The sequence below is a fragment of the Dipodomys merriami genome, unplaced genomic scaffold (genome assembly GCF_024711535.1).
Source record: "Dipodomys merriami isolate MVZ:Mamm:240054 unplaced genomic scaffold, mDipMer1.0.p SCAF_23, whole genome shotgun sequence".
Classification (NCBI taxonomy): Eukaryota; Metazoa; Chordata; class Mammalia; order Rodentia; family Heteromyidae; genus Dipodomys; species Dipodomys merriami.
In genome coordinates this window covers 6,495,135-6,639,313 of record NW_027203715.1, presented here as the reverse complement: position 1 = coordinate 6,639,313, position 144,179 = coordinate 6,495,135, and the positions used below count along the sequence as shown (strand labels likewise).

The 144,179-nt window shown below is 42.3% G+C and overlaps 2 pseudogenes; one reads left to right on the top strand and one right to left on the bottom strand.

The window, feature by feature from the left end:
- Positions 1-37,759: 37,759 nt before the first annotated feature.
- Positions 37,760-131,293, bottom strand: LOC138835143 (tubulin beta-2 chain-like; annotated as a pseudogene).
- On the top strand, positions 107,599-107,698 carry LOC138835176 (U6 spliceosomal RNA; annotated as a pseudogene).
- Positions 131,294-144,179: the final 12,886 nt, after the last annotated feature.

The window sequence follows — 144,179 nt, the reverse complement described above, 5'->3', positions numbered from 1 at the left end:
AACAGTCCCTCTTAAAGTCCCCCTCCTGCCTGCATTTAAAACAAGTCCCTCTTCCCGATAGTCTTGGGGTTCCTTGGCCCTGGGCTGCCAGCGCCTGAGTAATAGCCTCAGTCATTGCAAATGCCTGAGCCTGTAAAGCTAAAGCTAGTGATTGGGACTGGTGCTGTTGCGTTCCCACATCCTGTGAGGCCACCACCCATCTGCTCAGGGAACTCTCTCTCAATCCCGAGCAGGCCATAGGTGGTCTGCATTCATCCCTTCCTAGACCAGCAGCTTTACAAACTGATCTCAGAGGTTCCCTGCTGGCAGCTTGCGGTGAACACTCTGTTGGACTCGGTCTATGAAATCAGGTAGAGACTCACCTGGTTTTTGTCTCACTCCTGCTATGGGGGACTCAGTAGGCCCATCATCTAGTTTGTACCACGCAGCAAGTCCTGCCTGCCTCACCTGGTCACAGTACTGGCCAGGTATTGCGGCCTGTTTGACGCCGGTGGAGTAGGCTTCCCCCGTCCCTGCTAACATGGTATAAGTAATAGGTATTGCAGGTTGAGCCTGCCGGTTACTCTCTGCTCTCACTCTGCATTCCTCCTTAAAGAAAGCACACCATTTAATAAACTGAGAACTAGTAAGAACGGCTTTGGCCACATCCATCCAGTCCTTAGGGACACAAGGGTGATAGGCAATGTCTTGGAATAGGGTCTGGGCCCAGGGAGAGTTTGGGCTATCCTCCGCCACCGCCTTGCAGAGCTCTTTAAGATCCTTAGCTTCCCATGGATACCATTCCAAGGGCGTGTTAGCTCCTGGTGCCAGATTGACCGGATACGCTTGGGGAAGTGAATCCTGTGGCCAAGAGTCTGGGCTCTTGGGTGGCCCTTCCTTTCCAGAGGAGGTCTCCGAGGAGGTTACTTCCCCGGCCCTCAGCCCCTCCATAGAAGGCTGGTAGGGGTCTGGGTCTTGCAAGTCCCTCTCGCAGGTCTCGTAGGGCACCGTACCTCCCCTCCAATCAGGAGAATAGGGAGGGGGCCTAGGACCATCAGTATCAGCTGGGTCAGAGGGGGTAATATCAGCTGGGTCAGAGGGGGTAATTTTTACCCTCGTTTTGACTTCTACTGTGTACGTCTCAGTGCATTCTCGATTGGATTTGACCCTTTCCTTTTCCTTCTCACTTCCCAAGTCCTCCTGTACCCCTTCTAGGCCTAATGTTGCCTCTTCCTTCTCCTTCTGTGATATAGCATTACCCATATTTAGGGTTTCACTTACCCCGAGAGACCGCTTAGCCTCGGCTGGTATCTTTTCCTTTCGTGCCCCACGTTGGGCGCCAGATGTTGGGTCTTCATCCGTCCCACACAAGATGGACGGGGTCCGAGGAAAGGTAAGTGCGGCGCTCGCCCGTTCCCTAGCCTCCCTCAGCCCAGGAGACAATAAGACACAGCAGGGAGCCAAATCCAGCAGGTAGAAAAACTTGTTTATTAACAGAGAGCAGCCCCTTTTAAAGACAAAAAGGGTGGGTGGTATGGTAAGGGAGGAAGAGGAACCAATCACTGTCAAGGTCACACCCTATCATTCACCTGAGCCTTCATGGGCTGGTTAGGCACTGATCGTCAGGTCAGTTGGGGTCTGCCCACTCTACTCTCTCCCAGAGCCATCTTGGCTGGCCATGTGCTCTACAGTAAATTAGGCTCTGTCCACTCAACCCCCTCCCAGCGCCATCTTTGCTGCCCATGTGCTCCACACTTACCTGGACCCTATTGGGCCTGCCAGTCCCCGAGGTCAGATCCTAGCACTGCCAAAAGATGAATCCTTATGTGAGAAGCCAATCGTTGCACCTGTTTTTCTGTCCTGTGAAAGTACTGGGTCTCAGCTAGGATGCAGTATGCTATATATGCAACTCTATATTCATGGGAATCAGTTGCCATCCATGTCAGCACAGTTATAGCTATCATCATATGTAATAAAATACAAAATGGGCATCCATGACTAAGACACACAATAAAAATAATAACCACACTGAATGCATGATGCATTACACATCTCTATGTAAAGAGAAATCTTATGTGTAAAGCAGGTGAGCATAGGATTTTTGACAGTGCTGGGGCTTTAGTTCAGGCCCTAGGACTAGGCCTGACCTTGTAGTCTTCAAGGATGGTGAGCTTCACCTTGCCCCACAGTGCAACAATGTTACCCAGACTTGAGTTGGAATCTCAGAGGTGGCAGAAAAATGGTGAGAATTCTGAGCCAGGGTTTGTTGTTGTTGTTGTTGTTGTTATTATTATTATTATTATTATTATTATTATTATTATTATTATTGCCAAGCATGGGATTTGAACTCAGTTCATGACAACTCTGCCTCAGCTTCGATCATCTAAGGCTGGCGGGCTCCCATGGACCTGAGATCTTAGGCTCTGAAGTTTGCAGGAACAAATGACAGAAAAATGACAGAAAAAATGTCACAGGATAGATTTTTTTATATTTATATTTTATATTTTCTTCTTTGCACGGTGACCATCCTGGGTCTGAATTACACGGCTGCAAAGGGTACTTCACCTTGCATTGGTGAAGGCTAATGGGCTATCAGGGAAGAAATAGGCCCATGTGGCAACATAGGCCCTGAGCTTGAATCTTGGTCCTGACACCTACCAGTGGGGGGAGATCCCAAGATACTTGTTCCTATGCATGGGAATAACAATGAAATGTTAGCAAACTCATGATTGAATGAGAAGTTTCTGCATGTATTGGTCTAGTCCAAAATTAGATATAATGATCCTTGGACAATGATTCACCTTAATGAATGGTTTATTAAGCATGAAAAGAATACTATTCCTTCAATGGTGGCATAATAAATGCCTAAGAGGTAGTAGGAATGTAGTTGATGTCATTGAATCCTAGGTAGATGTCTCTGGCACTCTGTACAAATATATATTTATTGGTGTTCTACCACCTGTCTACCCATGTATGGCTATTTTGATCACCCCTGTAGATCAATCTCAGGGTCTGGAAATTCCCTGGCAGCTTCATTGGCTAGAGGTTGCCGTGTTGACAAACCCATTCAGGGTCTGAATTGGGTCTGCCAGGACCTGAGTTCAGATCCCAGCACTGCAAACAATTGGATCATGGAGTATGAAGCTGAGTGTGATATCTGTTTTCCTTTTCTCTGAGAGTCCTGGTTGTCAGACATGATGGAGAACACATCGACAAATCTAGATATTATGTGATGGGTTGTCATCAATATCATAAATGGAATATGTATCATCACAGTCAATAAAAAATCTCATATCTAAAATATACTTGGAATTCAAAAAATTAAATCCCCCAACAACAAAGCCTCAAAGAAATAACTGCCCAATAAATAAGTGGGCTAAAGACTTAAAGAGAAATTTCTCTGAAGAGGAAAGAAGCATGGCCAATAGACACATGAAGAAATGCTCAACCTCCATAGCCATAAAAGAAATGCAAATCAAAACAACATTGACATACCACCTCACCCCAGTTAGAATGACAAAAATCAAGAACTCTAATAACAAAAGATGCTGGAGAGGATGTGGACAGAAGGGAACTTTACTACATTGTTGATGGGAGTGTAAACTTGTTCAACCACTTTGGAAAGTAGTATGGAGGTTCCTCAAAAGACTCCACATAGAACTCCCCTATGACCCAGCAATCCCACTTTTGGGCATTTATCCAAATGTTTACAAACAAGACCACACTAAAGCTACCAGCACGACTATGTTTATTGCAGCACTATTTACTATAGCTAAGATATGGAACCAACCCAGATGACCCTCAGTAGATGAATGGATCAAGAAAATGTGGTATATATACACAATGGAATTCTATGCCTCCATCAGAAAGAATGACATTGCCCCATTTATTAGGAAATGGAAAGACTTGGAAAAAATTATATTAAGTGAAGTAAGCCAGGTCCAAAGAAATATAGGTCCCATTGTTTCCCTTATTTGTAATATCTAGTGTATGTCTGAGTCAAGCAGAAAAGTTCAGATAAGGTGGTGATAGGGAAATGAACCCATTTTTCCCTTATTTGTTATAAGTGTATGTCTGAGTCAAGCAGAAAAGTTCAGATAAGGTGGTAATAGGGAAATGAACCCTAAGATATGTACTCAAATGTGTTTTTTTTCTTTCTTGAGATTGTTCCTAACACATTTATAAGATTATTTCTTTGTTGCTTTGTATGTCCCTTCCCCACAGTATAACTCCTGCTTTCACTGTATTTGATGTAGGTATAATTTGTGGAGGGGAAGGGGAAAAACAAATCGTTTAAATAGGGATACAGGTGGACCCATTGCAAAACTGAGATGTACAAGTCATTATGTCGAAAATGAACTTTACAACTTTGGTGCAGCAGAGGCGGGGGGAGGGGGGAGCAGGGAGGATTTTGGGGGGGGGCTGGGAGGAGGATGGGAAGGGATGGGAAGGGGAAACAAAGGAAGAGGCTACAATGCTTGATAAGAAATGTACTCATTATCTTGCCCATGTAATTGTAACCCCTCTGTACAGTATTTGCAAAATAAAAAATGGAAAATAAATGAATAAAACAAAAATGTAGTAAATAACCACAACAAACAGGATATGGACTGACCATTTATACATAAGTACAAATCCTACCTTTATAATGTATATAAATAGAATGTTTCCTGGGTGGGTACTTGAATTCAAGCCTAGGGACCAGGCCTTACTTTCTTGTCTTCAAGCATGGTGAGCTTCCCCTTCATCCACAGTGCTTCAGAGTTACCCAGGCCTTAAGTTCAAATTCAAAGGTAGGAAAAACGGCATGAATTGCAAGCCAGGGATCTATATATATATATATATATATATATATATATATATATATATATATATATATATATATATATATATTGCTTTTTTTGCCAAACACGGTCTTGAACTCAGGTCATGGCAAGCGTGCCTCAGCTTTCATCACCATAGTCTGGGGTGCTGCCGCTGGAAACACACCCTATCCTGAGATCCTAGAACTTCAGGCCTTGTGCGGGGGTTGAGGGGGTGGGGGTGGGGGGGAATGCACAGAAAAAAAGTGGCGGGATGGCATTTTTACATTTTCTTCCTTTCCACCGTGGCCATCTGGGTCTGAGTGATCCAGCTCCAAAGGATACTTCACCTTGCATTGCTGAAGGCTTGCAGGCTACTGGGGAAGCCATAATCCTGAACAATGATTAGCCAGGCCTCTTTCCTGGCGACCAATGGGCCATTAGATGTCCCTTGAGTTTGGGCCAACTCCCTGCAGCCTCTGCCTTACCCTACCTCCAGTTTAACCTTCCCGTTGCCCTACAGATAGATGGAGGCCTGAGAGAAAGCCACTTGGCCACCTATTTCTGGTGGCTGCCAAGGCTTTTGAGAGTCAGTATGTCACATAGAGAGTCATCATCTGCCACATTCTCAAATCTCAGCTTCCTGAGTAGCTAGGATAACAAGCATGAGCCACCAGTGCCCAGTATGTGATGCCTTTTGAAGGCATCTTGGCGAGCCTGTAAAGGAGCCCCAAAGGGCCTGGATAGACCATGACCCAATCAAGGAGCTGGGATGGGGGAAGGTTGAACTTCTAGCCATTCTGTTCCCCAAAAATTGAAGATGCCAGGTGATGTTGTATGCACCAAACACCTAGGCCAGCAGCCACCAGGCTTAGTGGGGGAAAAGCAGAGAATACTCAAAGACTGCAGTGTTGAAATCTCTGTTTTTGCATGCATGTGGTGTGTGTGTGTGTGTGTGTGTGTGTGAGAGAGAGAGAGAGAGAGAGAGAGAGAGAGAGAGAGAGAGAGAGAGAGAGAGAGACAGAGAGACAGAGAGAGACAAAGAGAGACAGAGAGAGACAGAGAGAGAGACAGAGAGGCAGAGAGAGAGAGAGAAAGAGAGAGAGAGAGAGAGAGAGAGAGAGAGAGAGAGAGAGAGAGAGAGAGAGAGAGAGAGAGAGAGAGAGAGAGAGAGAGAGAGAGAACTCAGGGCCTAGGCTCTATCCCTCTATCCCTGAGTTTTCTTGCTCAAGGCTTGTGCTGTGCCACTTGAGCCACAGCCCCACTTGCTTTTTGATGGTTAATTGTAGGTAAGAGTCTAAAGGACTTTCCTCTCTAGGGTGGCTTTGAATCATAATGGGGGCCCCAGGGAAGCAAGAGTAAACACAACTCACAAGTACTATCCCTATGGTGGGCTACTCTTGTCCCCTGGTGGCCACACGCGGAACATGTGGCCTGGTGCCATTATCCCCTAGAGTTCAATTTGGGGCAGTGACCAGAGCCAAGCTGACTTTTGCTCACCCTGATTGCTGATGCCAGAGCAAGTCTGTTCAACCCTAGGCCAAGAGAGCTCCAGGAAGCCCAGGTTCACAAGGAAGGAAGAGGTCAGCTCCAGGCTGAGCTAAGAGCCTTTTCTCACGGATACCCCAACTTGTCCTTACTTAGCACCATAAGACCTGTCAAAGAATAACTCCAAATAAACAAAATTAGAGCTGTGCCTTCAAGTGGTAGAGCTCTAGCATTGAACCAAAGAGCTCAGAGACAGAGCCCTCAAGCTTTGAGTTCAAGACCCCCAGCTGACCTTACCCCATAAAACATAGGCTGTCTAAATGTGAACTAGTAGGATTTGTGCAGTGTTTCTGAAGAATGGTGATACTGAAGAAAGCACCCTAATTCTGATGACAGCTGAACTTGTGACATACAGCTATGTGCTGAGTCGTTCACAGGGCGCTATTTGCTGGGTCCTTCCCACATGGGGGTTTTGTGCTGAGTCCTCAAGGTGCTGTTTGGTGAGTCATCCCAAAGGGTGCTATGTGCTGAGTCCCTGAGAAGAGTGGGCCGTCCTGGGTTTTTCAAAGGGTGCTGTGTGATGAGTCCATTACACAACGCACTGCATGCTGAGTCCTTCAAAAGGTGTGGTGTGCTAATACATCCCAAAGGCTCCTGCTATGTTCTGGGCCCTTGAGAAGAGAGGGATGAGGTGTTTTTGAGTGCTGTGTGCTGAGTCCTTTACACAGGGTGCTCTGTACTGTCCTTCAAATGGTGCTGTGTGCTGAGTCCTTCCACAGTGTGGTATGTGCTGAGTCCTTCAAAATTGCTCTGTGTGCTGAGTTATTTGAAGGATGCTGTGCACTGGGTGTTTTACACAGCGTGCTTCAACACAGGGTGTGATGAGTCCCTGGGAAAGAGTGCTATGTGCTGAGTTTTTCAAAGTATGCCATGCACTGAGTCCTTTACTGTGGGGGCTATGGACTCCCTCCTTCAAAGGGTGCTGTGTGCTGAGTACTCTACACAGCATACTACATGCTGATTCCTTCAAAGGGAACTGTGTGCTGAGTCATTTACACAGGGTGCTTTGTGTTGATTTTGGAAGAGTGCTGTGTGTTGAGTCATTCCAAAGGGTGCTATGTTCTGAGTCCTTGAGTGGTGGTTATCCCCAACACACACACACACACACACACACAAACACAAATACACAAACGAGTGTCACCATGCACCTGCTTGGAGTGGAGGGGGATGGAGGGGTGGGGCTGAGGGGAGATTGGATCCACTGAGCCGGTACTGGGGATGGGGGGTAGTGCTTAGCTGAGGTAAGGCTGCAATTGCCATGGTCTAGAAACCTCAGGGCCCAGTCAGTGCTGCAATTGTGGCCAGGGGTGGGGGGTGGGGCCCAGAGGAGAAGGGGGCGGGGCCCAGGAGTGCACTTTATTGGCAGCAATGGCCAGGAGCCCAAGGGGGCAGGGGTCTGTGCTAAAAAGGGGCGGGGTGGCCCAGGAGAGGAGTGTGGGTCCAAGAGAGAGCTGGGAGAAGAGCGAGCATGAGCACAAGCACCAATGGATATGGCTTCAGTGGCTGGCGGCTGCTCCAATCATAGAGTGGGTCCTGGCTGGGAGTGCAGAGCATGCGGAGCCTGCAAGGCAGGCACATCGCTGCACGCAGCCCCTTGAAGGCGCCCAGCCATGGTAGCCCTGAATCTGAGGTCCCGGTGCGGGGAGCACGGCAGAGGCAGTGGCTGCTGAGGCAGCAGCGGCCACAGGTTAGGAGGCCGCTGAGGCTGCGGTGGTAGTTGAGGAGGAGCAGAGGCTGTGCACAGCTCCACCACTAGCCCGCGCTGCTTTTCAAACATGGCGCTGATGGCTCGGACCCACCGAGCTGGTGCACCCCTGGCCAGCTTGTGCCCCTGACTTGATTCCAGCCCTCGTCCCTCAGACTCCCGGCCCGCACCCGGAGTCCCAGCCTACAGCTTCTCGCAGCAGCTCACGTGAGTGGCCGACCTGCACTCCCGCCCTCCACGACCCCCCTGTAAACCCCGTCCTCCACTCTACCCTTCCTCCCCACTCTCTCGGACCTGTACCCTTGCCTCTCCCCTCCCAGTCCAGTCCTGCCTGCGCCTCCCCCATGCCCCATAGTATGTCCTGCCTCTGCCACAAATGCACCCCAAGGGTGGGGTTTGGAGGTGGGTGTCCACCCAGGTATCCCACTCTCATCCCTAGTGGCCAGCGTCCCGGAAAAGGGGAGCTGCAGGGATGGGTAAGGAGGGGGCACCACAGAGCCCCAGGCCTGGAACAGTGGGAGCCACACAGCCTTGCATCTGCATCCTTTATCTCCCTGGTGGGAACCTGGTGGCTTTAGTCAGAGGTGGGGAGCTGCACCCCACACCTGCCTTCTTAGGTCTTTTCCTTTTTGCTGGGGAGGGGGGTGTTGGATACAGAAGATAGGCCCCCCTTGCTGTGTGAGCCCTTGTCTTCTGTGCTCAGTTACCCTTTCACCTGAGGACATTCCCAGAAGAGCCCACTAGAGAGGTGAGGGCACTGGGGTCAGATAGAAAGTGGATATTTGGGAGAAAAACACACCCCCTCTGACACACATACAACTGGCCTATACCCCCAACCCCAGCTGTCAACAGTTCTGACTGGGTTATCACATTTCCCAGTTCTGCCAGCTTCTTCTAGTGCTCCCAGTCCATCTGGTCTCCTTGTCCTCCCCAAGAATCTGCCAAGTCGCCCAGAAGTATGTAGGCTGGAAGTAGGGAGTCCATCCATGTCTATAGCCTTTAGGACCCCATCAAAGTCCCCAACAACGCCCCCACCCCAGGTCAGATACCTCTCTGGAGGCACCATGACCCCCTGCTTTGTTTTCTGTCCAGGCTCTGAGGAGCCACGTGTCTCAGGACTCCTTCACCCAGAGTCCTAGCCTAGGGTTTTGGTGAATGGGCAGTCAAGGCTGGTTGTTCCCAAGGGGAAGGGTCTGGCCCTGGAGAAAGGGGGAGACAGGGTGGTTCTGCATTATTAGAGCATTGTTCCCCTTGGGTAGTTACCCCTGGTTCTGACAAGGGAACCCCAGTGCTTGAGCTGGTATATTGCCTAGATGAGAAACCAACAAATTCAGGAGAAGCACTGCTCTGAGTCAGTGTGTATGAGAGAGAGAGAGAGAGAGAGAGAGAGAGAGAGAGAGAGAGAGAGAGAGAGAGAGAGAGAGAGAGAGAGAGAGAGAGAGAGAGAGAGAGAGAGAGAGAGAGAGAGAGAGAGAGAGAAAGAGAGAGAGAAAGAGAGAAAGAGAGAAACAGAGACAGAGACAGAGAGAGAGACAGAGAGAGAGAGAGATCATCTTTCTCATTGTACAGTCAGCATGTCTAAAAAGAGCAAAAGCATTTTTGGGGGGGGGGGGTTCTGGTTGTGGGATCTGAACTCTGGGCCTGTGCCCTGTCCCTCAGCTCTTGAGCTCAAGCTAGCACTCTAGCACTTGAGCCACAGTGCCACTTCTGACATTTTCTTTTTGCTTATGTGGTGCTGAGGAATTGAACTCAGGGCCTTGTGCATGCAAGGAAAGCGTTCTACCACACAGTCACCTTTCTAGCCCAAGCAAAAGCATTTTATTTATGGGCATGTGTGTATTTGTTGTTCTTTTTTCATTAATGCCCAGTATGAGCCCAGCCACAATTTTAGTTTTCTCTTTCACAGTGTCATGGCTCCTTTAGAGAAGGTTTCAATAGATATTCCTTCCCACCAATTTCTCCCCCTTTCCTGCAGCCCAAAGTAACTGCTGGGCCTGCGTGGGTCTCTTCTAGGAGGCGTGTGTGAACCGCAGACCAGCGTGGATGCCTGCCCTTCGTCTTTAGCCAGAAGGCTCATGAGGCTACTGTGACCACAGGCACACTCTTCCAGCCAGAGAGTCTGCTCTCATGTGTATAGTTGGAGCTAATTCAAAGTTGGGAATGTGTCTGCCAAACATAAATAGGGAAGGAGATAGGGGGAGTAGGACAGGGGCTGTGAAGCTACGAGGGTCTGGAAAGTGATGAACGGTGTGACATGGCAGATGGTTCACCACGACCGAGGATGAGAGGGGAATCTTACGCAGAGCATTGATGGTGTCCATGAGCATCAGAGCAGGGGGCGTTGGGCTGCCAATGTTGGCATGGATTTCCTCCCAGGGCAGTGCACTGGTGGGAAGTCCTCCCTGGAGTCCTGCAGACTCCAATCTGTGTCCCTCCTGAGCTGTTTCCAGCTGGGCAATGGTAGGCAAGTGTGTTCCCCCTGCTGGAGCCTGCTTGGGATGAGGACATGGCAGTTAGCTAAGGCTCTCTGAATGCCATTTTCTGTAACATGCTGTAGGCTGTCTGGAAGGAAAAGGGGACTACTGATTTTGGAACTCATTAAGTTTGATTGGGACAAGTGAAATGCCAGCTTTTCCAGGGTTTTTTCTTGAAGCTGGCAATTTCTACTAACGCCTGGGATTCTGGGTCAAATTAGATGGACCATTTCAGCCACCAAACAATGACTTTCAAAGCGGCACAGGCAGAGTTTCCGAGCCAGATGGTTTCCTGCTACGAACGTCGTGCCTTGACTACCTTTCTCCAGCAGCTGCTGATTATCCCCCGGCTCTCTCTAGGATGACCACCACAGTTGAGGATGTCTTGGGGAGCAGAGATTGTGACCTCACCATCCACAGCCAGCCAGCTGAGAGCAGAGAATTCCCAGCACCTGCACTGGAATCTGGGAGATTCAGAGACCTAGGATGCCTCAAGGATCCTTTCTCTGCAACATGAAAATTGGGGGCCGGATATAGTGGACCATCCTGTCTGCCCCAGGGAGTGGAGAGGAGGTCCCTTGAGCCTGGTGTTTACCTCTCAGCAACTTTGTTCACACCTGAGTGGGGAATGGAGTGCCACAGAGCTGGTCAGTGGCTGGACAGAGATCTTTAAGAAGATAAGCATCCCAGAGGCCCTGGAATCCAGTGAGGACATCATGGTTCATGTCCTTGGAACCAAAACAGTTAAGTGCGGTGGCACCAGGAGGGTGGGAAGAGGGAGGAGGAAGAACTGTTGGTGAGCTACATCAGGCTTTGCCCCCACCCAGGATGCTTACCTGAATTAGATGGGACTTTTCTGTAGTATTGTCATAGACAGATGCTCATTTATTCATCCAACAAACCGTTATAGTGTGTGCCAAGCCTGGGTGGGGGGGATCATACAGGATGAAAGGTTCCAGTGCTGGTTCCAGGGCACATGAAGAAATCTTGGTTTGAGCTGGATACCATTGCTTCACTCATGTCATCCTAGCTACTTAGGAGGCTGAGATGGGAGGATTGAGGCTTAAAGCCCATGCAGGAAAGCCTATAAGACTCTTATCTCCAACTAACTACCAAAAAGAAAATGCCAGAAGTGGACGAGTGGCTCAAGCCATAGACTGTTGGCCTTGAGTAAAAAGGCTCAGGGACAACACCCAGTCTCTGATTTTAAGGCCCAGGAGTGACACGAATAGAGTAAAGAGAAAGGAGGGAAGGATGGAGGGAGAAAAGGAGGAAAGGAAGGAAGAAGGGATCATGCAGGCCTTGGTTTGGAGTTCTTGGATCAAGGGAGCCAACCATTCACAATCTCTGTGGGGACAGTTTCAGAGCCTAAAGCCAGTATGTAGGAGCAAGCCACTGTTCCCTCAGCAACTTCATGGCATCCAGGATCTGAGTGGTCGCTGACTGCAGAGGGAAACAGCCTGGGGTAGACCCTAGTGCTCAGGGTGGGCCATGGAGTTTCAATCTCCCCTGGCTCACTGAGTTTATTTTCTGATCAGATAAGAAGAAAGTGTCCAAAGGCTAGGGAGGAGAGGGAGAGGGAGTGTCCAGAGTGGGGTGGCAAGGGATAAGCAGGAAGATGAAGAGGGAGGACAATCTCAGATCAGGTGTGTCAGGCCATTGAAGCCATGACCTCACCTGATAACCTAGACCATCAGTGATAGAGCTTTCGACCCAGCCACATGGCTATTAAAAGTCCTGGCACCCTAGCCGGGCGCTGGTGGCTCACGCCTGTAATCCTAGCTACTCAGGAGGCTGAGATCTGAGGATCGCGGTTCAAAGCCAGCCCGGGCAGGAGACACCGTGAGACTCCTATCTCCAATAAACCACCAGAAAACTGGAAGTGGTGCTGTAGCTCAAGTGGTAGAGCGCTCACCTTGAGCTGAAGAGCTGAGGGACAGCGCCCAGGCCCAGAGTTCAAGCCCCACGACCGACAAAAAAAAAAAAAAAAAAAAAAAAAAAGTCCTGGCATTCTGAGTTCACCGTTGACGACCTTGCTGTCGTCCACTGCAGTATGCCTGTGCAGTACATCCTTGGGGACTGGATTTTTTGCTGGGTCAATCTTAAGATGACACCCCCAGAGCTCATTCCTCGATCAGAGACAGAGGTAACCAGGCCACTGGCACAGGACAGCCTGTGAGGGCAGGAGTCAGATCCGTGTTGCCCCCAGACTTCTTCTAGGGGACTCTAGGGCCCCGTGACTGCCATTCTCAGAGGTAGAGGTGGGTCTCCTTGCTGGCTCAGCCTTTAGTCTAGAGGGAATATGTGGGATTTAGAGAAGGTGGACTGAAGGTCGAGGCTGGTGAGAAAACCAGAGGCACTGGGCTCTGAGCAGGGTTGTTTCTTTGAGGATACTCAAACCCAGGAATATTGCTGAGATGGATCAGCCCTTTTCTCCTTCCCAAGAGAGAGGGACCTAGAGCCCTCCAGTCTGCATTCCTTGGCTGAGAAATTCATTCAATCCTATATCCTTTGGTTGGATAACTAGATCTCACCTGACTGCCCAGTGTCAAGGCAGGACAGTGAGAGTTCTTGAGTCCTTGATGAGGTCACGGGATTCTCAGTATGAGATTGTACTTGAATGTCCTGACTTGGTGCATGGTCAGTCCCATTTAAGACTGCCATGACCTAGGACATAGAATCTAGAGACACAGAGCAGGATGGTGTCTATTCTGTGAGTCTGGAGTATTATGTGTGAGCTTTGAGCTCCCGTGTGCTCACCTTCTTCCCTTTTTTGAGTGGGTCTATGCTAGAAAAAGCTTAAAACTAGGGCCTGGGTCCCATCCCTTTTTCATGCTCAAAGCTAGCACTCTACCATTTGAGCCAGAGCTCCACTTGCAATGTTTTTGGGTGTTTAATTGGAGATAAGAGTTCTCAATGACTTTGCTGCCAAGAGTGGCATTCACTTGCAGTCATCAGATCTCAGTCTCCTGAGGGGATAGGATGACAGGCATGGAAAAGCATCTTTGGCTGGGTGCCAGTGGCTCATGGGTGTCATCCTAAGTACTCAGGAGCTGAATCTTAGGATCATGAGTAAAAGCCAGCTTGGGCAGGAAAGACCCTCAACTCTTCTCTCCAATAAAGCACCAGAAAACCGGAAGTGGTGCTGTGGCTCAAGTAGTAGAGTGCTGGACCTGAGCCGAAGAGCTCAGGGATAGCACCCAGGCCCAGAGTTCAAGCCCCACAACCAACAAAAAGAAAAAAAGTAAAACATCTTTGCCTGAAAAGGATGGTGGAGGTGTGTTTGTGTGCGTGTGTCATCATTTTAGATGGATTGTCCCAAATTCTTAGTTCATGGCAGCCGATTCTTCACCACAGGTGAAGCTCTGGGTTGGATTTTGACCATCAGCCCTCAGTCTCCTCACGGGACAGTTGTGAGGAAATAAGGAGGGATCTTCGGAGCAGTGCCAGGCACAGAGGGAGCAGGTGTCAGATACAGTTCTCAACAATTCTGTGATTATATGACAGGAAGTTACCAGAAAGGACTCAGATGGGGTCTGTTTTTAATAGTGCAACAGGTGTGGGAATATGAAACAAAACATGTCTGTCTTTCATCATTACCCTATTCCCATGAGGAAGGGGATCCTTCACTGTATTCAGTCTTGCAGCTGGGGAAAATGAGTCATAGTGAAGCCAGGTGAACTACTCATGACCCCCAGCTGACAGGAAGCTTGGCCTGATTTACCTGCCATGCTTCCTAGGACAGTGGGTGTTATTCAGTCCACTTCTTGTCGTGCAAAGTCCACTTCTTGTCATTTGTGGGGTTTGAATTCTGGATCTGGATGCTGTCCGTGAGCTCCTCAGATCAAGGCTAGCGCTCTACCACATGAGCCACCGCATCACTTCCGGTTTTCTGTTGGTTCTTTGAGGATAAGTGTCTCACAGATCTTCCTGCCAGGGCCAGCTATGAGCCATGATATTCACATCTCAGCCTCCTGTGTAGGTAGGATTATAGGCCTAAGCCACTGGCACCTGGGTTAAGTATAAATCTGGTCCTCTCTCTCTCTCTCTCTCTCTCTCTCTCTCTCTCTCTCTCTCTCTCTCTCTCTCTCTCTCTCCCTCCCTCTCCCTCTCCCTCTCCCTCTCCCTCTCTCTTCCCCTCCCCCCTCTATCTCCCTCTCCTTCTCTTTCTCTCTCTCCCTCTCTCTTTCTCTCTCTCAGGAACTGGTTGAATGGGTGCTGGAGGAGGTAGCCCAGCATCCCCATGTGGCTGGAACCCACAGTGACCCTCTCATTCTGGGGGTGGGCTGTGATTCAGGAGTTGTTTTGCTCAGCCGGTTGAACCAGCTTCATGAGGTAAGCCCCTCCATGCCCCGGCTAGACCATGACAGTTATTCATTGTCCATCTCATGAGTCCTTCCCCACATCCCTCTGCTACACCATTGAAGGAAAGTGCATGAGAAGGTGTCAACTTGTCCCCCTGCCCAGCACAATCCCGGGCCTCTGACCTATACCCCCACTTATCTGACAAGACCCTGGCTATAAGACAATAAAAACACTCTGTGTATACTACCCTTTGCTGGAGAGTGTCATTTTGTTTAGGGGGGAGGGGTTCAGAGGAAATACCCCAGACCTGACACCTTCCAGGGGACATTTGTTCTTGTGACAGAGCCAAGTCATTGCTGTGGATAAGGATAAAGCCTCCATCAGACTGACCCAGAACAATGCTCAAAGATAGGTAGGCTGTTGAAGTATCAAACCCACTCATGTCTGCTTCCTCCTCCCACAAAGGAGGTGTAGTGTGGGTGGCCCAGCCCTGGGCCTAAGGAATTATAAATGGATGGTGGCAGTCAGGAGCCCATGGCTCCCACCCATCATCCTGGCTCTTTGGAAGGCTGAGGTCTGATGGTTGTGACTCAGAGAAGCCCGGGCAAGAAAGTCCATGAGATTCTTATCTCCCATAAACCACCTCCCTCTCCAAACCCACACATAATCCAAATGTGCTGTGTCTCAAGTGGTAGAGCCTCAGCCTTGAACAAAAGAAGCTCAGGGATAACACGCAGGCCTTGAATCCAAGTCCTAGGACTAACACAATCATAAAATAAATGAACAGTGTACACGTTTTATCTGACTATGAAGAAAGATGGATAGTCTTCTGCTGGTACTTGTAGCCAAAGGTAAGGGGCTCCCCTTGTTGTTCCCCTAAACTTCTCCTTCTCTCCTTTATCTGTCCAGGCTTAGGCTGCAGGACAGAATTCGGATCATCCCCCTGGATGTGACCTTAGGTACCCTGCCCCCCCCTTCCTTGGGGTCAGGATCCTGGATGCACTCCCTACTAGGAGGATGAGGCACCGCAGAGATGAGGGTAGGTATCCTGGACACTTTTACACACACACACACACACACACACACACACACACACACACACACACACACACACACACATATGAACACACAAACACCCCTAAGCCAACTCAGACTAGCTTTTTTCAAAGACACTTTATCTCCTTGGATTAACTGACCTAGGAGAGAGTTTTGATCCCCTGTAACTGATTATTTTAAATTGGGCTTGCTAGTTGACAGGAGATAAACAGGAGCAAAACAAAAAGCCTTTGGTGCCCATCACCTGAGGCTCAGGCTCATGCCTGTCATCCTGGCTACTCAGGAGGCTGAGATCTGAGGATCACAGCTTGAAGCCAGCCATAAGCTGGAAAGCCCGTGGGACTCTACTTTCCATGGAACCACCAAAAAGCTAGAAGTGGAGCTGTGGCACAAGTGGTAGAGCACCAGCCTTGAACAATAAAACTCAGAGAGACAGCTCCCAGATCCTCAGCTCAAGCCCACATGGAGAAATGGCCCCATCTTATGGCCCACAGATTGCCCTGGCCACGAGCCCCCACTCATGGAGCCTGATACAACACCTGTCCCTGGGTGGTGTATCAGGGCCTTCAGAAATCCGGTGATGGAATCCACGCCTTTCCCTTCGTGCACTATCAACCCACACTGGCTGGAAGGCAGAGCCTGACAAGGCTGGCAGCTCTGCCAAGGTGATCAGAATGGTCTTCTTGGAGGCAGCACTTGAAAAGGGAGTCTCGCTTAACAAGGAGGATCGGCCCGGAAGCACAGAGAGCAAAAGTGCTGAATATGATGGACAACACAGCAGAGCATGCTCATTTCCAGCCAGGGCTGCTGGTGAGAGACTCGGTATAGATGTGTGACTTGGTATAGATGTGTGAGACTGTCCCAAGATAGGTCTGAGGGGTCATAGAAGAACAGCTATCCAGGGCTGGGATTGTATCTTAGAAGTAGAGGGCTCACCTAGCACGCAGGAATGCACAGGTTGGATTCCAAGGTCCTGCATACACAGAAAAAGCTGGAAGTGGCACCACGGCTCAGGTGAAAGAGCACTCCCCTTGAGACAAAGAAAGTCGGGGACATCGCTGGGCCCCAATGTCAGGCCCCAGGGCTGTCACCATAAAACAGTTCTCTCAGGGACCTTGGTGACAGGTGGATGGCTATGCCCTGAAGCTCTCAGTAGATCCATATGTGCTTTGTGTCTCCTTTGACAGAGGGGAGTTGGATACTCCTTTAGCCCTGGGCACCCCTGGGCCCGGTTATCAGCAACCCTCCCAAGTTCTTCCACCAGGACATGGAGCAGCTGGCCCTAGAAATCCTCAGGTATAGGTTGGGTGGGGCAGGAGGATAAAGGGCAGGCCCCAGAACTCCTTGTGGGTCTGATCTGCCCTGGAAGACCAGGCAATCAGGAGGAGGCAGATGGGAGCTTAGAGAGGGCTAGTGATGTGAGGGCGCCCTTTAATCCCCATGGCCCCACCCAGATTCTGAGCCTTCCTTTGCTGTCCCTGAGGGAGGTAGAGGGGTGTCTAGGTGGTAGCTTCTAGGAGGAGTAGGTGGAAATTCTGAAGGACTAGACACCTTAAGCCAGTTGCTCACCCCTCTCCTCCCTCACCTGTTATCCTGGCCACTCGGGAGGCTGAGATCCAGTGGATCTCATTTCCCAACCCAGGCAAGAAAGTACCATGAGAGGCTCATCTCCAATCCAACTGGAAGTGGCACTGTGGCTCAAGTGGTAGAGTACTGGCCTTGAAGAAAAATCGACCTCAGGGACAGTATCCAAGCCCTGAGTTCAAGCCCCTCAACCAAGAAAGAAGAAAAATAAAAGAAAACAGAAAAAAAAAACAGGAAAGAAAGAAAGGCATCCCTTCCTTGCTTGCAAGAGGTGTTGAAGCAGTGGGGTTGCTATGGTTGGGAGACCAGATGCTGGCCTCCCTGGGTTTGCTCCAGTATGAAGCTGTAACAGGGTGGGTGGTGCCTTACCAAGAACTCCAGAGGTTGTGGCCTGTGGCAGGCAGGGAGTGGGTGAATGGGAGCAGGCGTGGGATGGCAGTGTCAATTATATGCTCTCCATTCATGGTTTTGGATGCTGGTGACAAAGTCTGAAGTGTAGGGTTACATGTGGTTTATGTCTTGATGAGTTGGGTTTTCCCTTGGTATTAGAAGGTGGCTGAAGCCGGTCGTTGCCCATGGCTCACAACTGTCATCCTTGCTACTCAGGAGGCTGAGATCTGAGGATCATGGTTCAAAGCCAGCTTGGGCAGGAAAATGTGTGAGACTTTATCTCCAGTGAACCACTAGAAAGCCAGAAGTGGTACTGTGGCTTCAGTGGTAGAGCGCCCACCTTCAGCTCAAGAGCTAAGGGACTGCGTGCAGGCCCAGAGTTCAAACCCCATGACTGACAACCAAAAATAAAGTAGCTGAGTTTTCTGCATAGTGGTATGTACATTTAGGAAATACCAAGATGTGTTATGAGCCATTCCAGATGTGTGAGATGTCCTGAGTTTTGTCTACACTTGGTCTGAGGATGGTAGTGCCATCTTGGGTGTGGGATGTTCAGGGTGCTCAGGGACTGCTGAGGCCTTGGGCTGTGTGTGTGTGTGTGTGTGTGTGTGTGTGTTTGTGTTTGTGTTTGTGTGTGTATTTTTCCTTCGTCTCTCTCTGTCTCCTTCCTGGGTGCCTGTCTGCCTCTTTCTGGCCTTGGATGGTGCCCCTCCTCCACACTGACCTTGCCATTTAGCCCCCTATCAGGGACTACAATCAGTCCTAAATTGCCAGACGCCTGCATTCCAGTTTTTCTTTGGGGCCCAAGTCCGGCCTGTCCAAATCTTTGGGCACCTCCAGGGGATTCTGGATTCTGGATCAGCATGGCCAGCTAGCATAGGGTCTCTAATGCCTCTGCGAGGCCTCAGTCATGCGATGTCTTGCCTTTTCCTCAGCTGGGTCTCTGGCTGCACGTCCCTCCCTGCATGCTGGCAGTAGAGTGGGGGATGGAAGTTTTCCGGTGGCTCTGGCCAACTCGAGCTTGATAGCTGACTGAAGGCCATCCAAGCAAGGAGGATCCGGGGCTACATGTGAGGTGAGGCCAAGGTGGCTTGGAAGTATCCGTCAGTGTTTAGGAAATGTCAACATACCTTGTCACAGGAAAGTCTATTTCTCCTCCCCCCCACCCCCCAGAGCTTGGCTGCTCAGGTCCTTCTAGAGAATTCTGGATGCCCAGAATACAGATGCACACATTTAGATTCTAGGTCCAGGGAACTGGGGCATGAGAGACTAGTATGGCCAATACCTCAATGTTCTGGGTCATTAGCCTTGACCTGGCTATGCCGCCCTTGTTGTACGTTCACTTCTTTTTTTTTTTAATTTTTTTATTGTAAAGATACTATACAGAGGGTTACAGTTACATGAGTGAGGTAATGAGTACACTTCCTCTTGAACATTGTTACCCCCTCCATTATTTTCCCCCTACCATCCCCTCCCTCCCTACCTTCCCCGAGGTTCTTTTTTTTTTTTTTATTGTGATTAAGTGATTACATAATTTCCAGAAATTCACAGTATTGTGGAATAATGATGCTCATTTAAAGTCACAAGTTCATTCTAACTTTCCTGGAGCAAATTGTCTATCACAGTCTGTAATATATAACGGTGCTCACATGTTATATACCATATATGTGATCAGCAGCATGGGGATATTTAGTAGTGGTTCAACCAGATGAGTGGGAGTTCTTTGTTTCTTAAGTCCTGTTAGTTTTGTCATATCACATAACATTTTGGATTTAGCATCCACTTATCAGGGAGACCATGTACTGTTTGTCTCTTCGTTCTTGGCTTACCTCGCTCAACATGATTCCTTCTAGCTCCATCCATTTCCCTGCAAATGCCATTATTTTGTCATTTCTAATGGCTGCATAATATTCCATTGTGTATAGATACCACAATTTTTGGATCCATTCATCTGTGGTGGGGCATCTAGGTTGTTTCCATATCCTAGCTATTGCGAACAGTGCTGCAATAAACATGGAGGTGCACGGTCCTTGTATATTGGTTCCTGTTGTTCAGGGTAGATGCCTAGAAGTGGTATGACTGGGTCGTAAGGGAGGTCAATCTTTAGCTTTCTAAGGACCCTCCAGACTGCTTTCCAAAGTGGTTGTATAAGTGTACATTCCCACCAGCAGTGTAATAGGGTTCCTCGTTCTCCACATCCCCTCCAGCATTTGTCATTGGCTGATTTGTGGATGTGGGACATTCTGACTGGGGTAAGGTGGTATCTCAGGGTTGTCTTTATTTGCATTTCCTTCACCACCAGGGATGATGAACATTTCCTCATGTGTTTCTTTGCCATTTTTATTTCTTCATTTGAGAAGTCCCTCTTTAGTTCCCTTGCCCATTTAGAAATTGGTTTGTTAGGTTTGGGAGGGATTAGTTTCTTGAGTTCCCTGTATATACAGGATGTTAACCCCTTGTCTGATATATTGATGGTAAATATTTTTTCCCAATTAGTTGGTTGTCTTTCTAGCTTCGTTGCGATAGCTTTATCTGTGCAGAAGCTTTTTATTTTAAGGTAGTCTCATTTGTCGAGTCTCTCTCCAACTTGTTGTGACCCTGGGACTCTGTTCAGGAAGTTCCTTCCTGTGCCTATTAGTTCAAGTGTCTCTCCTACTCTGTCCTGCAGTAGTTTCAGAGATTCAGGTTTAATGTTAAGGTCTTTAATCCATTTTGAGTTGATGTTGGTGCATGGTGATAGGCTGGGGTCCACTTTTAGTTTTCTGCATGTGGCTGCCCAGTTTTCCCAGCACCAGCAGTTGAAGAGGCTGTGTTTCTTCCATTGTATGTCTGTTTTCTGTATTTCAGTGATGTACGTCATTGGGATTTTAATAGGAATTCCGTTGAATTTGTATATTAGTTTTGGAAATATTACCATCTTTACTATATTAAGTCGGCCTATCCAGGAGCATGGGAGGTCTTTCCATTTCCTAGTGTCTTCTGCAATTTCTTTCTTTAACTTTTTATAGTTCTCATTAAATAGTTCTTTTACATATTTGGTCAGGTAAATTCCTAAATATTTTATTTTTTGGGAGGTTATTGTGAATGGGGTTGCTCCCTTTATTTCCCTCTCTTCCTGTACATTATCAGTGTATAGGAAGGCAACTGATTTTTGTGGGTTTATTTTGTATCCTGCTATTTTGCCGAAGTGATTTCTGATTTCTAAGAGTTTGGGGATGGAGTTTTTGGGATCGTGGAGGTATAGTATCATGTCGTCTGCAAAAAGGGATAGTTTAACTTCTTCTTTCCCTATGCGGATCCCTTTAATGTCTTTTTCTTGCCTTATTGCCCTGGCTAAGGGTTCTAGGACTATATTGAAGAGGAGTGGAGACAGTGGGCATCCTTGCCTTGTTCCTGATTTTAGGAGAATTGGTTGTAGCTTTTCCCCATTAAGTATAATATTGGCTATTGGTCTGTCATAAATGGCTTTTATTGTTTTTAGAAATGTTCCTTCTATTCCTATTTTCTCCAGAGCTTTTAGCATGAATGAATGTTGAATTTTGTCAAAGGCCTTTTCTGCATCTGTGGCGATAATCATGTGGCCTGAAAGGAAGGAGAGTGTTGAGATGTGAAACATGATGCAAGCAGACAGAGGGAGCCTCATCCCCCAATGTCAACAATGAGGATGGTTACTCACAAACCCCAGATCCTGTGGCACATGTGCTAGTAGACACTAATTATGAATTGTGTAGAGTCATGATCCAATGGGCAGATGGGTTGAGCTATTATGAGAAAGACATAACCTCATTCAGAATCATATGGACTCCAAAAATGTGAACTAGAAAAGGTCTACTTTGTGTTTGAGGTTATTGTTTTAACTTCCTTTATCTGCACTCTGTCCTCTAAAGTCAGCTCCCATGTGTGAACTCTTCATATGCAAGAAAATGAGCCATAAATAAGGCCAAGTAATTGTTAATCTTATGGAAGTGAGCCAGGCATAGAATGGCTGTCTGGGGTTTCTTTTCCTCTCTGAGTTACAAAAAGTGACTTGTTCCTGAGACAGAGCCCATGTTCTAATGGCTGAGCTATTACTGCTGGATATCACATTTCACCATGTGGATATAACTATAAGAGACAAAGCAGCCAGGACTTTGATGTTCCCAAAATTATTGCCATGCTGAGTGAGTCTGACACATGACTTCGAATGACTGCATGAAGGAAGTGAACATTCTTTTGTTTTTACAACATGTAATAGTGTATAAATCGATACATGCTTATTCACTTTACACTGACTTTAATTTTGTCCCAGGTTTTCATTTTGGTTTCAGAGGAAAGTGTCTGGATTTACCATTCCAACAACAGGCTCCCAGATGCTCATGCAGGGTGAGGAGGGGAGAATGGGTCGAAATGATGACTTCCTTCTGTGTTTCCCTGGCAGTGCTGAAAACCAGACCCAGAGCTTCTGGGCTTCAGGTAAACAAGCAGTGGGTAGAGTCTCCCTTCTCAAGAGATGAAATCTTCATGAAAATTGCCCACAGGACACTACAGTTTCCACTGCTTTTTTACTTCCATGCAGTGCACATAGCACACGAGCTAATGCTGGAGGGCACAGGTATGGCTGACTCACCACCCTTCAAGAGAGGCAAGAAGGATGAACACAGTGGCAGGGGACCTGTTTCTGCTGTTCCTCAGCAGAAAGCCTTGCAAGGTTCTGAACATCACCCTAAGTGAGGCTGGCATTTGAGCACAGTCTTGGACAGGTCATAAGCATCTGAAGAGTGTGGAATGTTCTGCTAATCCACAGGTTGACTAAGCAGCCTCTCCTTGGGGGAAAAGGATCTACTATAAGTAAACATTTATCAGAAATCTCACTAAACCTTGTTCTTTATATTAAGTCAGTTCTTCAAGGCAGACAAGTGAGAGTGGATAAAGGAGAAGGGCCCTAGGACCACTGAATTTTCCCATCTTAGAGCATCATTTTCTTTCTCAACATATAGTAGGGAAGCCACAGCCTAGTCCTGCTAACCAATAGAAGTATATTCTAAATAGTATATGCCAACATGTTCAGGTCCAGATAACTCAGTGATAGTGGTTCCACTCTGTTCTCTCAGTAACTTCTCTTCTCTTTTTTGAGATAGGGTCTAATCTAAGTAGGACTTTGGGCTAAGCTACCTTTGTATGCAGATCATAGGCATGTACTACCATGCCTAGTCTCATTACTTCTTTTTGTTTTCTGCCCTTTGAAAGTCAGCCAATAGCTCTAACATCGTTCTCTTCCATTACATTCTATTCATGCCCTTATCTGGTTCTCTCCATCTGGTCTAACTGGAGCCATCTGTCTCTAGCCAGCACACTGTCATGGTGGTCCATCTTTCCAGCTAGCTCCATACACATCTGTTTGTTACTAGGGAGTCTTTCCTGACTTGTGCTTTTCACTTTTCCAAATGACTGGATGTGCAAGACAATAAAAGGAGTTCCTGAATTTTGCCAAGAGTGTGAATGACATGACTGATTCAAGGCTGTTAACCATTTTCTTTTCCTTTCTTTTCTTTTTTCTTTTTTTTTTTTTTGGTCCGGTTGTGGGGCCTGAACTCTGGGCCTGGACGCTGTCCCTCAGCACTTCAGCTCAAGGCTAGTGCTCTACCATTTGAGCCACAGCGCCACTTCCGGCTTTTTTTCTTTTTGCTTATGTGGTGCTGGGGAATCGAACCCAGGGCCTCATGCATGCAAGGCAAGCACTCTACCACTGAACCACCTTCCCAGCCCCCTGTTAACCATTTTCCACTTAAACACACAAGCAGTGGGCCAGGATTGGTGGCTCATACCTGTGATCTTAGCTAATAGGTAGGCTTAAATCTGGAGGATGGTGGCTCTGAGACCAGCCTAAGCAGAAAAGTCTTGAGATCCCACCTTCAAAATAATCGCAAAAGAAGGGCTGGAAGTATGGCTTACGGTGAGCATACAATATGAGCAAGAGCTGTCATAGTATAGGTCACCTTGTGCTGCTTGTAGTACAGGCCCTTTAGTCCCAGGTCTGTACTAATATCATCTCTTCAATTCCAACTTTGTGTATGTGTGTGTATGTGTACAACTTCACGTACTCATGCACTTGTTGTGTACACTGATAATATTAAGTTGCACGTGCTTATGTTGCAGAGACTTCAAACCAATTTTTATCTTTCCAAACACAATGAACCATCGAGAATTCTACCACTGTCAACATTCAGTACAAAGATTCCACTTCCAAAATGCCATTTGGTTAGATGTTGTTTACCTATCCATATTTACTTAGTCTTTCCTCTAGTTGACCCTCATCCTCCCATACCATTGCACCTCCACACATTCCCCCAGATTATTGTTTACAATGATCTTAACATTTTCCTGGAAATAAGGATTCTTTAGTGGTAGAATTAGCATTTAATTGTTAGCAAGTCACCTTCTTCAGTAATAACTCACAATGAGCTTAAAGATCTACCCTTAATCAGGTAGGGATAGGTGGACACAGCATAGTCAAATGGACAAAAAAGCATTTCAATGCCAGGTGGAGCACTATGGGACCTGACGCGATACCATCATGTGCTAAACATGGACATCCCAGGTGAGGGCAGAATACTCTCTTGTACGTGTGGGACTCCTGGATATCAGGAAAGTAGGAGGCTGAGACCTGAGTCCAATCCTTACTCTTCTCAAATTGCTGGCGAAGTTTCAGAAAAACTCAGTAATCTGCCCAAGGAAGGTATGCTAGGCTACAGGTGAAGAAAGACAGGAGCCTAAAACGTGGCATGCAATTTCTGAGAAGACACCTTCATACTTACTAAGAACTTATGAGCTTATAGAAATTGATTTGTTGTGGTCAGACAGTATGGGTATGCAAGCCAAGGAGGGGACTGGCCACTTCCTTACAGTATCATCCTATAGTGACAAGAAGAGGAAAATAACCCCAAATGGGACTGCACTGGTCATCTACTTGATGTCAAAGTATTGGGGCTGAACAGTACTGAGTGTTAACCTGGACTGCTGGTCAGAGAACTGGAAAAGTAGGGAGTAGGATGTGAATTGAATGATAAATAGAGGGATGGGTTGATGGAAAGAATTGTCAACTGCAACATCACATTCAGATCTACCAGAGATCTCTCATAAAGGACCAGTACAGTCAACCATATGAACCCATTAGCACTGGTCATTCTTGTTTGCTAGCAATCACTTTCTGACTAATCAGACATACACACACACCCCAAATGGCCATGGTTTGGTGGACACAGAGGGCTAGAATATAAATGTCAGTAAATGCCTGACATGTTAGCAGAGAGTATCAAAGTTTAGCCATCCTGCATTGTTCATTCCCAAGATTCTCAGCCTGTTAGGTCCTTGTGGCAAACTCAGTGCTCCAATGGGAAGAGATGCTGCCTCCAGGCCTCCCTTTCTTATCCTCCAGGTCTCAGAAGTCCCCAAAAGGCTGGTCTGGAGGTGCGGGGGAATAATGCAGGCAAAGCCCAAGTGTTGGAGACTCCAATTCATAGCAATGATAGGGTGCTGCAGAGTTCTGGATTGTGTTGTGCCTCCAAGGGAAGGAGGCACTGTTGGCACATGAGTGCATCAGGGCTTCCTGATCCTCCCTGCCCAACAGCAGCTGTTCTGGATTGAGCAGCACACTGGGATGGGGTATGAGGCACCCTGGGGACAATACCCACCAGTAGAGGGATGGATAGGGCAGGTAAATCTACAGAGAACAGTGCCAGTACTGGGCAGCTGTGCTCTTTTATCAACTTCTCCACATTTCAGTTTTCAAAAACAACTTAGACTTTAGAGTAAGTTTCAACCTATGGAAAATTTACACAAGTGTGTTTCCCTCACTGCCCTAGCTCTCCCTTGATTCACATGTCATAAAACATGTTAATCAAAGTCAGAACATTTCCACTGAAGCCATATTAGTCATTAAACACAAACCCCGTACCAACCTCAACATTGCCTCCTTCTGCCCTTCTCTCACTCAGGAGTCCATCTGGTCCTGCAGATCGTTGCTCTCCACCCCTTTGAGGGGCCAAAGTTCCAACTAAACCTCCATCCTTGGCCATCGTGAGGGGTTCTGCTCAGCATTTGCTGTCTTGGTAGGCATAGATTGAGGGATGTCGATGGACTGTTCCTCTTTGGCAGGAGCCTACGGAGCAACAGATGCTGCAGCCATCTCAGTGAATCACACTGGGGCACCGAGGTCACCATGCTTAACCTTGTTCATGGTACTCGTGTTAGAACTCAGAGTATTGTACTTGCTAGGTAGGTGAGCTATATTCCTATTTTGTGCTGGTCATTTTTTAGTTATGGTCTTGCTTCCTATCCAGGTACATGCCTGGGCCTGGACTCACCTATTTTAAGCTTCCTGTTGTAGTGAAGTTGATATTAATTGATAGCTTAAGAGGAGATGTCACCCAGTTTTTGGCTTGGGCTGGCCCTGAATAATAATCATCCAAATCTCAGCATCTTAAATAGTTAGGATTACACATGTGACTCCCAGCTCCAATGTGCCTTCCTTCTCAACCCTACCAACTCAGCAGTGACTGATAGCTTCCTCTCCTCAGTTACTCTTACCCTCTGGAATTTCAGAGAGGAGACACTCATTTTCTTCTTCATTGTACTCTAATTGCTCCCAAGATTGCCTGAAATTGTACTATCTCCCCTCATTGTAGGCTCCCCAAGGAAGTGATACCCTTGGATACTGGATATTTCTACATGAGGAGGTAAACTTAGCTGTGAACCCCAAAGGGAGATCCTGTTACTTCAGGTGTGGGCTGTCAGTTCCTTCCGCAACTCCCTCAACTACAGTCATTTTCCATGACACAATGGTCTTCCTGCACTCCCCACACTGATGGGTACAAAGACAGCATCATGCCAATTGGCCAGGTCAAACTATGGGACACTCAGTGGTGGAGCTGGAGGAGTTGCACTTGTCCCCTATCCAATCTGACATCCAGTCCCTCTCTTCAACAGAATTCAATCTTTGTGGATTCTCCTCTCTGCCAACACTCTCAGTCTGTCTCTAGAACTAAGGAACAAGGTATATGTAATTGAGAAAACACAAACACAATCTCTCATCATGAATGGACCAATTTAAATAGTGAAAAAATGAACCACAAAATTATACTGAACCCCTCTCCCTGCTTCTTGTATTTGTGCAAGTTTGCTCCCTAATTGCTTTTGTGTGTTTGTTGGGGAAGGTGTGTGGGTACGGGTGCGGGGGATATTGTGTATAATAGGACTTGAACTCAGGGCCTTTGGCTCTTAACCTAGCTCTATTTTGTTCAAAGCTGGCACTCTACCATTCCAGCCACTGATCCCTAGTGGCTTTTTCCAGGCTAATTGCAATAAGAATCTCTGGGGTTTCTCTGCCTACAATGGCTTCAAACTGCAATTCTGGTATCAGCCTCCCAAAAGGCTAGTGTGTGAGCCACTAGTCCATGGCCTCCCACTGCCACTTTAAAAGGGCAGCTTTTAAAGTGAAGTAAAAGAAAATTCTTGATTGAAAACTGGGTATCATTGTGATTTAGGTAAATCTGGAGGCTCCTCATGGGAGGAAAGGCCTTCTCCTGGGAAGTATTACAGCACTACATGAACCAAGTGGGTTTGCTGAAATGTCCCCAGAGAACACACAAGATACCCTGAGTGAAACAACACCCAAAGCACAGGTTCTTAGGACATTGTCTAAAATAAGTTTTTAACCAAGGTGCTCACAGATGTGCCTCCCACATCCTTGGGAAAGATATCAGTAGAGCAGCCATCTGGATTCTGTCCTACGGGGGTACAAGGTGTTTGGAACCAAGCCTTTTCCTTGGTCCAAACCACATCACAAAGAGGCCATGTGGATGCTCCTAGTCCAATGGCTGGGCCTTTTACTGCTACAAAATTAGGCTTCTTAAACTGGATGAAAATATTCACTAAGTTTCTAAAGTTAAAAAAGTACACAGGGAACAAGTAAAAACATTGCATATGTGAGCAGATGACAAAAATCTATTCTAGATTGGAAGTTGCCAAGCAGAAACTATGCAAATCATAAAAATTAAGATTTCTTACAAAGCCTCCTCCCAGAAAAGTTAGACTGTGGATCTACCTGCTGCAGGTTGTAAAGGCTTACCTACAGCCTGGATATTACACAGGTGTCGCTGCTACCACCAGTTGTAGGTGACATAGCCAGAAGGACTTCCATATTTACAGTGGCTCTTGGCCACTCTGACTATTGCATATAGCATTTCCAACTTTCTCTCTTTGAAGACTCAAGGATCATACTGACTTTAGGGAGTTCTTGTATCCAAGAAAAGGGAAAATTCAGAGTGAACTTGGCACTAAGATTGTCTGGTACTGACTGAAGGGTTATTGACTAAGGGATATAACCTGCCCCTGAAAGGAGACTTTACACATTGAATTGGAAACACATATTTTCTAAGGTCTTATAAACTGGACTAAATTAACTTATGGACATGGAGATAAGCTAATTTAAGACATAAGGTTGGAAATAAAGATCAGCAAGCATCTCAATGCCTGTATCCCATTATGTGTTGTTGGATGCTACTGCCACAGGAAATTGGAGAGCAAAGCAGACATGGGAGAGGGAGGCCTTTGCAGGGGACAAGAACTTGCCATAAAACACAACCAATGCTGTGCTGGAGTTTGTTTTATAGGCTTTGTAGTTCCAGGGAGGTTGATGCTATACTATATAGGGAATCTGTTTCTTCCTCCCCACCATACATCTGATTCTGTTTTCAGAGGTAGTCTCTTGTTCTGATTTCACAGAGTAGATCAAAGCATAAACTTATACCTACATACATATAAAGTGATTCTTTATAGGTAGTTTGAGCCTGACCATTGAAGAATAACTAAAACTTTTCATATACAGAGTTCTAAGCCAGAGCTTGACTGACACAGCTATTGAGGCACTTCCTACTAGTTCCTCATCCTCTGAATACTATCAAGATGGAATATAGTGCTGCATCTCCCCTCCCCCTCCCTTCCCCTCCCACCCCTGTGCAAGTCCTACAGTTGAATTCAGGGTCTTCTGCTTAGTTGGCTGGCACTTGAATACTTGAATCACACTTTCAGTCCTGTTTGTACTAATCATTGGAGGCTCAATTTTAACAGACTTTTCTAATTGATCTGGTCTTAACACAAATCCTCTGGATGTATCTCAGACTTTGAGTAGCTAGAATTACAGATGTGAGTCACTGCTTCCAGCTAGATTATATTGTAGGGAGGGAGGTTGGGAGGTTTGTAAGGAACACAGGAGAACAGGGCTTGCAGATGCAGATTCCAGCAATTGGTGTGAGGTGTAGTCCATTAGGTGAGGCCAACCTCATCTCAGCCTTGCCAATTGCCCCCAAGGTAAGTAATGTTTTGCATTATGCAAGAATTGATCCTTTAAAAGAATAAGCCACACTAATATCTAAGGTTTCTAAATGAGATGGCCCAAGGCATTATTCGAAAACTCACAATGGAGTTTAACGATAAAGCTGTGGTACATGAAAACATAAGAATAAAAAAACTGTCCATGATTCCATGCTTCTCCCATGATATATTTGTACATACATAAAAAATTCTCATCTCAAGCCCAAAGAAACACAGGTCCCATGGTTTCCCTTATTTGCAATGACTAGTATATGTCTGAGACAAGCAGAAATGTTCAGAGGAGTTGATGTTAGGTGAAATGAATCCCAAGATAAGGACTCATATTTTTTCTTTCTTGCTATTGTTTTAAACATATTTATAAGATGATTGTTTTGTGGTTTTTTATGTCCCTCCTCCTCAGTATAATCCCTGTTTTCACTGTATTTGATGTTGCTATAATTTGTGGAGGGGAAGGGAAAAAACAAATTGTTTAAACAGGGATACAGGTGGACCCATTGCAACAATGAGATGTACAAGACGTTATGTCGAAAAATGAATTTTACAACTCTGGCGTGGTATGGGGAGGGAGATGGGAAGGGATGGTAAGGGGAAACAAAGGAGGAGGGAACAATGCTTGATAAGAAATGTACTCATTTGGGCTGGGAAGGTGGCTCAGTGGTACAGAGCTTGCCTTGCATGCATGAGGCCCTGGGTTTGATTCCTCAGCACCACAGAAGCAGAAATAAAAAGCTGGAAGTGGTGCTGTGGCTCAAGTGGTTGAGCGCTAGCCTTGAGGTGAAGAGCTGAGGGACAGCGACCAGGCCCAGAGTTCAGGCCCACGACCGGACTCCCTACCCCCCAAAATAGAAATGTACTCATTACCTTGCTCGTGTAATTGTAACCCCTCTGTACTACATTTTCAAGATTAAAAAAAATTCTGGTTTCAAAGTCTTTGAGGAAAATCAATACCAGGATTTCAATAGGATTGATACATTGTTTTATAACTGGAATTTCAATTTTTGCCTGGAATGATAATAATGTCAAATGAAATTATGTCTCTATTTCAGAGGTCCATGCTAAATTCATCAGCAGCCCTGCTCCGAGGAAGGGTGCATTTGTAAACATGAGTTGAACAGAAACTCAGTTTGTTAAAACACAGCAACCCACCAAATCTTTGTAGAAATGACCTGTCAGGAGAGACCTCTCCAGTCCACAAAGCTGTACGATCATGAACTACAAAAATCCAGCGGCAGTGTGGCTAGTGGTAGGAGATCATGATGGACCTAAAGAGGAAATGTGTACAGTTTTGTTAAGTATACATGTGGTTGTGTTTGCTAGCCATGGGGCTTGAACATAGGGCCTGTGCACTGTCTCTGAGCCTCTTTGTGCTCAAGGCTAGTGTTCTACCAACACCACTTCCAGCTTTTTCTTAGTAGTTTATTGGAGATAATAGTCTCATGGACTTTCTTGTCTCAGCTGGCTTCAAGCTGCAATCCTCAGATTTCAGCCCCTTGAGTAGCTAGGATTACTGGCATGAACCAGCAGGCTCCTGGTTTTTATACTTATCTTTTAAAACTTAATATTAAAGCCCATAAACGTTAATAGGTGTACAATGCAGCATACTCAATTTGTATTTGTTCCCACTGGATTATCTGTGAACTGAGTTAAAGGCTGTCTTAGATATGGAAGGGAAGGAAAGATTTTCCACAAAGTTAGTATTTGAAGACATTATTATTCAATAGAATTCCTTCTGAGAAGACACTTGACAAGATCAGATGTTAGGTCAAACCCTCATGGAAGGGTGTAGGAATTGTCTGGGGAAACCAGGCAACAAAATTTGAATTAGGAGGTAGTGTGCTTCCTTCCTCAGCTTCCTCAGCTTTGTTATCTGAAGAAGAAAGGAATGAGTAGTAAGAGGTCAAGTTCTAGGGCCAGTTTACGGGTTTGTTTTATTCTCTCTCCAAATCCTGTAATATAGGAGTGCTGAGTAATAGCCTCTTCCTTTGGAAAGTCTGCACATTATCTCACTCTATCATGAGAGGAGACCTCACTTCTGTGGAGATAAGCTTGCTCTTGGGTCCTTCAGACACATAGTATGCAGACATCAAAAGTCCAATGCTATAAAGGGAACCAAAGATACTCAGTTTTATCAATGATGTAAGGGCCATTTCATGACAATGAATCTGCAAACTGGGTATCATCAATTCCAATAGTGGAAATAGCAGCCCTGGACAGTGGATGATGTAAGATGTTAATTGATCTCCATTCTCACTTCCCTTTCCTTCCATTCTGAATATTTGCCACAATGAAGATCTTTGCCTCAAAAAGTTTAAGGAATTTGAGTCATGATACCACAGAAACAAGCAAAAATACAATACATAGAAAGATTGTTTTGTGTAATGTCCCTCATAGGCATATAAAGTTAATTTAAATAAACTGAGTAAGAGAAAGGTTAAGTGAAACTGCTTTAAATAAGTAGTTTTTTTCTGATTCTCCCATATTCCATTGAGCAAAATTATCGCTGATAAAAATACATTTACTCAAAGCAGCAGCAATGCAGGTTTCACAGAAGCACAATGTTTCAGTTTCCTATAATATCAGTTGAGCCTTCTGTGGGATCTAGAAGAAGGACATGGCATTGGGAGGCTGGGAGAAGTAATGGGAGTGAGGATCTGATGAAAACAATCATCTAAAATCACCTAAAAGTGCATGAGATGAGGTTTCTACTTAAATATCTGTATCTATCTTTTCTCTTTCTCTAATCCCAGTACTACAAGCCTCAGCCACTGTCAAGGGCAGAGACTGGACACCTGAGGAGGGAGAAGACTGGAGAGCAGCAAGATTGGTAAGAAAAGCTCTAAGATGCATAAGAGAGGACTCAGGTGGTCTCACAGAAGATGTACAAAGTCACCACTGAAGACAATGGTATGTGTGTGTGTTTGTGTGTATGTGTGTGCATATGTGTGTTTGTGTGTGTGTGTGTGTGTGTAAAAAGTGAGGCTTAAAGACATGCAACATATCCTGAACTATGATTTAACAATGAGCAGTGTCTACACTTTGATATGAGGTTCTGATAGTCTAGAGCAGAAATATGTCCACTGATGAAGGTTTATAATTTCAAGTCAAGTAAGAAGGCAATGCCTTCTAGCACCACATCTGAGAACTCAGAATATAATGGGATTATAATATTTCAAACCATAGGTATGTTATTCTGGGGAATAACAGAGATGGGGGGGGACTGAGATCCAAGGCTAGTCTAGGCAAAGTTTTAGCAAGCAGACCTTATCTCAACAAATTATTCTGGCTAGGTGGTTCATTCCTGAAATCCCAGCTCTGTGGGAGGTGTATGTGAGGGAAGAGCAAAGCCCAAAAATTACTTAAAATACTTAAAGCAAGAAGGGGGCAGGAGGTGTGGTAGAATGCATGCCTAGCATGTATGAGGCTTTGAGTCCAATCAAACCATAGTACTATTAAAACAACCCAACAGATGTAAGATGTGTTCATTAGCTGATTCAGCTTTTTTCCTCTCTACTAGAAATATTTAGAATTCGGGGAAGCATAGGAGAAGTGTACATCACAAGTAACATGCAGCTGTACATTATCTATACAGCACTCTTAGCCAACATGCCGAGCACTTGCTGGTTTCAGTTGTTGGCCTCTGATAAGCAGTCATTAATGTCAGACTCATAGAAAGAGCAGATGAGTTAATTGAGTCAACTGACTTAAATGACTGACATTGAAGCCTATGCAGGGCTGTGAGCTTCAGTTCTAGTACTTGGAAAACTAACCCCAACCCCAATGCAAACACATTGGCTCTGCAAACCTGATTGCATCCGCCATCTTGGTGCCTTTTCTCTTTCTATCATCTGTGAGATGGTCTATGAAGTAAATTAAGTCCAGGCCACAATAGAAGATGCTGCCGGGTGCACTGAGATAGACCTGCTGTCATTGGCAGTGGCTGTTTTCAGGGCACTCAGGACTTCTTTTATCACCGGGAAGTCACCATAAGTTCCAATGATAAGGACCACTTTGGGTACAGACTACTATAAGCATTTTAAAGACCCCTCTGTATGGTATTTTCACAATAATAATCATAAAAATAAAAAGAAAGCCTTTGTTTCTCTGAAGGTTACAAGAAATGGGTATTTCTGCAGTTTGAACAGCAGGTGGCACTTTTAACTACTTTACAAGTGAGTCCAGTCTGTTGTTTTTGTTATTGTTGTTGCTGATTTAGCTTAGGATAGAAACCTAAGTGATATGGTGAGAGGGCAAAAAATCATTTAAAATGATCTTGGAAACATTAAAAAACCTCACCAGTGAAGAGATTGCAGTCTAAAAATGTACCAAAAATTAAGCCCTGAACTGCTTGTTCTGTATGAGTGTAGCTAGCACACAGACCTTCTGTAGGTAGCTTTCCTTGTCTGGAACAACCTACTCAAGCTGTGTACAAAGGAAAAGAAACAACACTAGAACTTAAAATTTGGAAATGCCCAGTGCAAGTTGAGATGTATGCATTTCCAGAGCCTTCCTAGCACTAGGGGCTTTTGAACAACAATCTCTTCAACAACAATCTCCTTGGCCTTTGCAAGCTGCTTTTTCAGGTATTAGTCAATATGCATGCATAGAAAGCCCCCTTGCTGTGTGCTCTGCCACAACACTAAGACCATCAGTGTTGTAGGATGATAGGGAAACTTCTCCCAGGACAGAATGCAGCCATTGTTACGTTTAGCAAATAATTAACCTGTCAAACTGGGCTCCAGTGGCCCTTGACTGTAAACCTAGCTACTCAGGAGGCAGAGATCTGAGTATGCCAGTAAAAAACCAGCTTGGGCAGGAAAGGCCTTGAGACACTTATCTCCAAGAAACCACCAGAAAACTGGAAGTGGCACTGTGGCTCAAGTGATAGAAAGCTAGACTTGAGCTGAAGAACAGAGAGACAGCCCCTAGGCTTAGTGTTCAAGTCCCATGACCAACAAAATAAAGAAAAAGAAAGAAAGAAAGAAAGAAAGAAAGAAAGAAAGAAAGAAAGAAAGAAAGAAAGAAAGAAAGAAAGAAAGGAAAGAAAGAAAGAAAGAAAGAAAGAAAGAAAGAAAGAAAGAAAGAAAGAAAGAAAGAAAGAAAGAAAGAAAGAAAGAAAGAAAGAAAGAAAGAAAGGAAAGAAAGAAAGAAAGAAAGAAAGAAAGAAAGAAAGAAAGAAAGAAAGAAAGAAAGAAAGAAAGAAAGAAAGAAGAAAACCTGTCATGATGAGAGATATGGCAAAGCTCAAGCCTTTGCAGATAAAGACATCCTGACCTGGGAGATGGCTCAAAAACAGAGGCACTGTTACCTTCTCCTGGTAAGAACCAAAGCTCCCACTGGAGCCCATACCATTAGAATAGAGCAGATCCCTAGCACATGCCTACAGCCCCAAGTCAGTGTGGCCAGAGTGATTAGCAGCCAAGCTTCCAAGTCCCCTTTGATTCCTGCCTCCTGGGCACATTGTGGGCCAGCTCAGAAGGAGGTTTCAGAAGAGCATAAAGAGCCATGAAGCAAAGCAGTCGTGTAGAAATGCAAAGCACATGACTCTCACCTCTGGGATTCCAGAGTTATTCTCAGATTATTTTGTGGATAAGAAGATGTGAGTGAATCATCTTGCTTCCTGAAAAATATCTCTGTATAGGTAGGTACTCTTTGCCTCACACTGAAAGGCAACCACTTGTCCAAAGGCTGGTCTCATCTGTGGCCAATAAATTTCCTTTTCCCGGCCATCACCCCTTTAACAGACATCTGTATGTTGGCTGATAGCACATCCATCAATGGAGATGTACCTGCAAAGGGTTTGAAACCATAGTGGTCCATGATGTCCTATCACCATTTCTCTCCCACTGTCATCTTAGAATTAGACCAGAAGCTGGTTGCAATCACAGCACATATCAACACAAGACTGTCAATACCAGAACCTTGTCAAAGTCTACTTCAAAGATACCTTTCAGTTTCAATCTATGTCTGACAGAGTATCTACCCCATACTTTTTTGGTCTAGGATATGTGCAGCTATAAACTGGGAGACTTTTAGAGAATAAGATTAGAGAGAACGGGTCTCCTGGACAGGATCTGCTATAGGTACGACAAGTTGGAAGGAAAAGGGAAACAGCATAAGGAAATATCATTAACATGGCCAAAGTGGTCAAAAGACATCTCTCCAATGCAAGAATGTCTTTCTGACAAACCTGTTCTTGTTGGGCCATGGCCTGGTATGGTGGTGCCACTTTACACTCTGGTCCCATTAGAGTAACATACATGTCATGGCTTCTTCCTTCCATGGCCTAGGCTGACTACCAGAGGTTCATTCCCTTTTGCTACCTCTGCTTTCTAAAAGGGTACACATATCAAGGGGCTCTCTTCTTTCCCCCTACAAATATTCTACCAATGTCCCCTCCTTTCACAATTCCTCATTGCCAATCTGGGTGCTGCTTTTCTATGAGTTCTAATGTATCCTCTCCTGAGCCTAACATTTGTTGCCTTTCCTCCTTTTGGTGCTGGGGACTGAACTGAGAGTCATGTGCATGCCAGGGATGTACTCTACCACTGAGCTGCATCTTCACCTCTGAACTTTGTTTATCATACTTGTCAAGAACTCTATTAAGTATTTGATACAATTACTAAGGTACATGAGAATAAGGGAGATGCTGCACTTAGCAATTGGACAAAAAATCACCTATCTATAGGAATCACCTCCACATTAGCTTGTGTGGCAATGAATGCAGAGCTCTGGCTAGGAGAAAACAAAAGTCATGCCTGAGAAATACATGGTGGTCTACTGGTAAAATTATCAACAGGAGTTTTCTAAGGAGTGAGGCATGAGTCATTAATTATGAACCAAGAACTACTTCTTCAAAAGTGTAAAGAAATAAGCCAAAGCCACCAGAAAAGACTCATGAAAAGACTCATAAATGAGTACTTAAGAGGAAACAAAAATGTTCTTAGTCAAACACTGGTAGATAGGATGGGTGGTGCCTCCATCACAGCTTGGCCTCAATCTTTAACCCACTGAGGAATGAGAGTGCCTTGGCCAGGCCTGCCTTCAGTTCTGACCCAGCAGCCTTAGAAGATTTGAGGTCATCCAACCTGGTCAGTTCTAGGACTAGAGACCCAGGGGTGTCAACACTTCCTCCCTAGGACTCCCACAATGGAAGCTATTTGCACTTTGATCTCCCTGGGGCAAGGACACAAAACAACCTGCTTCTAGTCACAGATCACTCTCTGGGACAGTTTACTTTCTAATGAGTGAGATCAGCTTGGCTTAAAGATCTCTATCCCACCCCTCCCCACCCTACCACAACCTCAGGCCTGGTAGAGGAAAACTTATGGAACTTACCATCTCCCAACTTTACTAGCAACAAGGGACTTGCACCTCACCCAGAAGTACCTTTTCCTTAGAGCTTTCTATAAGTTGCAGTATTCCCATAGCCTTGTTTCTGAAGAAAAAGGTACTCTTACAGGTTATTGGTGGCCATGGAGGAATGCTTGGCACAGACAACCTGCCTGGAGCCTCACTGAAAGAAGAGTGAAAGATTCAGGCAAAAAGAACCAGTGACTGATTTGGCCTCCAGTGAAAACCCTCTTCCTGGCTATTGTAGGTTCTAAGCAATTGAGATTTCTGTTTCACTCATGTAAAGTAAACATACCCAACAGGCTAGATCCATCCATCCCTTATATCCTTACAACACCCTGTGGGCCTCAGACAGCTTTGACTGCTGGAAAAAGGAACATGAGAATGGGTCATTGGGACAGGCCATGTTTCCCCTCCTCTCCTTGACTTGGAAGTACTGTGTCAAGCAGTTCTTTATACACTATGGGACTGGTCAGCTTCTCAGCCTCTCACTCCCTCAAACAGCTAGAGTCACTTCTGTACTTAAAGCTGACAGACACCTTGAGAAACTTCCCTGGCAACCAGGAACTTGCACTCATCCTGTGACCACTGCTTCATTGCCAATTGAACTCTAAACACAAGGATCAGTGTTCCTGATACTGTTTCTGGGGAATGTGACTGAAATCCCTCTGATGGGACATGAGACAAGAACCTGTGGTTGTCTGAAGGAGAAGTAGCATCTGGATCTAGTTTTCTTTTTCTTCAAACTGCTTTTTTGCTACTTGCATGCTTTTGAGAGATTGAAAACTATAAAACTGGGCCAGGGGGAAAAACAACAACATTGGCACTTGTCATCCTCTTCTTCAAAATAGCAGAAAAACCATGAATTTAATACTCCTCTTGAGTACCAGTCCTATATTGCTAAGATTAAATCCTTCTGGCCAAATTTATATTTCAAATACACTGAAAGAATAAAAAGGATTCTAAAGAAGAAAAAGGGCTCAGGGTATAAAATGTATACTTCTTTATTTATACAAATAGGGTTTTAAAACAATCATTTAAAAGAAATCTGCATTTTTACATTCACCGTCAGTGAGTTCCTGAGAAGGCTGAGCATGATGATACATAGCAAGGTCCCACTGCAGGACAACAGTAGCTCAGGAAAGCACCATTTATTTGAGAAGCAGTAGGCATGCTCTGGCATTCCTGTTGCCCTGCTAGCAATGGGAAGTCTTAAACCTCTTCTTCCACAAGACTTCTTCAAATTCCCCCTGTTCATCAGCAGTGGCATCTTTGCATTGCTGGTACTTGGACACTGGGTCGTTGATGTTGCTCTCAGCCTCAGTGAACTCCGTCTCATCCATGCCCTTGCCTGTATACCAGTGCAAGAATGCCTTGTGCATTGAACTGCTCTGAGGTGTGCTTGAAGGGTTCCTGGATGGCCGTGTTGTTGCCAATGAAAGTGGCCAACATCGTGAGGCCATGTGGGGGGATGTCACACACAAGTGTCTTCACGTTGTTGGGGATCCATTCTGCAAAGTAGCTGCTGTATTTGTTCTGCAAGTTGAGCATCTGCTCATCCACCTCCTTCATGGACATGCGGCCTCAGAAGATGGCAGCCGCTATCAGGTAGCAGCCATGGTGGGGATCTCAGGTGATCATCGTGTTCTTGGTGTCAAACATCTGCTGGGTGAGCTTGGGCAGTGAAAGAGCATTGTACTGCTGGCTGGTACGGCTAGTCTGGGGTGCAAAGCCAGGCATGAAGAAGTGCAGGCAGGGGAAGGACACCGTGTTCACGGCCAGCTTGCGCAGGTCTGCATTCAGCTGGGCAGGGAAGTGCAGGCAGGTGGTGACCTTGCTCATGGTAGCCAACACCAGGTGGTTCAGGTCTCCATAGGTGGGCATGAGCAGCTTCAGGGTGCAAAAGCAGATGTCATACAGGGCCTCGTTGTCAATGCAGAATGTTTCATCTGCATTTTCCACCAACTGGTGGACAGACAAGATGGTGTTGTAGGGTTAGGTGAGGATGATAGGGTTAGGTGGATAAAGGCTCAGCCCAGCACTGGGAACTAGTGTCTGGATGTTAGGGAGGAGGGGTGCCTGTTAGCCATCTCCTATGGACTATGATGACATATCAAATATGAAGTTGTCTGGTCTGAAACTCTGGCCAAATGGTTCCGATCTCACTGAGTCTAAGGTGCCAGTGTCCAACATCTTGGGCAAGGGCATGACACTGAAGGTGTTCATGATGCTGTCTGGGAACTCCTCTCGGATCTTATTGAGAATCAGGGTGCCCATGCCTGACCTGGTGCCACCTCCCAGGGAGTAGGGCAGCTAGAAACCCTGGAGACAGCCACACCTTTCTGCTCACCACTTCCAACACTGACTCCACCAGCTTGGCTCCCTCTGTGTAGTGGCCCTTGGCCCAGTTATTGCCTGCCCTGTTCTGGCCTATCAGACACAAAGACATGATGAGACACATACTCCAGGAATAATGACTGTGCTATATGCATTATGAAGACTATAGGCTCCTCTGAGCAACTTTGGCTATTATTTTAGATACACTTTGGTGAAATAAAGGAAATGTTTTCTTTTTTTGGGTCCAGTCATGGGCCTAACTCTGGGCCTGGGCGCTGTCCCTCAGCTCTTCAGCTCAAGGCTAGTGCTCTACCACTTAAGCCACAGCACCACTTCTGGCTTTTTTTTCCTGCTTATATGGTGCTGAGGAATCGAACCCAGGGCCTCATGCATGCAAGGCAAGCACTGTACTGCTGAGCCACCTTCCTAGCCCTCAGGAAATGTTTTCAATGTGTCTGGGACCCTACAAATCACCCAGGTTCTAAAGAAAGTAAAGACAATGTGGAGGAAGATACATTTTAACCCAAACCACGTGCGTGCGTACTTCTAAAAATGAGCAGAGCCTGGGGATGGGAAGGGGTCTCAGTGGTAGAGTGCTTGCCTCACATGCACAATGCCGTGGGATCGATTCCTCAACACCACATAAACAGAAAAAACTAGAAGAGATGCTGTGGTTCAAGCGGTAGAGTGCTTGCCTTGAGCTGAAGAGCTGAGGTACAGTGCTCAGGCCCAGAGTTCAAGCCCCACGACCGACCAAAAAAAAAAAATGAACAGAGCCTGCCTCAATACTGGAAAAGTACTTACTTTCACAGGAGGAACAGGAGAACAGAATGGTAAGAGGGAAGCTAAGCTGCAGGCACTTGTCTGCACCTTGCTCATACATAGCTGTGCTTTGATTTCTGGTGTCCTGAAGTGGTTCCCTGTTATTGCCAGGTATTTGAAATGTCCAGCAGCGCTGAAACCTTGTTGGAGGCATTCCCTGCTCGCTGTTCATTCCCTTCAGAGGCTGTTTGCAGACTGGCATTTATCTGTGCTGATTGAGTGGCCAGGGACATGACTCCCATGGACTGAAATAGGTAGGTTAGGTGAGGATGATATCTAGATGGATAAAGGCTCAGCTCAGCTCTGGGAACTGGAGTGCCTGGATGTTAGGAAGGAGGGGTGCCTGTTAGCCATCTTCCATGGACCATGCTGACCTACTAAATATGAAGTGTCTGGTCTGAAACTCTATGGTTCCAATCTTACTGAGTCTAAGGTGCCAGGCTCTACGTCCACCATGATGGCCCGAGGAACATATTTGTTGCCTGTGGGAACAAGAGTTGACTTAGGCCTATACTTGACAAGGAACTTAGGGGCAGAGCTGATGATTCTAAGTGGCTCTCAGCATTCATTACAGAAATTACAGCATTTCAGACATGGAAACAGAAAAGATATCTTGAGAATGAATCACCATGCAAGAGGCTTCAGCAACTTTAAGGACGTTTGCAGTTGTCTATTTCCATGCATTTCATTCCTTTGCTTTGGGCATGGTGGCTGAAATCTCAGCTACTCAGGAGGCAAAGATGAGCATCAGGCTTTGAGTCTAATGGGGCAAAAGAAAGATGACAACACCTTTTCTTGTTGTTGTTGTTCATGGTGGGGCTTGAACTCTGAGCCTGGGCACTGTCCCTCAGCTCTTCAGCTCAAGGCTAGCACTCTATCACTTGAGCCACAGTCCCACTTTCAGTTTTCTGAGTTGTTTATTGTAGATAAGGGTCTCAGGGGCTTTCCTGCCCAGGCTGAATTTGAACCATGATTCTCATTTCTCAGCCTCCTGAGTAGCTAGGATTACTGGTGTGAGTCATCATTGCCTATCAGCAAGAACCTTTCTCTTTTTTTGTTAATTTTATTTTTATTGTAAAGGTGCTGTATAGAGGAGTTACAGTTACATGAGTAAGGAAATGAGAACATTTATTGTTGAACATTGTTACCCACTCCTTTGTTGTTCTCCCTTTCCTTCCCCAATTAAAAGTAGCTAGGTGCAGAGCACCATTGGCTCATGCCTATAATCTTAGCAACTGTGGATTTGGAGATCAGAGGATCGCTGTTCAAAGCCAGCCTCGGCAGGAAAGTCTGTGAGACTCTTATCTCCAATAAACTAATAGAAAACCAGAAATGGCACTGTGGCTTAAGTGGTATGGCTGCTTGTCTTGAACAGAAGAGTTGGGGCACAGTGCATAGGCCCAGAGTTTAAGTGCCACTGCCGACAAAAAAACAAACAAAACAAAAGAGCCAGGTGTGGCTCTTCAGCAAGTAAATGTAGAGGAATTCAAGTAAAATGCTTTCCTGGGGAAAATACATAAAATACATATTTCTTGTGTTATAATGTTTCAATAATTGTTATCAAATAGCACATTTCCCTGTATTCAAATACTCAGAGCATCCTTGGGCGATTACTTGCAATTTGCCATTTAACCTGATTTTTCAAAAGGGATATCAGTTAAAATGATATAAACATGAGTTTCAGATTGCCCCCTTCCTAAACAATCACATGAAGAAAACTGGCCATCCTGCCTGATATGCAGGATCTAATAAAGACACAACATAAAATACTGCTCATAGGAGTGACACAATCCCACACAACAACTCTCAACCAAGGAACCACAAGATTAAAGTCTTATATCTTACTTAAGCAATATCAACACAAAATACCAAGGTGAGGACATCCCCAAATGTAGATCCATAAAACTCAAATACATTAAATAGCTCTGTCCTTTTGTTTGAACTTTTTCATTGGTTTATTACACAGGAAAACCAATTATCTACGATTCTGTTTGTATACAATAATGTAGAACGGAAACTCTTTATATAAAATTAAATGAATTTCACATTGACAGTTACAAAAACTGAAAATCTACTCTGTAGACTTCAATAAGGTTGTTTGTATTAGGAAAGACAATATGAATCATTTAAAAGCAGTGTTTACACATTATTATTGGGTTTTTCTACATCACAACAATGTTTTTTACTTTAAAAACCTTAAAAAGAATTTATTGTTGGCTAAGTATTCATATTCAAAATGCTGAAGTCCAGAAGTGTTATAGATTTCAGGGTGAGACACTTTATTTATGCTTTGTGATTTGGACTATTCACATATATATTAGTGACTGAACATCCCTCTTTAAAATTTTAAAATTTTCAATTTCAAAAAAAATTTTTTTAGAAATTTAATCTGTATTTTAAAGAGGGCAATGCAACTGGGCTCTGGTTGCTGAAGGGTGAAATTCTAGCTACTCAAAAGTCTGAGATCTTAGGATCGCAGATTGAAGCCAGCTGGGGCAGGAAATTCTGGGAGACTCTTATCTCCAAGAAACTACCTGAAATAGTTGGAGCCATGCCACCTCCTACGGAGTCTGCATGAGATCGTGTTAGACAAAGAGCTTTAAGGAAGCATGCCTGCAGGAAGAGGGTGTTGGTTCAAGGCATCCCATACACTTGGCTGCACTTTTATAGCCTCTACTTTTATACTTACTATATTCTTCTTGGCTGTACATTCGTTGCTTTTATTCTCGTTTTGGCTATTTTTCTATTGATCCGTGAACAGAGCATGTTGTTTCTTTCCAGTCCAATGGAGATGACTTCTCTAAATAATAAAGACTAAGACCAAAGATTAAATGTGGGCGATGCCCCAATCAATCTATCATCTGATGTGACGCTGCCTCCAAAAACTCCTACAACTTCACAAGCGGTTTTGCAGCTCACACATAGTAAACATAAAAACTTAAAATTTCCAAATATGTTACAACAAGCAGAATTAATGAATTAAACTAAGCTAGAAGGAGTTATCCCAGAAGCCCAGAGAGTTCTAAAAAAAGGAACCCCTGATAATAAAAGGAAAAGAAAGATTGAAGAGATGAAGGACAATGCCTATGCCCAGAGTTGAAACCCCATGACAAGAAAAAAAAATCCAGGTGTGGCTAGTCAGCAAGTACAGGTAGGGGGAATTCAGTAAAAGGCTTTCCTGAGGAATTCACAAGTGTATACTCAAAAATTAAAACAAAATATATGGGGGAGTGGCTCAGGTGGATACAGCACTTGACTTACAAGATGGAGGCCCCAAATTCGAACTACAATACCACCCTAAGAAAGGCAGGAACTCCTTCCTTGTCATTAGTATTCCTAGGGACCTATTCTGCCACAGTATTGGAAGCCAGTTGGGAGACACTCACTAGCTGCCTCATTGTAATACACCTCAATTCTCTGCAGCTGTAAGCTGCTGTCTACATAGTAGTTTCCAGTGCAGTCAATGTTGTGCTCATTGCTTAGCATTTCCTAAAACTGAGATGGAAATAGAAGTGTATTATGGCCTAGAATGTTAACTGTCCAAACAATGGATTTTAAAATAACTATAAGAAACCCAAGTCCTGTTGACACAACTATTTTTGTAAAAAAATTAGATTTTTTAAATTAAAAAAGCACAAAAATTGATAGTATTTTAGTTTTGTTAATCTCTTTGCTATCTTGCTGAATAGAAGACATCTGGGTTTTCCTATGAGTATTCTATCTTATGGGATACCATATTCTGTTTGGATTCTATGACCAGAACCTGGTCTTATATGGACATTAAGTTGCCAAAGCAGTAACTTGAAGACTCAGCTAGAAGGGTCTCAAGAACCCCAAGGGTCCTCAGAGCATACACTGATTTAGACAACCACTGATTTAGAAAACACCCAACTTAAGGGAACTGAGTTAGGGCATGAAAACTCAGAGAAATTGGCATTAAGGTGGACGAACTGTTCTCAATTATCTGATAGTCATCAGTTGACAAAAAGGGAATCCTCTGTATCTGTCAGCTCAAAGACACTGCACTCCTTTCATTCAAATCAGACCAAAAATGCATTAGTCTATTCCCAGGAAACTAAGTACAATGACTTGAGTCTCAGGTAAGACAAAGACATGCAAGCCTTGCTTAAAAAACCACACCCACCTGGGCCACACAAATTAGGGAAATTGGGGAAACTATCTGGGGGACTTGATTTCCAGGAGTTTAGGGACTACTATGGAGCCCCACCTACCTCAGCCTAGACATGACCACCACCACCTGCACCCTCCAACCCCATCCTCTTCCTCCTCATCCCCCTAAATTTGAGACTAGGATCCTAGGCCCGTGTCATGCTCCCCTTTGTGCCAATCTGGTTGCCACAATGGCTTGCCTGTATGTACATGATCTCCCTCACGGTGTAGGGCTGCAGAGCAGTTGGATGCGTGTCCTCAGCAGTGGTGTACACAGAGGCAAACAGGTAGGGCTGGGGAGCAGGAATCTAACACAGCCAACTCAGATCCCCATTTAAACCTCTGGTTGTTACAGGGGCAGAGGAGATGGGGTGGACTTGATAGGCAGAGCCAGTAGGTGCTCCAGCTCATTCTCCCTACTGCTGGGTAATCAGAGATAGCTACCTGTTATCACTTAGCCCTGGCATCCAGCTGTCAGCCTCAAGTCAATTAGCACAGCTGCCACTCTATTTGGAACCTCTTGTCACACTGCCATCCACGTCCCACCCTGACTCACAAGAGAGGCTGAACCCTGGGATCCAGGAAACAAGAGGAGGGGCTTCCTTTACACAAGGTACTTGTGCCAGAAGCCAAGAACAAGCCTACCTTCTATTTTTGATAGGAGGGCCTAGAACTGAAGGGGCACGTTCAGCTGTGATCCCAAGAACAAGCACAAACTGTTGGATTCCATGACTGATTTCCATTCTGGGAAGAGTCAGGGGCTTAGGGCCTTGCCTTCATACTCAGGTTTTCTTTTCTTTTCTCTTAAAAGCAGCTTGCTTTATTACTTAAGCCATAGGTCTACTACAGTCTATTTTTTGTTTCATTTGGCTTCTGCTCCCAGCATGAGAACTCAGCTCCTGCTCTCTCTCTCTCTCTCTCTCTCTCTCTCTCTCTCTCTCTCTCTCTCTCTCTCTCTCTCTCTCTGTGTGTGTGTGTGTGTGTGTGTGTGTGTGTGTTTGGCCGGAGTTAGGCACGTTGGTGTTAGGGCTTGAAATTAAGGCCTGGTGACTCTTTTTGAGATTTTTACTATTATTGAGATTACGTGATTACCTAAATTTCTCTTATTTCAGAATATTGTGGAATAGTGATATTTAGTTGAAGTCACAAACATATTTTAACCTTCACAATGCAAATTGTCATTATTATGGTCGATAAAGTTTGTGAATTCTATAAGCTTTGACAATACAATTCTATAAGATTTGACAATACAATTATTTCTTCCAGGTGATATATACATTTCTTTCCTTTTTCTTATTGTAAGATGTTCTGTCTTTCACTCTCATTCCTCTCCTCTCTTTCTGAGGTTTTATTGATTTACTTAGTTAACTGAGGGTAGGTGGCTCTACTACTTGAGCCACAGCTAAACTTCTGCCTTCTTTAAGTGATTAATATGAGGCAAGAATTCCATGGGTAGTCCAGGGCAGTACAGAAAGGCTTGAAATCTGATGATCAGAGTTCAAAGTCAGCCTGGGCAGAAAAGTCAATGAGACTCTTATCTCCAGTCAACCTAATAGGTGGAAGATAGTAGAGCTGTAGCCTTGAGCAAAACACTTCAATTTTAAGTCCCTCAACTGAACACACTGAAGCAAGTTTCATGGACTTTCCTGTCCAGTATGGCTTTGAACCATGACCTACAGATTTCCGTTTCCTTAGCATTCAGAATTATAAGTGTGAGTCAACATTTACAAATCTTTAATTACCTCTTCTTTCACCTTTTCAGTTATTTATTCTTTCTTTCTTTCCTTTTGACATTTGTTATTAGGCGCTAGCTCTTATGCTGTTTTTTTGTTTCCCTTGAAACTACCATGCCCTACAACTTTGACCACAGGTAAACTACAGGCTGTTTTTCTTTTTTGCAGCTCTTTTTCTAGGGCTTAAACTCAGGTCACAGTGACTGAGGTTCTATTTTTTTTTAATTGAGTGGTGGTTCTTAGGTCTTGAAATTAAGTCAAGATGACTTTCCTTGAGGTTTATTTATTTTTACCTTAATAGTAGCTGGTTTCACTACTTGAGCCACAGCTCAACTTTTGCATTTTTTGTGGTTAATAGGAGATTAGAATATCAATAGAAAGTCAAGAGCATTACAGAAAGGACTGAAATCTGAGAATCATGGTTCAATGCCAGTCTTGGGCAAGAAAGTCAATGAAACAATTATCTCTAATAACCACCAAGAGGTTGGAAGAAGTAGACCTGTAGCCATGAGCAAAACATAGCAAGTTCAAGCCCCCATACTGAACACAGTAAAATATGTCTCCTGTACTTTCCTGCCTGGGCTGGCTTTGAACCACAGTCCTCAGTTTTCAGTAATCTGAGCAGGTAGACTTACAGTTTTGATTTAGAAAGCCTTAATAGCTCCTTTTCCACCTTTTCACTTATTTGATTGTCCCTTCCCCCTTTTTCAAAGTTCATGTCCTTTATTATTAGGGCCTACTCATTTATGCTCAGTATTTAATTAATTTATTTATTGATATTGTCAGTTGGGGGCTTGAACTCAATGCCTAGGAACTGTCTGTCAGGGACACAGCAGGTACACTACTATTTTCAGACACAGTGCCACTTCTATTTAGTTGGAAAAAAAACAGTCACCAGGGGACTTTTTAGCCAAGGCTGGCTTCCAAATGTGATTCTCAGATCTAAGCTTCCTGAGTAGCAAGGATTACAGGCATGAGCCAGAGGCACCTGGCTTGTTTTTTTTAGATCAAAACTAGCAGGCTCTACATTTAGGCCACACTACTTCACTGTCCATGAGATTTTTGGCCTTTTGGTTTTTGCTCAAAGCTAGCAGGAACAAAAACTCAACTCCTGAGGGGTTTTTTTTGGGGGGAGAGGAGGCTTGAATTCATGGCCTAGTGACTCTCTACGAGGGTTGTTTTGTTTTATTTTGGGTATTTTGTTTTTCATTTCAAAGCTAGCAGGCTCTACTACTTGAGCCTCAGCTCAACTTCCGCCTCTATTTTCCTTTTAGTGGTTAATAGTAGATAAGAGTCCCATGGGAACCAAGGCACTACACAGTATCCTAAAATCTAAGGATTACAGTTTAAAGCCAGCCTGGGCTAGAAAGTCCATCAGACTCATCTCCAATTAACCACATGAGACAGGAAGTAGTATTTTTAAACTTGAGTAAAAACCCTCAAGTTCAAGCCCATGTCTAGCACACTCAAAAAGACGTTAGTTGGACTTTCCTGCCCAGGCTGGATTCGAACTGTAATCTTTACATTTCAGCTTGGATTAAAGATATGAGTCTATATTATAAAAGACTAATTGGCTCTTTTCTTCTTCACATACATTTATTTATTTGTTGGTTCTCTGTCTTGTTTTTAGGGCCTCACCAATCTTGCTGAAGGATAGAATGCTCTAAAAGTTTAGTAACAGTTGCAATTTGGTTCATTTTTTGGTTTTGGTGGTTAGTAGGAGGTAAGTATAGACACTCCCACAAGGTCCTGAATTATACTGATTGCGGTTCATTGTCAGAGGACAAGGAAAGTTCATGAGATTCTTATCTCAAATTAACCTCCAAAAGATTGGAAATGGTCAAGCAAAAACTTCTAGATCATATCCCAGAAAGGAACACACACACTCATACACACACACACACACACACACACACACACACACACACACAATGGGCTTTTTACACACACACACACACACACACACACACACACACACACACACACACACACACACAAACACACACACACAATGGGCTTTCCCGTCCTGGCTGGCTTGGAATAGTAATGCTCGATTTCAGTGTCTTGAGTAGCTAGAATTTCAAGTGTGAGCCACCAGTTTCTTGTTAATTTTTATCATTTTTTTTTAAATTTTATTTTATTTTATTTGAGAACATACTGTACAGAGGGGCTACAATTACATGGGCAGGATAATGCATACATTTCTTACCAAGCATTGCAGCCTCCTCCTTTGTTTACCCTTCACCTCCCTTCCCCGCCTCCCCCCTCCCCCCACCCAATTATATCCCCCTTCCCCCACCCAATTATACCCCCCTCCCCCCCCCCACACCGACATTGTAAAGCTGGTTTTGACATGACATTTTGTACTTCTCATTGTTGCAACAGGTCCACCTGAATCCTTAAACGACTTGTTTGTCCCCATCTCCTCCACATGTTATACTGACATCAAATATAGTGAAAGCGGGGGTTACACTGTGGGGGAGGGACATACAAAGCAACAAAGAAATAATCTTATAAATGCGTTAGAAACATATGCATGAAAGAAACGAAAACATTAAAATACATATTTAAGGGTTCATTTTCCTAACATCACATTATCTGAACTTTTCCGCTTGACTCATACCTATACTAGATATTGTAAATAAGGGAAACCATGGGACCTATGCTTCTTTGGGCCTGGCTTACTTCACTTAATATAATTTTTGCCAAACCTTTCCATTTCCTAACAAATGGGGAAATGTCATTCTTTCTGATGGAGGCATAGAATTCCATTGTGTATATATACCACATTTTCTTGATCCATTCATCTACTGAGGGGCATCTGGGTTGGTTCCATATCTTAGCTATGGTAAATAATGCTGCAATAAACATAGTTGTGCTGGTAGCTTTACTGTGGTCTTGTTTGTAAACATTTGGGTAAATGCCCAAAAGTGGGATTGCTGGATCATAGGGGAGTTCTATGTGAAGTCTTTTGAGGAACCTCCATACTGCTTTCCAAAGTGGTTGAACAAGTTTACATTCCCACCAACAATGAAGTAAGGTTCCTTTCTGTCCACATCCCTTCCAGCATCTGTTGTTGTTAGAGTTCTTGATTTTTGCTGTTCTAACTGGAGTGAGGTGATATCTCAATGTTGTTTTGATTTGCATTTCTTTTATGGCTAGGGATGTTGAACATCTCTTCATGGGTCTATTGGCCATCCTTCTTTCTTCTTCAGAGAAGCTTCTCTTTAAGTCTTTCGCCCACTTATTTATTGGGCAGTTGTTTCTTTGAGGATTTGTTGTTAGGTGGTTTAATTTTTTGAGTTCCAAGTATATTTTAGATATGAGACCCTTGTCCGTTGTATGGCTAGTAAAGATCTTCTCCCAATCGGTGGGCTTTCTATTGATCTTGCCAGCTATGTCATTTGCCCTGCAGAAGCTCTGCAATCTTATGCAATCCCATTTGTCCAACCTTTCTTTGAATTGTTGTGCTTCCGGGTCTCTATTCAGAAAATTTCGGCCTGAGCCAAGGAGACCTAGGGTTTCTCCTATTCCATCCTGTAATGTTTTCAGAGTGTCTGCTTTGAGTTCAAGGTCTTTGAGCCATTTGGAGTTGATTCTGGTGCAGAGTGATATATAAGGATCTAGCTTTAGTTTTCTACATGTAGTTAACCAATTTTGCCAGCACCATTTACTGAAGAGGCTGTCTTTCTTCCATTCTATTGTTTTAGCTTCCTTATCGAAGATTAGATGGCGATAGGTCTGTAGGTTCATTTCTGGGTTTTCAATTGTATTCTATTGGTCCTGAGGTCTGTTCTTATGCCAATACCAAGCTGTTTTGATTACTATGGCTTTATAGTAGAGTTTGAAATTTGGTATTGATATTCCTCCAGCAGTGTTCTTTCCGTTGAGGAGCGTTTTTGCTATTCGGGGTCTTTTATTGTTCCATATGAATTTTTGGATTGCCTCTTCTATTTCCTTGAAGAATGAGGTTGGAATTTTTGATAGGTATCGCGTTGAATTTGTAGATAGCCTTGGGAAGTATTGCCATTTTCACGATGTTAATCTTGCCAATCCAGGAGCATGGGAGGTTTTGCCATTTTTTAAGTTCTGTGTTGATTTCCTTTTTCAAGATTTTAAAGTTTTCATCATAGAGGTCCTTCACTTCTTTAGTTAAGTTAATTCCTAGGTATTTTATTTTTTGTGGGGCTATTACAAATGGAGTTGCTTTTCTAATTTCAGCCACACTTTTCTCATTGTTGGCATACAGAAAAGCCATTGATTTTTGGGGGCTAATTTTATAGCCTGCTACTTTGCCAAAGTTTTGAATCAGCTTGAGTAATTTGGGAGTGGAGTCTATGGGATTCTTTAAATACAAGATCATGTCATCTGCAAAGAGGGAGAGTTTTATTTCTTCTTTCCCTATTTGGATCCCCTTTATGTCTGCATCTTGTCTTGTTGCTGTAGCTAGGCATTCTAATACTAGATTGAAGAGAAGTGGAGAGAGTGGGCATCCTTGTCTTGTTCCTGAGTTAAGAGGAAATGGCTTTAGTTTTTCACCATTGAGTATAATGCTGGCTGTAGGTTTGTCATATACAGCCTTTATTGTATTGAGAAATGATCCATGGATTCCTAATTTTTCCAGAACCTTCATCATAAAGGGGTGTTGGATCTTGTCAAATGCTTTTTGTGCATCTATTGAGATAACCATGTGGTTCTTATTCTTGCTCCTGTTGATGTGATGAATAATATTAATTGATTTGCGTATATTGAACCAGCTTTGCATCCCTGAAATGAATCCTGTTTTATCATGGTGTATGATTTTTTGGATGAATTGTTGATGTCGATTGGCCAAAATTTTGTTGAGAAGTTTTGCATCAATGTTCATCAAAGAAATGGGTCTATAGTTCCCTTTCTTTGATGAGTCCCTGCCTGGTTTTGGGATGAGGGTTATGATGGCTTCATAGAATGTGTTGGGTAGTGAGCTTTCTCTTTCAATTTCATTGAAGAGTTGGAGGAGTATTGGTGTGAGCTCTGCTTTGAAGGCCTTGTAAAATTCCGCTGTAAAACCATCTGGTCCTGGACTTTTCTTAGCTGGGAGGTCTCTTATTGCTGTTTCTATTTCAATGCTTGATATGGGCCTGTTAAGCTGGTTTAACTCATCTTGGTTTAGTTTTGGAATGTCAATATTTGCTAGGAAAAGGTCCATTTCTGTCAAGTTCTCAAACTTATTAGCATAAAGTTTTGAGAAGTATTCCCTTATAATGTTCTGAATCTTGGTTGTTTCCGTGGTGATGTTACCATTCTCATCTCTGAGTTTATTAATTTTGGTGTGTTCTCTCCTTTTTCTGATAAGGTTTGCTAAGGGTCTGTCAATTTTGTTAAGTTTTTCGAAGAACCAACTCTTTGTTTTGTTGATTCTTTCTATAGTTTTTTTGGATTCTAATTCATTTAATTCTGATTTAATTTTGATTATTTCTTTCCGTCTACTGGATTGGGGTTTATCTTGCTGCTCTTTTTCAAGGAGGTTTAGATGTGTCATTAAATTGTTAGTTTCCAATCTCTCCAATTTGTTGATGTAGGAGCTCAGAGCTATAAACTTGCCTCTGAGTACTGCCTTTGCTGTGTCCCAGAGGAGCTGGTAATTTGTGTGTTCATTTTTGTTGAATAGCATGAACATTTGAATTTCCTTTCTAATCTCTTCCATGACCCACTCATGATTCACCAGTGTGTTGTTCAGCCTCCATGTGATACCGGACTTTCTTTGGTGGCTTTTGGTGTTGAGTTCTAATTTTATTCCCTTGTGGTCAGAGAGAATGCAAGGTATAACTTCAATGTTTCTGAATTTAGACAAGTTTGCTTTGTGGCCTAAAATGTGGTCTATTTTAGAAAACGTTCCATGTGCTGCTGAGAAGAACGTGTATTCTGATGCTGCTGGGTGAAATGTTCGGTAAATATCTGTTAAGTCTAGTTGATCTATGCAGCTGTTTAGATCTGTGGTTTCTCTGTTGAGTTTTTGCCGAGTTGATCTATCTAGTGGGGAGAGTGGTGTGTTAAAATCCCCAACAATTAATGTCTTTGGATCTATATGGGATTTGAGGGAAAGTAGTGTTTCTTTGATAAATTTGGGTGCTCCATTGTTTGGCGAATAGATATTTAGAATTGTAATATCCTCCTGAAGGAGAGATCCTTTAATTAGTATGTAGCGACCTTCTTTATCTCTTGTCACGAATTTTAATTTGAAGTCTATTTTATCTGATATTAGGATTGCAACTCCCGCCTGTTTATGAGGGCCGTTTGCTTGGTAGATTTTGTTCCAGGCTTTAACCTTGAAAATGTGTTTGTTTTTACGGGCAAGATGTGACTCCTGCAGGCAGCAGATAGAAGGGTCTTGTTTTTTAATCCAACTAGACAGTCTATGTCGCTTAATTGGAGAGTTCAGTCCGTTAACGTTAAGAGATAGGACTGAGAGGTATTTGGGAGTTCCTGCCATGTTATCCACCTTCTTGGGGGCTGCGAAAACTGGGTTCTTCCTAAGGTTCTTGGATTCTCAGTTTGGGTGCAGTTTCTTGGCCTTTGTTGCGTTCTTGTTGGTTTTCTATGTGTAGGACATCTTTAAGAATCTTTTGCAGGGCTGGTTTGGTGGAGATGTATTGTTTCAATTTTTCTTTGCTATGGAAGGTTTTTATTTGGCCTTCAGTTATGAAGGAGAGTTTAGCTGGGTACAGTATTCTTGGTTGATAGTTGTTTGTTTTTAGGGCATGGCATACGTCATTCCAGGCTCTTCTTGCTTTGATTGTCTCTGCTGAGAAATCTGAGGTGATTCTAATTGGTTTCCCTTTATAGGTGATTAACCTTTTCTCCTTGACAGATTTAAGGATCTTTTCCTTGGTCTGGGTTGATCCTGTGTGGATTAAAATATGACGGTGGGATGTCCTATTCTGGTCTGGTCTATTTGGGGTTCTAAAGGGTTCTTGTATCTGAATAGGCCTATCTTTTTGCATGTTTACGAAGTTCTCTGCTAGGATCCTGTTAAACAAATTTACTAGACCATTAACTTCTGTTTCTAGGTGCTCCTCTACACCCATTATCCTTAGATTGGGCCTTCTGATGGTGTCTTCCAGGTATTGGATAGACCTATCATATTTCTTGGACTTGTCTTGGATGGTTGTATGTTCTTTCTCTATAATATCTAGGCTTTCTTCAATCCCTGAGATTCGATCTTCTGCATGGTCTAACCTGCTGTCAAGACTCTCTACTTTGTTTTTTTATCTCTTTTCCTTCTAATTGGTCAGCTTTGATGGCTTCAAGTTCTTTGTTGAAGCTCTGTTTTAGGTCTTGCATGAATTTCTTTACTTCCTTAATTTGGTGTTCAGTGTTTGTTCTCAAATCACTTAGTTGATTGGTCATGGTTTCTTTGGACTCCCATTCCTTCTGTTGGGTTCCATTCAGCATTCCCTTTGTGGTCTCCCTGACTTCCTTCAGCTCTTTGTTAATGGATTCCATGAATGCCTTTAGTGATCTTTGTGTATTCTCTACCTGGTCTCTTAATTCCTGAATTACTCTTTGATTAGCTTCCTCCTGTCTGTGGGATTCCTGCAGTTCTCTTTCTTCCCGTTCGTGGGATCCTGCAGTTCTCTTTGAGTGTTCTCTGCCTGCTCACGCCATTCCTCCCTTTCTCTTTGAGTATTCTCAAGTTGTTCACGCAAATACTGTATCAGTTTTTTAGTAGTTTCCTCGCGCTTATGATATTCCTGTATAAACTTCTGGGATGCCTCCTCTCTCTCCCTATCACGCTCATACAGAGTCCTTTGTACATTGTCAAACTTCTCATTTATCATGTTTGCTATTAGTGTTTGTAGAGCTATTTGGGAACTCTCCTCTGGATTATTCTTTATCTGTTCTAATCCCTGATTATCAAGGTTGGGAATTGAGATACCCGAGTTTGCCATTTTTCTTGTGTTTTTCCGGCTTACTCGGCCCATTTGAGATGAAGATAGCACCAGTTTTGTGCTAGAACACTATCTTAAGGCAACCATCAACCAAACTTTGCATTTGTACAGTCAATAGTCTACAGATACAATCTAGTTCAACAGATACATCTATTCAACATCAAACAACTATATGTTAAAGGACTTCGAACCACAGAAAAGAATTTGGAAAACCAGAAATTATTAGGATTAGGGAGAGATGTGGGTAAAAAATAGGAATAGATTGGTGTGGGGAGGCACAGGGAGAGTTAACTATGTCCTAATCACAGTGCAGGAAATGGGTTGGGTAAGATGCAAGTAGAGAGAGAGAGAAAAAGAAGAGACGGAAAGGGGAATAAAGAGAGACCAGAAAAAGAATAGAAACGTAAAAATTAATGTTATTATAGAGGTTAAAAACCGTCTATTTAGAGAGGAATGTGAATATGTTCAGAGAAGGGGAGGGACATAGAGGAGATGTGAAAAACTTGAAGGATGGGAAAGGGAGAAGAAAAGATCAGAAGTTCAGTAGAGCTAGATAAAAAACAAAAAGATAATTAAGAAAGAAAGAAAAAGAGAAAGAAGACAAGAAAAGACAAGAAAAGATGAGAAAAAAAAGTTACTGGAAAACAATTATTTTTTCAGAAGAGGCAAAAATTAAAGATTAATAAAAGTCTTAGAAGGGAAAAAATTTATATATATATATATATAAGGTAACAAAAAACAAAAAACAAGCAAAAAAAAGAAAAGAAGAAGAAGAAGAAGAAAAAAAAAGAAAAAAAAGTCTTTTGATTTTTTTTTTTGGGGGGGGGAGGATTGGGAAGAATCCTGTATCTCCCTTTTGTCTGTAACCAGTCTCTTGTTGGAGTCTCTGGTCAGCTTGAGGTCCTGTGGCTTGACTGGTTTCTTAAGTCGGTTGGTTGGAAGAGGCAGAAAAATGCTCTGCTTTACCCAAGATTTTGAGATCCCCCTCCCAGGTTAGTTTTCTGCGAGGGTGGTTTGCTTTGAGAATCACAAAAGAGGGGGATGTGGTGATGAGGCTAGGTTCTGGGTAGAGTTGAGGCCTTTCAACAAACAGTAGCTTTTCCCTGGGGCTATTTTGTGATAAAGCTCACAGCGCCCAGCCTGGAGCCATTCTCAGCGTTTCTGTTTTTCAATTGATTGTGGTGGCTGCTAGAGGGAGGGGCAGCCTCTGGCTCTGGTTACCCAGTGAGGCAAGGCACTCCAATGGCTGGCGCCTGAGCTGGGTGACTTTTCCCTGGATGGAGCTGAGTCTGGCAGGTCACTTCGCCGTTAAGTTCTTGTGACCTGCTAAATGACTCATTTTATTCCAAGGCCTGAGCTGGAGCTAGCAGCTCCTCCGAGCTTTGTCGGTATCCAAGATGGAGATCACCGGTGCTGGGGGGGGGGGAGGGGTGGCCTTCCCTCCTCTGCTCTCTGAGGAGTGAGGACGTCATGCTTGTACTCACGCCGAGTCTTGGATCCTGGGTCGTCTCTGGTCTGTAAACAGCAGGATGAAGATGTTCGCTCCCTGTAGGTTCTTGTTGGTGTTGAGTAGAATCCACTTGTCCGCTGCATCTGGCTCCTTCGTCCCTGACTCTCTGTGTCTCAGGTATGACCCCGCGGCGGTGGTCGCCGCCGCGACCCTGCCACCGCAGCGGCAGCTGATGCGTTTCCTTGGCTTCCCCTCTCTTGTCTAACTCTCTGTCCTGTGATGGCACACTTGGTGTGATTCTCTGGCTTAGGACTGTTCACTGGAACTCTAAAACTGCTTTCTATGCGAGAGCTTGTTCAGATTCCAGCTTCTCCTCCGCCATCTTCCCGGAACTCCCCTAATTTTTATCATTTTTAAGACTGTTTGTGCTCTCTTGTACTTTTTTAAAAATTTATTTTGTGGTTGTCTTAGTGCTAGATCTGTTTTTCACTTACCTTTTTTTAAAACTTTTTTTTCTTAGCTTTATCTTAGCTTTTTTTATGCTCAAGGTTGCTGCTCTACCACTTCAGCCACAGTTCCACTTCTTTTTGCTGATTAGTTGGGAATAAGAGGCTCATTGACTTTCCTGCCCAGGCTGGCTGTGAACCACAGTCCTCAGATTTGAGGATACTGTGTAGTGCCCTTGAATTCCTGTGGGACACTTCTGTCCTATTTACCACCAAAAGATAAAGAGAGTGGGGCAGAAGTTGATCTGTGGTTCAAATAAGAAAGCCTGCTGGCTTTGAATTAAAAAAAAATACTTGGAAGTCTAATTCTGGTACTAATTGTACACTATTCAAACAAAACAAAACAAAACAAAAAACAAAAACAACTTATGCGCAGTGACCAGGTAATAAGGATTCCTAACTGATAACCTGAACTCATTTCCCAAAGCCTTTTTAAGATATATATGGTCATTTGTGTCAGCTGAGGAGACATTAAAGAACAAGGCTTTACAGGCCAGTTACTCAGCACTTGGAAATCAGGATCCATTGGCAAAGCTTTTCAGAAAATGACTAAAAACTCACTCTTCACAATTCCAAATGGTTCTTCCCTCTGTGCAAGGGAAAGAGGGATGAGAAGGAAGAAATATGGGAACTAAGAAACCTCAAACAAGGTAAGTTATGCTAACTTTATTAGATAAAGTAAAACATAGTTGTACGGTGTGCAATCCAGAAAAGGACATGTCACCTCTGTGTGGATCCCAGTTAATTTAGTTAATCGATGGTAAGAAGTAAAACCCACTATTGATCTGAGGATTGTGGTTTGAAGCCATCTGGGATAAGAAAGTTTGTAAGTCTTTTATGTTTTACAACTCAAGAATATTCATACTTGTTGCTAATTGCAACCCAAGGCAGTGCAATAGGATATCAGGCTGAAGAAAATTAGAAAATACCAGACAGGTATAGAGAAAAAGAAAAAAAAATCAATGAGGACCTTGGGTTCCAAGGCTTACTGGTACCTGGGCCCCAGGTCACACAAGCAATCATATTTATTTGAATTCACATTGGGAAGGTTACCATGGATACATGCAAAAATGAAGCTTCTATATTGCAATCAGAGCCACCACAGTGACTGAGAAACACTGGTTCCCTTTTTGTTTTGAGAAAGGAGAATGCAACCCAGAGAAAATCCAGACATTTGGTCTATTTTATCTAGCTTCCTAGGTTAAGTTGTCAATTCTTTTACCTCCCAGGCTTCAAGGCCTTTAAAGCACTATGGAAGGGGGCAATAGCTTAACCCTCTCCAGAGCTGTGCTTTTTTGTAAAATTGTGAAAATACCATACAGAGGAGTTACAATTACATTGGCAAGATAGTAAGTACATTTCTTATCAAACATTATTACCTCCTCCTTTGTTTCCCCTTACCATCCCTTCCCCTCTCAACCCCCCTTCTCTCCCTCCACCCCCCACTGAAGTTGTAAAGTTCGTTTTTCAACATAGCATCTTATATATTTCATTGTTGTAATGGGGTCACCTGTAACCCTATTTATATATTTATTTATTTTTTGATTTTTTTATTGTGAAAATACCATACAGAGGAATTACAATTGCATGGGCAAGATAATGAGTACATTTCTTATCAAGCATTGTTGCCTCCTCCTTTGTTTTCCCTTCCTATCCCTTTCCATCTCCCATCCCTCCCCCCGTTCCTCCCCCCACCCCTCCCTCCCGCTCTTCCTACCCCCCCCCAAAGTTGTAAAGTTCGCTTTTCGACATAATGTGTTGTACATCTCATTGTTGCAATGGGTCCACCAGTATCCCTATTTAAACAATTTGTTTTTCTTCCCTTCCTTTCCACAAATTATGCCAACATCAAATACAGTGAAAGCAGGGCTAATACCATGGGGGAGGTACATATAAAGCAACAAAGAAATCATTTTATAAATATGTTGGAAACAATATCAAGAAAGAAAAAAAATTTGAATCCTTATCTTGGGATTCATTTCACCTAACATCAACTTGTCTGACAGTTTCTGTTTGTCTCAGACATATACTAGTTATTTCAAATAACTTTGGGCCTGGCTTACTTCACAGAGCTGTGTTTTAACCTTTGCATGGTCAGCTCTCAGCTTTCTGAGTACTATTGAGGTGGTGTTCCAACCTCTCAAACCTTTTCCAGGTTCAACAGCTCAGCTCGAGTCTCCTACACCTATTAATATTAATAGTATAGATTACAAACAGTAAAAAGAGAAAAATAACATTATACATTTAAACAGAAATAACTGACTGCATTCATTTATCCAGGACAAAAAATTTAGCACTGCTGTTTAAGTCACTAATAACACTTTTTTTAGATATACTTTCATGGATTTCATAAAACTTCCTATATACTCCTTAGAGTGTCTTTTTACCTCTCATTTTTATTTATTGCATTTGCATAGTAGTATATCATCCTTAAAATCATATCACCTCATAATTAAAGTTTATTTTGTAAGTAAATACTTATGAGATTCCAATAAAATATCAAAAAAGCTGAAAGTGGAGCTGTGGCTTAAGAGCTATAGTACAAGCCTTGAGCAAAAGAGGCTCAGGGGCACTGTCTAGGCCCAGAGTTGAATCTCTAGTGTCCACACATACACCCCCCCACCCCAGACCCCACACACAATCAGATGATAATGTCTATGAAGTTCTTCCTTAGGATGATCTTGGTGATGTCAGCAACTGTATCAAGTTTCTATCTCTCTTCCATGCATTTGTGGTAGTAGACAGCAGAGTCGCTGTAGTATAACATGTGTCTAAGATGGCATTAGCAAAGGCTATCATGTAACATATCCAAAATAATGTCCAGCTCTCTTGATGGTAGATCTGCACATCTTGGGACTTGATGTGACCCATGTACTCCTCAACTCGCCTTCCCATCCTCTGTGCCACCTGCTGCAATGATTCACTATCCACACCAAATAGGCTTTCATAACCTTTCCCTAATTATCTGAATACTGGATGCCAGAGATGTCATGGAGACACTCTGTGGCTATTCCCCTCCCCTGACAGTCCATTTTACCTCCTATGCTCTCCTCACAGATGTGGACAATGGTCTCTGAGAGACTTCGTGCCTCATCTTGGAGAGATTTAGTTTCATTGTATCCATAAGTTTTGGGAAATCATGCAGTGAAGGGTCCAGGTTAGGAACATAGCTCCTCCTTCTGCAGGTTTTCCTGTATGTTCTCTTGGCCATTGAACAGAAGGGGGGTCTCTGAAAGGGAATTTATATGGTGTTCTCTGTCTGTCTTGGCCCATATAACATAAAACCACTTTCCCATCCCTTTAATGATTTAGACATGCTCCATGTGATTTGTGCTGCACTGCTCCCAATGTAGTAACAATGTAGAGGACACAACTGGATGTTGTGTGGATAGCTGTCCATACTTGGGCATGAGTCCCCTTCCAGCCAGGGCCCATAACTCCAAACTGGGAAAGTGAGAGGAAGATTAGCTGGCTTATATCTATGTAGTCTGAATGACCCCAGGAGGCATTGAGGCCTCCTCTTCATGTCCATGGCCCCTCAGCATATTGATAAAGAATGCCCAATCATCACCAAAATGCTCACCTGGTCCTGGTCATTATCACCACCATCTCACCCACTTCTAGAAAATTCCCTTTTTCAAGACATTGCCAATCCTCCTCCTTTCATTCTCAGTTAAAATACTGCTGTCCATGAGTAAAGAGCAGAAGACAAGGAAGCAGATACCCTAGGGAAAGTAAATACTGGACCTCTTCCATGGTGAGAAGATAATGCAACCTGCAAATATAGAATAGCGAAGGACTTAAGATGGTTGTGCACACAGTTTGTGTAGAAAAAATGCCAGACCTAGTATGCCCTGTTCAGAGTTTCAGTCCATAATCGTCTCTAACAAAGACATCTCAGGTACAGATAAACCAAGTTCATAGTGTCTTTCCTTCTTTTATTCTGTGCCTTTCTGGGGCTTGCAATCAGGAAATGGATGCTATACCTGTAGTTTGTTTTTCCCCTCAAGTCTACTGCTTTACCACTGGAGCCACAACTCTACTTCTAGATTTTTTTTTGTACATAATTTGAGATAAAATTCGTATAGGCTTTCCTACCCAAGTTGGCTTCAATCACTGATCCTCAGCCTCATGAATAGCTAGGAGTACAGGCTTGGCCACTGAGCCTGGCAGCAATACTGTTCCTTTTTTATTTCCTTTTCTTTATTTTTTTTGTCAGTTATGGGGATGAATTCTGGGCTTGGGCACTGTCCCTCATCTCTTCAGATCAAGGCTAGTGCTCTACCACTTGAGCCACAGCATCCCTTCCAGCTTTCTTTCGGCTTATATGGTACTGAGGAATTGAATTCAGGGCCTCATGAATGCAAGGCAAGCACTCTACCATTGAGCCACCTTCCCAGCCTCATCTTTCGTTTTCTTAAAAAATATTATTAGGAATATGATGTTCAGAGGGGTAACAGCTAAGTCAGTTAAATTAAACAGTTGTCAGGTAATGAATACATTTTTGGGGGATAATTACACCCCTTCCCTTGCTCTCAGTTTATCCCTCCCACTGTGGCTTTTTTGTGGTTAACTGGAGATAAGGGTCTTCCAGACTTTGCTGCCCAGGGTGACTTTGAACCACAATCCTCAGACATCAGTCTGCTGATGAGCTAGGCTTGAGCTTTAAAGTCAGGATGACTGTTCTGAAGGTTGTTCTATATTTCCTATGGGCTGTGGGCCTGAATGGACTTAGGCAGTGAATGCCAGGCAGGTCTGTCATCCGGAAGCATGTGTCCTACTTAAGCCTGACTGGCTCTCAGAACAGATAGGTGATGCTTTCAGAGCAAGAACAAGTGTGTGCTAGCTCAACAGAAGTCCTCACTATATTTATCTCATTCAACAACTACTGGGTTGCTTATCTTATCAACACTTTTTCTTTCTTAAGAATATATGTATTGTAAGATTGCAGTAACTACAGATTTGTAATGGCCTAGGAATATATGTGTTATCATATTTAATATCCAAACTACATAACTGCTCCAAATCATGTTTTATTTATCTTAAAGTAGTTCTTGAATAATACTCTTTATTAGTAATGATATTATTAATATAAGTATTAAAGTTCTTCAAACATGTTTCTCTTATTAGATTAATCCTTACAGTGACATTGAAAACACCTTCTAGAGCAGCAATGGAAAAGATACTTGGTGAATACTAAGAATGAGGGATGAGAAGTGTGAAAGACTAAAAGACTTACAAGTGTGACTGGGAAACATCTTCCACAGAGCAGAATCCCAGACTTTTGAAGGTATGTCAGTGTGAGAATAGGTCTTCAACCAGTTCACATGACCACATGGGTGAGTCTCAATGTTGCCACATAGATTCCTATATGAAAGACTCATGTCTGATGGATGGGCTTTCACAACGCCAGATTTATGAAAGTTTGCTGTCTTCTTTCCTTCAATATTACTTCATACTTTAGTATTGAGTGCATTTTTTCTTTTAAAACATGAAAACAACACCATCTTTTGGACTGAGGTGTTTCCTGTCTCCCTAAGAATAGCTCTGGTATTTAAGAGGATTCCTGAGAGGTTCCAGTGCCTCACTTCTTTAATACCAGCTACTCATGAGGCTGGGATTTGAATATCACAGTCGAAGCCTGCCTTGGTAGGAGAGTCCATCAGAATCTCATCTCCAATCAACTACCAAAAAAGCCAGAAGTGGAGCTGTGGATGAAGTGGTAGAGAAGCCTGAGCCCCTGACCAGCCTTCAGGCACACACACACACACATACACACACACACACACACACACACACACACACACACACACAACACACGTGTCTTCCTGCCAGGCTTGTCCATGGGGTCCCATGAAATTGTTGGAGACCTCTCTTCAAATGGACTCACCCTTGTATTCATGCCTTTAATGTGGAAATTGACTCTCAGTCACCTATAGATCTATTGGTTCAGATTGTGTATTTTGCATCCCACTTCCTCTGCTTGTTTTCTGAGGTGAGTCTTCTAGCTCAATACAGCTGTCCATACACTTCAAGATGCTGCTTATGATCTCAGGGCCTGCATTCACACTCCAAATGGAAAAATAAAATATAACCTGAGGGTCTTGTTTAAATAGGGATGCAGGTGGACCGATTGCAACAATGAGATGTACAAGTCATTATGTCAAAAAACGAACTTTGCAACATTGCTGGGGGGGGGGAGGATCTGTTAAGGGGTAAGGGAAGGTATGGGAAGAGATGGGAAGGAAAACATAGGAGGAGGCAACAATGTTTGATAAGAAATGTACTCATTATCTTGCCCATGTAATTGTAACCCTTTGTACAGTATTTTTACAAAACAAAAACCAAAACAAGAACAAAAAACAAAAAAACAAATCAGCAACTTGCAGATGGCTGCCGGTTTTACATTTGTTTTCTTTGCAAGGTCACCATACTGGGTCTGAATGACATGGCTGAAAAGTGTTTCTAACCTGGCATTGCTGAAGTCTGGCAGGCTACCAAGGAAGCCATAGGCCAACACGGCCACATAGGCCCTGTGTTCGAAGCCTGGTCCTGACCCCTACCAATGCAGGGAGATCCTAAGAGTCTGGTTCCTATACATAGGAATACCGATAGAAGGTTATGAATGTCAAGGTTGAATTAGTTGTTCCTTAATGATAATACTATAAAATTAAACAGAGTGATTTTAAGAGGCCAATGGATTTTAATGGATATTTTTTGACACATTAAAAGAATACTATTAATTACATGGACACAATAGATTCAGGACAGTAGTTGATTTAATCAATATTTCATTAAGGATGGAAATGAAAATATTAATTACATGGAGGCATAATAAATACCCAAGAATTGCTAGGAATGTAGTTTATATAACTGAAGAATGTATAGACATCTCTGGCACTCTTTAAAGATCTATATTTATTTGTGTAGTACCATCTGCATGTCAATCTGTTCTTATTTTGTCAACCCCTGGGGCTTGATCTCAGGTGCTGGGAACTTCTTGTAAGCTCTATATGCCCCAGGCTGGTGTGCTGACACTCACCCATTCATGAATTGGGCCATGTAGGCTATGAGTGCAGATGCCAGCCCTCAGAAAAATTGAATGGTGGAGTAAGAAGCCTATGGTGACACATGTTTTCCTTTTCTGTGAAAGTCCTGGGTGTCAGGTGTGAAGTTTCATACATAGGCAAATCTATATCTTATGTAATAAATGTAGTAAATGTTTCATGTGTAATAACAGTCAATAAAAATAAATGGTAAATAAATAAAATAAAACAAAAAATAAAATGAATAACTACACTAAGTGCAATATGGAGTCAACATACAGGGCTCGATCTCAGGGCCTGGGAACTGCCTGGCAGCTGAATTGGCTAGAGGCTGCTGTGCTGGCAGTCACCCATTCATGAACTGAGCCTTCTAGGCCCTGAGTTTAGATACCAGCTCTGCCAAAAATGTAATCATGGAGTGAGAAGCCGAGTGTGACACGTTTTCCTCTTCTTTGAAAGTGCTCGGTGACAGGTAGCTTGTATAAATTGTATGCAAATCTATATGCTATGCAATAGGATGTCATAAAGGTAAGAAATGACATAGGTGGAAGAAAAACAGATTGAATTAGTAGTGAATCATTCTGGGATAAAATTCAACGCAATAAATATAGGACTTGGATTAAGTTTAATTAATATTTTATTGAACATTAAGAGAATAAAAATTACATGGAGACATAATTAAATACCTAATAATGGGTAGTAACACACGATGCATAATTTAATTTGTCTCATTTATAAAATATGTGATTATATGTATGGATGTATGTACATATATGATAAATAATAACAGGATATTGAGTAATTATTAATGCTTTATCAATTGTTCAACTGGGACACATCATTAAATGGAGACATAATTTAAAACTTAATAATTGGTAGTAATATTATCTATAATTCAATAATATACAGACATCTATCTTTTTGTGTATATAATACTTATATACAGGAATCTCTACCCATTTATACCTCGTTCACTCCTGGGGCTCAGTGGTTGAGTGCTCGCCTAGTAAGCAAGAAGCCCTGGGTTGGATTTCTCAGTGCCACATAAACAGAAAATCCAGAAGTTCTGCTGTTTTTCAATCAATTAAATGCTAGCCTGGAGCACCAACACTTAGGGACATTTTCTAAGCCCTTACTCAAGCCCCAGGACTGCCGCCAAAAAAAGGTAGAATGTTCTACCTGCAATGATATAAGGACAGGACTTCAAATACATCAGCACAGAGCAAGCTAGGAGTCTGGTGCTGACAGCTGCCACCTAACCTGACTTAGCTATATGTAAACCGCTGCAACCCAGCTGCACGGAACCAGACGCTGATGGCTGGCTTAACCCCATCATCCTAACTGTTTGGGAGCTTTAAAACTCAGCCCTGGTAGGAAGTCTGTTAGACTCTTTAAAATGTGGCTCCTAGTGGCAGAGCTCTAGCCCTGAGCAAATGTTATTAGAACAATATCCACATGCTTTGAGTTCAAGCCCCATGGTTAACCCCCCCACAAAAAAAAAAACACCCCTCTAAACCATTAGATGTGATCTTGTGTGGTTTGTGAAATGTTCCTCAAAGAGGGGTAATACTGATGAAACCACCCTAATTCTAATGACAATTTGTGGAATAGAGCTATGTGCTGAGCCCTTCATAGGGTGCTCTGTGCTGAGTCTTGCACAGGGTACTATGTGCTGAGTCCTTTACAGGTTGCAGTGTGCTGAGTCCTGCATTGGGTGCTGTGTGTTGAGTCATGCAAAGATTGTCACGTGCTGTGTCCTTCATAGGGCACATTCATTCATCTGGTCCTTGTAAGATCTCCACAACTGAGATGATTTTGCAGACAAAAAATGTGATATATATATATATATATATATATATATATATATATATATTTGCAGACAAAAAATGTGAGATATATATATATATATATATATATATATATATATATATATATATATATATATATATATATATCACATTCTATGCCTCCATAAGAAAAAAATGACATTGCCACATTTGTTAGGAAATGGAAAGACTTGGAAAAAATTATATTAAGTGAAGTAAGACAGGCCCAAAGAAACATAGGTCCCATGGTTTTCCTTATTTGCAATAACTAGTATATGCCTGAGACAAGCAGAAAATGTCAGATATGTTGCTCTTAGGCGAAATGAACCACACCATAAGGATTCAAATGTTTTTTCTTTCATGTGGTTGTTTCTAACATATTAATAAGATGATTTATTTGTTGCTTTGTAGGTCTCTCCCCCACAGTATAACCCCTGTTTTCACTGTATTTGATGTTGGTATAATTAATGGAGGGGAAGGGAAAAAGCAAATTGTTTAAATAGCGATACAGGTGGACCCATTGCCACAATGAGATGTACAATTCATTATGTCTAAAAACGAACTTTACAACTTGGGGGGTGGGGAGTGAGGGGGAAGGGATAGGAAGGGGAAACAAAGGAGGAGGCAACAATGCTTACTAAAAATTGTGTTCAATACTTTGCCAATGTAATTGTGACCCCTCTGTACGGTATTTTCACAATAAAGAAAAACAGGAGTTTGATTAAAAAAAGCATATTGTGGCTCAGATGTGTCCCCATGGCATGGACAAAATTATGTATTACTGAAGGCTAGTGAGTTGTCTCATGCAGACAACTGTTTTGTTCTATTTTTACTCAGTCATCAACCTTGAACTTGGGGCCTAGGCACTGACCCTTACCTCTGGGCTCAGGATAGCCCTCCACCACATGGAGCCAAGGAACCCCTTGCAGCAGAGTGCCACTGCCTAGGGGTCTATAGCTGAGGTCTGTCATCCTGCCATCTCAGGTAGCTGAGATCTGAGGATCTGGGTTCCAAACTATCTCAGACACAAAAGGTCCCAGGAGACTATTATCTCCATTGACCACTAAGAAACCTGAAGTGAAGTTTGGTGTTTGTGGCTCATGCCTGTCATTCTAGCTACTCAGGAGGATGAGATCTGAGGATCATGGTTCAAAGCTAGGCTGGGCAGGAAAGTCCTTGAGACACTTAACTCCAACGAACCACAAGGAAACCTGAAGTGGTGCTGTGGCTCAAGTGGTAGAGCACAACACTTGAGCTGAAGAGCTCAGGGACAGCACCCAGGTCCAGACTTTAACTGCTACAACAGACAACAACAACAACAAGAAAAACACAGAAACAAACTAACAAACCTGAAGCAGAGGGCTGGGAATGGGCCTTAGGGGTAGAGTGCTTTGCATATATGAAACCCTAGGCATGATTTCTCAGGACCACATCACTAGAAAAAAGCCTGAAGTGTCTCTGTGGCTCAAGTGGGAGAGAGATATCCTTGTACAAGAGAAACTAGGTACACTGCTTAGGTCCTAAGTTCAATCTCCAGGACTGGTGTATGCACGAATGCACATGGAAACACACATACACACACACACACACACACACACACACACACACACACAGACCAGAAGTGAAGCTGTGACACCAAATGGTAGAGCACTGGGTTTCTGCACTGAGCTCATGTTCAGCACTCAGTCCCTGTGTTCAACCCCAAAACCTAGCCACCCAGAGCCCAACTAGGACAGGTCAAATATTTCAAAACCTGATGAGTTTCACCAGCCCTAGATGATAAGAAGCGTTGTGATATCCGACATGTGCTTGATTTCCCAAGGTTCCAGAAACTTAGGAGAGGCATCATAGGCCCATCATTGCCTGCAATTAAACATTTCAATAGGTTCAGTGCCCTAGTTGTCCGCCAGAAGGACTCCTGAATTATATTGAACAATGTATCTGAACACCGGAATTTAGTCTCACAAAGGCAAGATAAGTGCAGGTGTAGTGACCGTCTACTCGACCAGCGAGGAAAAACGACCACCACACCAGGAGTCTTCTCAGATCACGCTTTATTGGAGAGCCTTTTAGTTGTAGGAGAGCTTGGGCGCGAGAGAGCGTGCACCCGAAATACAGCCGCTTATATATGAGAATCGGAACACGGGTCTTTCTATTGTTGGTCGCCTGCCTTTTACCGTCACCAGGTGTCATGGGATTGGCTGGGGACACTACCGGGCTCGCGCACGCGCACAGCCCAGGCGTCCCGCCAAGCACCGTCTGGAGTGGTAATCCTCAAAACTGCAAGGGAGTGGGCGGAGTCTCGCCTCGGCTCCCTACAGTTCCCCCTTCTTTGTTTTATGGCAACAGGTAAGAGTAGAGGTTGGGCCTCTGTCTAAGACATTAATGAGAGGACCTTGCACTGGCCTTCGCCTGAGGGGCGCGCCTTCCCCAGTGATGACCAGGCCCGTCCGATGCCTTTTTTGCAGAGGTGGGATCTTGGGCATCAACCCACTTGCAACCCAGCATGCTCTTCTTGAGGGGATGAGACCCTCAAGTGCAGTGCACTTGCCTAGCACCCTGTCCCAAATTGCAAGTTGCATACCTGTCCCGGTGCAATGGGATCCCCTGATCCCTCGGGGTGCTAAGGCTATGCAGAATGGTAAGGCTTAACTGCCTCTTAGGGCCGACAGCCAAATCTGGGGTGAGGATCCACTCTCCAAAGCGGCTAATGCTTGCGAGATAACAACCTTGTCCCTTCTGGTTTGGGCTCTAAGGCGACAGACCAACCATAGGCAGACCACGCATCCTCCCAAGCAGCAGGCTAAAAACATTCCGACTCCCACCCGCTCTTTGGAAAAGGACACCGCAGAGGCAATTCAGTCAGTAAATTGTAACAGCCCACAGCATCATTGGTTTAGCTATCACAGGGATTGCTATTAGCACTGTTGCTAACAGCAGGAAGATCAGCTGCATCTTCAAGAGCGGGTTCTGCTGCAGTCTCCACCGGCCTGGTCAGTCTCGTTGGCACCCAGTGAGGTACTTCTTGACTCTGTGGAAAAACACAAACAGCTCCCCTGGATCTCGTTATTACCGGATCCGGTCCATACCATTTATTATTAATAACATCCTTCCACATAACCATGTCTTTAGTATCCATGGAGTCTCTTGTCATATGCCGATCTGCGGCAGACTGATCGTTGTCATTTAGAATTAAAAAATTAAGGGTAAAGAGCACAAGAGAAAGTCTTTCCCTGGGGGACGCGGACTCAGCAACTCCCCCTTTTTGTTTTTGAAGCATTTTTTTTATGTTTCTATTAGCTCTTTCCACTATACCTTGTCCTTGAGGATTGTAGGGCAATCCGGTGGTGTGGGCAACCTGCATTTGTGCGCAAAAGGCGCGAAAACCATGGGAAGTATAAGCAGGGCCATTATCCGTCTTAAGTCTAAGGGGCTTTCCCCAAGCTGCCCAAGCTTCTAAGCAGTGTATTCTGACGTGAGACACCTTTTCTCCTGCCAAAGGTGTGGCATGAATGACACCAGAAAAGGTGTCCACAGACACATGTAAATATTTCAACTTAACAAATTCCGTCAGATGAGTAACATCCATCTGCCATAGGGCATTTGGTCTCAACCCCCTGGGGTTTACCCCCACATGGGGAGGATGAAGAAAGGTGACACAAGATTTACAGGCTTTAACAATATCTCTTGCCACATGCCTGGACAAATTATATCTTTTCCTAAGGGTATTAGCAGGTACATGATACAATCTATGAAAGTCTTTTGCCAATTCTACAGGATCAGCAGCGACCAGAGCCACAGCCCGAGTTGCCTGGTCCACCAAATCATTACACTTTGCCATCGGGCCCGGCAACATAGAGTGGGCACGAATATGTCCAATATAAAAAGGATGTTTTCTGTTTAAGATAAGGGATTGAATCTGTAACAAAACATTAGAAATTGTACTGGCCTGCTTAACTGAAGCAGCAACTTCAAGAGAAGCAACGGCATTTACAACATATAATGAATCAGAAAATAAGTTAAAAGGTTGATCAAATCTTTTAAAAACTTCAAGCACAATTAAACATTCAACAGCCTGTGGGACATTCGGCCGAAAATTAAAAACTACCGGCTGTTTGTGTCCTTGAACAAAAAAGGCACCTTGTCCAGATTTTGATCCATCCGTAAAGATGGTCAGAGCATCAGCCAAGGGCTCCTTTGAAGTGACAACAGGAAAATACACTAAATTTTTGTTAACTATGGCAAGCAGAGGATGCTTAGGATAATGATTATCAATTACATTTGGAAATGAGCAAACAAGAATTGCCCACATATCCATTGTGGCTGCTAAAATTTCAACTTGCTCACGGGTGTATGGAATAATTAATTTATCTGGAATTTTTGCAAAGTGCATTAAACAATACTTCATACCCAAAATTGCCTGCTTTTTTTTAAATTTTTTTTTATTTTTATTTTTTTATTTTTATTTTTATTTATTTATTTTTTTTTCTTAGATCAAAATTGCCTGTTTAGCCACTAATTCAGGAAAATATTGAACAGTTTTTGCTCCCACAGAATCATAGCATTAATAGCCTTTGAAGCAAGGCAGTGGTATAATTGGCCGTCAATCCATAAGTCCGGACTGCCTCAACTAAATCCTTAAGCTGGAAGTAGGAAACTGGCTCAAGAATTCTCTCATTAGTAATGGGATTTTCAAAAACTGGAAAGGCGGCCGCTAATCGCGACCAGGTTCTTTCTTTTATAAAGTGACTCTTCCCTGCCGGCGGGCACGGCGGGGGGGCCGACGGGTGAGGGGCAGCTCCGTTTCCTCTCCCTGGCTGCTGCGGTACTCCCACCCCTAGGGGGCGCCACCCTCCATATCTGTCTGCCACGTGCTCTGCCGCAGCCTCTTCTAACTCTTCACTATCAGCTGGATCGAGCTGCTCTCCCTCCTCCTCTAACATTTCTTCCTCTGAGTCACTCACAAGATTACTATATTCTTGGTCCCGCCCTTCCACATGTAGGGCTGAGAACCGGTTTGCTTTTAAAGAAGGGCAAGGGAGTCTCCTTGAGACCCCCTCCTCTCTGAAACCCTTCTCCTTTTGTGAGGGCTGCAGCCCCTCTTGCTTTAATTCTTTAGGATCCTTTTGTCTTTTTTCCCTTTTTCTTTTAGGCCTATTTTCCTCCCCCTTACTGTATGCTGACTCTGATAGACTATCCTGATGCCGTGTTAGTACTTTGCATCCTTCCTGTATTAAATCAAACCCTCCCTCCTCGAGGCAAGTGCGCACCATCAAAAAGACAAGCCACAAGGGAAGAAGCAATGCAAGCAACCAATAAATATTTAATCTACAGTGAACAGCATACCGGGGGATATTTACCGACGTCCCCTCTCCGCGTGTTGAGTTCTGGCTCCAATTCGGCCTCTCGCGCGGGTCCCGTCCCAGGTTCGTTCCCGGGTTTCGGCACCAGTTGTAGTGACCGTCTACTCGACCAGCGAGGAAAAACGACCACCACACCAGGAGTCTTCTCAGATCACGCTTTATTGGAGAGCCTTTTAGTTGTAGGAGAGCTTGGGCGCGAGAGAGCGTGCACCCAAAATACAGCCGCTTATATATGAGAATCGGAACGCGGGTCTTTCTATTGTTGGTCGCCTGCCTTTTACCGTCACCAGGTGTCATGGGATTGGCTGGGGACACTACCGGGCTCGCGCACGCGCACAGCCCAGGCGTCCCGCCAAGCACCGTCTGGAGTGGTAATCCTCAAAACTGCAAGGGAGTGGGCGGAGTCTCGCCTCGGCTCCCTACATGCAGGAAATTTGGCCTGCCAAGGGTGGTGGCATAAATGAAGGCTTCCTGTCAAAACAGAGCACTGGTGAGCGAGATAGCTTGTGGTACAAAGAGGCCTTTTTTCCCCTGACTTTCAGAGCCTACCCACACTCATCCTCACTAATTGGCCCAGATGGAGTTGTTTGTTACACAGCTGTACAGGAGTGAGGCTTTTTGTCTGCCTGTCCAGACAATGAGAGACTTCTTCCAACAGGCCTGGGATGCAGAGAAACCCTCAGGCTACACTGGGAACAGTGAGGGGAGCCCTGGAATATGCAATGTCTTGAAAGCCCTGTCTGTGCTATGAAATCATTGTACTGAAAACAAATTTCCTAGTTCAGTGCCATTCATCATAGCTACTCTGGAGATTTACCTATAGGGATACATCCATCCATATACAAATACATAGAGCTACACCATCTTTTTCTTTTTTGGTGGGGGGCAGGTCCTGGGGTTGGACATTAACCCTAGCCATTGTCCCTGAACTCCTTTTGCTCAGAGGTAGTGCATTAAAATTCACAGCCCCATTTCTGGGTTTTTCTCTGATCTCATAGATATAATAGTGTCAAATTTCCTACACTGGCTGGATTCAAACTAAGGTTCTCTACATCTTAGCCTCCTGAGGAGCTGGAATTACAGTCAGCAGCCAGTGGCACCTGCCTTTCTTTTCTTCTTCATTTTTTACTCTGGACATCTGACTTCTTAACAGGGTCATTCCAATGGTTTGAATTTATAAGTAAACTACCCAATGTTCTTTATAGCTGCCTTCTCTGAGAAGGATTTTCTCTCCTTATCTTCCCCTCTGGCTACAGGTTTGAAGCCAAAAATGAGAAATGAGTGTCCCAGGATTTTGGAGCAAGTGTCCACAGGCCATGCCAGTTCAGTCACTTAGCATTGAGCTGCAGTGAACTTACTGTCTCAGGACGAGAGGACTGAAAACTTGAACGATTTTCATACTGTCTGCATTGCTCCTTTTGTCTATAAAATTATGAATTTTTTTTGTCTACACCCTTAAGTATCTAGAACACACTAGAAGCTTCTTCCTGTTTCTGTTTTTCTCTAGAACCTCTTGAGATTTAGACTAAAGGTTTGTGTGGAGCGGCTTCTCAGTGAATCCCTAAGGAAAGCCGCTTAATCCTCCTAAGGAGATCACCATTCAAAGCCAGCCTGAGCAGGAAAGTCTGTGAGCCTCTTATCTCCAATAAACCACCAGAAAACCAGAAGTGGAGCAGTGGCCCAGAGGGTAGAGCTCCAGCTTTGAGAGATAAAGCCAAGCAGGAGATACTGTCCAGAGCATGCAGTAAAGCCTGGGATGCGCATATGTTCAATTATCAACCTGATGGCTGGAAGTGGAGCTGTGGCGGTGGTAGAGCCTCAGCCTTGAGCAAAACAGCTCAGGAATGCATTGGGCCCTGTGTTTAAGCCCTGGGATGCCCACAAAAAAATTCAAAAAGAGAAGGCCAAGTTATGTATCAGTGTCCTCCTACCAACTTATGTGTGTATATTCCTTCCCTGAGTGCAAACAGACCCTATGCAATGCTTCGGCTTTTACTTACTGATTTATTTTTCAGATATGCTCATTGCGCATACTGCAGCATTCTCTTCATTTCAGGCCCACATCACTTTTCTCTTCCGGGTCTCCCCGCCTGCATCCTTATATGATGCACACTTAAGCTCTCAGCAGCCTTTATTTACATTTTATTATGAGGCCAACACAGGAACAGTCACATTTCAGGCAGGGGAAGAGATCAGGGTTCATAGTTATTACAGCCATTCAGAAAAATTAACTTGGGGACGAAAAATGGTAGCATACTTATGTAAAAACTACCATTAAGAAAAAGATGAGGGGGCTGGGAATGTGGATTAGTGAGAGAGTGTTTGCCCACCATGCAAGAAGCCCTGGGTTTGATTCCTCAGTAGCACATACACAGAAAAAGCCAGAATTGGTGCTGTGACTCAAGTAGCAGAGTGCTAGAGACAGTGCCCAGGCCTTGAGTTCGGCCCAAGAACTGCCAAAGAGATACCAGGTAGGTAGGTAGGTAGGTAGACAGACAGACAGACACATAGACAGACAGACAGACAGACAGACAGACAGACAGACAGACAGACAGACAGACAGACAGACATAGATAGATAGATAGATAGACAGAGAGAGAGAGAGAGACAGAGAGAGACAGAGACAGAGAGACAGAGAGACAGATAGATAGACAGATGATAGGTGAATCTGGTCTTGGATGTCAGTAGGAAAGAAGGGAACACTTCCCCACCATGAGGCCTTCTGCAGTATGCCAGGAAACCAGCATCGCCTTCACATAACCACAGAGCAGGAAGACTGTCTCTCTCCCACTTCTCAGGCAGTGGAGGGCCCGAGAGTCAAGAGGGCAGAGCCAAGTTTTAGCTCACATGCTTGGAGGCAGAAGAGAAAGGGCCCTGCCTCTCTTTGGACTGGGGATGTACATTAATGATGTGGAGAATGAAGGAAGGAGAATGGACTGGCAGAGGTAGAAGGGCCTTTAAATCTGACAGATAGAGAGTCAAGAACCTACTCCCTAAGACCAAAAAGCAGTATTTTTCTACTCTGTTCCTCCCCTCTCCCCTACTAAACTGGCTCTCTATTGGTAACCTAAAGATAGCCTGAGGCTCCCTTCACCTGAGGGAGGAAGGATAATTAGTCATTGTTTGAAGAGGCTGAGAAAAGCCTGACCCTGGTGTGACTCTAACAAATATTTCAGGTTTCCCCCCATTGCTGGCTGTGCCTGGAATGAATGAAGTGGTTTTGCAGCTCACTTCCCTGTTGAGTGTATACATTCTGCCTTCTAATCCTGCAGGCCTAGGTCTCTGCACCTAGACTGTTTTTTTTGAAACTGTTTCCTGTCCTTCAAATAAAGAGTTACATTGGAGTTCTTCCTGCTAGCAGGATGGGTCAATGATGTTTCTTTCCTGCTTTTATAGCTTGAGAACTCTAAGAACATTTAGAATGCAAGTAACTTCTCATCACCAAGGGAAACCCAGGAATTCTTGAACATGTGATCTTTCGGAAGCCCACTGGAGAACACAAGATGATTACAATCTTCACGTGAGTAGCTGGGCAGATGGATCTGCTACACTTGAACCTTGAACTCGGCCTGCTCTCCTAGTCCATGTCCTTCTTTGGTCCTTGTCCTGCTAGCTCCTCAGGAGCTTCCAAGATAGAAATAGATTGATCAAACCCAAAGGGAGTTACTGGCTTTTTCCTTCTTTTTCTGTCCTTTGCTTTAAATGTCTTGCAGGTCTTTGGGCTTGAATTGTGGATCTAGGCTCTGTCCCTGGGCTCCTTTGGCTTAAGGCTAGCGCTCTGCCACATGAGTCCCTTTCTGCTTTGTCTGTGGTGAAGTGGAAGTCAGAGCCTCATAGACATTCCTGCCCTGGCTGTCTTCACCCTGTGATCCTCAGGCCTCAGACTGCTAAGCGAGGTTGACAAGCATGAGCTTCTGTTGCTCTGCTAAGTTCAGAACTGTAATGATATTGAAAATACAAGTCAACTGCTCATCATAAAGGGCTTGGGGAGCATATTAATCTTTTCAACGTTGGATCTTTCAGAACCCTGTAGAAAGCAAAGTTATAATGCTAAAGACAGAGAGCCTGAGCATATGAATCTGCTATACTTGAACATTGAGCTCTGACTCCAATTCTGATGTACACCAGCATTCATTTTCCAGAAAATGTTCTCATAATTAACAAATAGGAAAAGTACTTTGATTAACCCTCACTTTTTTTCCCAGATATGTGTCTCGAACTCAAGCCTGGGCACTATCCCTAAGCCCTTCAGCTCAAGGTCAACACTCTACCACTTGAGTCACAGCTCCATGTGGGGTCTTTTGGTGGTTCGTTGGAGGTAAGGGTCTAACAGGCTTTCCTTTGCTAGGCTGTCTTTGGACTGTGGTCTTGAGGTCTCAGCCTCCTGATTAGCTAAGGTTGTAGGTGTGAGCCACCGGCATCTGGCCTATTGTTTTTGCCAGTGCTGAGGCTTGAACATAGGTCCCGGGGTACTGTCTCTGAGCTTCTTTTTCTCAAGGATAACACTCTACCACTTGAGCCATTCCACAGCTTCTGGCTTTTTCTGAGTATGTGGCACTGAGGATTTAAACCCTGGTATTCATGCATGCTGAGCAAGCTCTCTACCTATAAGCCACATTCCCAGCTTCACTCTTACTATTTTATCTCTCAACTTGCCTATCCTCAAGAAAAAGCCTCTGAGTATAAATCATCTAAAGAAATCCCTAAAGGAAGTTGTCCAAAAATGAATAAGACAAAGCTCATACTGGGGACACATTGTAAACATGTGATGACTGTGACAAATGCCTCCATTTCATTATGTATCATATTTCAACACTTAATAAAGTATTAATGAAAAATGACTCAATGTCCTAAATTATTGTGTATAATTTTATAATAGATGTACAAAATGTAATAAATATTATGTATGTATGTAATAATACTAAATACATTAAACAATGAATAAATGAATAAAATAAAAATAAAAAACAATGACAATAATAATAAAATGTAATAAACATACATATGTAAGTATATATCATAAATATTGTTCCATTGCAGGGCCTTACTGCAGGCCTTGGGAACTATAGCCTGAATTTGTTTTCCTCAAGGACTGTAAGCTTTGCCTTTACCCATGGTGCAAAAGAGTTACCTGGAATGTGAGATCAAATCCCAGCAATGGCAGAAATACTGGCCCCATTTCCAAGACAGTGACAATTTTTTTTGATGAAAGCACTTATGTTTATTCAGTTCCATACTGAACATTTCAAAAAAAAGCAGTGTAGAATTTTGTACAGCTATTCAGACATCTTTCCCTTACCCCCAAAGTCCTTCTCTGAGCACTAAATTGTTTATTTTTTGTATGATGTTTATTGTAAAAATGATGTACAGGGGGTTACAGTTATATGAGCAAAGTAATGAGTACATTTCCTATTGAGCATTGTTGCCTCTTCCTTTGTTTTCCCCCTACTATCCCTTCCCTCCCATTTCCACAACTACCTCCCCCTGCCAAGATCAGTGACTTAATTTTAAATTTTGGCTTGGCACAGGGTTTGAACTAAAGTAGTGGTGACTCTGCACCTTGCCTCACATTGGTATGGATTTACCAAGACCCTGAGTTCAAATCCCAGGATAGAAAATAAAAATAGCAGAAATTCCAAATCAGGAAGCTTTATTTTTTAAATTTAGTTAAATAAATAAATAATTTATTTATTTGTTTGTTTGTTCTTTTTTTGCCAACCACGGGTTTTGAACTCAGATCATGGCAACACTGCCTGAGCTTTGATATCCCTAGGCTGGGCTGCAGCCTCTTGACCCAAAGCCAATCCTGGGATCCCAAGCCAAGAGGGCTTGCAGGAAGAAAAAAAAAAGTGGAACAGCACCAAAAGTAGTGAGCTGCAGAGGGTTGGGGGGGGTTATAATTTTTTTCTTTGCAGGGTGACCCTACTGGTTCTGAATGACACAGCTGCAAAGTGAACCTGACCTGCCATTGCTGAAGGCTGGCGGGCTATCAGGTAAGCCATAGGCCCACCTGTCAACATAGGCCCCAGGTTCAAATCCCTGTCCTGACACCTACCTACCAGTGGCGGAGATCCCAAGAGACTCGTTCCTATGCATAGGAATACTGATTGAAAAAGTAGTTCGTGCATTGGTTTAGTCTAAAATTGGATGCAAGAATCCTAGGATTCTGATTGATCTTAATTAATAGTTTATTAAGCATGAAAAGAATAATATTCCTTCAATGGACATATAATAAATACCTAAGAGTTCGTAGGAAAGTAGTAGATGTCATTCAATAATACATAGTCGGCTCTGGCACTTTTTACCAATATATATTTATTTGTATATCACCATCTGCCTATCTATGTATCACTGTTTTGGCCAAACCTGGGGCTCATTATGAACACCTGGGAACCACCTGGCAGCTTCATTGGCTAGAGGCTGCCAGGCTCACACTCACCCATTCATGAATTGAGCCTGCTAGGCACTGAGTTCATATCCTAGCACTGTGAAAATTTAATCTTGAATTAAGAAGCTGAGTGTGACACATGTTTTCCTTTTCTGGGAGAGCCCTGCGTTTCAGGCATGATGGAGAACACATCTAAAAATCTAGATACTATGTGATAGAATATAAACAATATAATAAATGGTATAGGTGTCATCAGAGTCAATAAAATAAATGGTAAATAAATGAATAAAACAAAAAATAAAATGAATAATCACACAAAACACAGTATGGACTGAACATCTATATGGAAGTATAAATCCTACCACACCAAACACGATATGGACTGAACATCTGTATGGAAGTATAAGTGCTATCTTTAAAATGCATATAAGGAGTATGTTTTCCAGGCCTGAGGCTTGAATTCAGCCACCACATTAAAACGGTATGGAGGGAGATCCCTAGATATTAGTTTATGGACCTAGGAAGAGTCATGGAATGCGATTGATGTCATCTTTGAACCAGTAGTTCATGCGTGATGGGAGTAGGAAATGACAGGCAAGAATCATGGGGTATTGCTTATTTGCAATGAAGATTTGATGAAACATGACAATAATCATCAGTTGTGAAATGGAGGCATCAGGAAAGATCCAAGAATCGGTAGTCACACAGCAGATTCAATTCCATCATAGGTGACCATATCTCCTACTCTATACAAATATGTACTTATTTGCATACTATCTTCAGCTTATAAATGGATGACTGCTGTGCACCCTCCCCCTACCCTCCACCTGGGGGCTCAATCTCAGGTCCTGAGAACGGCCTAGCTCCTTAGTGGCTCACAGACTGGTGTGCTCACGTGGACCATTCACCTCTTGGGCCTGCTAGGCCCTTACTTCAGACCCCAGCACTGCCAAAAGACTCATCCTGATGTCAGAAGCCAATCGTTGCACCTGTTTTCCTTTCCTGTGCAAGTTCTGGGTCTCAGCTAGGATGGAGAATGCATGAGTCACCCTGTGGCCATGGAAATTGGTTGTCATCCATGTCAGCACAGTTATACCTGTCATCATATACACAAGAAAATACACACTACATCCATGAATAGCATACAAAATAGAGAGAATAACTACACTAAATGAACGATGCAGTCCACACACAGATGTGAATGTACATCCCATGTTTCAATGATGCATTGATGTCTATTGTGGCATCCCTGGGGCTCGATTTCAGTTCCTGGGAACTGCCTAGTTCCTTCATGGATCACAGGCTGGAGTGCACAAGTGGACCCATTGGACAGTTGGGCCTCCTAGGCCCCAAGTTCAAATCCCAGCACTGCCAAAAATTCACCCTGATGTGAGAAGCTAGTCTTTGCACCTTTTTTTCTGTGCTGTGCATGTTCTAGGTCTCAGCTAGGATGGAGAATGCATAGGCAACTCTCTACTTATGTGAATAGGTTGTCATCCAGGTCAACACAGTTATATTTGTCATTCTATACTCAAGAAAATACACACCACATCAATGAATAAGGTAAAATAATGAGAATGACTATACAGAACGCAAGGTACTGCCCACCCATGTATGGAAATAGAGGTCCTCTGTTTAAATTGGGAATTTATGACTATATTGGCCCCTACCCTGGGGGGCTTGATCTCAGGTCCTGGGAACGGCAAAGCTCCTTAGTAGCTCACAGGCTGGTGTGCTCACCATGTCCCATTCACCAATTGGGCCTGCTAAGCCTTGAGTTCAAATCCCAGTACTGCCAAAAGCTTCACCCTGATGTGAGAAGCCAATTGATCCATCTGTTTTCCTGTCCTGTGAATGTCATGGGTCTCAGCACAGATGGAGAATACTATATAGTCAGCTCTATAGACATGGGGATAGGTTGTCATCCATGTCATCACAGTTATATCTGTCATCATACTCAATAATCATGAATAAGACACAAAACAAAAAGAATAACTACACTGAATGCAAGTTGCATAACACACCTGTAGGTAAAGAGAGATCCTATGTTTAAAAAAGGTGGGCTTATTATTTTGTCCATTGCTGGGGCTTCAAATCAGGCCTGGGACCTGGCCTGACATTCTAGTCTTGAAGGATGGTGAGCTTCCCTTTCCACCACAATTCAACAGAGCTACCCAGACCTGAATTCACATCCTAGTACTGACAAAAGTTTCATCCTGATGTCAGAATCCAGTCATTGCAAATATTTTCCTCTCCTGTGAAAGTCCTGGGTCTCAACTAGGATGGAGAATGAATTCATAGGCAACCCTATAACCATGGGAACAGCTTGCCATCCATGTCAGCACAGTTATACCTATAAGCAATAAAATACACAGTACCTCCATGAATTAGGAACAAAATAAGGAGAAGTGCACTGAATGCAAGATGCTGCCCACACATGTATGTAAATATAGATCCTATGTTTAAATTATGAATTTATGACTATCTGGCCCTCTCTGGCACTCGATGTCAGGTCCTGGGAATGGCCTATCTCCTTCATTGCTCACAGACCTGTGTCCTCACATTGACCCTTTCCTCAATTGGGCCTGCTAGGCTCTGAGTTCAAACCCCAACACAGCCAAAATATGAATCCTGATGTGAGAAGCCAATCGATTCACATATTTTCCTGTCTTGCGAATGTCCTGGGTCTCAACTAGGATGGAGAATGCATAAGAAAACCTATAGACATGGCAATATGTTATCATCCATGTAAACACTGTTATATCTGTAACCATACGCAATAAAATACACAATACCTCCATGGATAAGAAGTAGACCGAACACGAGATGCTGTCCACACATATATGTAAATATAGATCCTATGTTTAAACAATGAATTTATAACTATTTTGGCCCACCCTGGGGATCAATGTCATATCCTGGGAATGGCCTTCCTCCTTAGTTGCTCACAGGATGGTGTGTTCACATTGACCTATTTGCCAATTAGTCGTGCTAGGGCCTGAGTTCAGATTCCAGCACTACCAACAATTGGATCATGGAGTAAGAAGCTGAGTGTAAAACTTGTTTTCCTTTTCTCTGAGAGTCCTGGGTGTCAGGTATGATGGAGAACACGTCTACAAATCTAGATGCTATGTGATAGAATTAATGTAATAAACGGAATGGGTGTCATCATAGACAGTAAAATCAATGGTAAATAAATGAATACAACAATAAATACAAGGAAAAACCACACCAAACTTGTATGGACTGAAAATCTATAGGTAAGTACAAAGCTTATCTTTATATAAATAGTATGTTTTCAAAGGCTGGGGCTTGAATTCAGGCCTAGTCAAGAAGCCTGAAGTTCTTATCTTCAAATCCACTGCAGATTTACTCAGACCCTGAGTTCAAATACAAAACCTGGCAGAATAAATGGTGGGAATTGCAAGCCAGGGAGCTAAATTTATTTTATTTAATTTTTTCCCAGAGTGGGGCTTGCACTCGGGTCGTGGCAACTCTGCTTCAGCTTCGATCACCCTAGGCTGAAGTGCAGCCACTGGACCCACAGCTGATCCTGGGATCCTAGATCCCTAGGCCTTGAAGGGGAAAAAAAATCACAGGAAAAATGTGGCAAGATGGCCTTTTTATGTTTTCTTCCTTTGTGAGGTGACCTTCCTGGGTCCGAATGACACAGTTGCAAAGGGTATTTTACCTTCCATTGTTGAAGGCTGGTGGACTATCGGGGAAGCCATAGGACTACGTGGCAACATAGGCCCTGATTTCAAATCCCTGTCCTGACACCTACCAATGGCAGGAGATACTAAGAGTCTCGTTCCCATCCATATGAATGTTATCAATGTCACGGTTGAATGAGTTGATAGTGAATGATTCTTCTATAAAATTAGACAAGATGATTTCAGGAAGCTGATTGATTTTATTTAATATTTATGAAACATTAAAAGAATACTATTATTTACAGAAATGCAATAATTTCAGGACACTGATTTAATTAATAGTTTATTAAGGATGAAAACAATAACATTAATTACATGGAGGCATAATAAATACCCCAGAATTTGTAGGAATGAGTCTATATAACTGAATAATGTATAGACATCTCTGGCACTCTATAAACATATATATTTATTAGTGTACTGTCATCCACATGTCAATCTGTTAATATTTTGTCAACCCCTGGGGCTCGATCTCAGGTCCTGGAAACTGCCTGTCAGCTCAATTTTCCCCAGGATGGCTTGTTGACACTCACTCATTCATGAATTTGGTCTTGTAGGCCATGAGTTCAGATGTCAGCACTCCCAAACAATTAATCGTGGAGTAAGAAGCTGATGGTGACACATTTTTTTTTCCTTTTCTGTGAAAGTCCTGGGTGTCAGGTATAAAGTGAAATACATATGCAGACCTATAATTCTATGTAATCAATGTTCTATGTGTCATAATAGTCAATAAAATAAATGGTCAATACAAGAAAAACAAAAATGAATAACTATACTGAGTGTAATATGGAGTGAACATTTGTATATGAATATAAATCATATATTTAAAATGTACATTAATAGGATGTTTTTTAGTGCTGGGGATCAATTTCAGGCCTAAGGAACAGACTTGAATTTCCTGACTTCAAGGAGGCAAGCTTCTCCTTCCACACAGTGCAACAGAGTTATCCAGACAATGAGTTCAAATCCCAATCCTGGCAGAAAAAATTAGACCTATGTGAGGTCCAATTCTTAGGTATTTCGTTCTGCCTCCATTTAATGAATGTGATTATTTAAATGTTTAATGAAGTATTAACTAAAATTGATCGGTGTCCTAGGATATAATTGTGTATAATTTGATCCTAGAATCATTCAAGAACTACTCATTCAATCTTGACATTGATCACATTCCATTGGTAATCTTATGGATAAGAATGAGTTTCTTAGGTTCCCCTGCCATTTGGAGGTGGCAGGACCAGGATTCCAACTGTGAGCTCCAGCTCCCACCACTTCAACCCCAGGATAGGGAACTCACAGGTCTGTGCCAGAACATCAGCAAGACCAATGATTAGGCAGGCACTAGTGGCTCTCAGCAGTCCTCCTTGATACTTACAAGGCTGTGATAGGAGGACAATGGTCAAAGTCACCGTAGTCAGGAAAGTCCTTGAGACCCCTGTCCAATTTTAATGCCAACAAAGTCAGAAGTAGAGCTGTGTGGCTCCAGAGGTTGAGGGCTAGTCTCGAGCAAAAGCAGCTTACAGACTATGCCCAGATCCTGAGTTTAAGGTCCAGGACTGGCAACAAACAGACATACACAACGATCTAAAGCCGGTCACCCTCTTGTCCCCAACTGAATTAGACACAGTTCCCTGGGAAAGGGGCTGGGGAGCCACTGTCATCTTCACTCTGCCCATTCTGCCTGCATCACTGGATTCCGGCCATACTCCCATTCTTTCATGGTTCTTTCTGACCAATGGGATATAAGAATGGTGGTCACACCCCATTCCATGCTGCCTGATAGCACTGGGATTACTCTGTTGGTTGACAACACTACCAACAGTTGAGGAAGGTAGAGGTGGCTGAGTGGTCATCAAGACTCAAGCTGTAGGAGGAGAGGCCTTGCTCAGCCCTGCCACACACCTGCCCACGCCCCTGCCCCCTTCAGCATTCCGTGGCACTGCATTTCAAACCTAGCACTGCTTGCTTGGACCCATGGTACCTCTTGGAGTCCTCAGGTGATGGCACACCACAGGCAGGCTTGTGGCCCTGACCTGGTCAAGGCCCCCCTGTCTCTACTCCAGGCCTGAGTATTTGCCATGCTACTGCCTTCGCTGCTCGAACCCACCAGGAGCTGCCTCCAACAGCTTCTCCCAGCAGCACATGTGAGTGGCCTCCTCCTGGGCCCATACCCTATGACCCCCACACCATGCGATTCCCCCCCCTTCCCGACTGGACCTCCGGCTCCCCTATGCCCTACAGTCTGACCAGGGCGCTGCAACAAATGTGCCCCAGGGGTGGGGGTGGGAGTGGGTGTTGACCAGGGGATCCTACGCCCATCCCTAGCTGCCAGTGTCCCAGGAAACAGGGAAATGCAGGGATGGGTGAGGAGGGGGCACCACAGAGACGCTGGCTTGGAGCAGTGGGAACCACACAGCCACGCATCTACACCCTTCCTCTTCCTGGTGGGAACCTGGTGGCTTTAGTCAGAGGTGGGGAGCAGCACCTCCACACCTGCCTTCTTGGGTCTTTTCCTTTTTTCTGAGGGCTGGGGGTGTTGGATGCAGAAAATAGGTCTCTCTTGCTGTGTGAGCCCTTGTCCTCTGTGCTCGGTCACCCTTTCACCTGAAGAGAGGGTCCCAGAAGAGCCCAGTAGGGAAGTGACAGTGCTGGGGGTCAGAGCAGAATGTGAATATCTGGGAGGAACACCCCCACAAACTCACATACACATACACCCAGCCTGTCCCTTCCCCCCAACTGTCAACAGTTCTCACAGAGTGATCACATTTCCCAGCTCTGCCAGCTTCTGCTGGTGCTCCCAGTCTATCTGGTCTCCTTGTCCTTCCCAAGAATCTGCCATGTGGCCCAGAAGCATGTAGGCTGGAAGTAGGGAGTAAGTCCATGTATGTAGCCTTTAGGACCCCATCCATTTCCCCAACACCACCCCCACCTGGGGTCAGACACCCCTCTGGGGTCACCATGACCCCCTGCTTGTTTCCTCTCCTGGCTCTGAGGAGCCGCTTGTCTCGGGACTCCTTCACCCAGCGTCCTGGACTAGGGTTTTGGTGAATGGGGAGTCAAGGGTCTGGCCCTGGAGAAAGGGATAGGCAGGGTGGTGCTGCATCATTAGAGTGATGCTCCCCTTGGGTTGGAGCTCCTGATTCCTCCAAGGGAAGCCCCGTGCACTAGCTTGTACATTGTCCCAGATGAGGAACCAACAAACTCTGAAGAGGCACTACTCTGAGTCTGTTTGTGTGTGTATGTGTGTGTGTGTGTGTGTGTGTGTGTGTGTGTGTGTGTGTGTGTGTCTGTGTGTCTGTGTGTGTCTGTGTCTGTGTGTGCATGAGAGAGAGAGGGAGAGAGAGATACCATCTTTCTCCTTGTATAACCTGACTGTGCTCAGGTGAGTGATCATTTGGAAAATTGCAGGTGCTGCATGGACGAGTCTTCTGTCACTGGTCTGGATTTGTGTGTGTGTGTGTAGAAGTGGGTTGTAATAAGGTGGCTGGGTCCTTTGGTAACTTGTGCCTGATACATTTGGGGGATGCATGGGCTTTGTGGCTGAGGTCTGGGGGCCTGGAAGTGTGAGACGCTTGAAGGGGACTCAGCAACATTAAATTATAAGACCAAGGGAACTGTGTGCCTTCGAGCTCTCTACTCCTTTGGGCCTGGTTGGTGGCAGCTGGAGCTTGGGAGGACCTGGGGATGGGGCCCACAGGGGTTGGCTTCCAAGGGGGACAGAGAGCATGGCCAGCACTTAGTAAGGAGGTGAGCCCTGCTGGTATGGAGTGCACCAGCATATGTCAGACTCCGGGTTTTCTCATCTTGACTTCTGATGGGTGAGGCCAAACCTATTTTAAATCTTTTGCTGTGATCTTCATATGTCAGCCTCCTGAGTAGCTAGGATTATATGCATGATCCTCTGGCACCAGGACTCTCGTTCTTTTTGGTGTATTAGGGTTGAACTCAAGGCCTTAGGCTTGTCAGTCAGGTCTTCTACAACGGTAGCCAAGCCTTTCTGTCTTGGGCATTTCCGAGATAAAGACTCACTCAATATGTGCTCAGGCTGGGCTGGATCATGGTCCTCCGATCTGTGACAGGCATGTGGCACGAGGCCTGGTCCTCCTTAGTTGGGATGGTAGACATATAGCGCCATGCTCAGTCATCCATTTAGATGATTGTCCTAAACTTAGTTTACAGCAGCCGTAAAGCTCTGGGTTGGGCCTCCACCATTGTACCTCAGTCTCCTCCTGGGACAGTTGTGAGGAAACAAGGGATCAATATAGGGGGATCTCTGGAGCAGGGCCTGGCACAGAGGGAGCGGCTGTCAGATATGGTTCTTGGCAATTCTAGGAGCATATGACAGGAAGATAACTGGGAAAGGGCTCAGATGGGGCCTGTTATTAGTCGTGTGACATGTACGGGATTATGAAACAAAACATGGTTCTCTTTCATCCTTATCCTATTCCCATGAGGAAGGAGATCCTTCACTGTGTTCAGTTTTGTAGCTGGGGAAAATGAGGCACGGAGAAGATAGGTGACCAACTCATGACCTCCAGTTGACAGAAAGCTCAGCCTGACTTCTCTGCCATGGTCCCTAGGAGAATGAGTGGTATTCAGTACACTTCTTGTGGTGGGAAGTCCACTTCTTGTCAGTCGTGGGGCTTGAACTCTGGGCCTGGGTGCTGTCTTTGATCTCCTCAGCTCAAGACTAGCACTCTACCACTTGAGCCACAGTGCCACTTCCAGTTTTCTGGTGGTTCTTTGGATATAAGAGTCTTATGGACGTTCCCGCCTGGGCTGGCTATGAACCATGTTCATCATATCTCAGCCTCTTAGTTAGGATTATAGTCCTGAACCACCGGCACCCGGCTTAATTGTAATTCTGGCTTTCTTTCTCTCTCTCTTTTTCTCTCACAGGAACTGGTTGAATGGGTGCTGAAGAGGTGGCCCAGTGTCCCCATGTGGCTGGAACCTAAGGTGGCCCTCTCATTCTGGAGGTGGGCTGTGGGTCAGGAACTGTCTCACTCAGCCTGTTGAACCAGCCCCATGAGGTAAACCCCTCTGTGCCCTGGCTAGACCGTCCTGCCTTATTGTCCATCCAGCCTTATTGGATTTAGTATTGTTTTCTATGTCCTTTTCTAGCAACTGGCCAAAATTATGATGCATAGTTATGGAATGAAAATATAATACCATCTTAAGAAAGTCATTTAGAACTCTGGGAATGTGGCTTCATGGTACGGTGATTGCCTATCATGCATGAAAACCTGAGTTCAATTCCTCAGTACCACATAAACAGAAAAAGAAACACTGGAAGTGGTGCTGTGCCTCAAGTGGTAGAGTGCTAGCCATGAGAGAAAGAAAAAGCCCAGCAATAATTCCCTAGCCCTGAGTTTAAGCCCCAGGACTATAGTACTGGCAAAAAAACCCCAAAAACATAAAAAAATTTAGTTAGTAAATGCAAAATAAATAATCCATACTTGGAATATATATTGCTTCTTCCATACTAATACCTGACAATACTCCCTAATTCATGTACTTTATCTATATTAGGATACTGTGTTGAAAAAAAAGTTTTGTTCATTAAGTCACAGCAATTAATGCTAGGAATGTGCTTAGATGTCAGGTGAAGATTAATTCTGGAAATTAAAAGATTCCAGGCTTTTGAGTGGTCACTGCTAATCACAATGAGAAGGATAGTCTAAGTGAGATTTGGAAATCTTTTTGGTCAGTCATGGCACCAAAAAGGCAGAGGCAAATTATCAGTTGGGACAAGAGAAGGAATAATTCTAGATGGAAGGAACAAATGATAGTAACTAATGCATACCAGAAACCATTCTAGGGAACCATTTTTGGTTATTGAAGAACTAGTTATCAGCCAGGCTTATTCTTCATTGCCTTTAGCATTCTAAATATCTTAGGCTAGTTCTTAATCTCTGTGTGATAAATGTATCTCCTCCTATGCTGTTTTTCCATACCTGATCTCTTTTGCTTTCTAAAAATCACAGTCTTTCCTGATACTAAATACACCTACACAGATGGCAAGGGGTTGCTAATGTAAGGGTCCCATAGCTCATGAGTCATTAATGAAACAAAATGGAATAGGAGGACTTATTTATTGCTACCTCAATTTTCTGAAAGCTGCCATGTCATCATTTGATTCAAATTTCCATTCTTTGTCTACATAGTGTCATTAAGTGCACTAAATGGAAATATGAGCTGGGTGCTGGTGGCTTAAGCCTGTAATCCTAGCTAATCAGGAGGTTGAGACCACAGGATTGTGGTTCAAAGCCAGCCTGCTCTGCAAAGTCCATGAGACTCTTATCTTCAATTAACAACCAGAACCTCAGAAGTGGTGACATAGCTAAAGTGGTAGAGCACTGAGCTTGAGCTGAATAGCTGAGGGACAGCACCTAGGATCAGAGTTCAAGCCCCAGGACCAACAAAAAGTGAAAATATGACTTTAAGTTTCCCCAAAAGGAAGGACAAGGTCAATAGTAATCTTCCAAAGCAGAAAAAAATAATACCAAAATAATACAGTGCACTTACTTTTGCTGAGTTATTTAAGTTATGGCTTCTTGGCTGGACATATTCTCTTCTTTTAAAAATTGTCAAATATTAGCTTTATAATAAACTTCATTTAGTATTTCTTGGTTCAAAACAGAAGTCTTGATACAGTTGATGTCACTTGGCTTTATTTTTTTGCCAGTCATGGTGCCTGAACTCTGGGCCTGGGCACTGTCCCTAAGCTCTTCAGCTCTAGGCTAGTGCTCTACCACGTGAGACGCAGCACCACATCCAGCTTTTTCTGCTCTTGTGGTGCTGAGGAATCGAACCCAGGGCCTCATGCATTCAAGGCAAGCACTCTACTCCTGAGCCACCTTCTCAGCCCATCACTTGGTTTTCTTACTATCTCAGTTCAAAGCAAACCCAGGCAGGAGAGTCTGTCAACCTCTCATCTCTAATTAACCACCAAAAAGTCCAGAAGTGGAGGTTTGGCTCAAGCAGTAAAGTACTAGCTTTGGGGGCAGGTGGACAGGAAAGACATCTCTTCAGGGACATGGTCCAGCCTCTGCGATCAAGCCCCAGAATCAGCACAAACTGAACTAACAACCAACCAAACAAACAAAAAAAACCAGGTATTTCTTTGGGAGCCTCCTTAAAGGAGAACTGGTCTGAGAAGAGACTGCTTTTGCTGATTATACTCACTGAATCCTGCTTTTGTGGAATCCTTATTGCTATGGAGAACTCAGGACCAGACTAAAGGAATGGATAACTAAATCCTGCAACAAGAGAATCATCTCAGGAGTGAAAAATCCATCCATAAAGCACTTTAAAATCTCCATGTCTTTTTTTCTTTGCAGTAGAACACTTTTAAAACAACGTTATTTCCTTTTGTTCTATGCTGGCCCTCAAATGGCACATTATTTCCTTTTGTAATATTCTCGACCAGAAGTTTACAAACAAGTTTTATATGAGTAAAATACACACTCGAAAAGTCAGGGACAGAGTTTACCTCAATCCTTGAATCCTTTTCTTGTACAGTAAAAAGGAAAGCACAAATTAACTTGAACTTTGTCATACCTTTACATTCAATTCCTCTCCTGGGATCAGTTTCCACCTTCAGTAATAGTTATTTCCCGTAACAATTTACGGTGCTGCTTGAGGTATAATGAATGTTTGCTGGCTTCATTGAAATAGCACAAGGACACCTTTGGTCATCATGTAGCAGTTTTTCAGAGACAACTTGGTAAAGAGAAAATATGAAATTTAAATTGCTTATAAATACATTATCCATGAGTACATTGAGTTCAAACATCATAAGTGCTCTGTAAATTAAGGTGAATTTTAAATGGGAAGAAGGTTCTCAGATAATTTTTTTGTGAGTGTATGTGCTGTGCATTATTTTCCAAGTGTACAAGAGTTAACAATAAGAGAAACAATAGCAATAATAGGAGAAAGAGAAGTTCTGTGTTTAAGGGTTCAATACAATATAGAAGACTCTACAAATAAGACAACATTGAAACAATGAAGCCAAGTTCAGTATGTAGATTTACAGAAGTGATATAGAGAAAGCATTTCTCCTAAGTGGAACATGAAGTATGAGGCCACTCCCTTTCTAAATCACACTTCAAATCATGCAAATTTGTAAAAAGTAGAATAGAAGAATGATTCTGGTTCCATGCAAGTCAGATATAAGCGAATGGACTTAATGGAAAAAAGTCCATCTTGAAAGAGAAGGGATTAAACTAGCAGTGAACCGGAGGCAAAGATCATATTTCTTTTTATTTCCTATATATATATTTACATATAAAAATATATAATATATAAATAAATATAGGTATATAAATATATATAATATATAAATAAATATATATAAAATGTATATAAAATATATATAAATAAATATATATTTATATATTATTTCCTATATATATAGGAATGTATATATTGTTGGTTGTGGCACTTGAACCCTGGGCGCTGTCCCTCTGCTATTCAGGTCAAAGCTAGTGCTCTACCACTTGAACCCCAGTGCCACTTCCAATTTTCTTGTAGTTAATTAGAGAAAAGTGTCTCCAGGACTTTCCTACCCGGGATGGCTTTGAACCTTAGTCCTCAGATCTCACCACCACCCAGCTTAAGATCACATTTCTAACAGTGTACATTCAGCATATGTAATGTGTATGTTCATCTATCTTTATATGAATTTTTGAGTTAAAAATCTGGGCTACAGGTTAGACTTCACACTCACAAAAAATGTTTGTAGTTTAAAAGTTGATACTCCTGGAAAAATAAAACTTAAGAATGTAAAGGAGTCTGGGAAGAGCAGTCTTTGAGACACTATCTATAATTAACCAGCCAAAGCTGCATTGGAAGAGCAGTTCAAGTGATGGAATACCACTCATGAGCAAATTGTTGAATAAGAGCTTGAGGCTTTTGCATACATACATACAAGCATACGCCTACACACAGAGGCACTTATATGTGCACACATGAATACACAAATGAAACAACTCTCAGAATATGTAGAAAAGTTAGAAAGCAATAGAAAATATTTCCTGAGTAAAACTAGAATCAAGTGATAAATTTTAACACTAAAAAGTCCTCAAGTGAACTTTCTTCAAAGAAGTTTGAGACTATTACATAGGTAGGGGCCAGAGATAATAAGAAAGTCAAGTAATCATTATTGAAGGGATCGGATCCATGGAGGAATGAATCAGAGACCCCTGCATGTGCATCTGAAAATGTTCATATCCTGTGTCAAATGTTAGAACATCTTTCAAAATTGTACATAAACACTCTGAGCATTCAATGGATAAGATCATCAGAGAAGTTCAGAATTGCTAGTGTGTTTCTAGATTAAATAAACCAACAAACAATGGCAGGGCAATTTGATACAAGCCTGGAATTCTAGCACTCAGACTAAGACAGGAGATTAGAGAGTGGAATTACATAGTGATACCTTCCCTGGACCAGATAGTATAATTTTGTCTCAATAAAACAAACCAAATTACAAGAAAGGAATACGGAGTTCGAAGTTTGGGCTAATGTTGTCATTATGTTTTGAGAAGTCAAGTTTCCTATTGAAATGCAACTGATATATAATCCTCAGTTGTGTTTTAAATGATCTCCTAATTACAGAACATTCTTAGATGTAAAATAGCTCATGATTCCCATCCAAAATTTGAAAAAGTAAGTAAGTGTCATTCTGTTGGATGCCAAAGAAATGATGAAGGTTTACAAAACTTAAGCCTGGAGAAATAGCACAGTTTGTCTAATGTAGGACTTTGTGGACCTTGCAAAATTAGAATTCAGATTCAAAATAAATAGTTTGGTTTTTTTGTAATTCTATATTTTATAGGATACTACAAAATTCTTTTTAAGTAGAGGTCTTAACTGACAAATTCACAAATGATTCTGGCATTCTATTTGCCTGGAATATTCTTTCAAGAGAGTTATAATTAGAACTTAGTTAATAGATAATTCCAACAGTTAATGTATAAAATGATAATGTGAATAATCTAGACAGAGTTGCCAACAAATGGATGATATTAATTTATAAATTTAGAAAAAGCATTTTTTGAGGATTTGGTATGACATGGTATGAAGAGAATAATTGTGTGACATCTTCCTTCTTCTACCTATATGTTACACAGGAAGCTATTTCCTTATGTGCCTCTGTATACAATGAGAAAAATGCTAGGTTTGGGTTCATTTTTATTTTATTTTTGTGGGAGGGGGTCCGGTCATGAGGCCTGAACTCTGGGCCTGGGTACTGTCCCTCAGCTCTCCAGCTCAAGGCTAGCGCTCTACCACTTGAGCCATAGTGCCACTTCTGGCTTTTTTTCTTTTTGCTAATGTGGTGCTGAGGAATTGAACCTAGGCCCTCATGCATGCAAGGCAAGCTCTCTACCACTGAGCCACCTTCTCAGCCCAATTTTTGTTTTTGTTTTATTCGTTTGACCTAGGGCTTGAAATCTGGGCCTGGACTCTGTCTCTGAGCTCAAGGCTCCTGCCCTACCACTTCAACCTCAGTGCCACTTGTGTCTAGCTTTTTCTGAGAAGTTTATTGGAGATAAGATTCTAAGGGACCTTCCTGCCTGGATGGCTTTGAACCATAATCTTCTGATCTTAGTATCCTGAATATCTATGATAGTTAAAAAGTATAAATATAAATAATATTTGCAAGTGTTCTGATCTCAAGAATACCACTGGGGGAAAATTGATGCAACTGAGTTTATTGTGGTGTTCTTTGCAGAATAAGGGCATCACAATACCAGAGGTGTAGCATTTTTTCACAGTAGAGATAAGCTATTCATGATGTGAATTAAGGGAATTTTAAGGTGCACCTTACAAGTTGGAAACTGTTGGGCTAGGATGACTTTATGGCATAAAGCTTGGGATTGCTTACTCTTGAAGAATTATTACAGATGCTTCATAGTTTTATCCTCTACCAGAATGTGGCTATTTTTCTGTTGACTTCTCAATCTGTAACACCCCATTGGAAACTGCATCTATTGCAGAATTATATAACGTGAAAACAAGTACTGTTTTGAATCTCTCAGGTATGGAATGTTTAGAATTTGAAAATGAGTAGTTATTAGTCATAGGAATTTTGAAGAACACATGTATTCTGTCCTAACAACTTATTTAATTTTAAAAGTTATGGGTTTCCATAGAATTAAACTGTTTTCAATTTTATGTGTGTGAAAGCGCTAAATTTATTTTTTCCAAAATATGCAAGTATATTGTGAAAATATTGTCTAGTTGGATAATATTCAAGTTGACGACCTTCTGATAAAGGGTAATTAAATCAAATTAGATGCCAAATAGAATTGATTTTTAAAATTTTACTACATAAAGAATAATATTAACTATACCAATACGGTGAAATTTTATTTTATGCAGCTTATTTTTTAAATTTAATTTTATTGTCAAAATGATGTACAGTCGGGTTTCAGTAATTGTAAGGTAGTGAATACATAACTTTTCAAACTTGTTACTCCCTCCCTCACTTTTCTCACAGTTTTCCTTCACTTCAGTACCCCTCATAAGTTGTAATATATATTCCCAACATATTGTCTTGTGAGTATTGCTAATGCATTGGTTTGCCCTTTGTCATTTGTGTCACCATTGTGATGTTCCTTTTCCCTTCCCTAATAAAGGTAAATGTATACAAAATACACAGGGTACCAAAATCAAATACAGCAAGGGATAAACCAAAGGGGAAAAACCAAAGAAAATAGAAATCACATAATACATAAAAAACAACAACCGCAAATAAAAATCTCTGATTCCATATTTTGGAGTTCATTTTGCTCAGCATCAGCTTATGTGGTCATATATACGCATAACGAAGCCACTGGAAAATAATAGTTGCATGGACACTATATCATGAAAACAACATGTTAACAGTTTTTGATGGTAAAGGTGGAATTAGGATTGATGAATTCGCGATTCTGATAAAGGAATTTCAAAAGTTTTAAAATTATGACATGTATATTTTAATTGTTCAAACTTTTTAACAACATAGCCTATTAAGAAAATTTAAAATTTCCTGGGAAAATAGGGTTTCATGCAAAGAAATCCATGGAGACTTAGTGGAGAGGGAGCAATGTGAGTGAAGATGGCTCATTTTCACACTAAACAAACAAACCTCAGAAACCTTGCTGTAAATCCTGTAGCTTCCCTTGAAAATTGTCCTTACCCAGGAAATATACTCTCACTTTGTGAAACAAGGTTATAGTGCAATTTAATTCAAATTTCTTTTTAAAAAAAGACATCAAAATTTGTGAATTGACCTTTAATTACCAAACAGTAATTCTCTGAAAAAGATAATTTGGGTCAAAATATTTAGAGAGAAAGTGTCCTCCACAATGAAAAAAGGTATTGGGTTTACACTTTTCTGTTTGTAATACTTTCCGCAATGTCTTTGCACGTGAAGCACTGAAACACAGAAAAAAAAATCTGATTGGATACTTCAAACCAGTGATTTCACATTTCTAAGTGGCTCACAAATATAATATCCTTATTAACATGAGATAGCTTATTACATAAGCCAAAAAGTTTTGGGTTCAGAAAAAAATTGAGCACATGAAAAAGGTAAGAAATCAGTGTTCTTAGAAGCCCTAGCTAAGCAAATTGGCTTTAGCAGTGGAGGGAGCCCAAAACTTTTTGATATAGATTGTAATATTTTTGCTACCTAAAGTGATTTTACAGAGCCTATTTGGCTCACTACAATGCAGAACTGATTGAATGAAGACATGAAAATAAATCCCACATCCAAACGAGGCAACTTCAAAGAGTTTTAAAGGAGAAACCATGAAGATGTAGCAGTGGGGGAGGCCTTATAGTCCTTCAGCTTCACTAGACTTGAAGCCAAGAAGCTGTGATTAATTGGAAATCAGGCAAGAGCTAAGATGAGGACATAGAAGTAGGACATAGAAGCATTGTCCTTTGTAACAGACACTGTCATCCAAGGTATGGATGATTTAACTTTATTCTCTTCCATACATCTTGTTGAGCAAATGCAAGACTAAGAGAAAAATAATCTATTGAAATAATTTTGCAAAGAATAACTTCACTGTTCCTGATATGGTATCTAAGGAGAGTCTTAAGAGAGAAGATAAAAGTGGAGTAATCTGCGGTTTCCTCTAAGCATCTTGTTAGCAAAATATATCTTTGAGGTTAGAAGTGATTGAACCAAAAAGTGGTGGAGTACTTATGTTTGTGGGCACTTTAAACACAAGAAGACTTTATTTTTTTTTGGGGGGGGGTTCCGGTCGTGGGACCTGAACTCTGGGCTTGGGTGCTGTCCCTCAGCTCTTCAGCTCAAGGCTAGCGCTCTACCACTTGAGCCACAGCGCCACTTCCGGCTTTTTTTCTTTTTGCTTATGTGGTGCTGAGGAATCAAACTCAGGGTCTCAGGCATACAAGGCAAGCGCTCCACCACTGAGACACCTTCCTAGCCCGACACAAGAAGACTTTCAAGGTAAAAGAAAAAAGAAAAACGGATATCCAAATATTTGTGATCACAGTTTCTTGGACTGATTTTTTTGGAGACAAAGTTTTACATTAGAGTTTGTCCTGATTAACATCAATGTTGGGTTTTTATGGCAACCAAATGCAGGGGTGAAGTTTAATGGTCTCCCTTGAACAAGTAAACAGCATGATAAAAAAATGGCAAATAATATTTAGTGAATTACTTTCACCAATTACTTTTCCAGAACAAAGAAGGAAATATATAACTCAAAATCAACTGACTTAAAAGTATGAAGAAAGAGTAGTGAAGAGCGATGAAAGAAAACTTAGAGGATTGTTTTCTCTCCAGCGGAGTAATGGGTTCGTGATATTTTTCTCTTCCATTCTATCTTCACAAGCTATCAAGTGTGGCTCAGGACTGGAGTATCCAGTTCAGTCAGAGAGAACTCACAGAAGGAAGATAACATTTGAAGCAGATATAGTTGATTTATAACCTGAGACAATCTATTTAAATCTGTTCAAATTTCTCCCTTACCTCAAATGCCCTCTTTGAATAGTTTTGTTTGTTTTTCCCAAGACTGCCCTTCATTAACTGCTTAAAAATTTGAGAGGTCATATTCATACTTTCTAGAGATTGCTGTTTGGTTGTAATTTTTGTGTGTTTTTTTTCACTGAATTTCAAAAAGTTGTGCAAGTGTGTTACAATTAAATATGTCCATCTAATTGTCCAATGCTCATGGATCAGATTCACTCCTTCCATCATTGTCAACCAACTCCTTCTCCAAGATTTATTTCAGATTAACCACTTTCTTTATCACATGTGCACATTGATATTCTAGCTGTACTTGCCCCTTGTTCTATTTTTCATTCATTCTATGTATTTACTATTATTCCTCTCTGGTTTCAACTTCCTGATAGTCAACCTGTTAAACTGTCTGTTAAAAGTTTGAAAGGTTTATATACATTCCATGGAGTTTCAATCCTGCATATACTTGAACTTATGTCAGCTTATATTTCCATAATTCATTCATCTGCAATAATAATTTGAAAGACTGGAGGCGTGAAGCACCTAGACATGATTTAATTCTCATCCATTTGGAAGATTAATCTTTAGTTCAACAAGAAAGTTTAAAAATGGTTTAGAATGTATTCCAAACTACCAATTTTTGTAAATGGCTTTGTACAATGGTGTGTGATCATTTTATTTTACATAGGATAATATTTTCTTTTTTTTTTTTTTTGTATTTTTTTTTGGTCCAGTCGTGGGGCCTGAACTCTGGGCCTGGGCGCTGTCCCTCAGCTCTTCATCTCAAGGCTAGCACTCTACCACTTGAGCCACAGCGCCACTTCCGGCTTTTTTTTTTTGCTTATGTGGTGCTGAGGAATCGAACCCAGGGCCTCATGCATGCAAGGTAAGCACTCTACCACTGGGCCACCTTCCCAGCCCTCAATGGGATAATATTTTCTACTACATTTAAGTTTTGAAAAAAGAAAATTAAAATGTACTATTATAGAGGAATATGATAAAAATAGAAGACAGAATTTATGTTTGTCATATCTCTGATGAGTACCCATATTCAAGACTTACTATGTTAGACAGATAGGGAAAACATAAAATAACATATTATAAGGCAACTATTTGTGACTTTTTAAAATGTACCTTATTAAATGATGAAATTTACTTTATTAGCTAACGTTTGGGTTTGAAATATGGGAGGCTGATATATTTAACAAATTTTGGAAGGCATCTAATGAACAACAAAAATGGTGAGTGGCACTATTTCTACAGTTTAATGAATGGTTGAACCTGATTGGCATTAGTGCTGGGTAAACAAATCAACTCTATTGTAACTCTATTGCCACTAAGTATCATCTATTTGTCAAATGTTACTTTGGCGAATGTGAATTTTTTTTGGAAGGTCGTGGGGCTTGAACTCTGGGCTTGGGCACTGTCCCTGCGCTTTTGAGCTCAAGGCGAGCACTCTACCACTTGAGCCACAATGCCACTTCTGATATTCGAGTGGTTTATTGGAGATAAGAGTCTAACGGACTTTCCTGCCCGGGCTGGGTTTGAACCGTGATCCTCAGAACTCAGCCTCCTGAGTATTTAGGATTATATGCGTGAGCCACTAGCACCTGGTTTGCGAATTTGATTTTTCAAAGAGTATTTGAAAAAGAATACACTTGGGGCTAGGAAGATGGTTCAGTGGTAGAGCGCTTGCCTTGCATGCCTGAGGCCCTGGGTTCGATTCCTCAGCACCACATAAGCAAAATGAAAAAAAAAGCCGGAAGTGGTGCTGTGGCTCAAATGGTAGAGCTCTAGCCTTGAGCTGAAGAGCTGAGGGACAGAGCCCAGGCCCAGAGTTCAGGCCCCACAACCGGACCCCCCCCCCAAAAAAAAAAAGAAATGTATAAAAAAAAGAAAAAAAAAAGAAAAAGAAAAGAAAACACTTTCAAGAGATTAAATATTTTGAGAATGACAACAGTTTTATACCACAGAACCAAGTTTTACTGAAGTACCAGTGTTTTTTTAATTGTGAAAATACTGTTCAGAGGGGTTAAAATTACATGGGCAAGGTAATGAGTACATTTCTTATCAAGCATTGTTGCCTCCTCCTTTGTTTCCCCTTCCCATCCCTTGGCATCCTCCTCCTGCCCCCTGACCCGATCCTCCCCCTCCCCCAGCACCAAAGTTGTAAAGTTTGTTTTTGACATGACAACTTGTACATCTCACAGTGTTATTAAGCACTAAGGATCTTCTCAATTAATGTTTTTTTCTGAATTACATTTGACTTCTAAGTCAAGTTTTCCTGGCCTTGATAGACCAATTGTGGATCTATCCTTCCAGGAGCTATTTTTCTGGCCCACTTATGCTGGACTGAAATCTTTCATTAATCATTAGGAGAGGGGTATTAAAAATAATCTTGCAGAGACACAACAGAGACACAGGGGGCCGCTTTCAGAACATCAGGTACTGGTTTGCAGAACAGCAAATCGCCAGGAACAGAGAAACCTACAGCCAGGAGTCTCCACGAGGATCACACCCCCACCCCTCACTCTCCACCCGAGCAGAGAGGCTCCATCCCGCCAAAGCCGCTCGGCATCAGCATCAGCAGAGTGACAAAAGGACCTGTCGGCAGACCACCCGGCCCGCCTGATCGCGATCGCAACGATCCAGCACTCTCCACCCGAGCAGAGAGGTTCCATCCCGCCAAAGCCGCTAGGCGCCAGCAGTGCGACAAAGGGTCCTGTCTGCAGACCACCCGCCTGCCCGATCACGATCGCAACGACCTGGCGGGGTCACTCGGGCCCCAGAGGGACGGAGAAGAAGCTGCCTGAGCGTGAACACTCTTGACTCGACAGCTTCGACAGAGGCAGAGACAGAAAAGAATCACACAGAGCCACCACCGCCCAACCCAGCCCAGATTGCAACAACAACTGACGACCTACACCACACAGAAACAACCAGCTCCAGGGTGAGTACCCCACAGGGGAAGTGTATCCCTCAAGGGAGACCAGAGCTGGAGGGAATCCCCAGACCCTGACCTAGACTCCCTACCCCAGCACCCGGACCACAGGACCCACTAAAACTGGGAACTGTTTGAAAGCTCCACCAGCCCATGGAGCACACTCAGCTGGCCAGGATAGAGCAAGAGCGCCCCTGGAAGGGAGCTTAAATGCCCAAGCCAGGAACAGCGCCCCTGGGTCAAGACTACCAGCAGTAGAAGAAATTTGAACTGTGTCCCCCAGGCTGTACAACCTAGGTGGTATACACATCAGCACAGGCCCAACGAGTACGCTCCAGGCCTAACGAGTGCGCTCCAGGCTGCATAACCTAGGTGGTATACACATCAGCACAGGCCTAACAAGCGCGCTCCAGGCTGGGGCCGGAACCAGGCCTGGGGATCCGGCGCCTGAACAACACAACCAACTCCTCCCAATTGAAGTAAAAAGCTGAGCATACGCCTCAACAGAGGGGAGAAAACCAGGAAACAACACTCCCCCGGGAAGCACGCCTGTGACAACAAAAGACCTGGAGGCCCAGGACAAGAGAAGCCCAAACCCCACCAAAACTCCACCCATATAACCTAGACTGGGAATTGGGCAACACAGGCTGCCAGCACCTGATAGTAAGCAGGAGCTCAGACAGTTAAGGTGGCTCAGCAATAGAGTGATAGTCTTGGATGTATGAGGCCCTGGATCTGATTCCTCAGCATCACAGAAGCAAAAAGGGTCAGAAGTGGTGCTGTGGCTCAAACGGTAGGGTGCCAGCCTTGAGCTGAAAAGCTGAGGGACAGCACCCAAACCTAGAGTTCACGCCCACAACCAGCCCAAAACATATAAACAAAAACACATCAGGAGCCCATAGCAGACTCCAGCATTTGGGAGAGTGCATCCAGAGCATCTGTTCTTCACAAGAGCACCCGTAGGAGCAAACACAAACAGTCTAGGCTGCTCAACCCTTCCAAAGGTGGGAACTGCCAGCAATCTACCGCAGAGAGCTGAGAATCCTAAGTAAGTCAGAATAGCAGCTGGAAATAGGCTCCCAACAGAACCCAGATCAGGCACAGACTCTCTCTACCAATACAGAACCAGCAACCAAGCAAAGACAGACACACCAAAACAAAATTGAAGAGCAGTCTCCTGAACCTCCATGTGAAAATCACAGAGAAAAATCACAAGGTTTACTACCACCCAGGACAGCAAGCTCACCTCAAAAGCCAGCAGCCACACAGGGGAGAGCCCCAGTGGGAGCAAAGCAGGAATGAAAGACAAAGGCTACTTCCAAGGGTTGCTGGAGGCAATGACTCAAGAAATAAAGCGAGAAATTGATCAGAAATTGAAAGAGCACAAGGATTAACTATCCAAAGAGATACAGGGTATCAAACAAGAGATACATGCAAAAATAGAAGCTGCACAAACCTCAGTAAGAAGTGAGATAAACGCCGAATTAGAGGTAATGCATACCTCATTGAGAGGTGAGATCAGTACTCTGAGAACCAACATTGAATCCATAAAGGGATCCATTTCCTCCATGCAAACCACAATAGAAGCCACTGTCAACAGAGTGAATGAAATGGAAGGTAGAGTGTCAGATACAGAAGACAGAATACACCAACTGGACCAAAAAGTGACAGATATGGAAAAATCACTCAAATTAAACCAAAGGGATATTCAAGAGCAAGCAGATAATGCTAAAAAATTTAACCTTCGCATAATTGGAGTGGACGAAGGTGAGGAATTCCAGAGCAAGGGAATGCAACACCTATTTAACAAGATAATCAATGAAAATTTTCCCCACCTCAAAAACGACCATCTTAACTACATCGAAAAAGCTTATCGAACACCCAACAAGCAAGACACCAGGAGAAACACTTCTAGACACATTATAGTAAAAATGATAGATCTGAATAATAAGGAAACAATCCTGCATGCAGCAAAAATGAAGGAGCTATACTACAATGGGAAAAAAATAAGAATTACTGCAGATCTCTCCACACAAACAATGAATGCAAGAAAAGCCTGGGAAAGCACCATACGAGCCCTCAGAGCCAATAACTGCCAACCCAGACTGATCTACCCGGCAAAGCTAGCATTCACATTTGATGGAGAACTGAAAACTTTTAATAGCAAAGAAAAACTAAATGAATACATAAACATTAAGCCAGCATTACAAAGAATTCTAAGAGGGGGGACACAACCTGAAGAAAGCAGCCAGGAACTGGGGCCTGCCCCAAACAGGCGTTACTCAAAGTCTAACTGAGCAAGCACAGGAGGAAAGGAAAAAAGAAAAACGTAGGAAAACGGAATGGCAGGGACAACAATGCATCTCTCTATACTTTCTCTTAATATAAATGGGCTGAATTCGCCAATTAAAAGAAAATGAACTGAGGACTGGATAAGAAAACAAGACCCATCCATCTGTTGCCTTCAGGAGACCCACCTCTCAGCCAAACATACAAACAAACTCAGAGTGAAGGGGTGGAAAAGGATCTACCAATCAAACGCCCCCAGTAAGAAAGCAGGTGTAGCTATCCTGATATCTGACAAAATAAACATTTCATTAAAATCAGTACAGAAAGACAAGGATGGACACTACATATTAATAAAGGGAACAATCCAAGAGGAGGATATAACCATCATCAACTTATATGCCCCAAATATTGGTGCACCCAGATATGTCAAACAAATGCTCTCAAACTTACAGAATAAAATAGATCCCAATACGATAATACTAAGAGACTTTAACACACCACTCTCACCAAAGGACAGGTCTACCAACCAGAGGATTGGCAAAGAAGCTACCGAATTAACAGAGGCCATACTTCAAGCGGAATTAACTGACATCTACCGAGTATTTCACCCTAAAACAACACAGTACACATTCTTCTCAGCAGCTCACGGAACTTTCTCCAAAATAGACCATATCATAGTTCATGCAAGGAACTTAAGCAAATACAAAGGGATCGACATAATCCCCTGTATCCTATCTGACCACAGTGGAATCAAGCTAGCTCTCAATAACAAAGCATACCGCAGAAATTTCTCCAATACATGGAAATTGAACAGCACACTCCTTAACAATGCCTGGATAACAGAAGAGATCAGAGAAGAAATAAAGCATTTCCTACAACTCAATGAAAATGAAAACACCTCACAAAGAAACTTGTGGGACACAGCAAAAGCAGTCCTGAGGGGCAAATTTATTGCCCTCAGTGCCCACATCAAGAGAATGGAGACAGACCAAGTAAATAATCTCATGTTGCAATTAAAACAGCTAGAAAAACAGGAAAAAATGGGACCTAAAGCTACTAGAAGAAGCCAGATAACCAAATTAAAAGCAGAGATTAACCAATTAGAAATCAGAAAACCATAACCAAAATAAACAAAACAAAAAGCTGGTTCTTTGAAAAAATAAACAAAATTGATGGCCCATTGGCTAGATTAATTAAAAAAAGAAGAGAGGAAACCCATATTAATAGGATTAGGGATGGCACGGGAAACATCACAACACGTACCCAAGATATCCAAACAATTCTAACAGACTACTTTCAAAAGCTATACTCTCTAAAGGAAGAAAATCGGGCAGAAATGGATGCATTTTTAGAGAAATACAAGTTGCCCAAACTGAGCAAAGAAGAAGTTAACCAATTAAATAAGCCAATATCCTATAATGAGATACAGGAAGCTATCAAAAGTCTTCCAACAAAAAAAAGCCCAGGACCAGATGGATTCACAGCAGAATCCTATAAGACCTTTAAACAAGAACTAATACCCATACTCCTCAAGCTCTTCAGAGAAACAGAGAAGGAAGGAGCTATCCCAAACTCATTCTACGAAGCCAATATCACACTCATCCCCAAACCAGGCAAAGACCCAACCAAAAAGGAGAATAACAGGCCAATCTCCTTGATGAACACAGATGCAAAGATCCTTAACAAGATTCTAGCTAACAGAATCCAGAAACACATAAAAAAAATAATTCACTATGACCAGGTAGGCTTCATCCCAGAGACACAGGGATGGTTTAACATACGTAAGTCAATAAATGTAATTCAACATATCAACAAAGCCAAGGTCAAGAATCACATGATTATCGCTACAGATGCAGAAAAGGCCTTTGACAAAATTCAACATTCATTCATGCTAAAAGCTCTGGAGAAAATAGGAATAGAAGGAACATTTCTAAAAACAATAAAAGCCATTTATGACAGACCAATAGCCAATATTATACTTAATGGGGAAAAGCTACAACCAATTCTCCTAAAATCAGGAACAAGGCAAGGATGCCCACTGTCTCCACTCCTCTTCAATATAGTCCTAGAACCCTTAGCCAGGGCAATAAGGCAAGAAAAAGACATTAAAGGGATCCGCATAGGGAAAGAAGAAGTTAAACTATCCCTTTTTGCAGACGACATGATACTATACCTCCACGATCCCAAAAACTCCATCCCCAAACTCTTAGAAATCAGAAATCACTTCGACAAAATAGCAGGATACAAAATAAACCCACAAAAATCAGTTGCCTTCCTATACACTGATAATGTACAGGAAGAGAGGGAAATAAAGGGAGCAACCCCATTCACAATAACCTCCCAAAAAATAAAATATTTAAGAATTAACCTAACCAAAGATGTAAAAGAACTATTTAATGAGAACTATAAAAAGTTAAAGAAAGAAATTGCAGAAGACACTAGGAAATGGAAAGACCTCCCATGCTCCTGGATAGGCCGACTTAATATAGTAAAGATGGTAATACTTCCAAAACTAATATACAAATTCAACGGAATTCCTATTAAAATCCCAATGACGTACATCACTGAAATACAGAAAACAGTCCAAAAATTCATATGGAACAACAAAAGACCTAGAATAGCCAAAACAATTCTAGGGGATAAAGACAATATGGGAGGGCAATCCATGCCGAACTTCAAACTCTACTACAGAGCTATAATAACAAAGACAGCATGGTACTGGCACAAAAACAGACCCGAAGACCAATGGAACAGAATAGAAGATCCAGAAATAAATCCACAGGCCTACAGCCAGCTGATACTCGACAAAGGAGCCAAAGACATACAATGGAAGAAACACAGCCTCTTCAACCGCTGGTGCTGGGAAAACTGGGCAGCCACATGCAGAAAACTAAAAGTGGACCCCAGCCTATCACCATGCACCAACATCAACTCAAAATGGATTAAAGACCTTAACATTAAACCTGAATCTCTGAAATTACTGCAGGACAGAGTAGGAGAGACACTTGAACTAATAGGCACAGGAAGGAACTTCCTGAACAGAGTCCCAGGGTCACAACAAATTGGAGAGAGACTCGACAAATGGGACTACCTTAAAATAAAAAGCTTCTGCACAGATAAAGCTATCGCAACCAAGCTAGAAAGACAACCAACTAATTGGGAAAAAATATTTACCAGCAATATATCAGACAAGGGGTTAACATCCTGTATATACAGGGAACTCAAGAAACTAATCCCTCCCAAACCTAACAAACCAATTTCTAAATGGGCAAGGGAACTAAAGAGGGATTTCTCAAATGAAGAAATAAAAATGGCAAAGAAACACATGAGGAAATGTTCATCATCCCTGGTGGTGAAGGAAATGCAAATAAAGACAACCCTGAGATACCACCTTACCCCAGTCAGAATGTCCCACATCCACAAATCAGCCAACGACAAATGCTGGAGGGTATGTGGAGAACGAGGAACGCTATTACACTGCTGGTGGGAATGTACACTCATACAACCACTTTGGAAAGCAGTCTGGAGGGTCCTTAGAAAGCTAAAGACTGACCTCCCTTACGACCCAGTCATACCACTTCTAGGCATCTACCCTGAACAACAGGAACCAATATACAAGGACACGTGCACCTCCATGTTTATTGCAGCACTTTTTCACAATAGCTAGGATATGGAAACAACCTAGATGCCCCACCACAGATGAATGGATCCAAAAATTGTGGTATCTATACACAATGGAATATTATGCAGCCATTAGAAATGACAAAATAATGGCATTTGCAGGGAAATGGATGGAGCTAGAAGGAATCATGTTGAGCGAGGTAAGCCAAGAACGAAGAGACAAACAGTACATGGTCTCCCTGATAAGTGGATGATGAATCCAAAATGTTAGGTGATATGACAAAACTAACAGGACTTAAGAAACAAAAAACTCCCACTCATCTGGTTGAACCACTACTAAATATCCCCATGCTGCTGATCACATATATGGTATATAACATATGAGCACCGTTATATATTACAGACTGTGATAGACAATTTGCTCCAGGAAAGTTAGAATGAACTTGTGACTTTAAATGAGCATCATTATTCCACAATACTGTGAATTTCCGGAAATTAAGTAATCACTTAATCACAATCAAAAAAAAAAAAAAAAAGAACCTTGGGGAAGGGAGGGAGGAAGGGGATGGTAGGGGGAAAAAAATGGAGGGGGTAACAATGTTCAAGAGGAAGTGGAAATGTACTCATTACCTCACTCATGTAACTGTAACCCTCTGTATAATGTCTTTACCATAAAAAAAATTAAAAAAATAATCTTGTGACACTTTGTGATTTTGTTCACTCATATGGGCTAGTCATCTGTAAATTGAAAGTTTGAATTGCAGTACTTTCTCTTAGATTTTGTGATCTCATCCATCATTTTAAGTTGACTTGCATTTCACTATTGCTTACTGCTAATTCCTGTTTCTCAAGGAATTGGGGCCCTGAAATATTATAGGAAATGAGAAATTGACATGACTCTTCAATTACTTTCTGTTGGCATGTTGCCTGGGCCTAGTTGAGAAGTCTTGACCCTGTTATCTGATGATGCAGGTAACTGGGACATAGGATCTTAGGACCCATACATCTTGCAGAAGAATAATATCTTTTATATATCATATCAGAAAAATTTGGGTATAATCAATAGGAATGCTTCAGAAATATGGAGAAAAATATTTTGGAACCAGTGAGTTAAAACAATAAACAGAGCAGCAGATTAAAATCCCTTATAGATTAGAGGAAAACATTTTTTTTTAACCATGTGAATTCAGAACAACAAGAACACTTAGAAGGTATAGCAAGTTTATAGTGAAGACATTACATTGATACTTTTTATATTCTAGTATGTATTCTAAACCTAATTATTTATATTCCAATTCTCTTTATTGGAATAAATAATTATCAATTTATTTGTCAAATTATCAATTAATTCTACTGAGTTTCACTGTGTGAAATAAGAAATCAGCACATATAAATATAAAATATATAACTATATGTAATATAATAAAAAGGGCACATGATTTGCATTGTTCTGTTGTGGTTAGGATATCAAAGACAACTCTGTTTTAAAGTATTATTGCATTATCTGTACCTCAGTGTTAGGTAGAGTTAGACCTAAAGCTTTACCATTTGTAGATTTACAGCCTGGAGGCAAGAGGAAACACTGTGATTAAAACATTACCAATTTAAGGCCTAATAATGAGGAGAAACATGGACTTCTCCTGGAGCTATGGAAATATTTGGTGATAGAAAGGCAGTAGTGTAAGTTCCTGCCTGATTGGAAGGTAGACAGGCCACACATCAGGAAATCATGCATATGAAGAATTTTTTTAAAAATTTAATTTTATTTTATTTGTGAACATACTGTACAGAAGAGTTACAATTACATGGGCATGATAATGCGTACATTTCTTACCAAGCATTGCAGCCTCCTCCTTGTTTACCCTTCACATACCTTCACAGCCTCCCCCCTCCCCCCCAATCCCAATCCCAATCCTTCTCCTTCCCTCCCTTCCCCCCCCCCCGCATCGACGTTGTAAAGCTCGTTTTGGACATGAAAACTTGTACTTCTCATTGTTGCAACAGGTCCACGTGTATCCTTAAACAACTGGATTTTCCCCATCTCCTCCACAAGTTATACTGACATCAAATATAGTGAAAGCAGGGGTTATACTGTGGGGGAGGGACATACAAAGCAATCAAGAGATAATCTTATAAATGCATTAGAAACACATGCATAAAAGAAAAAAAACATTAAAATACATATCTAAGGGTTCATTTTCCTGACATCACATTATCTGACCTTTTCCACTTGACTCATACATCTACTAGATATTACAAACAAGGGAAACCATGGGACCTATGTTTCTTTGGGCCTGGCTTACTTCACTTAATATAATTTTTTCCAAGTTTTTCCATTTCCTAAAAATTGGGGCAATGTCATTCTTTCTGATGGAGGCATAGAATTCCATTGTGTATATATACCACATTTTCTTGATCCATTCATCTACTGAGGGGCATCTGGGTTGGTTCCATATCTTAGCTATGGTAAATAATGCTGCAATAAACATAGTTGTGCTGGTAGCTTTAGTGTGGTCTTGTTTGTAAACATTTGGGTAAATGCCCAAAAGTGGGATTGCTGGGTCATAGGGGAGTTCTATGTGAAGTCTTTTGAGGAACCTCCATACTGCTTTCCAAAGTGGTTGAACAAGTTTACATTCCCACCAACAATAAAGTAAGGTTCCTTTCTGTCCCCATCCCCTCCAGCATCTGTTGCTGTTAGAGTTCTTGATTTTTGCCGTTCTCACTGGAGTGAGGTGATATCTCAATGTTGTTTTGATTTGCATTTCTTTTATGGCTAGGGATGTTGAACATTTCTTCATGCGTCTATTGGCCATCCTTCTTTCTTCTTCAGAGAAGTTTCTCTTTAAGTCTTTCGCCCACTTATTTATTGGGCAGTTGTTTCTTTGAGGATTTCTTGTTGGGGGGTTTAATTTTTTGAGTTTCAAGTATATTTTAGATATGAAACCCTTGTCCGTTGTATGGCTAGTAAAGATCTTCTCCCAATCCGTGGGCTTTCTATTGATCTTACTAGCTATGTCATTTGCCCTGCAGAAGCTCTGCAACTTTATGCAATCCCATTTGTCCAACCTTTCTTTGATTTGTTGTGTTTCCGGGTCTCTATTCAGAAAATTTTGGCCTGAGCCAAGGAGACCTAGGGTTTCTCCTATTCCATCCTGTAATGTTTTCAGAGTGTCTGCTTTGAGTTCAAGGTCTTTGATCCATTTCGAGTTGATTCTGGTGCAGGGTGATATATAAGGATCTAGCTTAAGTTTTCTACATGTAGTTACCCAATTTTGCCAGCACCATTTACTGAAGAGGTTGTCTTTCTTCCATTCTATTGTTTTAGCTCCCTTATCGAAGATTAGATGGCTATAGGTCTGTAGGTTCATTTCTGGGTTTTCAATTCTATTCCATTGGTCCTGAGGTCTGTTCTTATGCCAATACCAAGCTGTTTTGATTACTATGGCTTTATAGTAGATTTTGAAGTTTGGTATTGATATTCCTCCAGCAGTGTTCTTTCCGTTGAGGAGCGTTTTTGCTATTTGGGGTCTTTTATTGTTCCATATGAATTTTTGGATTGCCTCTTCTATTTCCTTGAAGATTGAGGTTGGAATTTTGATAGGTATTGCGTAGAATTTGTAGATAGCCTTGGGAAGTATTGCCATTTTCACGATGTTAATCTTGCCAATCCAGGAGCATGGGAGGTTTTGCCATTTTTTAAGTTCTGTGTTGATTTCCTTTTTCAAGATTTTAAAGTTTTCATCATAGAGGTCCTTCACTTCTTTAGTTAAGTTAATTCCTAGGTATTTTATTTTTTGTGGAGCTATTACAAATGGAGTTGCTTTCCTAATTTCAGCCACACTTTTCTCATTGTTGGCATACAGAAAAGCCATTGATTTTTGGGGGCTAATTTTATAACCTGCTACTTTGCCAAAGTTTTGAATCAGCTTGAGTAATTTGGGAGTGGAGTCTATGGGATTCTTTAAATACAAGATCATGTCATCTGCAAAGAGGGAGAGTTTTATTTCTTCTTTCCCTATTTTGATCCCCTTTATTTCTGCATCTTTTCTTATTGCTGTAGCTAGGCATTCTAATACTAGATTGAAGAGAAGTGGAGAGAGTGGGCATCCTTGTCTTGTTCCTGAGTGAAGAGGAAATGGCTTTAGTTTTTCACCATTGAGTATAATGCTGGCTGTAGGTTTGTCATATACAGCCTTTATTGTATTGAGGAATGTTCCATGTATTCTTAGTTTTTCCAAAACCTTCATCATAAAGGGCTTTTGGATCTTGTCAAATGCTTTATATGAAGAATTTTTTCACGTTGGCGTTAGCTACTTTTGAAATGGTAGGTATAATAAACACTTAAATTTTGATAAAATACCTTCTAGTCTGACCAGTTCTGTCCGAACTGTTCATCTCTCTATGATCCCTTGTAACTAAGATTAGTTTTGTTCTAGTAAGACAAACTATGCTGTCAGGGTAGGATATTTTGGTTGGTCTGTTCCTACGTGGAAGAAGGATAAAGGGTAGGCATTTGTGCCAGTAAGACCTCATTTGGGAAAATTTCAGCTGCAGAAGTTTAGAAGTAGCTCTTAAGCAAGGCTTACTTTGAATCTATTAGCTCCACAAAGCTAACTCATTTACGTAAATAAGTACTTGAAAAAGTCATCACCTTAGGACCTAGCTGTAAGTGCTTCAAAGAATGATCAAATCTAAAATGAAAAAAGACTTAAAATTGTCATTGACAAAAAATGCAAATGTGAACAATCGACCAAACAATATAATTTTTTTCCCACTATACACATTATTTTAGGGAAATAAGATCAATAGTATTGTTAGGAACAATAAGATTTCCTTGCTACAAATAGGCACCCAAGGATATAAGCCTATATAAAGATTGCATCATTAACTACTTAAATTTAGAGGATACTACATGCTTCAGCAGCACGTATACCCAAATTACAACAATACAGAGATTAACATGACACTTGCACAAGGATAATATGAAAATTTGTGAAGTATTCCATATTTTTCATTCTTCAGTTGCAGAAATGAAAAACAGTTATTAAAAAGTTGATTACAAAATTACAAGTGTAACAATATTTGCAAGTGTTAGAATTAAACATTAGTTTGACATCAGTGTATTAAATCTTCACCTTAGAAAGGCCTCTACATAGAATAACCTTTACAAAACTTTTGAAATTAGTTAACATTGTCATTTTATCCAAAAAAAATATACTACTATAAGAACCTAGAAAAAGGGGCTGGGGAGGCGGCTCAGTGGTAGAGCGCTTGCCTTGCATGCTTAAGGCCCTGGGTTCGATTCCTCAGCACCACATAAGCAAAAAGAAAAAAGTCGGAAGTGGTGCTGTGGCTCAAGTGGTAGAGCGCTAGCCTTGAGCTGAAGAGCTGAGTGACAGCGTCCAGGCCCAGAGTTCAGGCCCACGACTGGACCAAAAAAAAAAAAAAAAAGAACCTAGAAAAAAATAATCTTAAATTTTCTATATGGAATACAATCTGAAAGGACACATTTATTAATGAATATATATATATTATAAAACAATGTTGAATGCAAAGTATATCTAGGAAACAATGAAATAGATTATGGATATTATGCAAACACAGAATATAGAATATTTTAAAATATACTTTTTTCAGACAAGAAGCAGAAATATCTTTAGTTTCTGTACTACTCATTTCAACAGATAAGATAAAATTATTTCTGATTAAAAAATCACAAACTCTGCAGAAATCATTGTAGATGTACACAAACAACTCAAATACATTTGACATAAAAGTCAGGCAATTCACTTGGAAAAATTCCACGGAATTTTTACAGTAAGATATTGCTGTTATTTGAATTCTGAAAATATTTTGTATGGACACAAAGAGTGGACTGGCATTTTGATGTTTAAGAAACGTAACTGATATCTTAGCTATGCTAAATAATGCTGCAATAAACATAGTTGTTTTGGTAGCTTTTGTATGGTCTTGTTTGATGCCCTTAAGTAGATGAATGGATTAAGAAAATAGAATTCTATGGAATGGAATTTTATTCCTCCCTCAGAAAGAATGTCATTGCCCCACTTGTTACAAAATGGAAAGACTTGGAAAAAATTAAATTGAAGTAAGCCAGGCCCAAAGAAACATACATCCCATGGTTTCCCTTATTTGTAACTAGTATATGTCTCAGACAAGCAGAAATGGTCAGATAAGTTGATGTTAGGTGAAATGAACACCAAGATAAGGATTCAAATGTTTTTTTCTTTCTTGTGATTGTTTCTAACATATTTATAAGATGATTTCTTTGTTGCTTTGTATGTCCCTCCCCCACCGTATAACTCCTGCTTTCATTGTATTTGATGTTGGTATGATTTGTGGAGGGGAAGGGTAAAAACAAATTGTTTAAATAGGGACACAGGTTGACCCATTGCAACAATGAGATGTACAAGACGTCATGTAGAAAAACAAACTTTTCGACTTTGGCCGGGAAGGAGGAGTAATGAGGGGGGAGGGGAGTGGGGGGAGATGAGAAGGTATGGGAAGGGGAAATAAAGGAGGAGGCAACAATGCTTGATAAGAAATGTATTCATTACCTTCCCCATGTAATTTTAACCCCTCTGTATGGTGTTTTCACAATAAAATAATAAAACTCAAAAAAAAAGAAAAGAAAAAGAAAAAAAAAGAGAAAAGAAAAGAAACTTAACCAAATCATTACAACTAAATAGAACAATTTGTACAGCCTTCCACAACTTCAAAGAGGTAGTGATACATACTTATCCTTTTGGTAATATCTAAGGCAGTTTCTTCCAAGTTGTTCTTCAGACCTGGTTTGATATAATGGTTCAACAGAAAGAGATCCAGTGTATCTTTGCTATCTATATTCCCAGCAGCAAGATGCAAGGGTGTAGGGAGCCGAGGCGAGACTCCGCCCACTCCCTTGCAGCTTTGAGGTAACCACCCCAGACGGTGCTTGGCGGGACACCTGGGCTGTGCGCGTGCACGAGCCAGGTAGAGTCCCCAGCCAATCCCATGACACCTGGTGACGGTGAAAGGCAGGCGACCAACAATAGAAAGACCCGCGTTCCGATTCTCCTATATAAGCGGCTGTGTTTCGGGTGCACGCTCTCTCGCGCCCAAGCTCTCCTACAACTAAAAGGCTCTCCAATAAAGCGTGATCTGAGAAGACTCCTGGTGTGGTGGTCGTTTTTCCTCGCTGGTCGAGTAGACGGTCGCTACACAAGGGAGTCAAGAGGCATTTAGTTTGGGCATTGGTAACTGCATCATGATGAAGTAAGAAAGACGCCACACTGGTATTATTTCACGAGTAAGCACTGTGCAGGGGTGTCCAGCCATTAACAATTTTTGCATGAATATCTGCTGCTTGAGCCACCAACTCATGGACAATATCTAAGTGTCCACTGTATGCTTCCCAATGAAGAGGGGTATATTCATTGTCATCCCTAGTATTCACATGAGTGGCCTTTATGGAAAGTAGTCACCACACTCTAGTAAGCCGATTATTTTCAGCAGCCCAAAGAAGAAATTTGCTTGGATCCTACTCCATTTTTTTTCTTGCAATTGATACGATTCCTCACTTTTTCATTTTGTTCCTCATCTTCATCAGAATTGCCTAACTAGAGACTTTCAGTGCCAGTGAGAATATTTCCCCAATAGTTTATAATGGTTGAATTTGTGAGAAAAATACAGTGAATTTTCTGCATCTGTTTATTTTCATGATGATTTATTTTCTCTTTTTCCATTTTTATTATTCCAAGTCATTCTAACTGGAAAGTAGGTAATTGATGGAGAGCAGAGGAAAGATGTTCGTCTGTATTCAAAGGTACAGACTGAAAATGAAGATCAGTGTTGTTTTTATGTGCAGCTTCTTCTAGGAATGAAAAAATAGAAAGTGGCTCAGTGGTGGAGTGCTTGCCTTGCATGTATGAGCAACGGCAGGTCATGTCCACTTTGCAGCCTTGTCATTCAGACCCACTGTGCAAAGAAAAAGACATAATACCCCAGCCCTCTGAAGCTCGCCACTTTTTGTGGTATCCTACTTTTTTTTCCTCCTGCAAACCCTCAGGGCCTAGGATCCCAGGATCGGCTATGGGTCCAGAGACTGCACCACAGCCTAGGGTGATGAAAGCTGAGTCAGAGTTGCCACAACCTGAGTTCAAGATGTGTGGTTGGCAAAAGAAAGAATAAATAAAAAATTCATTAATTATTTAACTAAATTAAAAAGAAATAAAGCTCTCTGGTTTGGAATTTCTGCCAGTTTCCTTCCTTAGCCTGGGATTTGAACTCAGGGTCTTGGTAAATCTGTAGCAATGTGAGGGAAGGTGCAGAGTTGCCACTACTTGAGTTCAAACCCTATGCCAAGCCAAAAATAAAAAAAAAAGTCACTGAGCTCGGCAGGGGGACTAGTTGTGGAGATGGGAGGGAAGGGATGGTAGGGAAAAAACAAAAGAGGAGGCAACAATGCTAAATAGGAAATGAACTCATTACCTTGCTCATGTAACTGTGATCCCTCTGTACAACAATTTTGCAATAAAAATGTACAAAAATGAAACAATGTAGTGCTCAGAGAAGCACTTTGGGGATAAGGTAAGGATGTCAAAAGCTGTACAAAATTCTACACTGCTTTTTTTAAATGTTCTGTATAGAACTGAATGAACATAACTGCTTTCATTTAAAAAATTAAGCCACTGTCTTGGAACTGGGGCCAGTATTTCTGTAATTGCTTTGATTTGATCTCACCTTCCAGGTAACTCTTTTGCACCATGGGTGAAGGTGAATCTTACTGTCTTTGAGGAAAACAAATTCAGGCTAGAGTTCTGAGGGCCCAAATGAACACCCTGCAATGGAAAAAATATTTCTATACATGTGTAATATATGATATATACTTACATATGTATGTTTATTACATATTATTATTTTTATTATTGATTTTGTATTTTATTTTTTATTTTATTCCTTTATTTATTGTTTATTGTATTTAGTATTATTATACACATAATATGTAGTACATGTTTTACATCTATTATAAAATGATTCACAATAATTTAGGACATTGACTCATTTTCATTTATACTTTATTAAGTGTTGAAACATGATACATAATTAAATGGAAGCATTTGTCACAGTCTTCACATGTTTAGAGTCTCTCCCACAGATGAGCTTTGTCTTCTTTATTTTTGGACACCTTCCTATAGGGATTTCTTAAGATGATTTATGATCAGAGGCCTTTTCTTGAGGATAGGCAAGTTGAGGGATAAAATTGTAAGGGTGGGGCAAGAAATGTGACTTAGTGGTAAGGAGCTCGCTCAGCATGCATGAATGCCATGGTTTGAATCCTCGGTGCCACATACACAGAAAAACTCAGAAGCTGTGGAGTGGTTCAAGTGGTAGAGCTCTAGTCTTGAGAAAAAGAAGCTCAGAGAGAGTGTCCAGGCCCTAAGATCAAGCCCCAGGACTTTCAAAAATAATAGGTTAGATGCTAGTGGCTCACACCTGGAAAACTAGCTTCTCAGGAGACTGAGCGCTGAAGACCACAATTCAAAGAAAGGCTAAGCAAGGAAAGCTTGTTAGACTCATCTTCAATGAATCACCAAAAGACACTGTGGCTCAAGTGGTACTGTTTGCTTTGAACTGAAGGGCTCAGGGACAGTGCCCAGGCTTGAGTTCAAGACACACAACTGGAAAAAAGTGAGGGTTAATTAAAGTACTTTTCCTATTTGCTAATTAAGAGAACATTCTCTGGAAAATGAACGCTGATATATACCAGAATTGGAGTCAGAGCTCAAGGTTTAAGTTTAGTAGATCCATATGCCCAGTGTCTGAGACTCTAGCATTATAACCTTGTGTCCTACAGGGTTCTAAAAGGTCCAATGTTGAAAGGGTTAATATGCTTCCCAAGCCCTTTGTGACTCGTACTTACAATGTCATTACAGTTCTGAACCTAGCAGAGAATTAGTAGCTAACGCCCATCACCCTAGCTTAGGTCTCAAGATCACGGTGAAGCCAGCCAGAGTAGGAAAGTATATGACACTCTGACTTCCACTTCTGAAAGGTCAGATATTCAAGAGCTTCCTGGGTTTCCCTTGGTGATGAGAGGTTACTTGCACTCTAATTGTTCTTAGAGTTCTCAAGCTATAGAAGCAGGAAAGAAACATTATTGACCCATCCTGGGTTCAAATGAAGTTCTCAGGATCCAAGCCCTAGCCCTGTTAGCAGGAAGAACTCCATTGTAACACTGTATTTGAAGGACAGAAAATAGTTGCAAAATCCAGGCTAGGTGAAGAGACCAAGGCCTGCAGGATTAGGAAGCAGAATGTACACACTCAACAGGGAAGTGAGCTGCAAAACCATTCATTTCAGACACAACCAGCAATGGGGGTGGGTGGGGCGGGGAGAACTTCAAACATTTGTTAGAGTTACACCAGGGTCAGGCTTTTCTCAGCCTCTTCACACAAGGATTGATTAACCTTCCTCCCTCAGGTGAAGGGAGCCTCAAGCTATCTTTAGGTTACCAATAGAGAGCCAGTTTAGTGTGTGAGTGTGTGTGTGTGTGTGGGGGGGGGGAGGAACAGAGTTGAAAACCCTGATCTCTGGTTTTAAGGAGTGGGTTTTTCACTCTTCATCTGTCAGATTTGAAGGCCCTTCTTCTACCTCGGTGAGTCCATTCTCCTTCCCTTATTCTGCACATCATTAATGCTAATCCCCAGTCCAAGGAGAGGCAGGGCCATTTCTCTTCTCTCTCCAAGCACTTTATTTAGAACCTGGGTCTTCCCTCTTGGCTCTGGGGCCCTCAGCTGCCTGAAAAGTGGGAGAGAGACAGTCTTCCTGCTCTGTGGTTATGTGAATGCGATGCTGGTATCCTGGCACACTGCAGAAGGCCTCATGACTGCTAATTGTTCCCTTTTTCCCTCTTGACATCCACGACCAGATTCATCTATCATCTTTGTATCTATCTATCTATCTATCTATCTATCTATCTATCTATCTATCTATCTATCTATCTATCTATCTATCTATCTATCTATCTATCTATCTATCTATCTATCTATCTATCTATCTATCTATCTATCTATCTATCTATCTATCTATCTATCCATCCATCCATCCATCCATCCATCCATCCATCCATCCATCCATCTATCTATCTATCTATCTATCTATCTATCTATCTATCTATCTATCTATCTATCTATCCATCTATCTATCTATCTACCCACCCACCTACCTACCTACCTATTTATCTCTTTGGCAGTTCTTGGTTGAACTCAAGGCCTGGGCACTGTCTCTAGCACTCTACTACTTGAGCCACGGCACCAATTCTGGCTTTTTCTGTGTATGTGCTACTGAGGAATTGAACCCAGGGCTTCTTGCATGCTAGGCAATCACTCTCTCTCTAATTCACATTCCCAGCACCCTCATATTTTCTTAATGGTAGTTTTTACATAAGTAGGCTGCCATTTTTAGTCCCAAGTTAATTTTTCTGAATACTGGTTACTTCTAAGAAACCTGATTTTGTCTTCCCCTGCTCGATTTGTGATTGTTCCTGTGTTGGCCACATAATAAAATGTAAATAAACCCTGCTGAGAGCCTAAGTGTGTATCATATAAGGACACAGGCCTGGAACCCTGGAAGAGAAAAGTGATGGGCCTGAAATGAAGATTATGTTGCAGTATGTGAAACAGGCATCTCTGAAAATTAAATCAGTAAATAAAAGCAGAAGCATTGCATATGGTCTGTTTGTAATCAGGGAGGTAATACACACATAAGTAGGTAAGGCACTGATACATAACTTGGCCTTCTCTCTTTGAATTTTTTTTGTGGTCATCCCAGGGCTTAAACTCAGGACCCTATGCAATTCTGAGTTGTGTTACTCAAGGCTGAGGCTCTACCACCACCACAGCTCCACTTCCAGCCATCTGGTCGATAAAAATTGGACATAATTGCCTCCCAGGCTGTACTGCCTGCTCTGGCCAGTATCTCCTGCTTGGCTTTTTCTCTCAAAGCTGGAGCTCTACTCTCTGGGCCACTGCTTCACTTCTGGTTTTCTGGTGGTTTATTGGAGAAAAGAGGCTCACAGACCTCCTGCTCAGGCTGACTTTCGACGGCTATCTCCTGAGGAGGATTCAAGCAACTTTCCTCAGGATTCGCCGAGGAACCGCTCCACACAAACCTTTAGTCTAAATCTCGAGAGGTATTAGAGAAAAACAGAAACTAGAATATGCTTCTAGTGTGTTCTAGATACTTAAGGTTGGAAACACTCATAATTATTAATTCATTTTACAGGCAAAAGTAGCACTGCAGACTGCATGAGGATCATTCCAGCTTTCTATCCACTCATCCTGAGACAGTAAATTTCCTGCAGCTCAATGCTAAGTGACCGAACTGGCATGTCCTGTGGACATTTGCTCCCAAATCCTGGAACACTCATTTCTCACTTTTGGCTGCAAACCTGTGACAAGAGGAGAAGATGAGGAGAGAAAATCGTTCTCAGAGAAATCAGCTATAAAGAACATTGGGTAGTTTACTTATAAATTCAAACCAATGGAATGACCCTGTTAAGAAGTCAGCTTGTCCAGAGTAAAAAATGAAGAAGGAAAGAGAGGGAAGTGACAGTGGCTGCTGACTGTAATCTCAGCTCTGAGCAGGCTGAGATGTAGAGAACCTTAGTTTGAATCCAGCCAGTATTGGAAAGTCCATGACACTGTTATTTCTAAGTCATTTAAGGATACAGGTTGACCCGTTGCAACAATGAGAAGTACGAGTTGTCATGTCGAAAATGAACTTTACAAGTTTGGGGCATGGGTGGGGGGGAGAATTGGGAGGAGGGAGGCTGGGAAGGGATGTGAAGGGTAAACAAAGGAGGAGGCTGCAATGCTTGATAAGAAATGTACTCATTATCTTGCCCATGTAATTGTAACCCCTCTGTACAGTATGGTCACAAAAAATAAAAATTAAAATAAAAGAAAAAAGAGATCACAGAAAAGCCCAGATGTGGGGCTGGACTGAAGGTTAATGCAATACCATTGAGCAAAAGCAGCTCAGGGACAATGCTTAGGCTCATAATCCAACCCCAGGACCTGCTCAGCAAAAAGGGCCTATACCTCCATGTCTTTGCATATGTATGGATGTATTACTTTAGGTGTAGCTCCAGAGTAGTTATAATGAACAGCACCAAACTAGGAAATTTGTTTTTAATACAATGATTTCATAGCATAGAGAGTGCTTTCAAAACAGTGCATGTTCAGGGATTCCCCTCACTGTTCCCAGTGTTGCCTGAGGGTTTCTCCCCACCCCATGCTGTGGGAAGAATTCTCACTCATTGTCTGAACAGGCAAACAAAAGGCCTCACTCCTGTACAGCTATGTAACAAACAACTCCATCTAGGCCAATTAGTGAGGATGAGTGTGGGTAGGCTCTGAAGGCCAGGAGAAAAAGGCCTCTTTGTAACCCAAGCTATCTCTCTCACCAGTTCTCTGTTTTGATAGGATGCCTTCATTTGTGTAACCTCCCTTGGCAGGCCAAGTTCCCTGCACTTATCCTGCCTTTGTGAAACTATATTCCGGTGTTCAGATACAGTGCCCAATATAACTCAGGAGTCCTTTTGCCAGAAAAGTAGGACATTGAACCTAATGAAATGTTTATTTGCAGTCGATGATGGGCCTATGATGCCTCTCCTAGGTTTCTGGAACCTTGGGAAATCCAAGCACAGATCGTATATCACAAAGCTTCCTGTCATCTAGGGCTGGTGAAGCTCAACATGTTTTGAAACATTTGACTTCTCCTAGTTGGGCCCTGGGTGGCTAGGTTTTGGGGTTGAACACAGGGCCTGGGTGCTGAACATGAGCTCAGTGCAGAAGCCCAGTGCTCTACCATTTGGTGTCACAGCTTCACTTCTGGTGTGTGTGTGTGTGTGTGTGTGTGTGTGTGTGTGTGTGTGTGTGTGTGTGTGTGTGTGTGTGTGTGTGTGTGTGTATGTGTGTGTGTGTGTGTGTGTGTGTGTGTGTATGTGTTTGTGTGTGTGTGTGTGTGTGTGTGTGTGTGTGTGTCCCTGTGTTTGCATGCATACACCAGTCCTGGAGCTAGAACTCAGCACTGTACCTTGTTTTTCTTGAACAAGAATAGCTCTCTCCCACTTGAACCACAGAGCTACTTCAGGCTTTTTCTAGTGAAGTGGTCCTGAGAAATCAAGCCCAGGGTTTCATACATGCAAAGCACTCTACCCCTAAGGCACATTCCCAGCCCTCTACTTCAGGTTTGTTAGTTTCTGCTTTTTTGTTGTTGTTGGTTGTAGATGATGTATGGGCCTGCGTGCTGTCCCTGAGCTCTTCAGCTCAAGTCCGGTGCTCTACCACTTGAGCCACAGAGCCGTTTCAGGTTTTCTGGTGGTCCATTGGAGCTAAGTGTCTCAAGGACTTTCCTGCCCAGGCTAGCTTTGAACCATGATCCTCAGATCTCATCCTCCTCAGTAGCTAAGATGACAGGCATGACCAAAACTACCAATCTTCCACTTCAGGTTTCTTAGTGGTCAATTGGACATAATAGTCTCAGAGGACCTTTTGTGTCTGGGATAGTTTGGAACCCAGATCCTCAGATCTCAGCTTCCTGAGAAGGGAGCTATCGACCCCTAGGTCATGGCACTCTGTAGCAAGGGGATCCGTGGTTCCACATGGTGGAGTGGTAGCTATGCGCCCAAGAGGTAAGGGTCAGAGCCTAGGCACTGAGTTCAAGGTTCATGACTGAGCCAAAACAGAACAAAACCATTGTCTGCTGTAGACAACTCACTAGTCTTCAGTTATACATAATTTTGTCCCTGCCATGGAGACATATCTGATCTCAAAATTCTTGTCTACATAATCATCTCAGTGTGTAGCTCTTACAAGGACCCAATGAAAGAATGCATTTTGAGAAGGACACAGCACATGGCACTCTTCGCATGACTCAGCACACAGCATCCTGTGAAAGACTCAGAACACAGCACCCAATGCAGGACTCAGCACACTGCACCCTGTGAAAGACTCTGCACATAGCTCCCTGTGCAAGACTCATCACAGAACACCCTTTGAAGGACTCAGCACATAGCTCTATTCCACAAGCTGTCATTAGAATTAGGGAAATTTTAGAAATATACTGTGACATCATGAACATTGTGACATCACATTGCTAGATGTAATGACTGTTGTGTCACATTTTCACATCACAAATCTGTTCTGACTTCATCACATTTGTGCCAACAAATGCCTTTGGAATCCTCACAATCCCATTCTAAACTTATATACTCATTGTGAGTTAATGACAATTGAGGTCTGGAATGCCATTGTCACATCAGCAATCTACTGCAACATCACAAAGGTATTTTGAACTCATCACTATTATGACATCACCAACTAATTGTCACATAATACTCTTATGACATTATAATTTGACATCATATTGCAATTGTGATATTACTGTACCATCATGCTTTCACAAATCTATTATGCCCTCATCACATCTTAGAAAATTCATGGCCTTTGGGATATCAAGCTATTTCTATGAACGTGTATCATTGTGAACTTGTAGCAATTGAAATTTGAAATAAGATGTGATATTACAAATAACCTATTTTTATATCATTAACATTTTGAAAACTGAAACCTGTTAGGAATGTTAGCACTTTTGACAAAAAAAACATGGCCTCTGTGTTATCACAGTTCATTTGTGTATGTCATTATGATTTCATTCTCATATCCTCACTATAAACTAATGGCAATTAAGATCTGACATGCCATTTTGACATTACAAACACTTTGTGACATCATCATCAATGTGACATCAGACTGTCGTTATGACACGATCAGCTCATGGTGACATCACCAAGCTACAGTGACACCATAGCATTATGACATCACATTGCCATTTTGCTGTAATAGACACACTGTGAATGTATATTCTGTGATTTGATAATATTTAAAATGTGGCATATCAGTTGATATCAGAAACACATTGTGACCTCATAACCATTGTAGCATTATAAACCCTGTGTGATGTCATAACCAGTGTGATGTCACATTGTTATTATGACATCTTTAGCTTATTGTGACATCACAAAATGACAATGACATTATGGCATTTGCCATTATGTCATTGTGACATCATAGTTACATTATGAATGCCTAATCTGTGATTTCATTGTATTTGAAATTTGGCATATGGTTTGATATCAGAAACTCATTGTGATGTCATAACCATTGTCACATTAAAATCCCTTTGTGACATCAATTTGGCAATGTGCCATCACAATGGCTATGTGATGCTACTAAGGCACCGTCATATCACAATGGTCATGAACTCACAATGGGTTTCTGATATCAACCAACATGCCACATTAGAAATAGAATCAAATAACATAATAGGCAAACACAACGTGTATATGACATCAGAATGACAATGCGATGTTACAATGCTATAATGTCATTATAGTTTCACATGTCAAAATGGACTGATGGTGTCATAATGGCAACATGATGTCACAATTATGATAATGTCAGAAAAGATTTGTTATGTTTCAATGGTATGTATGATGTCAGTTGTCATTAGTTCCCCATGAGGATATGGATACAAAAAAAGTGCTGTGATGTCACAGAGGTCACGTGTGTTTTCAAATGTGGTAAGAAGTCATAATAGGTTTGTGATGGCACAATGTGATTCATAATGTCACAATGGAAATTAGATGTCACAATGGAAATAAGATGACTTATTGTGTTTTTGATGTCACAGTGGTGATGAGGTCACAATGGTTTTGTGATATCAGTGTATTTGTAATATCAGAATGATATATCCAATTTCAATTACTCATAATTCAATGTGAGAATACCAGGTGATAGAAGAAGCTTCATAGTATGAGGTCATAGCATTTGAAAACCCAATAGGACAGTGATTTCACAATGACAATGTGATGTCTCAACATCATGTTATAATAATGTTTTGAGGTCACAATTGGTGATGCCATAATGATGAGGGGTCACAATAGATTTGAAATGTCCCAAGGGGTTGGTGATGTCACAATGGCATGTAGGATCTCAATTGTCATTAATGCACCATGAGTATATGAGTTTGGGAAGGGATTCTGATGTGACCAAAGTATATGTAGTCACAAAGGTGAAGAACTAACAGGTCTGAGATGTCCAAAGTGACACAATGGTTATGATGTCCAGTGGTGTGATATCATGATGTTACACTGGATTTTAGATATCTCATGTCATATCTGAAATATGAGGTCGAACACAGATTTTCAACTCACAAAGGGCCTAAGATATCACAATGGCATGTCACAAAAATTATGAGGACAGGAGAGGTATTTGATGTCACAGTGGGTTAATGATATAACAAAGGCAATACGCTGTGACAAAGAGATTTGATGTCACAAAGGTTATGAGTTCACAATGGTTTCCTGATATCAACTCACATGGCACATTTGAAATTGAATGAAATCAAAGAATAAGCATTCAGAATGGGTCTATGACATCAAAATGACAATATGATGTCAAGGCAGCAATGTTAGATAGGATATGTACTCATTACCTTGCTCATGTAACTGCAATCCCTCTGTACACTATACTTACAATAAATAATACACAGAAGAAAAAAAAAGAAAAAATGGTATGGTGCATTGGGGTTTAGTGATGTCACAATGAGATGATAATGTCATGATGACAATGTGATTTCACAGTCATAATTATTGCTCAAAGTATTTGTGATGATACAATGCTATGTGTGATCACAATTTTCATTAGTTTACTATGAGGATATGGGTACACAAAGGGTCTGTGATGCCACAGAGGTCATGTGTTTTTTTAAAGGTGCTAAGAGTTCACAATAGCTTTGTGATGTCACAATGTGATTGTGAAGGCACAGCAGCAATGTGATGTCACAATGGGTTTGTGTTGTCACAGTGGGGATGAGGCCAAATGAGTTTGTGATGTCACTATGAGTTTGTAATATCACAATGACATGTGTAATTTCAATTTCTACTAGTTCACAATGAGGATAAAATTTCGAAGAAAGAAATTTAAGCTCAAAAGACCTTGAGTTTTTTTTTTTTATCATAACTCCTGTTATATGTGAAAGATTAAAAATTAGAATTACATTTTACAATTGCTAACTGCTGATTTGTTTTTGTAAACTTGCTCGCCCTAGCACTAAACCCCCTCCCTTCTGGAAATAAGGAATTGAGTAAAAAGACTCGGAGCCCAGATGCCAGGCCCTGCGACAAGGTTTGTGGTCATAGATAAAGAACAAACAGGTATGTTTTTCCAGTTCCTGTTTGAAAATTCCCTAAGTGGCTAGATGGGACCCAAGATAGGGACCCAAAATAAGGACCCAAGATAGGGACCCAAGATAAGGACCACCTGGCAAGTCCAGCAAACTAGGCCAAATGTTAATCAATCACAAGCCTGTAACTCTGTAAACTCCCTAACCCTTATCTCCCAGAGTGACTACCTCCTTTTGATCACCTGCACCAATTGTTTTATTACAAAGAGTGTTATAAACTTCCCCGTGTAGTAAAAAATGATTCCTGGAGTGTATAGTGACCTCTAAACGGGCCAATCCCCAGACGCCTTGTGTTATGTGTCAATCTTAGGGTTTCTGCCTTTAAAAATGCCTGTAACCACTGCTCGGGGCTCTCTGACTGACCGGGGCAGAGAGTCCATTTGCGCAAACACCGAATAAATTCCTCTTGCTTATTGCATCTGCTGGTTTGGAGTCTTGGTTTCTGGGGCGCACTCTCGTAGACGAAAGTACCCTGCGGGGGCTGGGGTCTTTCATATGCTGCCATTAGGATATTTTAGGCCTTCAGTAAGCTTATAATGTTTTCAAACTCATAATAATTCAGGTATGACATATGATATTCGAAATTGACTCTGACATCATAAACATTGTGACATCACATTGATAGATATCAGGACCACCATGGTATCACATTGTGAACTCACAAATCTGTTAGGACTTCATCACATTTGTGCCAATACATGACTTTGGAGACAATACAGTCCCTTTGTGAACTCATAACTTCATTGTGAATTTATGACATTCAAGATCTGGCATGGCATGATGACATTTCCAACCAATTGTGACAACACAAACCTATTATAGTAGAAACACATTGTGTTCTAATAGCCATTGTGGTAGTACAATCCCTTTGTGATCCCACATTTCCATTGTGATATCACTAACCCACTGTGAAATTCCAATCCTCTCATACCGAATCCAGGAAAGAAATGTGATACCTGAATTGTGTGACATCTAGATCATGGTGACATCACACTGATAGATGCTATGAGTATTTTGTCACATTCTGACAACACACACCTGTTAGGACTGCATCACTTTTGAGACAACGCATGCCTTTGGAGACATCACAGACCCTTTGTGAGCTCATATATTCATTGAGAGTTAATGACAATTGAGATCACATGTGTCATTTTGATATCACCAACCTATTGTGACCTCACACACCTCTTGTAAATTCATCACCAGTGTGGCCTCACCAATTGTGTATCAAAATATTATTAAGTCATCATATTGCAACATCCATTACCATTGTGATACCACTGTTCCATTGTTTTTTCAAAAATCTAATATGTCTTCATAGCATTTTAGAAAATTCATGGCCTTTTATATTTCAGTCTTCTTCTGTTAACTCATATACTCATTGTGAAATAGTAGCAACTGAAATTGGACATGTGATTATGAGATGTGACTTCACAAAACTATTTGATTTTATCACCAATGTGACATCACAAACCCATTGTGAGCTTTCATTGACATTTGACATCACTATCACATTGTGACATCCCAAACCTATTAGGACCTCTTAGCACCTTTGAAAAAAACACATGGCCTTTGTGACATCACAATCGCTTTGTGTAACTATACCCTCATTATGAACTGACAATTGATATCAGACATGCCATTGTAATATAACGAACCCTTTGTGACATCACCAATGTGATATAACATTCTCATTATGACAGCATCAACTACTTTTGACATCACAAATCTACAGTGACAAGATAGCATTATGAGAACACATTTTCATTGTGATGTTATAGACAGATTGTGAATGTCTGTTTTTAATCTTTTGTGTGTGTGTGTGTGGGACGTGGAGCTTGAAATCTGAGCTTGGGTGCTCTCCCTGCTCTTCAGCTCTAGGCAAGCACTCTATCGCTTGAGCCACAGCTCCACTTCTGGTTTTCTAGTGTTTTTTATTGGATAGAAGAGTCTCATGGACTTCCCTGCCTGAGCTTGCTTTGAACTGTTATCCTCAGATCACAGCCTCCTGAGTAGCTAGGATTACAGGTGTGAGCCACCGGCGCCCAACTTTTTCATTGTATTTCAAATTTGACATGTGTGTTGATATCAGAAACATAATGTGACCTAATAACCATTGTAGCATCATAAATCGGCAGTGACATCAAATTGTTATTATGACACCATCAGCTCATTGTGACATCATCAAATGATAATGGCATCATAGCATTATAAATCAGAGTGACATTGTTACATCATAGACCTAACAGTGTGAAGGCCTATTCTAGGAATTCATTCTATTTCTGAAACCCATTTTGACCATATAACTATTCTGATATCACAATCCTTTGTGACATCACATTGCCATTGTGATATCATTAACCTGCTGTGCCATCACAAACCAGTCCTGTCCTTATAAGTTTTGTGACATGTTGCCATTGTCATATATTAGGCCCTTTGTGAGCTTATAATCTGTTTTCAATCTATTTCTGGTATGACATGTGATATCAGAAATCCCCTGTGACATCACACTGCCAGAGGTCATGACCATTGTGTCACATTGTGATATCACAAAACTGTTAGAATGGCATCACATTTGTGACAACACATGCTTTTGGGGAATTTACAGTCCCTTTTTGAACTCATATATTCATTGCCAATTAATGACAATTGAGATCTGCCATGCCACTCTGACATCATGAACCCATTGTGACATCACAAACTTATTGTAACTTCATCCCAAGAATGGCATCAACAACTAATTGTGGTCATAAAGCATTATTTTGACATGACATTTTGGTATTGCCATTGTGATATCACTGTCCCATTGTGTTGACATTGTGGTATTGCCATTGTGATATCACTGTCCCATTGTGTTTTTACAAACCTATTATGGCCACATCACATCTTAGAAAATTCATGGCCTTTGAGACTTCAAGCTCTTTCTGTGAACTTGTGTACTTATGACCTCTGAGGCAAGGAGAAAAACCATCGAGTCACATTTAATATAATAAACCAATTTACACTAGAAAGGGGACTGTGATTACCTTATCCTGGACTGGATAACCAGGTCCAAGAGCAGCCTTGACCACCAAACCTCAGACCTCCAATGGGCATCCTTTCTTAATTGGTCTGCAAACCAACATCCAAAAAATTATCATCTCCAAAGCTCCAAACTTCAATGGGCAAGGCTTTTTACTTTTCCATTCCTCCCTCCTTCGCCACAGACCTGTCCTTCCTTCCTGGTCTTTCCCTTTTTCCCTTCCACCACTTCCTTCTTCTCTTCAGGCCACTCCACTCTCCACAGGCCTGCCCTACTCTGCCCCAGTGACCAATTGCCAAACTTCTGCTTTCCTTCAACTTCCTCTCTTCTCAGGTTTTTGCCTTCCTGCTGTCCTACCACTTTCTTCCATCCGAGTAGCTACCATTTTTATCTCCCCTTCTAGTGCTCTGAAAATGCAACCTGTATATAGATTGTAACCCTCCTCACTCCAACGGGACTCCTGCCTAACAGTTTTCAACCATCACTTCCCAAACTGCCCAATGCTCAATCACTTCTTGACAGCTCACCATGTGAGGTTTGACATCTCCACCCTTGGCAGCATTCTCCACACTCTCCAGTGGGCCAGGCCAAGAATTTAAAATGATTATCAGCTCCCACAGATAATTCTGGCCCCACTGGTTATTACAGTATCCTGATAGTGAATTAGAAGAAATTGAAATTGTATATGTCACTGATATATTACAAACTTGATGAGACATATCCCATTGTGACCTCATCACTGCAGTGACATTACAAACTTATTGTGATATCACATTACCATTTTGCCAAAATGATCACATTGTGATATCCCAAACTTATTATGATCTTAAAAGCTTTGAAAAAAGCATGGCCTTTGTGACATCACTGGCCTTTGTGTACCCATATCATTTTGAGCTGAAAATTGAGATCAGACATGCCAATTTAACATCTCAAAACCTTTGTGACATCATCACCAGTGTAACATCACATTGTCATTATGACAACATCAGCCCATCGTGACAACATAAAACAACAATGAAATCATGGTATTATGACATCACAATGTCACTGTGATGTCACAGATACATTGGAATGCCTATTCTGTGATTTCATTCTATATCAAATATGGCAGGTGAGTTGATATCAGACATACATTGTGACCACATAACCATTATGACATCACAATACCTTGATGACAACATATTGGCATTATGATATCACTAACCGACTGTGACATCACAAAACTGTCATATCCTCATAAATTTTTTGAGTTCATAAATTGTTTCCTTTGTTTTTTGTTTAGATTTGTTTTGTTTTTTGGTACGGTCGTGGGGCCTGAACTCTGGGCCTAGGCGCTGTCCCTCAGCTCTTCAGCTCAAGGCTAGCACTCTACCACTTGAGCCACAGCACCACTTCCGGCTTTTTTTTCTGCTTATGTGGTGCTGAGGAATCGAACCCAGGGCTCCATGCATGCAAGGCAAGCTCTCTACCACTGAGCCAACTTCCCAGCCTTCATAAATTGTTTAACTCATAATACATCAGGTATGACATTTGATATCAGAAACCACTGTGACATCATGACCATTGTGACATCACACTGCCAGATGTCATGACCACTGAGTCACATTGTGACATCATAAACCTGTTACGACTCATTAGACTTGTGCCAATATATTCCTTTGGAGAAATCATTAACCCTTGTGAACTTATATATTCATTGTCAATTAGAGATCTGGCATGAGACTGTGACATCACCATCCCATTGTGAAATCACAAACCTATGTGACGTCCTCACCTGTATGGCATCACCAACTACTTGTGACTTCAAAAAAATACTATCTCATGTAATGGTAACATCACATTTTCAATGGGATTTTCACCATTGCCTTTTCAGCAATCTATTATTTCCTTGTATTTTACAAAATTCATGGCCTTTCTGACTTCTAGCTCCTTATGTGAACTCGTATATTCATTGTGATCTAGTAGAATGAAATTGGACATGTAATGGTGATATTACAAATTCATTGTGACATCACTATCCATGTGTGACCTTATCACCACAGTGATATCACAAACCCATTGTGACATCACATTACCACAGTGATATCATGATCACCTCGTGACATCCCAAACCTTTTGTGACCTCTTAGCACCTTTGAAAAAGCACATGGTGTTTGTGACATCACACGCCCTTTGGGTAACCATGTCTTCATTGTGAACAAAGGACAACTGACATCAGGCATGCCATTGTACCATTACAAATGCTTTGTGACATCATCTCGAGTGAGATCACATTGTTATGATACCAACAGCCCATTGTGACATCTCAAAATGACAATGACATCATAGCATTATGACATCACATTTTCATTGTGAGGTCATAGAGAAAATGTGATTGCCTATTCTGTGATTTCATTCTATCTCAAATGTGGCATATAGGTTGATTTCAGAAACCTATTGTGACCACATCACCATTGTGACGTTACAATCCCTTTGTGAACTCATATTGACATTGTGATATTATTAATGCATTGTAACATCACAAACCTGTCTTCTCTTTATAAATTTTTAAAAAGCAACTACCTTGACCTGGGCTGGATGCCCAGAGCTAAATTCAGTCTCAACAATGAACCCTCAGACCTCCAAAGAGCAGTTCAGCCATTTCTTAACTGGTCTGCAAACAACCAACCCCCAAAATAATGATCTCCACAGCTCCACACTTCTAAGGACAAGGCTTTTTCCTTTCTCTTCATTCTCCTTCTCTACAGATCTGTCCTACCTTTCAGGTCTTTTCATTTTTTCCTTACACTATTCCATTCTTCTCTTCAGCTACTCTGCTCTTGACAGGCCTGCCCTGCCTTGTCCAGGTGGCCAGTTGCCGTCCTTCACCACCTGCTCTCCCTCAATTTCCTCTCCTTCCAGGTCTTTACCCTCCTACAGTCTAATCACTTCATTCTTTCCAGGACTTTTCCCTTTTTCTCTCCCCTTTGTTGCTCTGAACATGCAGCCTATATATATAGGCTGTGCCCTTCCCCCACTGGAATATATTTCCTGCATAAGCATTTTCAATCAGAACTTCCCAAATGTCCATGCCCAATCACTTCTTGGCAGCTCACCATGTGCGGCTTGACATCCTATCTCCTTCAGCAGCATGTCCTTCCCCCTGCAGTGGTATGCACTTCCCTCTCTGGTGGTCCAGACCAGGAGGCTATGATGACTATCTGTTCCTTGTGGATTATAGGGGCATTGCTGGTTATTACAGTGTCCTCATGGTGAACTAGGAGCAATTGAAATTGGACAAATAATTGTGATATTACAAACTCATGACATAACTAACCCATTATGACCTCATTACCACTGTGACATCACAAACCCATTGTGAAATCACATTGCTGTTTTGACACTAGGATCACATCGTGACATCCCAAATCTATTATGACCTCTTATAACAATTGAAAAAATACATAGCTTTGTGACATCACAGTCCCTTTGTGTACCCAAATCCCCACTGTGAAATATTAACAATTGAGAATCATACATGACATTTTAACATCAAAAACAGTTTGTGAAATTATCACAATTGTGACATCACATTGAAGTTGTGACATCATCTGCTCATTGTGAAATCACAAAACTAAAATGATATGATAGAATTAGAACTTCACATTGTCATTGTGACATCATAGACACAGTATGAATGCCTTTTCTGATTTCATTCTATTTCAAATGTGGCCTGTAGGTTGATATCATAAACAAATCATGAACTCATAACCATTGTGACATCACAATCCCATTGTACATTACGTTGCCATTGTGATATCACTAACCCACCGTGACATCACAAACCTATCCTGTCATCATAACTTTTGTGACATGTACCTTAGGCCTTTTTTGTCCTCATAATCTGTTGTTGAACTCGTTAGATTTCACATATGATATTTGATATCACAAATTCCCAGTGACATCATGACCATGGTGACATCACACTGCCAGATGTCATAACCATTTTGCCAAATTTTGACATCACAAAACTTTTAGGATTTCAATATATTTGTGACAACACATACTTTTGGAGAAGCCGCAGTACCTTTGTGAACTCATATACTCATTTTAAGTTAAAGACAATTGAGAACCATCATGTCATTGTGACATGCCCAACATATTGTGACATCACCAATCTTGTGACTTCATCACCAATGTGGCATCATCAACTAATTGTGACACCAAAAGAATATTTTCACATGATGTAGTGAGTTGATATTGTCATGGTGATATCACTGTCCCATTGTCTATTCACAAACCTAATATGACCTCATAACTTTTTAAAAAATTCATGTCCATTAAGAATTCAAACTCCTTCTGTGAACTTTATGCACATTGTGAAATACTAGCAATTGAAATTGGACATGTGTTTGAGATATTACAAAATCATCATGACATCAAAAACCCACGATGACCTCATCACAACTGTGTATCATAAAGGATCATGACCCATAAGTAACTTTGAAAACACACATGGCATTTGTGACATCACAGACCATATGTGTACCCCTGTCCTCATTGTGAACACATGACAATTGAATTCATATATGCCATTGTAACATCACAAATCCTTTGTGACCCCATCACCACATATTCATTATGACATCATTATTTCCTTGCAACATCACCAATTTACAATGACCTCATAGCATTATGACATTATATTGTCATTGTGATGTTATAGACACATTGTAAATGCCTATTCTCTTATTTCATTCTATTTCAAATGTGGCATGTGGGTTGATATCAGAAAATCATTGTGATCTCATAAATATATAGCATCATAATCACTTTGTGACATCACAGTGCCATGGTGATATCACAAATACACCATGGCATCACAAACCTGCCCTGAACTCATAAGTCTTGAGATGTGCTGCAATTGTGATGTCTTAGGCCCTTTATAAGCTTGTAATCTGCTTTAAACCTTATAATATTTCAGTTATGATATGTGACATCAGAAATCCACTGTGACATCATGATCAGTATGACATCATACTGACAGACATCATGAACATTGTGTCACTCTGTGACATCACAAGCCTCTTAGGACTTCATCACATTTGTGACAACACCTGCCTTTGGAGATACCACAGTCTGTTTGTGAATTCTTATTCTCTGTGATTTCATGACAAATGGGATCCTTTATACCATTTGGATATCACCAATAAAGTATGACATCATAGACCTACGATTACCCCTTATCTGTATGGCATCAGCAACTAACTGTGACATCAAAACTTTTTTTGAAGTCACAATATGACACGATGATCATGACATCTGTGTGTGATATCACAATGGTCATGATTCACAGTGGATTTCTGGTATCTCATGTCATAAATGAAATATGAGGTTGAAAACAAATTATGAGAGCAAAAAGGATTAAGATATCACAGTGTCAGCATGTCACAAAAGTTATGAGGACAGGAGAGTTTTGTGATGTCACTTTGTGATAGTGATAGCACAACGGCACTGTGATATCACAAAGTGTTTATGATGTCAAAATGGTTATGTAGGCACAAAAGTGCGTTTCTCATATCAACTGTCATACCACATTTGAAATACAATGAAATCACAGAATAGACATTCACAATGTGTCTATGATGTTACAAAGAGAATTGTTGTGGTAGTGTAATATGTCATTCAGTTTGGTGATGTCACAATGAGCTGATGTTTCCATAATGAAAAAGTGATGTCACACTGTTGAGGATGTCACAAACACTTTTTGATGTTATAGTGGCATGTCTGATCTCAATTGTCATTACTTAACAACAAGGATATGGATACACAAAGGGACTGTGATGTTGAAAAGGGCATGTGATTTCAAAGGAGCTAAGAAGTCATAATAGATTTGAGATGTCACAATGGAATCATGATGTAACAATGACAATGTTGTCACAATGGCTTTGTGATGTCGTGGTGGTGATGATGTCAAAATGGGTTTGTGATGTCACAATGAGTTTGTAATATCACAATCGAATTTCCAATTTCAATTGCTACCAGTTCACAAGGAAGATACTGTAATAATCAGCAGGGTCCCAATAATATATAGGGTCCGATAATCAGCGTGGCCCCATCTCCTGGCAAGCTGGAGAGGACAAAGTATGCCACCAAAGAAGGTGGTGCATTCTGTGGGAGAGGCTGGTGTATTAATCTCCACGTGTTGAGCTGTTAAGAAGTGATTGGGCTGTGGGCAGTTTGGGATGTCACAGTTGAAAACTGTTAGGCAGTTGGAGTAGAGAAGGGCTACAGACTTTATATAGGCTGCTTGTTCAGAAGGGGAGAGAAAAAGGGAAAAGTCCTGGAAGGAAAAAAGTGGTATGATAGCAGAAGGGGAAAGACCTGGGAGGAGAGGATGTTGAGGGAGAGCAGGAGGTGAAGGATGTCAACTGATGACCCAGGTAAAGCAGTTCAGGCCTGTGGAGATTGGAGAGGCCTTAAGAGAAGAAGGAACTGGTAGAAGAGAAAAAGGGAAAGACCTCGAAGGAAGTATAGGACTGTGAAGGAGAGACAAAGTGAAGGGGAAAAAAGGCTTGCCCTTTGATGTTTGGAGCTTTTGATATCATAATTTTGGGGTTTGATGGTTTGGAGAACATTTATTATATTAACTGTGTCTCGATGAATTCTCTTGAACTATAGAGGTCCTAATTTTTGGAGACTCCATTGACATAATTCATTTGGATTGCATCAGGCCTTGGCCCCAGAGAAAAATCCCCATAGGAGAGAGTGTCAGCACTCAGGGTTGAGAGTCCACCTCGAGTGTTTGTCTCCAGAGGACCAGCATGGACAAAAGTCATTTAGGTACCTCTAAGGATACGTCTGGGCAAGCTTGCCAACCTGTTTTGAAGACCCCCTCTAGAGGTCAAGTGTCGCTTCCTTGGGAAGCCATTGGGGAACTCTTTGAGAGGCCGTGTAGGGCTTCCATGGGAAGCCATCTGGAACCTCCTTGAGAGGTCGTGTAGGGCTTCCTTGGGAAGCCATCTGGAACCTCATCAAAAGTACATCTGCGACTTCCTTAAGAAGACATCTGAGACTTACTCTGGAGGTCATCTGGAGCCTTCTCCAGGGGCCATCTTGGACTTTCTCCAGAGGTCATCTGGGGCTTCTTTGGGAGGCCACCTGAGACCTCTTCAAAAGTAGTCATTGGGGCTTTCTTAAGAGGCAATCTAGGACCACCTCCTGAGGTCATCTGGAGCTTCTTTGGGTGGTCATCTCAGGTTACCTTGATGAGAAATATATGACCATCTTCGGACATCATCTGGGACTTCTTGAGAAGCCATATAAGACCTCTGGATGTAATCGGTGGCTTTCTCAATAGGGTTATCTGGAACCTCCTCTGGAGTTCATATGTGGCCTCTGTGAGTGGCCATCTGGAAGCTACTCAAGAAGTAATCTCAGCCACATTGAAAGGACATCTAACACTTCTTTGGGAAGCCATTTGAAACCGCCATGAGAGGTCTTTTAGGGCCTCATAGGAAGGACATATGTGACATCCTCCAAAGATCATCTGTGGCCTCCTCAAGAGACAATCTGGGACATTCTCTCTGTCATCTGGGACCTCCTATAGAGGTCAACATTGAGAGGTGTGGGGAATGTGGGTTGTCTGTGGCTATTGGTCTGTGTGTGTATGCTGATAGTTCTGTGTCTTGTATGCACCTCTGTTTACTCCTTTTCTCAGGATTGGAGAACAAGGCCTAAAGGTGTCATCTCCAAAAAATATTCTCCTCCAGGTTTACAGAATCCCTCAGAGGAAGATGCACTGATGTACTCTCTCTCCTATTCTTTGCCATCAGCACCTCTAATGTTAAGTCCTCCCATACCAAAAGTGGTTACTTGTACCAGTCTGAGGTGGTACAATGTGGTATGTTACCCTTATTGCCTTTGAGACAGGAACATGGAGGAGATGGTGGGCAAGCCCCATTTCTAATATATGTTCCCTTTACAACTAGTGACCTGTATAACTGGAAACAGTAAAATTCATCCTTTTCAGAAAAAAAGGGTCTCATTACTTCATTAGAGACAGTAATTTTCACATACAAGCACATCTGGGATGAGTGCCAACAACTTTTACAGGTGCTTTGCACCTGGTAGAAAAGGGAGTGAATCCTGCTTGGTGACTTGAAGGTGGTCCTTGGACCAGAGAGTAGCCCCACTATTGAACCAGCAAGTCTTTCCACAGACTTACCCAAGCTGAGACTAACAGCAATTGAGGTATGGAGGTGCTTACCTATCATTGCCGGGTTCTGTTAGCAGGGATACCGCAGTGGCTAAAAAGCGAAATCATCAATCGAAGGTGAGTGAGATGGTACAGTTCCCCAGTGAGTACCCTAATGCTTTTCTGAAACTTCTCCAAGAAGCCTATAGGACTTATAGGCCTATAGATCTTAAAGCCCTGGAGGGTGAAAGAGCCCTAAATAGGGCCTTTGTTACCCAGACAGCCCCAGATATTAGAAGAAACTTCAAAAGTCAGAAGGTTTTGAGGGAAAAGTTTATTCTAATTTGGAAGTAGTTGCCCAGAGGGTTTTGGTAGGAGCACCAAAATAAGGATCGAGAAACCCTTGGCAAAGACAGTACAATTCATTTGCCAGTGGCAATAGGGAACCTCTAGGCCTACATCAGTGTGCTTATTGCAAACAAAATGGACATTGGGGAAAGGAATGTCCAAGGAGGCGAAAGATAGAAAATGACAAGTTAAAAAATCACATTAACTACCTGGAAAATGTGTTCATATCTCTGGAGAAACATGCAAAGGAGCTTGGAGCTCCAACTATGTTCAATTTAAAAAGCAGCCCTCTGAACTGGCAAAGAAAAAATTCAAACCCTTCTATCTCAAAACATAGTCTTATAAAAGACTGAGTCTCCAATATGTGCCAGTCAAAACCCACCAAGAGATTAAAAGCACATAGAAGAGCACATTGGAGAAAACAGAGAATTATTTGATGTGAAGAAAAGATTTGAAAATATAAATTAGGAACTTGTGAGAGTCAAAAATGAGAAGAAAATCCTCAAAAGGAACCTAGAAAACACTCAAAATCAATTGAAATTCAAGTACATTAGCCTGGGTGAGCATGAGGCAAATCAGGGGACCACAGCTCAGAGGCAAACAGAAGCACAGGACAGCAATGCTGCCATCCTTGCTAACCACAAGTGAGGCCAAGAAGAGATTCTGATGCTGCATTAAGAAATCATCGCCATGAAAAAGGAACTGGACCTGATATACGAATGTATTAGGCTGAAGTACATGTCGATTATAAGCTTTGAAGAGTGTCACCAGAAATTCAAAACAACAGAGAAAGAAGGAAAGGTTAGTTAGCAGAGAAGATGAGGAAGTGCTGTGTCATAGAAAATGCGGCCAAGAAAAATGAACAGGAAAATATCAGGCTCAAGAAAGAGATTGTTTCTCTTCAGAAAGAGTTAAAGGACCACATGCTCTGACAGAGAATGCTGGGGAAAGGGAAAGAGCATTAGGAACAAAAACAGAAGAGCTAAACAAACAGTTGGAAGATCTGTCACAAAAATACACTAAAGTGGAAAACTAGAAAGAGAAACTACTAGAATAAAAAGCCAAAAAGACTGCTGAGATCTTCACCATAAATGTAATGCTGAAGCTTCGTGTCCCAATGGAACAGGTGGAGGTGGGAAAAATACCTCTCAATAGCACTTTTGTGAACTTAAGGGAGGAGCTGAAGAGCAAGCAAAGGTGTGAGAAGGAGCGGCAGTTGGCCAGTCAAAGGAACTCTCCTGTGACCCTGCCAAAACACTTGCAGGTTAAGGAGCACATTGAGAAGGAGGGTGGGATCATGAAAGCAAGTCTGAGAGAAAAGGAAGAGAATAAAATGGAAGAAGTCTCCAAGGTTCAGAGTACTATACAGGAAGTAAAGAAACTAGAGACCCTAAGATACACGGAAACATCTGAGCTGATCAGGTAGCTTAGGAGACCACTCTAAAACAAGTTGGTTCTCTAGAGCTACTAGTCGTTAAGATGAAAGGAAGTAGCAAAACCAGTGGTAATAATTGTGCAAATGTTGATACTGAACTTGTGAAAATAGCATACAGGCTCAAGCTTTCTGTCAGTTTACATATAGATATTTGCACCTAGGTAAGTTGAGGGAGGCCACTGCCTAAAACTTCTGAAAACCAGTGGGGCCTCAGCCTGACAATTCTTTGTAATGTGTGTAGGTAATTTCCAATAGGTAAATGCTGAAAAGTTGGAACTTATGGAAAGAATGAACATATGAGGAACCTCAGATCGTGAATTTGGGAAAGTGGACTCCACAGAGGTAAAGCCTGGAAAGTATGAGTATTGGTATCTGTTAATAATAGTGGACACTTTTTCAGGCTGAGCTGAGGTGTGTAATAATTCCTTGATTTGGCTTACCATTAGCTTTGGGGTCCAAAGATGGCCCTGCATCCATGGTCCAAGTTCTCAATTATTAACTAACACCCTAGGAATAAATTGGAAGTTACAATCCATTTATAGACCTTAGAGTTCAAGGCACTAGAAAGAATGAATATGACCTTAAAGGAAACTAACTAAATAAATACAAATACTGGCCATTGCTAGGTAAGCCTCCTCCACTTTGCTCTCCTTCGAGCAAGACGTAGCTTCTATGTTAAAGGATTTAATCCCTTTGAAATACTTTAGTGTAGACCACCCCCTTTGGTTCCTAAACTTGGGAAGGTTATATTAACAGAAATGTCTAACTACAGTTTGCAGGCATTACAACATATTCTTTTATATACCTATCCTTTGGTAATCAAGGCCCCCTGGACACCTAAGAAAAACTCCACCTAAAGGGGAGGGGCCAAGATGGTGATGGAACAGCAGGGAAACACCTCAGCTCTCTCCAACCAAATAGAGTTTGGATTTCAATGCTCTGTTTCTCCAAGTGACCCACAAAAAAGGCAATTACTCCGAGGATACAGGAAGTGAAAAAAGAAAAGGGAAAAAACTACATAGACAGTAAAGTGGGAAGACCCTACCCCCACCCCATGTTGGTGATGGGGCTCCACCCTAAGCAGCTTAAGTGGTGGGGTTTCATGCCAGGCTGCTTAAGTAGCCAAGCTCTGTGGACCACACACTCACAAGCATCCCAAGGCTCTCAGAAGACTCCCAAGAGGTGGTGCCAACCTAGAGAATACAAGCAGAAACCTCAGAAGGCAGAGCCAGCAGGAAAACACCCCTCACCCTCCCTGACATGGTGCCTCTGCCTGGCTGGTACAAGCAGTCCAATCCAGTGAGGAGCAGCAGCAGCTGTCAGTAGTGGCGAATGACCCTAGACTGGCAGTGTGGCACCTCTGCCCTGCTGGTGTAAACAGCCTTGCCTAACCTGGAGAAGCAGTGGCAGCTGGCAGTGGTGGCAAACCACCCAGACTCCAGGCACAATGCCTCTTGGCACTAGCCCACAGGAACAGCCCAGACCAGCCCGGGGCAGCAGCGGTGAATGGGACAGTGACAGCTGCAGTGAACAACTCCAGATCAGTGATGGTTTGTGCCTCTCCATACTGGCCTGTATCAGGAGCCCAGCCTAGCCTGAGGCAGCAGCAGTGGTTAACACCTGACTCGTGGTGGGGTGCCTGGCTTGCATAAGTGGCCCAGCTGATCCTGGGGCAGTGGCAGCAGCTGGGGCAGTGGCAACAGCTGTGGCAGCAGCAACGGCATCGACAGCAGCAGTGAACAACTCCGGACCTGTAGTGGGGTGCAGGGCTTCTCCATACTGGTTTTCATAAGCAGCCTATCCCAGCCCATGGTGGCAAAGGGGGTGAACAACCCCAGACTTGAGGCAGGGTGTGGTGCTGAACAACCCCAGAAAAGCCTCATGAACTTTCCTGTCTGGACTGGCTTTGAACCTGAATACACAGATCTGGGCCTCCTGAGTGGTTAGAATTATAGGCATTCACATCAGCAAGGTCTTATTCTTGCCAACCCCCTATTTTTTTCTAAAATAGATCATTTCTTAGTTAATACAAGGAATTTAAGCAAATACAAGAGAATCAACATAATACCCTGTATTCTATCTGACCATAGTGGAATCAAACTAATTCTCAATAATAAAGCATAAAGTAGAAAATATTTAAACACATGGAAATTAAACAGAACGCAGTTGAACAATACATGGGTCACAGAAGAAATTAAAGAAGAAATTAATAACTTCCTACAATTCAATGAAAATGAAGAAACATCACAACAAAATTTAGGGGACACAGCGAAAGCAGTCTCACTGCACACATCAAGAAAACAAAGGACAGACTGGGAAAATGGCTCAATGGTAGAACACTTGCCTTGCATGCATGAGACCCTGGGTTCGATTCCTGAGCACCACATAAGCAAAAAGAAAAAAAGCCAGAAGTAGCGCTGTGATTCAAATGGTAGAGTGGTAGCCTTGAGCTGAAGAGCTGAGGGACAGCGCCCAGGCCCAGAGTTAAGGCCCCATGACCGGACCCTCCCTCCAAAAAAAAAAAAGAAAAAAGAAAACAAAGACCAAGTAAACAATATTATGATGCAACTAAAACTGCTAGAGAAACAAGAAAAAATTGAACCTAAAGTTGCTAGACAGAAAGAGATAATCAACACCAGAGCTGAAATTAATGAGGTAGAGACTAAGAAAATTATAAATAAAATTAATAAAATAAAAAGTGGTTTTTTTTTTTTTTTTTTTTTTTTTTTTTTTTTTTTTTTTTTGTCGGTCGTGGGGCTTGAACTCTGGGCCTGGGCGTTGTCCCTCAGCTCTTCAGCTCAAGGCGAGCGCTCTACCACTTGAGCTACAGCGCCACTTCCGGTTTTCTGGTGGTTTTATTGGAGATAAGAGTCTCACGGTCTCTCCTGCCCGGGCTGGCTTTGAACCGCGATCCTCAGATCTCAGCCTCCTGAGTAGCTAGGATTACAGGCGTGAGCCACCAGCGCCCGGCTAAAGTTGTTTTTTTTTTAAAAAAAAAGTCAATAAAACTGAAGGACCACTGGCAAGAGTAACTAACAAAATAAGAGAGGAGACCCAAATCAATAATATCAGAGATATCACAGGAAAATTACAACAGACATCCAAGACATCCAAACAGTCATAAAGAAGTAATTCCAGACTCTACTCACAAAGGAAGAAAACCTAGAAGAGAGGGATGAATTTCTACAGAAATACACATTTCTATTCCCCCCTTTCTTTTCAGTCATGCTTCTCTACCATGTATGGTGGGGGCAGCAGTTCAGTAAACAAACATCTTTTCCTGCCTGAATAGCATGTGGTGTTCTCTTCATTGGCTACCTGATGAAACCTACCTATTTAATATACCTTACATATGGTGTCATGATTCGGATGAGGTTTTTGAGTTGGAAATATTAGAATTTCCTAACCACCACTTTTCTGTGAACCAAATTACCTTGAGACTTTTAACCAATACCATTGCTGGCCTTCACATACACATCCACATCACTTCTCCAGTCTGGTGAGTGAAACTACTCTCTATGGCTCTCTGTTGCTCAATCTCTTTGCAGATATGGCACCATGACAGAGAGCTCCTATGGCCTTTAGCCGAAAGGCTGGTCACCTATGAAGCTGAAGATGGTAGGTTTGGGCGGCTTGGCCATTTCTCTCAAGAGGGCTCTGGAGGAAGTTTGGATGCCGCTTCTGCCTGGTCAGCTCTCCTTTATTCACCAGACTGACTCTCCTACACATTTACTGGGATGCTGTGAGTCATGCCCGAGCCATGAAACCCCTTTGATATGCTCCCTGTGCTCTCTGGATAGCCAGAGCACCTAATGTTTTAATGCTATTCTCATATTTAGACAATTTTTGCCTCTGCAATGGTGCATGGTCAGAAGTCTGTTTACTTTCAGGCTCTCTATGCTCTCTGTTATTCATGTCCAACTTTCTATATCTCTCCCTTGTTTTCTACAACTTTTTGTATTGTGTCCTGAAGAATGCCACATTGTCTGGGTCCCAGGGACCCCCACTAGTTTCCCTCTCAAAGGCTTGACAAACTAGGCTTGATTTTGTTTAGGCTTTCTTTGCATTTTTTCAGAAATTCACCATCTTGAGTTTGCCACATGGTGGGTTAAGGGTTTGGCCCCATCCAACCCTTACCGTTCCACCAATCTTACTACTTCTCCACCCATCGATTCTAATGTGCCTTGCTAACAAGTTGCTCTTTTCACAGACCCTGGAAACTGAGGCCCACCCATCTGATGTGCTTTGTTAGCAAAGATGTCTAAACAATGTTGTCAAAATATTTAGGTTTTGCATTTTGCCTTTTTTGTTTTGTGTTGTGTTCTAGTACTGACAACATGATTCTAAAATATTGGATATATCTGTCCTAAGATTCTCTCATCTAATGAATTTGTTCATTGCAGAATATTTGGTCAATTCTTGATAAGGACTAGGTAAGCTCTACTTATTCTATTTGATCTCCTTGTTGCTTTAGTTGGAAATAACAAAGGGCTTTTGTGGCAAAGATTGCAGTTCAAAGCCAGCCCGGGCTGAAAAATCCCTCAGCCTCCATTTCCCAACTAACCTGAAACAGCCAGGCAGGAAGCATTTGCTCAAGCCTCTTATCTCTAACCAGCAAACACTGCAAGTGGTACTATAACTCAAAGTGGTAGAGTGCTAGAGCAGAAGTGCTCAGGGACAGTGCACAGGCCTTGAGTTCAAACCTCCTGAATACCAACTGGGACAAACCATCCCAGCAACAAGCACCTAGACTCAGCCAGTCTGGGGAACAATGAAAAATGGAAAGGAGTAAGAGGAGATGATATCACATCATCCACTTTGTGCCTGCCCTTTCAAAATTAACCAGAGCCAGGAGATCAGTAGAAGTAAGAAGACTGCCCATCTAATGTCAATACCTGTCTAACTTTCAACTGGAAAGGAATTTATATTCTTGCCTTTGTTACTTGACTTATTCTCTACCTAGTCACCAGATGTCAGAAATAGCTAGCGACATTTGTACCAACATTTTCAGCCCCAAGTCCCTCCTCTTGCTATTTATTTGCTCTATAGTATTTTTTTCAGTCCCTCAATGCCTGAGTCTTCTCCAGACTTCTTCCAAAAGACTTGCCTCCTCTAGACTTCATCTAAGCACTCAATGCCCAAATGACAGCTGTTTCCTGCTGCCTTCTCCTAGAGGGGACCATATCTCAGGCTTTTACCCCTACTGTTGACACCCGTGAAAACAGGAAGTAGCCAGAGAGAATATTCACCCTTTTTCATAATTATTAAAAGGTTGGAATATAAGTTCTGAACAGGGACACCTCCCTCCCTCTTGGCTAAGTTTCAGCCCAGTATCTGTTACATAGATAACTGGCAGAGTTGGAAGCAGTCACCTTCCCCTCCTGCTAGGTCACATCCTGGGCCATCTCTGGTCGCATGCCTCCCATCAGACCTTAGGAGGGTCCCAGACCCTGAGGTCACATCTAGATCCAGTGTGGCCACACCCTTCCCCCACCTGGCCACACCTCCTCCTGTCCCTGGCCTAGATAAGTCCTGGCAGAGAGGTGGGTCCACCCTTCCTTTTCAGCCATGCTTCCCAACCATGCATGGTGGAGGCAGCAGTTCGGTAAATAAATTCTTTTCCTGCCTGAAAAAAAATTGTCCAAACAGAACCAAGAAGAAATAAATCAATTAAACACGTCAATAACATACAATGAGATAGTAGAAGTAATCAGAAGTCTTCAAACAGGAAAAGCCCTGGACCTGATGGATTCACTACAGAATTCTATACGGCCATTTTTAAAAAAAATTTTATTTATTTTTTTATTGTGAAAATACTGTACAGAGGGGTTACAATTAGATGGGAAGATAATGGGTACATTTCTTATCAAGCATTGTAGCCTCCTCCTTTGTTTCCCCTTCCCATCCCTTCCCAGCCTCCCCCTGCCCGTCACCCAATCCTCCACCCCACCAAAGTTGTAAAGTTCGTTTTTGACATGAAAACTTGTACTTCTCATTGTTGCAACGGGTCAATCTGTATGGCCTTTAAAGAGGAACTAATACCCATACTTTCTAAGCTTTTCAGAGAAATAGAAACAGAGGGAGTAATCCCAAACTCATTCTATGAAGCCAGTATCACCTTGATACCCAAACCAGGCAAAGACCCAATAAAAAAATAACTATACACCAATCTCTTTTATTAAGACAGATGCAAAGCTCCTCAATAAAATTGTAGCCAACAGAATCAGGAAACATAACAAAAAAATCATACATTATAACCAAGTAAGCTACATCCCAGAGATGCAGGGATGGTTTAAATATGTAAATCAATAAATGTAATCCATCATATCAACAGATCCAAGGTCAAGAACCACATGATTATCAACATTGATGCAGAAAAGGTTTTTGATGAAATTCAGCACTCATTCATGTTAAAAGATATGGAATAAATAGGAATATATGGAACATTTGATAAGACAATAAAAGCCTTACATGGCATATCAAAGGCCAATATTATACTTAATGGGGAAAAACTACAACCAATTACCCTAAAAACAGGAACAAGGCAAGGATGTCCACTCTCTCCACTCCTCTTCAATATAGTTATGGAATTCTTAGCCAGAGCAATAAGGCAAGAAGAAGACATTAAAGGGATCCACACAGGAGAGGAAGAAGATAAACTATCTATTTTTTCAGATGGCATTATTTTATAAATTAACGATACCTAAAGCTCAGCCCCAAACTCTTAGAGCTTATAAACCAATTTGGCAAAGTAGCAGGATACAAAATTAACCCACAAAAGTCAGTCGCCTTTCTGCAAACCAACAATGTACAAGCAGAAATGGAAATCAAGGAAACAACCCCATTCAAAATAAAAAAAAGTGCTGGGCGCTGGTTGCTCACGCCTGTAATCCTAGCTACTCAGGAGGCTGAGATCTGAGGATCGCGATTCAAAGCCAGCCCGGGCAGGAGAGACCGTGAGACTCCTATCTCCAATAAACCACCAGGAAACCGGAAGTGGTGCTGTAGCTCAAGAGGTAGAGCACTCGCCTGGAGCTGAAGAGCTGAGGGACAGCGCCCGGGCCCAGAGTTCAAGCCCCATGACCGACAAAAAATAAAATAAAAAATAAAAAAGTATCTAGGAATTAAACTAACCAAAGATATAAAGGGTCTATTTCATGGAAAGTATAAAAGCCTTAAAAATGAATCATAGAGTGTGAAGACTCAGGGTCTATGTTGAGGGGGCAGAATGATACAGGCTCCAGCCTCAGGATTATCTGAGGACTGTGTTTGGGATTAGGAAAGCTCTTGGCACGCCGTGCTAGAGAGGGAAAATGTTCTCTTTCCCTATCTCAAAACACATGTCACAGACTCCTGGGAGCTGAGGAAGTAGCTCTTCTGCTTGCTTAAACATAGATGAACAGCTGGTCAAGCATTTTCCTGAGATTGGAGAAGTGGTTTGAGCTTGCCCTAAAATAGTTTAGATAATAATATACCAAGACATTTTCTCATAGGTCAAGTAAAAATGTATCTGTTGAAATTTTTGTGTGAATGTCTTCTGACCAAATCTCAGCAAAGATCATGCTTGCTTGTCTTTAAATACCCACTAACAATAAAGCACAGCAGGCAGTGGCAATTGCTGTTTGTACTCTGCATCCCCTGTGTCCTGGTGATTTTGTGATCCTTACCCAGGGACCCCAATGCACTAGACGTTGACAATAGAGGATACCAAGCAATCGAAAGATTTCCCATATTCCTGCATAGGCAGAATTAATATGGTGAAAATGGCCATACTGCCAAAATTAATAAACATATTCAATGCTATTTCCTTTAAATTTCCAGTGACCTACTTTTCTGAAATAGAGAATAGTCCAAAAATTCATATGGAACAACAAAAGACCTAGCATAGCCAAAACAATTTTAGGCAAAAGAAAGAATGCAGGAGGGATCATGATACAGGACGTCAAGCTATACTACAGAGCCATAATAACAAAGACAGCTTGGTATTGGCACAAAAAGAGACCCAAAAATAAATGAGGTAGGTTAGAGGACCCAGAAATATAGCCGCATATTGACAGTCAGTTGATATTTGACAAAGGAGCCAAAGTCATACAGTGGAAGAAGCACAACCTCTTCAACTACTGGTGTTGGGAAAATTGGCCACATGCAGAAAACTGAAAGTGGATCCTAGCCTATCACAATGCACTAACATCAACTCAAAATGGATTAAAGACCTTAACATCAAGCCTGAAACTCTGAAACAACTGCAGGACTGAGAATGATAGACACTTGAGCTTATAGGCATAGGCAGGAACTTCCAGAACAGATGCCCAGGGTCACAACAAATTTGAGAATGACTTGATGGGACTACCTTAAAATAAAAAGTTTCTGCACAGATAAAAAATAGCAACCAAACTAGAAAGAAAGCCAAATAATTGAGAAAAAATATTTAGCAACAATATATTAGACAAGGGTCTAATAGCCATTATATATGGTGAACTCAAGAAACTAACTCTTCACAAATCTAACAAACCAATCTTGAAATGGTCAAGGGAGCTAAAGAGAGACTTCTCAGAAGAAGAGACGAAAAACAGCAAAGAAACACGTGAGGAAATGTTCATAATCCCTGGCTGTAAAGGAAATGCAAATAAAAACAACTCTGAGATACCACCTTACTCCATTCAGAATGGCCCACATCCTAAATTCAGCCAATGACAAATGCTGGAAGGGATGCAAAGAAAGAGAAACATTACTGCATTGCTGGCGGTAATGTATATTAATACAACCACTTTGGAAAGCAGTCTGGAGGTATCTCAGAAAGCTAAATATCAACCTGTCCTATGAACTGGCCATATGACTCCTAGGCATCTACTCTGAACAACAGGAACCAGTATACAAAGACATGTCCCTCAATGATTATTGCAGCACTGCTCACAATAGCCAAGATTTTGAAACAACCCAGATGAGCCACTACTGATAAGTGGATCCAAAAATTGTGGTGCCTATATAAAATGGAATACTATGCAGCCTTTAGAAAGGACAAAATGATGGCATTTGCAGGGAAATGAATGGAACTAGACCAAATTATTTGAGTGAGGTAAGCGAAGAACAACAAGACAAACGGAACAGTGTCTACCTGATATGTGGATGCTAAAGCAAAAATGCAAGAAAGTATGACAAAATAAACAGGACTCGAGAAACAACGGACAGCCATTCATTTTGTTGTATCACCATTAATGACTCCATGTTCTTGACCATGTAGATGGTAGAAATATGCACGCAATGCAGGGAAGCCAGGAGGAGGAACACAATAAGTGGAAAATGGAACAACATACAACAAAGTGGCCCATCAGCTGCACTGGACATAGAAGAAAAATAACTAAACAACCCAAACGCAGTGATGGGAAGGGAGGAATGAGTGGGAAACAGGGAAAGAGGGAAAAGCCTACACTAAGCAAAAGGAAAAAAATGTAAACATCATCTGAGGTGGGAAAAATAATTTGGATTGTCAAAGCTCATAGAATTAACAAACTTTAGACCATGATAACAATAATTTGCCTTGTCAAGGTTAAAAAGTGTTTGTGACTTTAACTAAGTATTACAATTCCACAATACTGTGAAATATGTGAAATATATGTAATCACTTATCTCAATTTTTACGAAATGTGTGAGGAAGGAAGGGTTATGAGGGATGAGTGACAATGTTGTCAGACACCTTGTATTCATGTACTGTTTTGTAGGATGGGAACTTCTCTGTACAACTACTTAAAGATAATAATAATAATAATAATAATAATAATAATAATAATAATAATAAAAAGTGTTTAAAGTTAGACCTCAAGTAAATAAAATAAACTAAGAAATTGAGTTGAAAAAAGAAAAAAAAGAAACTCCACCCATTCTTCCTTGCCTGTACAGCTGGTGTGGGTAAAAACGCATCATGCTCCTGAATTGGAACCGAAGTGGAAAGGACCTTACTTGGTCGTGCTAACTTCACTGTCGCCTATTATATTAGCACAAAAACAGCATTAGATCCTTCAGTCTCTAGTGAAATAGGCAGTGGACCCATATATAGAGAAGGCTACAAGATGGACTGTGCAGACACTCAGAGGATCCCTTAAGGATAAGACTTACTAAGTGTTAATTAGTAATAACTAGTATGTTTCTATAATTTACTTGTTTACAATTAAATTTACATTTTAAGCCTGTTCATTGTGTGGAGAG